Here is a 144,179-nt window from a genome sequence, read left to right on the forward strand (position 1 = left end):
CGATTACATAGAGGATATATATTTTATGGTGTACAATAGGGAGCCTTTTTTTCCTTTTTTTCTGTTTTCTGGCTCGCAAGATACTTTAAATATTTTAGATATAATAATACATACCAACTTGCTTGAGACAGTATGGAAGTATTCACTTATTTGGAAGATAGAAATATAGATATTGAGGCCATTTTTCAGGCTGATGATAAAAATGATGTAAATATTCATAATGTGTTTAGACGGGCAGGACATCTAATGGAGAAAAAGATTAACACATGGTGGGACATCATAACCATGGAAAAATATATAAAAGAAAAATTAATACCTAGGAAATTGAGATGGGATTTACCCATTGCAGATGGGTTGATGGAAGAAGATGATAAAATTGAATGGTATAACTTTTTTAGTGAGAAAAGTTTAGAGTTATTGGTATTTCTCACAAAAAGAAAACAAAGGAAAATGAGGAAAATAGAATTGAATGTGAAAGAACAAATAGCAAAAATAGAAACATTCAAAGATCACTCTGATTTTGGTAAATATATGAGTGAATTAAATAGGAATGTAAAGAACAAAGATCAGGAAAATAAAGGTAAAAAGAAAAGGAAATATCAAAGAGTGGTACAGGATTACAACTCAAAACAGGTGTATAAATGGCAAAGTAAAGATAATAATACAGGCACGACATCGTTAGAAAATACACCCACCAAATCTATGGTAGGAGCTGGATCTCCAGTAAAAAAAACTATAGGATTTATTACACCAAAAAATGTAGTTCCAGCCAATAACCATAAAAAAAACCCCACATCTAAAAAAGAGATGGGACCATCTCAATATGGTAACAACAGAGAAAATTGGAGGCAGTATGATCATTACCAATCTCAAAATAGGGAACCTCACAGATTCCCTCATCCAGGTTTCAGACCATATTTTAATCCAGGTTATAGGAGACCATATGGCCACCCACCCAGGTACACACAAGGTTATAGACCTAACTATTATAAATCCCCAGGTCACAAACCACAAGGTTACCCCCCACCATACAATCATATGTACAATGTTCCAGTTCACAATAGCTATTCACCATTAGAGCAACTACAACAGGACAACTCCATCCCCAACCCTTTTTTAGGGTGGGATTACAATCCCACACACAATACAGAAAGATCAGAAAGAGGGGAAAAAGAGGAGGAAGAAAAAGGAAACAAGAAAAGGAGAAGAGACCCATAGGTGAAGGCATATATAATTTGAGTGATATACCACTGACTAGTGATGAGATTAAAACATTAGATAGAGGTTTGAAGTTTGCGCCAACTAACAAATTGAATAAATTTGAAACATATGTAAGTGTGCAAAAATTTGTGAGAAAATTAAATTTAAAAAAATATTTCTTACAGAATCCCATTGAAATTAGTAGTCAGAGTATTGTCAATACACAACATAGCACGCTGAAAAATAAATCTTTATTCAATCCCAAAAATCAAGATAATCTATATATAAATAGTTTTAAGAAAATGGTGATGGAAGATATAGAAGAATTCAAGATCAAAACGTTCAAAGGAGAACTTGATATTAATAGAGGAATCAAGTCTCTGCAAGATAGAAACAACATAGTAGTGAGACCAGCCGACAAGGGGGGGGAATAGTAATATTATCTAAGGACTCATATGAAATTTCTATGAGTAAAATGCTAGAAGATATTGATACTTATTGTAAATTGACTAGTAATCCTACAAAGATATATAAAACAGAATTGAGTAAATTAATACTATATGGAAAGCAAAGAAACATTTTAGATGAAAAGGAAGCAAAATACTTGGTGCCCTCGGTGAGTAAAATACCAATTCTATACTCAATACCGAAAATACATAAAAGTTTAAAAGATCCTCCTATGAGACCAATAGTTAATGGTATAGATGGGTTAACATCCAGGATTGGACAGTACATAGATCAGTTTCTTCAACCCTTGGTAGAGAAAACAAAAGCATACATTAAAGACACTACACATGTGATTAAAATTATTCAAACAGTGGAGAAGAGGAGTAATCTAATTTTAAGTACAGCAGACGTCTCTTCATTGTATACTATAATTGATCACACTGGAGCAATAGACGCAGCAACTTGGGCTTTGAATAAATATTCTTTTCTCTCTAAAAAGCAAATTAAATTTTTGATTAAATGCATTAGATTTTGTCTCAGCCATAATTATTTTTGGTATAAGGGTGAGTACTACTTGCAAGTAAGGGGTGTTGCCATGGGCGCCCGTTTTGCACCTAGTATTGCCAACTTATATATGGCAAAATGGGAGGAGGAAGTAGTATTCACTAATATAAACAACAATATAGCTGTATATGGTAGATTTATCGATGATATTATACTATTGTGGAAAGGAGACACATTATCATTGATTGATTATTACCAAAATTTGAATTTAAACACCAAAAATATTGTATTGAGTTGGAACATCAATGATAAAGAAACTAATTTTCTAGATCTGAAATTAGTGAATACAGGTGAAGGTATAATAACAAAAAATTATTTCAAGAAAACTGATCGTAATTCATATATCCCTGTTAATAGCTGTCATTATAGACCATGGATTAAAAATGTCCCGAGGGGACAATTTCTCAGGTTGAGACGTAATTGCACTAATGTTGAAGATTATAGAGAGCAAAGCCAAACACTCGTTCAGAGGTTTGTGGATAAGGGTTATAAGAGAGAAACTATATTGGATGAAAGAAGCAGAATAGAATTTATAGATAGAAAAATATTATTAGAAGAAAAAAAGATACAACATAAGGTTAAAGAACAAGAATTATCAATAATATTACCGTATAATAGACAATATAGAGATGTTCAGAAAATTATAAATAAACATTGGAATATACTCCAACTAGATAAAACCTTGAAGAATATCGTTAAGGAACAACCTAGGTTTATTTATAAAAGGGCACCGAATATTCGGGATCGAGTAGTCAAAAATGTGCTAGAACCCCCCCATACATTGAAAAAAACTTTAAGTTTCTTTAATGGAACTGGGTTTTATAAATGTGGTCGGTGCTACAGTTGTAGAAAAACACACTCTAATCCAAGATGTAGAGAGTCATTTACAAATCCGAGGAATGGAAAGCAATACAAGATAGACCAATTCATTTCTTGTGATAGTAGAGGTGTAGTGTATGCCTTAAAATGTCCATGTAATTATCTATACATAGGCCGCACAAAGAGAAGTCTCAAAGAACGCATACAAGAACACGTACATAATATTGATATTGGGTTCAAATATCATCATTTATCAGTACATTTCAAAATTCACCATAATCAAGATATTGAGAAAATAGAATTTTGGGGTATCACTAAACACAACTCACATTGGAGGGGGGATAATTTAGTACGTGAAATAAGCAAAAAGGAATCTTTTTGGATTTATGAGTTAGGTAGTTTAGCACCAGGAGGTTTGAACAAGGATTTTGATTTATCATGTTTTATTAGTGACACTTAGATTATGATAACACATATTAGACCTGTATCAGTTCACATAGTTTTCTATGTTTTTTGGGATTTTGTAGAGGTCTGGCGGGAAGTGTGGTGGGGGTACATTGGAATTAGGGGTAGGCCGGTACTCTGTTCTGATTAGCCCCCACCACATATTTCCTATACTATATACCTAAAAAAGCCAGTTTGTCATTTGGTAGATAATTGGATTAGAATAGGGCCTATCCTAGTGTCATTAATGTTAGGTTGGGTTTAGAGATAAACGTATACACCTTTGGCATATTTACACACTATATTGTCAGATAAGTGTGTATATATATTTTATTTTATTTTTTTAATTTTTAATTTTATCATTTATTATTAATAATTTTTATAATTTTAAATACACATTTTTTATTTTTATATTTTGTTTCTTTATATTATGGATTAAAATATTGTATTAATTAATTTATTTTATATCATGTTTATTATATATTAAGTTTGTAATGTGTTAATAGATAATGTTTGCTTATCCCTTATATGGGAAGGCTAATATTGTAGCATATTGTAAACTGATTCATGTATTTGGATAGATTGTTTGTACCCACGCTGACTGCGGAATTATGCCACTATGTATCCCTCCGAGATGATTAATGTGTTATTATCAACACATGTAGCAATAGAAGATATCGTCCTAAGAATAGATTTGCCTCCAGTAAAATGGCTGCCCCCTGTAGATAGTCAAAAAAATGGCGGAGTCGTGCTTTATAAGCCGGCAATGGGAGAGTGACGGACCAATCAAATCCCCCTGATGAAGCCACGTGACCAGTGGCGTAACGCGTAGGGGTGGGACTGTAACGTCACTCGGAGGGAGTCAGTTCGTTTGCCGGACCACGGTTACATACCTCCGACAGTCAGCGGAGGACTCGGTTCACATTGTGAGACGATTTTCTGAATACAACACATGTGAGTGTTATACTTTGAGTCAATAAAGCCGATCTTTATAAAAGATAAAACACCATGTCGAGATCTTTTTCCTATGTGGAGAGTCGCATGGAGATGAGAATATAGAGGAGTTGAATCCTCTGGAGAAGGGATCAATCCCACAGCACATATCGGTAATTACGGATATCTACTATCCCAAAGAAAGAGTTCTAATCAAGTAGGTTCCAAAGGAGGAGAACCAAAAGCACATATAGCCTAATTGCAGGCTTATAAGGAGGTGAGCGTACATCTGCACTAATGGGAGGATTCACAATCAGTCACGGATTTACATGCAATATGGATTGAAGATTAATTTTCAGCACAAAGTCACTTTTATTATATGGGACACTATCTTTACTGTTGCATTTATTTATATATTTATGCACATTGATTATTTGAATTTTTATAAGTATATTAATATTCATGTTTAATCACAGTTATTATTTTTAGTATTAATCATGGAGGTTTTTTAATTATTTAATTCAATATTTTTTGAGGGTATTTTTTATATATATATATATATACACAATTTTCATTTTTTGTATATGATTTTAAGGACAGAGATTAAGTGATTTAAATATATTAATTGGTGGTTTGGGAGCGCAACACTATATGATTTTATTCACATTTTTTTCACATTGGTAGTTATGTGTTAGATGTTTGCGATCCGATTACATAGAGGATATATATTTTATGGTGTACAATAGGGAGCCTTTTTTTCCTTTTTTTCTGTTTTCTGGCTCGCAAGATACTTTAAATATTTTAGGAACAACTGGTTTGCTGTAATTGCGCTTCAATCTGTTAATGTATTTAAAACTGCTAGTACAGACGATACTCCACTTCAATTTTGTTAATGCATTTAAAATTGCTAGTACATATAACACCCCCCCCCCCTTCCCAACTGACAATACTGCTGTTGAAAGGCATCTCTGTTGCTCCTTTAACCAGAGTGGGGGCACTCTAATATAGGAGATGTGTTACTGGCCAAGTCACCAACTGAAAACAGAGGGGAAAACCCTTATAAAGAAAAAAAACCCACACACTCTTATGCAGCCACCACATCTATTGTTTGGGAAGCTGCAACCTATTACAGTTGCAGATGTGTTAAATTTTTTTTTTTTTTTTGGAGTGTCCTGTACACTTTTCCTGAGTTATCTCAAGGAGTCAAATTAATCCTCCCAGTTCTCATCTTGAACAGAACAAATAAGCCTGGTACACCAAGGTAGTTTCCCCCCTCCCCCCATTCAACCCAGCAGGCTGAATGGGGGGGGAACCCTGAGAGGCTTGCTGTACTATGGGATACTAGTAATAGTGATCTCCCTGCTGAGCGATTGTATTCTGACAGGGGAGCGCTCCTCCCCAGGCCAGAACACACCAATGAATGCTCACAGTCATTGGCTGCAAGTGCTGATCGGATACTGATCAGCATGCCTGTTCAACAGAAAGCAGATAAGCTGCTGTACACACTGGCCAAATGACAATATTCAGTTCATGTGTACCAACCTTGACTCTTCTCTTCTCAAACAGATAGTAAGTAGTGTTAAAGACATGTGGCCAGGCTCACACCAATTTCCTGTAAAGTTCAGTCCACAAAATCCTGTGTGTTGTCAGCTCTCCACTGGCAATTAAGAACCAGGTGCATTTTTTTTTTTGGCAGAACAGGTATTTTTTTTCTATACGTGTAGGTTTGGTATAGGGACAAAACATGGGCAGATGTACAGGCATTGCAGAGATGTACTGCATGTTTCTTATTTATTTTGCCCTGACATACACAAAATTGCATGTTTGGGGTAATTAGCTGGATTTTTTTTTTATCTATAGTTAACTTTCATGCATTTCAACTGCTCCTAAAGAAAATTGCTGCTTGGAACATGTCATTGTTGGAGACCCAAACGATCGCACTCTGTGTAGAAGCAGCAGTACAACGCTTGAATGTGCTGCAGATACAGGCTGTACACAGTTATGCGCTGGGGTTACATAAAACACCCACACACTTACACAGCAAAGATGGCTAGTACCCTGAGCGTATATATTCCACTTTCATCTAGTGGTACCTCCTTGATAGCCAGTAGTCAATAGATACTGTATGATCACTTGTAAGTGGTGTTGAGGCCTAGAACTTCCTCCTTGCCAAAGTCTAGGTTCATACGTATGCAGGTTGTGTGAACTGTTTCCGCATTGTGTTGGGGGTTTTTTTTTTTTATATTGTTGCTAGGCAGATTTAAAAATGCAAAAATACACTACATGCTTTTCTGCAGCATTTCCAATGAAGTCTATAGAACCAAAAACACGTTCAGAAACATCCCTGACCTTTTAAAAAAAAAAAAAAAAAACCACACACCACACACACGGTGAAAACGTGGAGTTGTGAACATGTCCCATAGGAAATAATGTTAAAATGGACTGTACTGCATTTCTGCAGAACGCTTCAGGTGTTAACCTAGGGTAAAGCAGTATCCAGTTTACATGGTTATGCGTACAAAAAAAAAAAAATAAATTATTATATATATCAATTTTAATTAAAAAACAGTTTATTCATGCCCATTGAAAATTTTACAGGCATGATATAACAGCCAAAATATGAGGGTTTATGGACAGTGTACAAAATATCCAATGGTTAAATATAGACAAAGAATGTTTACCAACCAGTTGACTCATACATAGACCATGAATGTGTTTTATTAGAAAAAAAAAAAATGATAGAATATATTTTTATTTACACATTGGTCAGTACAAAAGCTTACAAAATTACATGACAAAAATGACAAACTCTGAAACGATGGCTACAAAATCTGTCTGCTGTGATATTTGGCAAAAATACTAGCAGAGCAGGATTCTGTAACATTTATTCAGCATCCATTCTACTTACTCCACTCTGGAATGATATCAGTCATTGACATGCATTAATCATTGCAGGTTTGTGAGACAGTGAAGATAATTTTACCCATATAAGCAGTATTCCCACACCGGTCCTTAATTACCATCAGTGGTTTTGTAACTATAGTTGGAGCACAATGTGGTAAAGCCAATTCCAACAATGTCTATGTAATGTACATAGAACATATACACCGTCAGTGGGCTTTAAGGACAGGTTTGGGAAACGCAACAAAAAAGGCAAATACAGCAAAAGCCATAATACAAGAGTAATTTTTAAACAGCAACATTTTAGAAAATATGTATTACTCAAATAGAAACATGAGGTCCAGTATGTTTAAGTGTAAAGGCACGTTAGCACCGTGACATGAGAAATCATAGGTAGATCAGTGATCTGCAATCCTGTCCAATAATACTGCAATGTGGTCAAAATTAGGAATTACTCTATTTAGTAACTTTTTTTTCCAGGAATCGCAAAAACCTGCCCCTTGAGATAACCCTGAAAAAAAGTGTGGTAAAGCATGGCTATTCAAAGCCTCCACTTCCAATCACAATCTTACTTGGAACCACCTCTTGGGCTGACTGCTGCCTTGAGGAGAAGCTGGAAATTTCAATTATGGAAAGTATGCATTTTGAATAAAAAACAAATTAACCTATATTAGTAATGCAGTTTAAACTATATTCCCTTTAAAAGAACTCTGTAAAGTTTTCATAAGGCCACTAAAACTGAGTAGACAGAAGCATACTGCAGGCATTTCGTATAGTGTCAGGCCAGGTGATGATTAATAAAAACAGAACTTTAGAAAAATACCAAGCAATTTCTGAAATCATACACCTATACACTCTGATTGTGGCTAAGCAGTGGCTTGTAATTGCAAGTTCTACACTGTATATAAAGCCTAACAGTGCTTAGAAGTCTACTATTAATTTTTTTTTTTTTTTTTTTCTTACTATAAAACTTACAACACTACAGTTGTGTATTCATTGAAAGGTACAGGAAGTGTCAATATGCAGCAATACTTTGGCACAACAAGATCAAATATCACTTGGGTCATGAATCAATCAAGAAAGTAAGCACATCCAACTAGTACTCCTCACATGAGTTGTTGGGCATTAGCTGTATAAATCTATAAAAATGTAAGAAACGATATGCCTCTGTGCAGTAATATTCACATCTTAGTATCAATAAGATCATATTGTAGCCCTCTTTTAGATACAATTTCTTTTCAAAACATTATAACTGTGCAATGACGTTCCTGATATGCACAACACCACAATGAGAAGACTCTTGTTCCCTGGTGTTCAGAAACACTCCAAGACATTTGCCATATCCTCAATGGTTCTTGATTTTTGGTTTCCACATAAATTATGTCTCAGCAAGAGGATCTACTCCGTCCCTCTCCTTAGAGATGGTCTCCAGTCCCTCATCCCCATCTTTGGTACAGCGCAAACCGTTACTGTTTGCTAAATGCAAGGGACACATTCAGTCTTTAGCAAGAATTATCTGCTTTCAGTGAAATGTAGAAGTCAGGATTCTTGATAGTCATCCTTCAACATGTCATGCAACGTGGACGGATTTCTGCTGCAGGTGGGTTAGGATCAACCTGAAAATACAGTAAAAATATGCGTGACAATGAGCCTTTGGGAATAAACATTTAGAGTGGAACTTCACTCTATAAATCAACACTTGTAATCCTTATGCTGCTAGCATTTGTAAATAGATCGGAAAGTATCATTTACTGGTTTTAAACTTTACATTTATTCAGTTACTTCCTGGTTTTCATGCCTAGCCAAATACATCCCAGGAGTCTTCAGGAGAGGTTGGCTAAGCCAAGTATACCCTATTTCAGTATGCCTGAGCTAAGGGCAGATGGATTCTAGAACGTAAATGCGACAATCATCTTCCCTTAACTCAAGACTGCCGCAGCCAGAAATGCTAGAGGGTGTTTTTCAAAGTGATTTATCAGCAAAAAGCCCCCCCTTTACCTTCAAGTATTCTAAGGTTATAAAAAAAAAAAAAAAAACCCACACAGAACTCTCCACACACATCACCCTTCTGTGAAGCAGTGTCCCCCCCCCCCCCCTTAATACTTAAGCCCCATTGCGATCCAGCAATGTACATTAGATCCTCAGCTCTCTAGGGTCGCTCCCTCTTCATTAGCTGAGACAGCAACAGTAGCCATTGGCTCCCGCTGTCAAATCACAACCAACAAGGAGAGAGCAGGGCAGAGCCACACTCCGCATGTGGACAGACAGTAGCAGCTTGGGGAGCGAGCTTGTTCCCAAGCAAGCTGCTTGCTATGGGGGTACTAGGAAGGAGGGAGGGGCCTGGAGCATCCAAGAAGAGGGACTGGGGCAGCTTTGTGCAAAACCATTGCACAGCGCAGGCAAGTATGACTTTTTTTGTTTAAAACAAGCCTTTAATTTATCTTTAAAATTGGTATGGAGCAAGTGTTTAATAGAATTGAAACTGAATTTCAAGCATAAAGGCCAAATACACCATTGAAATACATACTAGCAGTTTTATATTACTTTTCAGCAGGTGACTTGGGGGTTTATGCTATCTTCATGCCTATTTTTTTTTTGTTGGGAGAAAAAAAACCCCCAAAAAAACCAAACACCCACCACAAGTTTTTTTTTTTTTTTACTGTAGTGTTTACCTCTGAATACAGTGGAGGGGGCCTGTTCCTGAACTCCTGAATGTAGGCATAAAATGGCCCGTCTAGGATACAACCCATACTGGCACGACGCGGAGGGGAAAGACCGTTTTGAACCTCTTCTTCAGAAACTACTGAGGAGTATTCAGGAGGCGCTGAGTAAGGAAAGATACCAGAGATTAGAATGCTACGGCAGTTGCCTTAATGAATACACACACACACACACACACACACACACACACACACACACACACACACACACACACCAGAATAAGGTATTGGCCTTAGAGTAAGGGCCTGTATTGACAGACTGGGTTTGTAGCGATAGCATCAGTTTGAGACACTTATCTGCCAGCAAATCAATTCTGAATGCATCCTTCTGACCTGTATTTGACCTGCTCCAAGAGGATTTTGCATACTATAGACTTTAGAGGAACACAGAATCTGCCTGAAGCAACCAAAACACTAACACATGCTCTTACAAGACACCAAAAAGGACCAAGATTGCTCAGATACTTACGCTCAGGTTGTTCTGGAACAGTTCCATGTAGCCAGTCAAGATGGACACTGTACTGACTGCCCACACTCGATGTTCTGCTTCCAAATGGATGAAGTGGAATGGTGCCAATCACCAGTGGGAGCTCCAAGAGCAGCTTTGAGCAACCAGGGATCTCTACACACATCTACAAATGTAAGCAGATCAACAAAGTTATACTTTATACAAAAATTACTATCCTATTCCCCATACCAAAGTGGCAAGATCATTTTGTCTCATGAAGATTACCTTCAAAGCATATTCAACACGAATAATGCGACACTGAAGGATGGAAGGGCCAAGTGGCGGTATTTTTAGAGCCCGTCCATGCCAGGTCTCTCTTTTCCCTGCAGATATAGAGTCTCCAGCCAGCGTAGCTACCACAGATTTCTTCTGTTTCAAGGTACCACGAGCAATAAAAGTCTGCGACTGGATGATGGCTGCTTTAGGCACCACATTGCGACTGGTGCAATTGTCAATCTCTGCAAAGATGGGTATGACTTCACCTATGGGTTAGGTTGGAGAAAATCAGCTTTCAGTGCTAACATTTTTTTCAGATCCAATGTATGCCTATAAACAAACAAGTACATTTTAAAGAAACATACAAGAGTGTGATATTTAATCAAAATGCGAGTTGACAGAATACATAGGCTCCTGTTGAACTCCTCAGGGGAACACTAGCTGTTTGGCTGTCATGCTGATCCTTTAGGGCAGTACCTGAAAAGTACTAATGCATGACAGCCAGGTGTTGGATAGCATATTTAAAAAAAAGATAGCATTGGCCACTCTAGCATTTTTCTCAGTCCAGGATTCCTTTAAATGCAAATAACGGCAGGTTGATAAACTCACTCACCAGGGGTATATCCCTTTCTGTCAATCTTCGCAGTGACAGACACCTGCCCCAGGTTACAGTACCAGGCATGTGCAATCTTTTCTTTGGTACCAGCTTGAGGAGCCTAGGAAAGGAAAGAAAAGAAAAAAAAAAAAAAAAAAGTTTGAGATTTTCCTCATAGCAATCTAAACCAATTCATTAATACATAGTTCACTATTCTGTCTCCAAATATAACAAAGTTCACATGGTCATCTGGATAAAGTGAATCTTTCCAAACAGGAACACAGACTATAAAAATCTAAGGTTTCTAATCTGCCACGCTCCATTAAAAATTTAAGTTCTACCTTTAGATATACTTTACCCTTTGAAAGATGCTATTGCCCAATGACTGGAAGTTGTGCCATTTCTAAAAAGGTACAATACATTTGTGCAACACAATGATTTCCTGACCCAGAATTAAATAAGACTTTCAGGAGTCGACAGTGGTAGAGAACACGGACACTACAGTAACACATTTTGTGGGAATTCAACTGCGTTAAACCACTTTCCCATCTTAGAAACTATCAAAAAGAGCAAGTCAACTTAGAGTGGTAGTAAATGTTAGGAAAAAAAAAAAAAAAAAAAGACATCCTCCTGTAAAGTAATATTCTAATGTGCTAGTACACATCCCCTACTAGCACATTATGAAATATTTAATGTGAAATGAAGCCCTCCAGCGGCACACTGTCACCACCAACAGGGCTTCCATCTTCATCAGGTCTTCCTTTCTGGGTTTGCTGGCTCAGCCATTAAAAGGCCAGCCGCGATAATGTCACTCTCATGGCATAGAGTTCTGAAGGGACACCATGAGTAAGCCATTCCTTTACAGCGCATGCCCTGATGAGGTCATCGGCTACAGAAACAGGAAATATCTCCTAACCAGTGCACGTTTAGGAAATTCTTTGTACCTACAGGCAAGCTTCATTATAAGCTTACCTGTAGGTACAAGTAAACATGACCAGTTTTGTTGAAATCAGGGTTTCAACAGAAACGGTCTCTGTAGGTTGGCTTGATCCATGAATCTGTTTTGTGCAACATAAACCTGGTTCTTCAATTTGCCTGTGCAGGACCAGCATAAGCCTACAAAAGTAAATGCCAAATTTTGCAAGGATCAAATCTAGAAATGATAGATCAAGTTTTTATTTAATTGACACAATCAATTTTTGCAGGCCCTTTTTAGCATAGAGTTCCAGGAAAGCTGGCATCCAATGCACTTTACAAAGCATGTCTTACCAGCAAATCAGGTGTGTTGATATCAATGGGTTCAAGCACAGTAAACTCTTTCTTCGCTTTTTTAACTGTGGACCATGGACGGTGCAGCTTTGCTTTGACCCAGTAGCGAACACAACCATGCTTGCCTTCAAAAGAGGTCACCAAATTCCTGTAAGAAATGTCAGGCTTAGGTTATCATTTAAGCCAAACCAAATGTTAGTGGTTATATCATCCTAGATCTGCTTTAGCAACTACATACAGATCTTACCCTGGGCAAAAGTCCTTAACAGTATACCTACTCAAGTCCTATAAAAATCTACAAAAAGTACCACTCTCCAAGAGAAGCAGAGCTTTTAACCACTTCCATAGCAGGGAAATACCTGCACATTGCTGGACTTTGTGGTTGTACCAGCATGTAACAGGCATCACCCCGGTACAGTTTTTTTTTTTTTTTTTAAATATATAGAGACGGCAGTCAGCCCTCTTGTACAAGCAATCAGAGTGACTACTAGCCTTTTACTGCTTGTACAAATCCCAAAGGGGTCTGAGATCCTGATCCCTTCATAAAAATCCCTGCCACATGTCTATTGCTTTCACAGGGGTTGTTTAAATTCTTTGTGAAAGCAATAAAAAGAAAAACAAAAAAAACAAAAAAAAAAAAAAAAACACACCACACACACCAACCTAACATCCACCGACCCCCCCCCCCCCCCCCAGTGTGTTTGAGGCGAGCGCACATGTCATGTAAGGCATCACTGCTATCATCAGGTCATGGGCAGTAATTCTAGCACTAGACATGCATAGAAAAAAAAATTGTGTTATGCATTAGGTTTTTTGCGGTGAAATTCAAAAAAGTGCATTTCCCCCCAAAAAATTGCATTTGAAAACCACTGCAAATACTGCTTGACAAAGGGGGGGGGAGCAAGCTGAAGTTAGAGGCTTCTTTCTGGTAACGAGACCATGCAACTCATTTTTGTTCAAGTATCGTCATATTGTGATCCTTGAAACAACCACATCCTCTTTCCAGAACAGCTGGTTTGGTATCAAGAGATCCCCAAATGTTCTACTTCTTAATAAAATGATTGAACAGTACTGACGGCTTTAGATAGCTTTTTAGATCCTTCCCACGGCTCCCCTTCCCATCTTTAAAAAGTTCCATTACATTGTTACCCAGGTGTTTTGACAGTTCTTTTCTGCTCCCCATGGCTCAGTATCTAGCCTGCTCAGTGCATCCACATGACAGCTAACAAACACATTGACTATTTATACAGACACTAGTTGCAATTTAAAAAGCTACAAACTTGAGAAATTATTCTTTAATTGCCATTTTAACCTGTGTCACATTGTGGGGTTGATCAACCCATTAGATTTCTATTTTCTACATATGGCCAAAAGAAATGCATCTCAACATAAGTAAATGCCTTGTGAATTATACCATTTAAAATTACATGCATTTAGAAATGCATATAATTTCATGCCTTTGAATGTGGTCCTAAAAGGCAACTTTAGGAGGGGAAAAAACCCCAAAAACAAACAAAAAAAAAAAAAAAAAAAAAAACACCTTCCACAACTTTATTACATGCTGATCCTACCAGGAGATCTGACAGACTGCCTCATGACATTTTTTATTTTACCCAAGCTTGCACTTTAAGGCATCTAGCTACAGCAGAACAAGTACTAGCAGCCTTTTATACACTATACCAGAATTCGCTAATCCAAAAAACACAGGATCAACACCATCATTGCAGATTGCTTGTTTGTCATGGCTTGTGCCAAAAGCTAGCTAAGCCTGCAATGAAATACTGGTACAAACTGAAAAACTTAGAGCACAGATCAGAAAATGACCAAAGCTAAATGTTATTACTGTGCTTGTAAAGGGTGACGTTTATACTCACTCAGGCAGCTGAAAGGTGAAAGGAAACTCGTGTCTTCCTGCTGGCAGAACATTAAGCGTGCCATTGTCTGTAGGAGAAGAAGAATGAAAAAAATACATGTAATTCGGTAATGCAAGACAAGGATCTAGCAATATTTCCTGCTGAAAATTCAGCTTCTCTGCTACTTTATTTTCCGTCCCCCCCAAAAAAAAAATACAATAAAAAGAGAAGTATGTAGAAGGTACTTTAAATTTGTGGTTAGTCACATGTGAGACATTTAAAAGGCACAGAGTAAAAGGAAAACCACAGACTTTAGAAGTACTGCAACATTTAGTTTAGAACAGTAACATTTAGTTCAGCCAGAATGCAGTGCTACATTAGATCACGCCACCGAACACCACTTTCGAAGTTTGTTCTAATGCCTTACAAAAAAGGTAGCAGCAAGAACACTGTACTGTGGGCTCCAGGTTCTTTTTAAGGATTCATGCACGCTGGGACTTTTTGAACATGCTTCTCCTGTTCATTTTGGTGGCCAGAATATATGTTCTATTGTAGCCAATAAAATAAAGAAACACTAGCACTAAACGTGTCTTGTGTTTAGACATGTTTAGACACATTTAGATGAATCAAGCATTTTCTGCCCCAAAGCTCCTCTTTTGAATGCGATTTTGGTGCATTCAGATCTCTGCCCCTAAACTCCTCTAAAAGCCTATGTGTGCATAGGCTAACAGATGGGCGTTAAGGGTGCATGAGATGTAATTCATCACCCCCACTAGTTTACTGGGAGCACACACAGGAAAATTTATTATTTGATCCCCTGCAGATTTTGTAAGTTTGCTCACTTACAAAGAAATGAAGGGTAAATCATTTTTATCATAAGTATATTTTAAATGATAGACAGAATATCAACCACACACACACTAATTCTGGCTCTCACAGACTGGCTATAGTGCATAGATTAGTCCTGTCAATGTATATAAAAAGACACCTGTCCACAGAATCTTTCTTGGGCACCACCATGGGCAAGAAAAGCTGTCAAAAGACATTAGGAAGGAGACAACTGTTGGAGTGATTATGCGCAACTGGAAGAAATACAAAATAACCATCAATCGCCCTCAGGGTGGAGCTCCATGCAAGATTTCATCTCATGGGGTTAGGATGATGAGAAAATTAAAGGATCAGCCCAGAACTACACGGAAGTAGCTTGTGAATGATCTCAAGGCAGTTGGGACCACAGTCAGACAAACCATTAACAAAACAAAACGCCGCCATGGATTGAAATCCACAAGGTCCCTCTCAAGAAAGCACATGTACAGGCCTGTCTGAAGTTTGCCATTGAACATCTAAAATGATTAAGAGAAGGATTGGAAGAAATTGCTGTGGTCAGATTATACCAAAAATGAGCTCTTTGGCATTAACTCAACTTGCCATGTTTGGAGGAAGAAAAATGCTATGACCCTAAGAACACCATCCCTACAGTCAAGCACAGAGGTGGAAACATTATACGTTTGGGCCATTTCTCTGCTAATGGTACAGGCAGACTTTGCCACATATCGTAAAATCTTGTATGAGAACTTTCTTCCCTTAACCAGAACACTGAAGATGGGTTGTGGATGGGTCTTCCAGCATGACAATGACCCAAAACATACCGGCCATGGAACAAAGGAGAGGCTCATGAAGCACATTAAGGTCATGAAGTGGTCCTGTCCAGTCTCACACACCTTAATCCTATTGAAAACTTATGGAGGGAGCTGAAACTTCGAGTTGCCAAGCAACAGCCAAGAAACCTTAAGGATTTAAAAAAGATCTGTAAAGAAGAATGGACCAAAAACCCTCCTGAGATGTATGCAAACCTAGTAACCAACTACAAGAAACATCTTCTGTGCTTGCCAACAAGGGTTTCTCTCCCAAGTACTGTATTTTCCGGCGTATAAGACGACCCCCTACTTTTCCTGTTAAAATGTAGTGTTTAGGTTATACTCGCCGTATAAGACTACCCCTCTTCCAATGCACACCAGTGGGAAGAATCGTGCCCCATCATTGGTGTTAGTGGGAGGAATAGTGTCCCATCATTGGTATTAATGGGAGGAATCGCGCCCCATCATTGGTGTCAGTGGGGGGTGGAATAGCGCCCCATCATTGGTGTCAGTGGGGGGGGTGGAATAGTGCCCCATCATTGGTGTCAGTGGGGGGGGGGTGGAATAGTGCCCCATCATTGGTGTCAGTGGGGGGGGGGGGGGTGGAATAGTGCCCCATCATTGGTGTCAGTGGGGGGGGGGGGGTGGAATAGTGCCCCATCATTGGTGTCAGGGGGGGGGGGGGTGGAATAGTGCCCCATCATTGGTGTCAGGGGGGGGGGGGTGGAATAGTGCCCCATCATTGGTGTCAGTGGGGGGGGGGGTGGAATAGTGCCCCATCATTGGTGTCAGTGGGGGGGGGGGGGTGGAATAGTGCCCCATCATTGGTGTCAGTGGGGGGGGGGGGGGGGTGGAATAGTGCCCCATCATTGGTGTCAGTGGGGGGGGGGGTGGAATAGTGCCCCATCATTGGTGTCAGTGGGGGGGGGGGTGGAATAGTGCCCCATCATTGGTGTCAGTGGGGGGGGGGGGTGGAATAGTGCCCCATCATTGGTGTCAGTGGGGGGGGGGGGTGGAATAGTGCCCCATCATTGGTGTCAGTGGGGGGGGGGGTGGAATAGTGCCCCATCATTGGTGCCAGTGGGGGGGGGTGGAATAGTGCCCCATCATTGGTGTCAGTGGGGGGGGGGGTGGAATAGTGCCCCATCATTGGTGTCAGTGGGGGGGGGGGGGGGAGGTATAATGCCCCATCGTTGGTGTCAGTGGGGGGGAGGTATAGTGCCCCATCGTTGGTGTCAGTGGGGGGTGAGGGGGTGGGGGGGAGAAGAGGAAAAGTTGCTTGGGAATCAAATACTTATTTTACTCATTGAACTGCAACTAAATTTATACCCTTTGTACCATACATTTTTATGGGTTTTTTGGTTGATATTCTGTCCCTATCATTTAAAACCTATGATAAAAATTATAGACCCTTCATTTCTTTGGAAGTGGGCCAACTTACAAAATCTGTAGGGGGATCAAATAATTATTTTCCCCCACTGTAGGCATTTATTTTCTGCTTTAACGTGCGTTTGTGAAGCACGTCTGAGGCTGGCTTCATTCATGGTTCCATGTGTGATGCAGCGCCCGTAGTAATGGACACATGTAGGTGTGAATGGGCCAATAAAAATTTCCCTCACAAAACTACAGTGCATAGAGGTCAATAACCACATTAGAAACAATAGTTTTCAGGGCCAGTTCACACCAGAACATTAAACCCATGTTTTGTGCAGGTTTCCTGCAACTTCTCCAAAAAACACTGTAGTTGCGATCTACATCAGGTGTCAATATTAAGTTAACGACACCCCAAACGCAGGTTGCAAACACAGTGTTTGACTGCACCAGATTGCATGGTACAGAAGTACCATGCAATCCGGTTGCAGGGAGTTTCGAAAACAAATGCATGCACTACCTTTGGTAAAGTGCAATTTTAGCCCATTCAAAATGAGAGAGCTGAAATTGCACTGCACAGAATAGCATAAGAATCGCACAGAAATGCGCCGCACACTCCTGTGCGATTCCCAGTGTGTGCCAGCCCTCAATTTAAAAATCTTAGCCCCCCAAGCAAGCACCTACTCTATTACAGGACCTTCTATAGGCCCGTTAATTTAATCAACACTTTACATATATACTGTACATTCACATTAGTTCCTGTCCTCAAGGAGCTTAAAATCTAAGGTCCCCAACTCATTTTCATACATACTAGCCCCAACTCACACTTGAGCTAAGCATGTATTAGTCAATTGAGTTTTTCCATCATGTTTTTAGGTGTCAAGTGCCACTTTTTTTTTTGGGGGGGGGGGGGGCAGAGAATATTTGGCCCCAGAGACTTGTTATGGGAGCATTCAAAAAAAAAAAAAAAAAAAAAAAAAAAAAAAAAGCGCACAACACGTTTTGTGCTTTTTTTTCATGCTCCTGTGGCCGGCCAGTTCTGGGAGAGCATCATATGACGTCCTCCCAGAACAAGCTCTTCTGCGCACCCCCGGGGTGCGCACCCAATGATCTCCGTGATAGCGGTGTCCTAAGGACCCAGCTGATCACGTGATGTGGTAAAAGACCAATCACAGCAGCCTTTTACCACGTGATCAGCCGTGTCCAATGACAGAGCGTGAGGAAAGTACTGCTGAGAACTGGCAGTTCTCACGAGTTCTGACGAGCAGGGATAGGCACCGATCACCAGGGCACGGATAATCAGCGCCCTGATGATTGGTGCCCAGCAGTGCCACCCACCTGTGCCCAGCAGTGCCACCCATCTGTGCCACCCAGCAGTTGCGCCAGTCAGTGCCCAGCAGTTGCGCCAGTCAGTGCCACCTCATTAGTGCTGCCCATCCGTGCCACTTCATCAACGCACATCAGTGTAGGAGAAAAATTACCTGAACTTTTTCTTCAAATTTTTTGCTCTTTTTTTGTCTACAGCGCAAAAAAGTAAAAAAATACCTAGTGGCATGTAAATACCACTAAAAGAAAGCTCTATTTGTGAGAAAAATTATAAAAATTTGATATGGGTACAGTGTTGCATGACCGCGCAATTGTCATTTGAAATGCGACAGCACTGAAAGCTGAAAATTGGCCTGGTAAGGAAGGGGGTATAAGTCCCCGGTAGGTTAAAAGGTAGCTCATGCACCTTTTGCAATTTCAGACATTGCATTACAGCCACCTGATGCTCATATGTGAACAGGGACAGTTTAGATGCAAAGGATCTGGCTTGCTGAGCGTTTCAAGCCACAAAATGCCCAGGCGTGAACAGGGGCTTAATCTGCCACTGTCCATATGGTGACTTTGATATGTTCTACTTGCTGGAGGGATACAAACACTCTCATATTGTAGAAAGTATACAAGAATGCATAAACACACTAATATGTGTCCACATACCAAGAATCTTCTGTCCCTGCACACACACAAGTGTTACATAGCACAACACTGCAGACGTGTTTGATCGCACACAATCAGAAGTACACGGAACAGATCATTAAAAAAGGTTCTGAGCCCAGGGGCAGTCTAGGACACAGGTTGGCACTGTGTAGTTGAACTGGGGACAGTCCGGGAATGCCAGCCAAGTCCACGAGCTGCTTTTCCGCAAGTGGCAGCAGTTTGCCAGTCACAGGGAGCCTTGTTTACATCGGACCTGCGCTCATCCAGCAGCCCTGAAATCCTTATCCTCGTCATACTTTAATCTTATCAAATCAAGAGTTGTTGGAGAGACAGGAAACTTTCTGTTAAACATCTGTGCAGCATTACCCTTACAGTGCATATTATTGAGGAACATGTTTACACTATTCCAAATCAAAAAGGAGAACCACAGACACTTTTTTAGATTTGGATGGTGAGGTGAGTGGTTAGAACCCCTTTCAGGTTTTTATTGCTGCCTGTTTCTCCAATAGAAGGATTTACTCTAAGGGCTCAAGCACATTGGCGGCAGCCCTTATTGCCCCTCTAAAAAACGATCTGTGGTAGACCGCTTTTCAGAGGCCAGTTAACAGGCAGCTGGGAGGTGGTAGGTCACCTCTTTTACCCTGAAAAACCCAATGCACAAGACTACAACGCATCCCCATTTACTTGAACAGGTAATATTTGGTGAAGGTACTGCCGACGATTGTGACAGGGTTATAATTTTTGCTGCAGCCACAAAGCTATGTTAGGTTAAGGGGTGGTTACAAAACTGCAGCTCAACCGCCCATTTACTGCCCCAGGCAATGTGAATGAGCTTCAAATGTCCTGATCGCCAGGAATTAAAGTGACAGGAAATTCAAAGTTTTGACCAGAACAAGAATGGAGGGGGAAGTCTCCCAATGGGGACGCTAGGCCCCGTGGCAACCAACGGCTGCTCCCAATGGGGACCCTAGGCCCCGTGGCAACCAACGGCTGCTCCCAATGGGGACCCTAGGCCCCGTGGCAACCAACGGCTGCTCCCAATGGGGGACACTTGGCCCCATGACAACCAACAACTTCTTCCAATGGGGGCAAAAGGTCCTGTGACAACTAAGATCTTCCTCCAATAGGGACACTAGGTCCCATGATAACCAAGGGCTTATTTACAGAGTCGTTCTTGACCTTACAGCACCCAGATCAGCAAATTTCTGGAGCAGATACAGGTAGCTCATACAAATTAAAAACAAGCTGGCCACATGCAATCAATGTAAATGCTCAAGGTACAATTACATATGGAGCAGAGTCAGGATGTCATTGATATGTACACAAACACCTGGCCACACCTGCCGCACAAATACACTGATCTGGATGCTGTACAAATGAGACCTACAGTTAGAAAACTCTCCCTTCACTTCCGGTTGAGTCTACAGGACCGGAAGTGAAGGGAAATGTCTCTAACAAGTCACACTAGAGGCAGCAGTTGTAACCCTCTCCTCTGTCGGGAGACTCTGGTAGAGGTGATGTGTGCTCTCACCTGTGCTTAGTAGCGTCTCCCTCAGGTTGACGTACTCCACCTCATCACTGTAGTTCTGGGTGTATGCCGTGCTGGAGCCTGCACTCCGGGACTCGGTCCAGTGCACCTTAGCATAGCCCCCTGCGTGCAGCTTCACTGACTCCACCTTAGTGTCGGCCAGCAGCTCCAGAAGCACCTTCCCGGACACCGTGTCCCCGCTGCTGAACACTGGAGCAACGTCATCCTCGGGGGACTCCAGCACCACCAGCAACTTCTTCACCCTGTCAAAGATCATCCTGAACCAACAAAAAAAAACCTACAGTCTGCTATGTCTAAAACTGCAGTAGTGCCTGACACTAACTTCGCTTTTATAGTGAAAGTTGCTCAGAGGGCGCGGCTTAGAAAAGCAACAGAAGCGTCACAGCCAATAGCAACCCTTGCCAGCCATGGCATGCACGAAGTGGGCGCGGCCAGTTTGCGCACACCCAGTTCCAGGAGAGAGAAACTTCAAGTCGCCTTGTGCAAAACAAGCTCAATGCGCATGCGTCACGGCCAGGTATACCCCTGTGTGAGACACACCCGGCGCTTAGAGGAGTGATTAGTGTAGCTTAGGGAGAGGCTCTGCCTACGGCTCACTGATGCATAGCATGCAGCTCGGAGAAGCTTGGGAAGGAAATAGGTCAGCTGACAGAGGGTGCTGCAACTCTGTGCAACGGAGAGAAGGGGAATCCCCATGTCCGCCTGAAACCACAGGATAGCAAACGGTGCTTTCCTGCTTTGTCTCCAGTCAGGGCAATGTGGGGGGAGGACAGTGTGAGCTCAGCACAGCTATTCCCAGACAGGACTGGCTTTCCAGGAAGAGGAGCTCAGGGCTTCATGTCACAGGGAAGTAAACAGTCTGAGCTCATCCCATCCCCCACAGAGGAGGTTAGAGAGGGAGTCTCATCATCCACAACTACATGGACCTTGCTGTCTTCTTTACTCCCTGCACACAATACTATTTATTTATTTCAGGTACTTATATAGCGCTGTCAATTGTAAGCAGCGCTTTACACATATATATTGTACATTCACATCAGTCCCTAACCCTCAAGGGGCGTACAATCTAACTTACATTCATACATACATACACATACGAGGGGCAATTTAGACAGGATCCAATTAACCTACCAGCATGTCTTTGGCGTGTGGGAGGAAGCCCACGCAGGCACAGGGAGAACATGCAAACTCTAGGCAGGTAGTGCTATGGTTGGGATTCAAACCAACGATCCTAGTACTGCCAGGCAGAAGTGCTAAACACACACCTCTAAAGTTTGGTATACACTTTGAGGTTTTGGTCGGTCCCCCCCCCAATTAAACCAGCATGTTGAATGAAAAACTCAGATTGTGTGGATGCAAGGATCTCTCCTACTGCACTATTGTGCTCTGACAGCAAGGATTCCCCTTCTGACAGAATATGCTGATCAGCGTGCTGCAGTGGCTGATTGAATGCTGGCTTCCCAGCAGGACCGTTCAGCCGAAGCCACTCTAACGATCTATTAACTTCTGTTTTACAGAGAGAGGTATACACAGATTGAAATTCAGCTGGATTCTTCAGTAATTTTGAGAAGTGTACACCCAGTAAAAGAAAGACCATCTCTCCATTGGGACTTATGCAGGCCATAGACGGTTCGTTTATCGGCCGATTTTTCATCAAAGAATAATCGGCTGATTTTTGCACTGTTAGTGGGGCAATGGCATCGGCCGATTTTTGCGGTTTCTCCTCAATTCGTTTATCGGTCATGCTGGAAAATTCGTGAAAAACGTCCGATTTTCGCAATTATTGGTAGCAACATCAGTTTACAGAACGAAGAATGTTTAGTTTTTTTGGATGAATAAACGAACAGTCTATGGCATGAATTTTTCTCTCTGTCCCTCTTTAGTTACATAATTAGTCTGGCTGAAAAAAGACAAATAAGTCCATCCAGTTTGACCATTAAAAAATATATATATAATCCTATACCCACAGTTGATCCAGAGTTGTTACTTGCTACTCTTTTTGGCTTGGTGTATATCAGGGAGTACTTGCAGTTTTACAGAAGAGACATGTGCCATGCAAAGTACCATAATGCCTTACTGACTGATGGGTATGAAAAGGTGGGTGTTCTGAAAGGACATGGCTTATTATCACACACTTTTTCACATCTCCCAGCATTAGCTGCAAAGTAAGTTTACGCTAAAAGACCTCTTTCTGCCAGACACCGATAGCAGGTATGAACGGGTTGCACATACAGGGGTTGGACAGAAATATGGAAACGCTACATGATTTGCAGGTGTGAAATTTACAACGTTTTGCGTTGAAAGCGGAAGTGATGTAACATTCTTTTGCATCCACTGTGTGATGAGACACCAAGCTAACTGGTAGGAAGTCTCACTTTTGTCAATCACTGCATGTGTTGCTAGTAATACGGAGTCATGTCTGAGCTTCAAAGAGGAGAGCAAATTAATGGTGGCCGCTTAGCTGGTGCCTCTGTGACTGAAGTTGCCAATTTATTTGTGGTGTTGCAAAGTACAGTATCGAAGGTTATGACAGCATGTACAGTTTCTAAGAAAACATAGTATGATAGGCATAAGGAAACAGCTGACAGATCGCAATCTCAGTCTAACAAAAAATTTATTCATAAAAGCTGTGTGGAGGGAACTCCATAAGCAAAACATTCAGGGGCGAGCTGCATTGCCAAACCACTAGTGACCAATACTATTGCTCAGAAGAGGAGAAAGTGGTGCAACACCCATAAATCGCACGCCATCAATCAATAGAAGACTGCAATATAGTACTTGAGCTTCACACTGCTCCCAACCACCGGATGTGTGTACATGTGGCGAAAACCATCCCAAGCTTACGACCAGGACTGTCTTGTGCCAACAGTAAAGCATGGTGGCGGTACAATCATGGTTTGGGCAACCAAATCTTGGTATTCTGCAGGCCCCATCATCACCTTGAAAGTTAGAGTCACTGCCAGTTAATTTGTACAAATTTTGGCCAACCCTGTGCACCCCATGGTGCACACATTTTTTCCCAAAGACAGCGTGCCATTTATCAAGACAATGCTCGGATTCACATAGCCGATGTTGTCAAATCGTGGTTTGATGAGCATGCAGACGAAGTCTCACACCTTCCCTAGGTGCCACAGTTGCTGGACCTCCGTATTATAGAGCCACTATGGTCAATTTTGAAGAACAGGGTTTGGCCTTGTTTTCCACCTTTGGTATCTCTGCAAGAACTGGAATAGTTTTTGCATGAAGAGTGGTATCAGATTCCATTATCCACCATCCAAGAATTCAGGCAGTCTTGGATGCCAAAGGCGGTTCAACACCATATTCAATAATGACTTTGTTCTTTTACGTGCGGTTTCTGTAATTTTGTCCAACTGTAGCTGTACTGTGCCCAGCATGTGTCGCTGATTGTGAATCTCACTCCATTTCTAAACGTTGAAGCATTTCCACTCAAGGCTACAAGTCCAACCTAGTAGTACTAGCCCTCCACTGAATGTATACATGTCTAAAAAAACAAATGTATTATTTAAAAGTGAAAACTGCAGCAAGAATCCTTGCCCCCACCCGGTATTAAAAAAAAAAAAACTATACAAACCTTTTACTTTATCTTCTAGCTGACCTTATGACATACCAGCTGCCTCTTTGTCCTCTCTCCCACTCCCTGTCTGCTTTATTCAGATGGGGTCATAAAGGTCTTTCAATTAGAGAAAAATTTTGAAAGCCCAGAGCTCCTGTGCTTTCACTTTAGAAAACTGATGGGTGGGACGTTCATTAAATGATGCAAATAGAAAAAAAGTTACATAAAACATTTAACATAAACTTAAAAAATGTACAATAAAATTGACCCCAAAACATTTTAAATTCCTCTTTGAGATTGTGGCTATGTATGTAGAATATGGTTGCAGAAAACTGAACATAAATCACTCTACAGATATGCACAACATTTGGACTCGGATTATGTTCTGAAAATATTAAACAATACCAACACACTTGCCAGCACTTTTTTTTTGCAAAGTTTACAGCTGCTAAATAGTAATATCACATGTCTATCGAAAAATACAAATGCTCCAAATGAAATCTGACAATTTGCATTTTGTTTGGTTTCTATTCACAGGAAACCGTTCCTAATATTAGGAAAGAACGCAAAGTGCCTGCCTGTACATGAGTATTATAATGCTAAAATAAGAGTTTTAGTAGTGCAATGGGCACATGACAGTTCATATCCTTGAAGAAAAGCATCTACAGTATTGAATTGAAAGCAACAGGTCAAAGCAGTAAATATCTATACACTGACGTGCACATTCTGCACATGTCTGCTTCTTTATAGCTTACACAGAAGAGTGGTGATTTCATATGCATCAGCAATATGAATAATAAATATGCACTGCTTTATATAATAATGCATTAGAGTATAAAGCTCTCCTGTAATCCATTGTGAAACATTGCCCTAAAAGGAGAGTCTTGTAATTAAGATGAGTCATTGCTGCTCTTTTTTCCTCTACATGGCAACTGGTCTTGTATCTGCTCCCTCCTGGAGTTTTCTGCAGACAGCCTGTAGTAGGTGGAATTCTTTGGTTCCTCTGCACAGGCTATGAGCAGAACAATGATGATGTCACTGCTACATTTACTAGATAATATGTGGGTTTGCAAAGACCTTTTTTGCACACAAAGCGGAGTTGTATCCATTGTGGTTATTGAGTAATATATTTAAATTAAAAAATAAAATGACTAGCTAACTGCCTAATAGTTCTTATGATATCATGGACATTTACCTATGTGGATGCAGCATAGATCTGATGCTGCATCTATCCCCCACTTGCTCTAAGGGTGAGAACTGAGCAATCAGACACCGTTGATCGCTCAGTTCTCCTTGCCGCTCTGAGCAGAGAGTGGTGACGGTCAGTCACCATTGTCTTTCCTGTCCCCTCCCCAGTGCTCATTGGAGCACTGGGCTGTGAAGAGGGCAGGAGCAGCTGGCTCAGGCTCCTAGTGACTCAAAGAGAGGCTGATCCCGATGCCGTTTCAGACATATGGGTGGATCCTGACTTTAAAGTCAGGATCTTTCCCCAGCCTGGACCAGTTGAGTGACATCAGCCAACACTGGACTTTAGCACGCTGTCGGCTGAAAACAGCTTTGGCTGTACTCTTTAAGTGCTCAGGAGGAGAGGTAGACAAAACACTACTAGTTACCAATGGTGATGGAGAGTGCATTTTAATGAAGACTAGCACTATGAGAAGGAGCAGTATAGCGGACAAAAACAAGGTTTGCCTATGGAATTAGCACTATATTTGTACAAAACTCTTTATAAAAACAAGGCTTTTAATAAGAGACAGATACATACAGTCAGGTCCATAAATATTGGGACATCGGCACAATTCTAACATTTTTGGCTCTATACACCACCACAATGGATTTGAAATGAAACGAACAAGATGTGCTTTAACTGCAGACTGTCAGCTTTAATTTTAGGGTATTTACATCCAAATCAGGTGAAAGGTGTAGGAATTACAACAGTTAGCATATGTGCCTCTCACTTGTTAAGGAACCAAAAGTAATGGGACAGAATGATAATCATAAATCAAACTTTCACTTTTTAATACTTGGTTGCAAATCCTTTGCAGTCAATTACAGCCTGAAGTCTGGAACGCATAGACATCACCAGACGCTGGGTTTCGTCCCTGGTGATGCTCTGCCAGGCCTCTACTGCAACTGTCTTCAGTTCCTTCTTGTTTTTGGGGCATTTTCCCTTCAGTTTTGTCTTCAGCAAGTGAAAAGCATGCTCAAATCAGATTCAGGTCAGGTGATTGACTTGGCCATTGCATAACATTCCACTTCTTTCCCTTAAAAAACTCTTTGGTTGCTTTTGCAGTATGCTTTGGGTCATTGTCCATCTGCACTGTGAAGCGGCGTCCAATGAGTTGTGAAGCATTTGGCTGAATATGAGCAGATAATATTGCCCGAAAAACTTCAGAATTCATCCTGCTGCTTTTGTCAGCAGTCTCATCATCAATAAATACAAGAGAACCAGTTCCATTGGCAGCCATACATGCCCACGCCATGACACTACCACCACCATGCTTCACTGATGAGGTGGTATGCTTAGGATCATGAGCAGTTCCTTTCCTTCTCCATACTCTTCTCTTCCCATCACTCTGGTACAAGTTGATCTTGGTCTCATCTGTCCATAGGATGTTGTTCCAGAACTGTGAAGGCTTTTTAGATGTCGTTTGGCAAACTCTAATCTGGTGTTCATGTTTTTGAGGCTCACCAATGGTTTACATCTTGTGGTGAACCCTCTGTATTCACTCTGGTGAAGTCTTCTCTTGATTGTTGACTTTGACACACATACACCTACCTCCTGGAGAGTGTTCTTGATCTGGCCAACTGTTGTGAAGGGTGTTTTCTTCAACAGGGAAAGAATTCTTCGGTCATCCACCACAGTTGTTTTCCGTGGTCTTCCAGGTCTTTTGGTGTTGCTGAGCTCACCGGTGCGTTCCTTCTTTTTAAGAATGTTCCAAACAGTTGTTTTGGCCACGCCTAATGTTTTTGCTATCTCTCTGATGGGTTTGTTTTGTTTTTTCAGCCTAATGATGGCTTGCTTCACTGATAGTGACAGCTCTTTGGATCTCATCTTGGGAGTTGACAGCAACAGATTCCAAATGCAAATAGCACACTTGAAATGAACTCTGGACCTTTTATCTGCTCATTGTAATTGGGATAATGAGGGAATAACACAAATCTGGCCATGGAACAGCTGAGAAGCCATTTGTCCCATTACTTTTGGTCCCTTATAAGTGGGAGGCACATATGCAAACTGTTGTAATTCCTACACTGTTCACCTGATTTGGATGTAAATACCCTCAAATTAAAGCTGACAGTCTGCAGTTAAAGCACATCTTGTTAGTTTCATTTCAAATCCATTGTGGTGGTATATAGATCCAAAAATGTTAGAATTGTGTCAATGTCCCAATATTTATGGACTTGACTGTAGATCGATCCAGAGATAGATACTAGTAGTATAGTATAGATATTGTGCCTTTGGTTTTATTGTCCACCATATACAGTACTCCACATAAATGAGTACACCCCAACAGATTTGTCAGAAAACCTTTACTCGCCTTTCAGAATCAACAATTTCTATGGGACACTATACTACAAAATACTCCCACAAATGCAGGTCATTGATTGCAAAGAAGTTAATTTGCATACACAAAGAAGTATTTTTCCTAACATTAGTTTCAAAGCTATGTTGCAAAAATGTATAGGTGGGTCTAAATATTCATTAAAACAGGTGTCCAGCAGGCAGTTTATTATTAAAGGGTGTTACTCAACGAAAAAAAAAAAAAAACCCTTCTCATTTCATGCTGTCAGCAATGGCACCACATAGAAGAGAATTGTCACAAGGAGAAAGAAAATTCCTTACCCAAGAAAGGTGAAGGCTACAAGAAGATCAGCAAAGCTTTATCAGTCAGATTTTTGTATCACTTTTGCTACAGTATTCTAACAAAAGATGGAATTGTAAGAGGTCCAGGCTGTCCATGCAAGTTAACACCTCAACAGGAGCGTCTTCTGAAAAAGTAAGTCACCATGCAAGATCACTGCAGTTAGCTAAAGAAGTAGAAAGCTAAACTGGAGTTACTGTTTCCCGTGACACAATATGGTGTACACTGCAGAGGAATGGGACGCATGGGTGTCATCCATGAAGGAAGCCTCTCCTAAAGCCAATGCACAAAAAAGCACACCTAGAATTTGCCAGGGCCCATGCTAAAAAGAAGACTACTAAGACTCTTTACTCTGGAGTGATGAGACCAAAATAAATGTTTTTGGAACTGATTGCTTCAAAACTGTATGGTGTTGCAAAGGAGGAGTATAAAGAAAAATGCATGGTGCCTACAGTGAAACATGGTAGTAGCAGTGTCCTTTTGTGGGGCTCCACGAGTGCTGCTGGTGTCGGGGAGCTGCATTTCATTAATGGTATCATGAATTCACAGATGCACTGATCTATATTGAAAAGAACATGCTACCATCACTCCATGCCCTTAGTCGTCGTGCACTTTTCCAACATGACAATGATCCAAAACACACAAAAGGCCACTGTTCAGTTGACAAGTACGTCTCCTGCTCTGAACCTAATCAAACATCTATGGAGAATTCTGAAGAGATAAGTTGAGCGTCACTTTCCAGCCAGCATACAGGCTCTAAAAGGTCATTCCTAAAGAATAGAAAAAAGATAGATGCTGCAATATGTCGCCAACTTGTTCATTCCATGCCAAGACGACATGGTGCTGTCCTTACAAATCATGGAGGTTATACAAAGTACTAAATGTAGTAGATTTTGTTGTGGGGTGTATTCATTTTTGCAACAAAATTTGGGTAAAACTGAGGATTTTGTAATCCAAGTTATATTTTTAACTTTACTTTCATGTAATGAGCTAAACAGTCTATAAAACTCAGTTTTGTCAAAATTTGGGAAATTGTTCTTGTGTTCATTGAGATAATGATTAAAATCTTACTTTTCTACAGGGGTGTACTCATTTATGCTGAGCACTGTATGACCAGTACATAATTTGCAACAGGATTTATTGGCTTCTTGATTTTTTTTTTTTTTGGGAAGTATCTACTGAAAGTTCTTCCTGTTTACAGTGTATCCATGTCATCAGTAAGGCTTTCATGTTTCTGTGGTTTGTACAGGATTATGTAAGAATTAGTTCGGGTAGGTGTTGGATAGCTGCCATTTCAATAAAGGCCCTTTTGTATGAATTTAAATTTTTCCTCCATGAATCTCACCTGGAATAAAATGACTGCAAGGCGCAATTACCATTTCCTTGAAGAGCTATATATAGAAGCACAAAGACCTGAGCTGTATTATATTAACACTGAAGTTGTGTCTTTAATGACTCATGTTATAGGTCATCATCATTGTGTAATTATGCTACACCTTTCTGAGAATAATATCACTATAAATTAACACTATTGTAAAATGAAAGCAGACTTCTACCATATCTCACAACTTTCTGAGGAAGACAAATATCGATTAGCAAAGGACACAGCCCTGCCACACCCCCATTAACCACTTGCCCTCCAGAGGATTTATCCCCCCTTCCTTACCAGGCCATTTTTTGAGTTACGGCGCTGCATTATTTTAACTGACAATTGCACGGATATGCAATGCCACACCCAGATTAAATTTGCATCTTTTTTCCTCCACAAATTGAGCTTTCAGTGGTATTTGATCGCCTGTGCAGTTTTTATTTTTTGCGCTATAAGCAAAAAAAGCGACAATTTTGTGAAAAAAAAAAAAACAATATTTTGGTCTTTTTGCTATTAAACATGTCCAGTAAAAAAAAAATTTAAAACAAATTTCATCAAATTTAGGCCAAAATGTATTCTCCTACACGTCTTTACTAAAAAAAAAAAAATCCCAATGCGTGTAAATTAATTGGTTTATGTGAAAGTTATAGCGTTTAGAAATGGCGGTGCACAGCCATCCCGAGCAGTGTGCCCGAGCTGATGGAGGAAGACTGTAAACAAAACGGTCTTCCTCCCTGTCTGTGATTGTTGGTAATCACCGGCGGGACCCGGTGATTGACATCCGCGGCCGCAAATGTCAGCGCGGGTAGGGCTCGTGCGCGTCCCCTACCCAGAAATGCGAAATCATTTATATATGCGTGATTTTACGCTCCCGTGCCTCCGTGTAGCAGTATATCCGCTATACAGCGGAGGGTAAGTGGTTGTATGGAGAATTAATACACAGAAATGATTGATTAAACCCACACATTTTTACCACTTAGGGCCAGTTCACACCAAATGCAGTCCAGTGCGTTTGTTTCTGCATCAAAAAGCACATGAATAGTAGGTTGCATGGTTTCCATTAGCATAGTTCACACCAGTGCCGTCAGTTTCAGTTCCAGAAAGAAAAAGTAGAACATGCTGCATTTTTTCTGCACTGAACTGTACTGGAACGGGGTAAAACGCAGTGGTCCTTATTTTATTGAAGAAAAAGAAAGGAGAAAAAATGAACTGGGACGCATAAAAAATGTACACTAATGCATCAGAAACGCATCTGGACTGCGTTCTATGGCATGAACTGGCCCTAATATTCCTTTTCTGCATCAAAAGTGCATTGATAGTAGATCACATGGTTTCCAAAGGTATAGTTCACACCAGTGCCGTCAATTCCAGTTAGAAAAGTAGAACATGCTGCATTTTGCACTGAACTGTACTGGAATACAGTAAAACGCACCAAAAACACAACTGTCATTAAATTGAAGAAAAAGAAAGGAGAAGAAATGAACTGGAATACATAAAAAAAATGCACAGTAATGTGTCAAAAATGAGCATACAGAAACACATCTGGACTGTGTTCTATGGCGTGAACTGGTCCTATTATTCCTTTTAGAATTTAAAACTGCAACAATTTTGAAATTGGATGAAAAGTTTTGTACTGTAAAAGGTCTTTTTAATGAACTATGAATTTTATGTAGATATATACACATCGGACCAAAATGAGGGACAAAATGGAGGAGGGAAGATGGACTGAGGAATTTTATTCTAAAGAAGGGACAGTGCCTCCAAAAATCAGGGAACGTTGGGAGTGATGCTATAGCAGACCAGTCCTCTTGTGCGCCACACTTTCTTAAAGCAGAATTTCACCCAAAAGGGGAAGTTCTGTTTGTTTGCAACCTTCCCCCTTCTTTTTAAAAATTGGCACTTTTTCTCGGGGGGGGGGGGGGGGGGTACCTGCTTTTGACAGGTACCCGCTTCCACTTCTAGTCAAATCCCCTCAGAGATCCGAGCGAAAGTTTGCCCCCCCTTCTCCCACAGCCTTCTGGGACACATTACAGGTCCCAGAAGACTTCAGGACCATTCACAAAGCGCAGAGTGGCTCACACATACACAGTGGGAAACCGGCTGTGAAGCAGCTAGGCTTCACTGCCGTTTTCCCTTAGTTCAGATGCCAGCGCTTGCACCTGAAGCCTACTGAAAAATCGTCTCGGGTGCGGGCAGCTCTGGATCCCTGAACAGGTTAAGTGTCCTTATATTAAAAGTCAGCAGCTACAGTATTTGTTGACTTTTTTTTTGAGGGGAGACTGGAGCTCTCCTTATACCTATTAAAACTATAACTCTGACAACATTCTTTTCCAGTCTTTGGTAGGGTTACACATCTGTCAGGTTATTATTTCTGTCTTTTCTGGGAAGATTTACTCTTACTACAAAAAAAGTGAGGTGAAATCTAACATTTTATAGTTGTCACAAGAACAGGTGTCTTCATTGTAGAATTTTCACTTTTGCTTTTGTCTGGTGACAGTTGTCAAAAGGTGTGATTTCTTCTCACTTTGGAGAGAGATCATTTCACTTTCTATTGTCTCTTTGGGACTGGATGTAAGACATATCCCCAGCAGGAAAGGAGACAGAAAAAAAACTCTGTTGATTTTAACCCTACTCTATACTATCCAAGACTATTCATCTAACCATCTCAAACAGATGAGTTAAAGTGTCTAAAGTTCTAATTTAAACTCAAGATCTATATACATAAGGATCCAGCACCTATTGGAGTGGTATGGTTCTCTTATAGGGAAGCTGTTCGCACCAAACAACTGTGTTACTCCTCTTACCAATAGGGTTAACAGTTACTCTAATACAAACTAAAGAAATAAGTGCTGTGCTAATCATAAATCAACAATCAACAGTAGATTCAATCAATCAAGTAATATATCAAACATTAACACGTGACTTTTAGTGACAATATGGCAAACCAATAAAGAATTTGTGACCAATGCAAATAATAATGTCTTTAAAGCAGTGTCCATTGTATATAAAGTCTCTCAAAGTGCAGTGTTCTTAAATAAGTGTTTCTTTCATCAATAAAAACAAGAGAAAAAAAGCCCCTTTATCTCCAGTGTTGTTGAGCCAAATATTTTCTTCACCAAAAATTGGTGAATTACAAAACACCTCCTCTGAGCTGATCTATGCTCCCAAGTGCTCATCTGTCCCTGACATCTAGTGCAAACAAAATGTGTTGGGCTGGGCTATTGACTGAAATCACATTCAAATCAAAAAGGAAAAGGCGCTACCACCATCAACATGGAAACTAAAATCTATACAAAGTCTACCATCTATGTGTATTCCTCTATATCCTACATAGAAGTCATACTCATACCACCAGACCAAGAAGAAAAAAAAGGATGTATAGTGTAGTACTTTTATTACAATCAATACATGCCGCAAATCGACACTAATGTAAACAGCCTGGTTGCAGTCATCCACGGGATCGCCATGCGTTCCCGTGGATGATTGCACCCAGGCTGTTTACATGGGTGCCGATGCAAATACAATTATTTTATTGCGAAATACCTTATACCAATATATAGCAGTCTTGTGACTTCTAACAGTGTCCGCCTGAGCACTGGTAAAGCTTGTAGGAGGAGTTTTCATTCTGCTCTGACTGTCCAATGAGGCTGCATGACCCCTGACCCTCTGTCTGGAGAGTGCTGATCACATGCACCCTCCCAAAGAAAAGAAAATCTCTAGCCATACACCCTAAACTGAGCATGTGCAGAGTGACTCCTAGAGCTCTGTACTATCAGCAGATGGATTGGGGACAGTAGAAGGGGGAGGATCAGAGAAGGCAAGATCAAACAGCTGTTTTACACAATGTGGAGGATTAATCCCTTAGGTTCCACAGTGAATATAACAAGCATGCATTTTTGGTGAAGAAAAGATTTGGTTCAACAGCACTGAAAATAAAAGGGAGTTTTCAGTCACTCAGTTTTTATTGATGAAGGAAACACTTATTTAAGAATGCTTTATTTGAGAGACTTTATCTACAGAAACTGCTTAAAAGTCACTTCTTTATTATTTTTTGCATTGGTCACAAATTTTTTATTGCCTTGTCACATCACCATGAACAGTCACATGGTAATGTTTGTGAATTAGTTACTTCACTGATGGGATATACTGTTCAATCTGTTTGGTTTGTGAATAATGCCGCCTTATTTCTTTCATTTTTGTTACCAACTAACTAGGCACTGGACCAGAAACCTCTTTCCTTCTACGTAATCCAGTTTCGGGATAATTATCAGTGCTTGCTGTAGCCGAGAACCTTAGGTTATGCTGAAGCCTAAGGTCTTTGTATCTTGTGGTGCAAAAACTTTGAGGATGTACAGTACATTTTTCATGTATATGGAGATGTGTCAAGTTTCCAGTCTCATATGTAGAGCATGTGTATTATATAGATAATCAAAATTATGCTACTCAATACATAAATAAATTAACCAACAAATCCAAACCATCAAATCATTAACCATCAAAACTCTGGAAGTTCTTTGGACTGCAGCAAGGTCTGATTACACTGGAATAATGCAGTTTTAAAGGCTTGTATATTGTGAGTATATATAATTAATGTATTTATATGGTGCATTGGTTGTATTACACTATATATTCCCCATATATTCTAGCATCTTGATGGAGTATGGTGTAAGGAGGATTATGGAGCTGGTATACTGATGGACCCTGAGGACAGAAGGAGAGAGGTTTAACCATCCTTTCAGTAGGGCTGTATGACTGCCATATGCTATGTGGATAAAGGCATGATTATTTTGATGTTCTGGTAAGGGTATTTACTCCTTACTTTCAATAGAAGTGAACACGGTTTTTTCACTTATGTGGCACAACATATGATTCACTGATGCATTTTTGCACTCTAGTCACTGTAGAGGATTCACAAGTGTGGTATTTTGCAAAGTGCATTCACTTATAGTTTTGTTTGCTTAAAGGATAATGCACTAAGTATTTTTCTTTTTCTTTTTTTCTTTGAGGTGATCTTGATCATGAAAGCCTGTGGGAGGCTTCAAATATTGGGATTACTGTGTGGAATTACCTGTATGATTATTTTCACATTGGGGTTATTATTAAAGTTTTGGACTTTATCACTTGGACTGGAAAATTTTTGGACTTGAATATTTTGGATATGATGGTTAATTTATTTATGTATTGAGTAGCATAATTTTGATTATCAATTTTGACAACTTGAAGGTCAATTTATGCTATTGGGATTATATTTGATTTATTATATTGTTTGTTTTTGGAGTGGTAATAGTAGTAGCATGTGTATTATGTGACTGTGTAGAAGAATTCAGTAAAGGAGAACAATTAAAAAAATAGCCACTGGTTACATGATATCAGCTATAGAAGACTGATGCTAAAGGAAAAGGATAGTCTTCTGAGTGAATTTTTGTTTTGAATCATACATGTTCTTTTATAGGAGATCAACTTGAATTAAATGTTATGAATTCATGTTCAAATGTTTTATGATATGTAAAAGCACTGATTCCTGCTATGCGGTGCAAATACCAAATAAAAATTCACTTAAAGATTGCTTTAAATCACTTGACTTCCAGAAGGTTTTACCCACTTCATGATCTGACCATTTTTTTGCTATTCAACACTGTGCTATTTTTTTTTCACACAAATAGAGCTCTCTATTAGAGGTATTTAATCACCACTGGGTTTTTTATTTTTATTATATATGGTAAATGAAAATATTTTGAAAAAAACAAAAAACACATTTTCTACTTTGTTAATAAACATATCCATTAAAATCAAATTTCTTCATATGTTTAGGCCAAAATGTATTCTACTACATCTTTGGTAAAAAACAAAAATAAGTGTATATCAATTGGTTTTTGTTAAAGTTATAGCATCTACAAATTGTAGTATATACCATGCATCCAGAAAGTATTCACAGTGCGTAACCTTTGCCACATTTTGTTATGTTACAGCCTTATTCCAAAATAGATTAGATTAATTTTTTCCCTCAACACTCTACAAACAATACCCCATAATGACTATGTGAAAGATTTTTTTTTTTAAATCTTTGCAATTTATTAAAAATAAAAAACAAAAAAAAAACATGTACATAAGTATTCACAGCCTTTGCCATGACACTCAAAATTGAGCTCTGGTGCATCTTGTTCCCACTGATCATCCTTGAGATTTTTCCACAACTTTATTGGAGTCCACACGTGGGAAATTCAGTTGATTGGACATGATTAGGAAAGGCATAAACCTGTCTCTATAAGGTCCCACATTTAACAGTGCATGTCAGAGCACAAACCAAGCTATGAAGTCCAAGGAATTGTCCGTAGACCTCAGAGACAGGATTGTATCAAGGCACAGATCTGGGAAAGGGTACAAATTTCTGCAGTATTGAAGGTCCCAATAAGCACAGTGGCCTCCATCATCCGTAAATGGAAGACATTTGGAACCACCAGGAATATTCCTAGAGTGGGCCACCCGACCAAAATGAGCAATCGAGAGAGAAAGGCCTTAGCCAGGTAGGAAACCAAGCACCCGATGGTCACTCTGAAAGAGCTCAAGCGTTTCTCTGTGGAGAGAGGAGAACCTTCCAGAAGAACAACCATCTCTGCAGCACTCCACTAATCAGGCCTGTATGGTAGAGTGGCCAGATGGAAGCCACTCCTCAGTAAAAGGCAAATGGCAGCTTACCTGGAGTTTGCCAAAAAGGTACCTGAGGGATTCTCTGGTCTGATGAAACAAAAAACAAAAAACTCTTTGGCCTGAATGCCAAGCGTCATGTCTGGAGGAAACCAGGCACCACTCACCACCTGACTAATACCATCCCTACAGTGAAGCATGGTGGTGGCAGTGAAGAGCCCAGACTTGAACCCGATTGAACATCATGGGAGAGATCTGAAAATGGCTATGCACTGAAACTCCCCATCCTAGCTGATGGAGCTGGAGAGGTACTGCAAAGAATAATGGGAGAAATTGGCCAAAAATAGGTGTTCCAAACTTGTAGCATCATACTCAAAACGACTTGAGGCTGTAATTGGTGCTAAAGATGCTTCAACAAAGTATTGAGTAAAGGCTGTGAATACTCATGTACATGTGGATTTTTTTGTTTTTTATTTTTAATAAATTGCAAAGATTTCAAAACGAACTTCTTTCACGTTGTCATTATGGGGTATTGTTTGTTGAGTGTTGAGGAAAAAAATGAATTTAACCCATTTTGAAATAAGGCTGTAACGCAACAAAATGTGGCAAAAGTTAAGCGATGTGAATACTTTCGGAATGCACTGTATACTGGAATTTATGCAGCTATAGACGCTATACTAATAATGGCGGTGATCAGCGACTTACAGTGTGACAATGACAGTGTGGAAGGCAACCTGGTGCTAACTGACACTGGTTAGGAGGGATACTGATTAACTGACATCGTTAGTGACACTTATACAGTGGTCAGTAATACTATCCTAATGACACTAATGGGTGACTTGGGGTGGGGGGGGGGGGGGGTCAGGGAGGATCAGGGGTTAACAGTGTGCCTAAGAAGTGTATGTGTGCTGGTTTTAGTCATAGAATCTGGCTGTTTCTCCCTGAACTCACAGATGATATCAAGGAGAAGAAACAGCCAAAATGCTGTTCAGTGTTCTGTGTTTGTAAACCTAGAACTCTGTGCTTTGATTGGCCACAGCTGACCAGCAGGTGTACATCCAAACTCATTGGCTGCAATCTTCTTAAAAACTTGTGCTGTGTCCAATCAATCAGGAGGGGGCATGCGCATCCAAAAACCAGGAAATTCACCAATACATTTGGGTACGTCGCTATGCCGCCTGCTAGCAGTAAATATACTGTTAGCGGGCAGCAAATGGTTCAAGGCAAACTCATCAAAAGTACCTCAAAATATACAGTTGTGCTCAAAAGTTTGCATACCCTGGCAGAAATTGTGAAATTTTGGCATGGATATTGAAAATATGCCAAAAATGCTCTTTTATTTAAGGATGATGATCATGAGCCATTTATTATCAATACTTCTTAGTGGAAGTGATGACTAGCATATTCAAGGCTTTTGACATCTTTTTATTTCCTTTTCCATCTTTATAAAGTTTCATTACCTTGTTACGCAGGACTTTTGACAGTTTTCTGATCCCCATGGCTCAGTATCTAGCCTAGTCAGTGCTTCCACATAAGAGCTAATAAACTCATTGACTATTTATTCACTGACACTAATTGCAATTTAAAAAGCCACAGATGTGAGACATTTACCTCTAATTGGCATTTTAACCCGCGTGTGTCACCTTGTGTGTCTGTACCAAGGCCAAACATTCCAGGGTATGTAAACTTTTGATCCGGGCCATTTGGGTGATTTCTGTTATTATGATTTAAAAAGGAGCCAAACAACTATTTGATAATAAATGGCTTCATATGATCATCATCCTTCAATAAAAGAGCAATTTTTGGCATAATCAGTCATATTTTCAATATATTCAATTCACAATTTCTGCCAGGGTATGCAAACTTTTGAGCACAACTGTACACCAACCAGAAATACTGTTTACTTTTACCTTAGGCTAAGTTCACATTGTTGCTGGACTGCATGTAAAATCGCACCTATTGCTGCACCTGCTACCACCTGCAGCCAAAACGTGCCATTCTCTTGCAGATACGCAGGACTGTTATTCACTCCTAATGGCACCCCATGCATCTGGAAATGCAGTAAATCGGGTGCAGGAAATCGCATAGTAATGAATTGCCCTGTGGCTGTGTTTTTAAAAAGGTACAGTTTTACTGCATTTCCTGCAGGTACAGCAACTTATTTAAATGAATGGGCTGCTGTGCCCACGCAAACACAAGCCACAGCAAACACGTGTGCAAGCCTAGTGTTAAAGGCAGAGCCAGCCAGTCAGCAGCTCTGCCTAAATGCTGATCTTTTCCTCTATCAGATGTTTCTAATACCTAAGCATTTGATCATGTGACTGGTGACCTTGGGAGCCCAAAGCTGCTTTACCTGCAAGACAAGTAGTGCACAAACAACCTAATTAAGCAAAAGGTCATTAAACAGGTGTTCCAGCATCACATCAGATAGCAGACTTCATATTAGACTTGGCATGAAGCAGATATATAAAATAGACATCTTGCCATATCCAATACCTCTACTAAGTTTGAGAGAGCTATACAGAGGGGGTCCTCTGTATAGCTCTCTCAAACTTAGTAGATTCTAGTCTCTTCTTCCTTTCCGATTACCTGCTAACACATTAAAAAGTCAGTTTGGTTTTTTTTTTGTTTTTTTTAAAGAAAATGCTTGAGATGTAACAGCCATATGTACATAGGATGTAAGCTCTTCCACCTACTTAAGAGGGCCAGTAATTATTAGTGATAATCTGAAATGCTGCTTTTAAATGGTCCAGTTTTATTTTTCCTGAGATTATGGTGTATGCTGGTTTGCTTTTTAGATCAGTATTATGCAGGGCTTTTTTTCTCAGAGGAAAGGTGGTGGAACTCCCCCACCCAAACCTGGCCACGCCCCCATCAAACCCTAGGACCACCCCTTTAGAGAACAGGAATGCAAGTAAAATTTGGGAGGGGCTATAAAAGTAAATGTATGGAATTAACACCGCCCCCCCCCCCACATTAGTAAGAATAGCGAGTAACACTGCCCCCCCCCCACATTAGCAAGAAAAGCGAGAAAAATTGTATCGCCGCTCCTTACCTGATGCTGACGATCCGCGCTATGGTAGGATCGACGAGCAGAGGGCGTGATGACGTCAGCGCGCACCGCCGGGTGTACTAAGATACACCTTTCCTATGGGGGTGGCCGCGCGCCCCCGATGTTTACACGCTGGCGGTAGAGGGGGGGGGGTGAAGCGTGCATGTCCCCGCTCACCGGCTGTGAGCAGCGGCAGTGACAGGTGCCGGGCACGCGCAAGCATGACATAAACAAGCCGCGTCCGGCACCTGTCACTTTCGCTGCTCTGCATAGCTTGTCAGCTCTGCAGAGGCAGTCGGTGAGCGGGGACAAGAAGAAAAAGGTGGCGGAACGCAGTACCGCCGCGTTCCGGCAGAAAGAAAGCCCTGGTATTATGTAGGGTCAGTGTGTAGTTGTGGGAGCCTAAAAGGCCTCATGCATGCAAACACAAATACAGGTGTATGCCTGGCCGCTACAAAGATTTTTATGTACTCAGGCGAAGGTGCATTTTGCCTGCCTGGAGTTTGCATGTTCTCCATGTGCCTGCGTAGGTTTCCTTCCGCACTCCAAAGACATGCTGGTAGGTTAATTGGATCCTGTCTAAATTGGCCCTAGTATGTGTATGAATGTGAGTTAGTGACCTTAGATTGTACACTACTTGAGGGTTAGGGACTGATATGAATGTACAGTGGGGCAAAAAAGTATTTAGTCAGTCACCAATTGTGCAAGTTCTCCCACTTAAAAAGATGAGAGAGGCCTGTAATTGGCATCATAGGTAGACCTCAACTATGAGAGACAAAATGAGAAACAAAATCCATACAATCACACTGGCTGATTTGGAAAGAATTTATTTGCAAATTATGGTTGAAAATAAGTATTTGGTCACCTACAAACAAGCAAGATTTCTGGCTCTCACAGACCTGTACCTTCTTCTTTAAGAGGCTCCTCTGTCCTGCACTCATTACCTGTATCAATGGTACCTGTTGATCTTGTTATCAGTATAAAAGACACCTGTCCACATCCTCAAACAGTCACACTCCAAACTCCACTATGGTGAAGACCAAAGAGCTGTCGAAGGACACCAGAAACAAAATTGTAGACCTGCACCAGGCTGGGAAGACTGAATCTGCAATAGGCAAGCAGCTTGGTGTGAACAAATCAACTGTGGGAGCAATAATTAGAAAATGGAAGACATACAAGACCACTGATAATCTCCCTCGATCTGGGGCTCAACGCAAGATCTCACCCTGTGGGGTCAAAATGATCACAAGAACGGTGAGTAAAAATCCCAGGACCACACGGGGGGACCTAGTGAATGACCTACAGAGAGCTGGGACCAACGTAACAAAGGCTACCATCAGTAACACACTACGCCGCCAGGGACTCAGATCCTGCAGTGCCAGACGTGTCCCCCTGCTTAAGCCAGTACATGTCCGGGACCGTCTGAAGTTTGCTAGAGAGCATTTGGATGATCCAGAAAAGGATTGGGAGAATGTACCAAACAGTTCTATTTTGGTTTCATCTGACCATATGACAAACACAACTCGTCGTGTTTGGAGGAGAGAGAATGCTGAGTTGCATCCAAAGAACACCATACCTACTGTGAAGCATGGGGGTGGCAACATCATGCTTTGGGGCTGTTTCTCCGCAAAGGGACCAGGAAGACTGATCCATGTACAGGACAGAATGAATGGGGCCATGTATTGTGGGATTTTGAGTGCAAACCTCCTTCCATCAGCAAGGGCATTGAAGATGAAGTGTGGCTGGGTGTCCCAACACGACAATGATCCCAAACATAACACCCGGGCAACGAAGGAGTGGCTTCGTAAGAAGCATTTCAAGGTCCTGGAGTGGCCTAGCCAGTCTCCAGATAGAAAACCTTTGGAGGGAGTTGAAAGTCTGTTGTCCAGCGACAGCCCCAAAACATCACTGCTCCAGAGGAGATCTGCATGGAGGAATGGGCCAACATACCAGCAACAGTGTGCGCCAACCTTGTGAAGACTTACAGGAAACGTTTGACCTCTGTCATTGCCAACAAAGGATATATGACAAAGTATTCAGATGAACTTTTGATATTGACCAAATACTTATTTTCCACCATAATTTGCAAATAAATTCTTTCCAAATCAGCCAAATGTGATTGTCCGGATTTTTTTTCTCATTTTGTCTCTCATAATTGAGTTCTACCTATGATGCCAATTACAGGCCTCTCTCATCTTTTTAAGTGGGACAACTTACACAATTGGTGGCTGACTAAATACTTTTTGCCCCACTGTACAATATATGTGTAAACCGCTGCGTAAATTGACGGCGCTATATAACTACCTGAAATAAATAAAAATAATTTTGCCTTCCCACATCCCCTCAGCACTGGCAGTGTGTAATGACCTCTCACCCCCTCCAAATTGTGCATTCTTTGCTTACCCTCACTGGCTACAAGCAGCTGGCAGGTGAGGCAAACTAAAACTTCCAGGCTGCACAGTGTTAGGGATCAGAAGACTGGTATTTTAACCACTTGAGTCCTGGAGACATTTTTTTTTTAAATTTTTGATTACGTTTCTTAAAAATCATTTTAGGCCTGAATATTACTTAAAACCCCTAAAACAAAATCTATATTTTCTGAAAAAGAACCTGAAGAATGAAATGTTGGTAGTTCTATTTTTATATAGTATTTTTTTATAGTACAGGATATTAGCGCAACGGTTTATGAAATACAAAATTTCTGTAAAAAATACAAAGTTAATTTTTTAGGCACACAATTTTCTGGTAAAATATAAAAGATGAGGTTGTGCCAAATAAATAGATACCAAACCTTAAAATTGCATGTGCCTGTGAAGTGGTGAAAAACTTCAGTACCTTATATTTTTTTCATAGGTAATGCTTTAAAAGCCCCTACAGGTCATCAGAGTTACAGAGCAGCTCTGGTACTAAAAATTATTGCTCTCACTCCAGCATGCACGGTGATATACAACATGTGTAGGGCAATTGCCGCTTTCCTACGTAAGTGACCTAACGTGTTTTTGTATGTGTGTGGGTGGGTGGAATGGGGGGCTGTAAAAAGGTTTTCTTTAAATTTTTTATGTGTCTATTTAAATGCTTAAAAATTATTTATTCTTTTTTTTTTTTTTTACATAACTGTATCACATAGGGGACTAATAGTCCCTATGTAATAGCATATAGGTGACGGGTTCTCTTTTTGGGACAACCAGGGTCTATCACATTCCATCAGCTGTTCTCCACCGCAGCTGATGAAACATGATCTGTGTTCTATGAGCAGCTTCTCCGGGCACTGATCCAGATTGACCACTCAGGACCAGGAAGTGATGTCATACACATTATTTCGTGGTCTGTGCACTGGAGGGAAGCTCAGTGGACAGATGCCCATTGAGCTCCTGTTGCCTTTCCTAGCAATACCAGCTAGAGCCCACAGGTGGGACAGTGGAGCATGGGAAACATGGCTAGAGGAGGTATTCAATAGAGAAGATGGGACTTTCAGGGTGCATGAACATGAATACCAAACATATTAAAAAGTTATATAATTTTTATTTCATATTTTTGTAAACACCACAACAAGAAAGGAAAAAATACAGAAACATAAAAACAATTACAGTACTAAGAATAAAACAGATTCAAACTTGGTTATGTAATTGTAGTTACTCCCTACATGTTTCACCCTCACGGGCTTCTTCAAGGGAGATTTTTTTTGAAGAAATTTCTACCGCCGAGGCAGTCTAAAAGGTACATCAGGAAAATTATACAATTACCAAGTTTGAATCTCAGTTTTACTCTTGATACTGAAATTGTTTTTATGTTTCTGTATTTTTTCCTTTCTTGTTGTGTTGTTTACAAAAATACGAAATAAAAATTATATAACTTTTTAATATGTTTGGTATTCATGTTCATGCACCCTGAAAGTCCCATCTTCTCTATTAAATATTTGCAGTTTTAAGGGATGTGGTGCAATAATATCTGGTCACCTGCTCGCCACTTCACTGTTATGGCTAGAGGAGGGTGGCACATCCGCAGTTGTAGAAGTGATCAGTGGCTTCACATCCACTTGCATCACTTCCACATTGAAAGCCAAGAATGTGTTAAAAGCACATGTCTGTAGCATGTTAAAGATCCAAATTCTCAGAAAGTGGCTGGGGATTCAGATTTAACCCCCCCCCCCTCCCTTCCTGTCATCCTAAGGCAGTTGCCCAAACCGCCTTATGGTTGCTGTGGCCCTGGGCATATGGGTGTACCATACTAGCATTATACAGTTGCATACTGCATTTTCCTAAACACCCCTAAATTAATTTTTTACACTTCCTGGGTTTCATAAGGCACTGGTAATGTAGCCGGGGCCTCCCCAGATGCCCCTTGGGAAATCTACATCACCAATACCTTCCAAGGAGATCTTGCCTGATCTAGTCCATGCTCCAAGAGAGATCTGGTGCAGCTGGTTGTTGAGCGGGGCTCAATGAATGATAACACGTTGTGCCACTTCCACCATCGCCACAATGTTTACTGGGTTCCGCTGTCCCACTGGCGGGCCCTGTGCAGTCATGGCTGGTGTCGCTAGGGTGTCTTTTTTTTCAGCCAGACTAACTATGTAACTACGTAGCTAGGAAGGGCTGAACTTTCCTCCTGTGTACAGACCACAGTTCTTTGGTATCACTCTTTTCTTAGGTTGCACTCACAGTTGTCGGTCTCAAGTAAAATCAATAAAAATTCATGTGTGTTGACAAGTTTTATCCAGATTTGTTATTTTAAGCTAAAGTGTTCCCTAATTGCCATAATTAAAAAATAAAAAACACACAACACAGTTTCTGGTTACCAATTATTGCAGGGACCATTGTCTCCATTCAGCAGGTATATGAGAAGCTGCTATTTACATTGAATTACAAACTATATATAGAGGCAAGGGTTTTGTTATTTCTTCAGTCAAAGAGTTGCTCACAATCATTTGATATTGACACAAACAAGGCTAACAACACATTAGCACATTGGTTCTATTGTGCATTCCCTTCCATAAGGTTATACAAAAAAGTGTTCACACTAAGGCTATGTTCACACCTATGCAGTTTGATCGGTTTCTGCAGTGCTTTCTGCACATGCGTTTTTCATGCGTCCCCCCCCCCAGTTTTTCAAGTTGTTTTCAAGTTTATTCTGGGCAGAATAAAACACATCAAACACACGGCAAAAATGCATCAAAAATGCACCACATGCTTTTCTACAGCATCTCCATTGAAGTCTATAGAACCAAAAATGCAACGTTTTGCGTTTAAAAAAGTCCCTGACCCTTTCCAAAAAACACATCGGGTGAAAATGCGGAGATGTGAACCTGTCCCATAGGAAATCATTTTAAATGGACTGCTGGGCATTTCTGCAAAACGCAGCAGAAAATGCATAGGTGTGAACCTAGGCTAACTCAGTATTATTTATAGCTATGTTCTTGGAACAACAAGCAGAGCTGCACAGCAACGAACAAATCCAATTCTCCTATAGTGGTACGACTGGCAGTATCCATTTTTCTCCCCTCACTCCCTCCCCCTCCCTCTCTGAGAGGAGACATTTGGCCAGTGTGTGTTGTGGGTCACTGTGGGTCAGCACGGTTGTGGGTCACTGGCAGGCCAAGGCAGCAGGGAACCCCAGAGCCATAAAACATCTCTGAGCTAGGTGCCTAGCTGTTTGGCCGAGCTGTACCATATCACACCTCGTATAAGATAAGGCAAGCTTTCCCCGGAGTTCAAAGAACATTCCAAGGAAACACGACCAGATAACCTTGTGTTAAAATCCATTTTTCCCCTATGTCTCTTATCTTGGAATATGAGAGACTTACATAAAAACCGGACATATCGTCAGATGGACGATGAGCAGGCGAACAGTTTGATGGGTCACTCGCCTTGTCTCAGACACACAGGAAAGCAGAAAAATAGATCTCGCAAACCATTCAGTGTACGCTTTCATAATTCATATCTAATCAATCCTCAGACTTGTCTGCATAATGATCTACCCACGGGTGGAATGTCACTTGTGCATAGGAAAAGTTATGAGCCCAAATTTGAACTACACAAGATTTTGGCTCTCGTTTAGGTCGACACCCAGACCTCAATGCCTACACGGGGTATTGGTCCATGGTGTCAGAGACACCCCCTGCTGGGGAACTACAAATTGGGCTATTAGGCCTAAGAGAGGCAGTTGAAGAATTCTCCCACTGACCATCGTAACATAGGGAGATCAAAGCACCATTTTGCTCTGAAACTTGGATCTGCTAACCCAGGACTTTGGCAAGTACTTTAACCCTTTCACCTCTCTCTGATATCTCTTTGCTGTGGTTCTTTGTATATGTGTATATATATATATATATATATATATATATATATCTTAGTTACATCTTTTTTCTGTAAATCTTTTTATTGCACCCGTTTGACCTTTTAGTAATAAATCTTTTTTTCTGAAAGTGTTTAATTGTTTCTATAGCTCTGTATTGCAATTTACGAATCCCTGCCTCTAAAGAGAATGCTACTGTGTTTGTTTAAACCTCTGTATAACCGGCCTGCGGACCGTTTTATACAGACGATTATCTCAATCATTATAGTGTTATAGCTGATAACGCAGAGTTTCCTTTCTCTGTACAAAAAGGAGGCGGTGGCAGTGCAAAGGGTTAATTGCATAATTAACCTGACCCAGTAACAATCGCCCAGGCTGCCGGTACATCGATTGTGGTCCATTAGCTGGAAAATCGTTGTGCAGGGGGCAGCTGGGTGTGGCATTGTTACGCACGTCACATCGTGGTTCTAGATCGGCTAGTCCTTCGGTCACGAGTTTCGTGAGAAGGTCTGGGGTCTGACGCCGTGATCGTGACAAGACTGACTGACTATCTTCAGGTTAAAGAAGAATTCCAGGTGTGGCATGTTGTCATTAGTTACATTGGTCCAGCTTGTACCAAAGTAACACTGCATATACCATACCTGTGGGATCCCTGTAGAAGCTGGAAATAGCTGCCATTGCTCCTGTGATCTCCACTAGCGTCTGTGTCCCATGCTGAGAGTCCAGCTTGCTGAAATATGAACACAGGATGTCAGCCATTCAGCATGGGCACCATTCAAAGAAGTCTTTGCATTGAATGCAAAGTGATCTCTGATTGGATGAGCTGAAGGTTTGGTTTATACACAGTTACCCACAGGTATGGTATACAGTGGGGATCGAAAGTTTGGGCACCCCAGCTAAAAATTTGTATTAACGTGCATAAAGAAGCCAAGGAAAGATGGAAAAATCTCCAAAAGGCATCAAATTACAGATTAGACATTCTTATAATATGTCAACAAAAGTTAGATTTTACTTCCATCATTTACACTTTCAAAATAACAGAAAACAAAAAAATGGCGTCTGCAAAAGTTTGGGCACCCTGCAGAGTTAATATCTTGTCTTCCCCCTTTGGCAAGTATCACAGCTTGTAAACGCTTTTTGTAGCCAGCCAAGAGTCTTTCAATTCTTGTTTGAGGTATCTTTGCCCATTCTTCCTTACAAAAGTCTTCCAGTTCTTTGAGATTTCTGGGCTGTCTGTCACGCACTGCTCTTTTAAGGTCTATCCATAGATTTTCAATTATGTTGAGGTCAGGAGATTGTGAAGGCCATGGCAAAACCTTCAGTTTACGCCTCTTGATGTAATCCCCCGTGGATTTCGAGGTGTGTTTAGGATCATTATCCATTTGTAGAAGCCATCCACTCTTTAACTTCAGCTTTTTCACAGATGGCATCAAGTTACCATCCAAAATTTGCTGAAATTTTATTGAATCCATTTTTCCTTCTACTCGTGAGATGTTCCCTGTGCCACTGGCTGCAACACAACCCCATAGCATGATTGATCCAACCCCATGCTTAACAGTTGGACAGAGGTTCTTTTCATTAAATTCTGTGCCCCTTCTTCTCCAAACGTACCTTTGCTCATTCCGGCTAAAAAGTTCAATTTTAACCTCATCGGTCCACAGAACTTGTTTCCAAAATGCATCAGGCTTGTCTATATGTTCATTTGCAAAGTTCAAACGATGATTTTTGTGTTGAGGACGTAGAAGAGGTTTTCTTCTGATGACTCTTCCATGAAGACCATATTTGTACAAGTATCTCTTTATAGTGGAATAGTGTACCACAACTCCAGTGTCTGCCAGATCTTTCTGGAGGGATCGTGCAGTCAAACGTGGGTTTTGAATTGTTTTTCTCACAATCCTGCGAGCTGTTCTGTCTGATATTTTTCTTGGTCTTTCAGATCTTGCTTTAACTTCCACTGTTCCTGATGACTGCCATTTCTTAATTACATTCCGAACAGAGGATATTGACATCTGAAAATGCTTTGCGATCTTCTTATAGCCTTCTCCAGCTTTGTGAGCGTCAACTATTTTCAGTTTCAGTTTTCTAGACAACTGCTTAGAAGAACCCATGGTGCTGATTGTTGGGGCAAGGTCAGATGAGTCTGGGCATTTAAAACCCTTGAGATTGACATCATCTGGTCTTCCCTGACGATGATTGAGAACAATCCATGACACTGGCAGGTCTCAGCTTTGCAAAGGGGGCAGTGCATGCTATAAATTCTGCAGGGTGCCCAAACTTTTGCAGACGCCATTTTTTGTTTTCTGTTATTTTGAAAGTGTAAATGATGAAAATAAAATTAACTTTTGTTGACATATTATAAGAATGTCTAATCTGTAATTTGATGCCTTTTGGAGATTTTTCCATCTTTCCTTGGCTTCTTTATGCACATTAATACAAATTTTTAGCTGGGGTGCCCAAACTTTCGATCCCCACTGTATACATAGTTACATTAGTCCACATTGCACCAATCCCATTTCTGGAATTCTTTGTTTTAGGAAAATGCAGTTGTATGTAAGGCCAGCATTACAATACTAGCAAGACATGTTTTTCTCTTATTGGTCTCTTGGTAGACTTCTTTCTGGGAACTCATCATGTGATTCAGCTTGGCATACTCTTCAGGCCCTGTGTGTCTGGATATTATTACTGCAGACTGCAAACACTTATTTTATTTCAGAAGGTAGCAAAATATAGACAGGGAAAAACTTTAACCACTTGCCCTCCAGAGGATTTACCCCCCTTCCTGACCAGGTCATTGTTTGCGATACAACGCTGCGTTACTTTGACAATTGCGCGGTCATGCAATGCTGTACATACATTTTTGTCCCTTTTTTTTATACCACAAATAGAGCTTTCTTTTCACTTCTGCGGTTCTTGTTTTTTGCGCTATAAACAAAAAAAGACCAACAATTTTGAAAAAAATGTTTTTGACTTTTTGCTATTAAACATGTCCAATAAAAAAATGTAAAAAAATCAAATGTAGTCAAATTTAGGCCAAAATGTATTCTGCTATGTGTCTTTGCTAAAAAAAAATCCCAATACCTGTAAATTAATTGGTTTACGTGAAAGTTATAGCATCTACAAATGGCGGTATATATACTAGAATTTCTATTTATTTTTTATACTAGTAATGGCGGCAAGCAGCGACTTATAGCGGAACTACGGCAGGCATTCTGACACTAGGTGGGAACTCACTAACTGCCACTGACATCCCAATGACACTAATACAATGATCAGTGCTAATAAAAAGCACTGACACTGTACTAATGATACTGGGCAGGAAGGGGTTACCATCTGGGGCAATTAAAGGGTTAACTGTGTGCTGTTTTACAGTATGTGCTGTATGTGTTTTACTAGGGAGACATGCTGCTTTGTATTTCATAACAAACACAAAGCAGCATGTCCTTGCTGGCAGGAGAGAGACCTGTGTTGTTTACACACAGGTCTCTCCCCTGTCAGCTTCCCCTGATGGTCGCCAGATGCTGGCAGGGAATCTCCGGCTGGGACACGGTGATTGACATCCCTAGCCTCCAATGGTGGCGCAGGTAGGGCGGTGCATGCTCCCTACCCGGAAATGCAAATCACGTATATATACACGTGATTTTGCGCAGCCCTGCCACCCTGTTGCAGTAGTTCTACTATAGGATGGTGGAAAGCGGTTAAATAGTGTCTGTAGCAATAAACAATTGTTAGACTACTCTAGATTTAGGTTTACTCGGTCTACTGCTGGAGAAATGTTAACCTGCTTCACGTACCCAGTAACTACAATAGTGAAGGGATGCTGTAGACTTCTACAGGTTCTAGCCCTTCTCTGCTAAAAAAAAAAACTCCACAACAATAACATTATTACTATTATTATTAACTAGTACAGTGGCACCATGGTGACACTGTACTGCTAGAGTGACAGTATGTAAAAAAAACCAAAAACATAAATATCAAAAAAATTAAATAAAAATGTAAAATAAATGTTTAAAAATTATAATTTTTGGTTATAAACTAATTTGGGTTATTTTATTTTTTTTTACTAAAAAGATAACGGAATACATTTTGGCCAAGATTTATGATAAAATATTATTTGCTAAATTTTATAAGAAAAACACTTTATTTCAAAATTTTTGGACATTTTCATTTACATAGCAAAAAAAATAAAAATCCCAGTGGTGAATAAATATCACCAAAATAAAGCGTTATCTGTCTCAAAAAAATGCTAAAAAGTTCATATTGGCACAGTGTTGCATGACTGCGCAATTGTCATTCAAAGTGTGATAGCACTGAAAGCTGAAAATTGGCCGGACAGGAAGGGGGTAAAAGTGTCTGGCCTTGAAGTGGTTAATAATAATAATAAAAAAAGGAAAAAACAAAAAGTATTTTCTGTGTTTAAATTCCACTTGTCCCACAGGAAGTTGGGAAATTTCCCCCAAATGGGACACAGAGCATTAAAAATCTGACAAAACATTTTTTTTCTCTACTCTGTCTAGCCAACACCTTCCCCCCTTCCAAACAAAATGTAGGTGAACTTCCTAAAGGTGTATATGAAGGCAAAAAGCACATACACAGTACATATCTGAAGTACATGCACAGTTCCCCATGTTTTAATCCACTTAAAGACCTTGCAAGTACAGAAAATACCTGTTGATCTGCTATTAGTGTTCGGCCCTTAATTTCCTCTTGTGGAATTACACCATGAGAGAGATTTACTGAAAATCTGGTGCAGCTGTGCATAGTAGCCTATAAGCTTCTAACTTTAGTTTGTTCAATTAAGCTTTGACAATAAAACCTGGAAGCTAATTGTTTTCAGTGTAGAGCTGCACCAGTTTTAGTAAATAACCTACACGTCTTTTATGGGCTAAAATGGAGTTGGTGTCAGTCCTGTCCAGGTGTATGTTAAACTACTGACCCTGCCCATTCTCATCATTTACACAGCATAGGGACTAATTGTTTCTGTAGTGCTAGATAAGAACATTCATTAATAACACAGGAAGCGTGCAACCTTCAGACAGAGGGCAGCTCATTCTGACACCATCAACAGGCACTTACAGTGCTGTAAAAAAGTATTTGCCCCTTCCTGATTTTTTTTTTTATATTTCTCACACTTAAATGATTCAGATCATCAAACAAATTTTAAAATTACACAAAGATGAACTGAGTAATTACAAAATGCAGTTTTTGAATGATGCTTTAATTTAGTAGCCTCCCTAGCATTATTCCCGAGTGTAGCTCGGGGTAAAGTTTCAGTACCACAAAATGATAACCTCGAGCTACACTCGGTCTTACCATGCGGCGCTGCTCCGCGATCCCTCGATCACTTACCTTGTCCTGCGCTCCCGCGATGTCCCTCCTGCAGTGTCCCCGGCAATGTAATATGGCGGATGCCGGCATCTGTCATCTGCTTCCGTCCCTTGCGAGCGTCGGGACGTACAGGGGACGAAACAGCGGGAAATTTGAAAATGACAAAAAGTGACATTCACTAAAATCACATAGTATAACATTACTGTATCAAACCATTTCACATACATTTTGTCCCGAGTGCTTTGTCCTCTGTCCTGCCTGCATTTTTACTGTTCTTTCTGCCTGGAAACCGAGAAACGTCCATGGCGTCCAAAAAGCGTCCCTTTAGGTCAAAAGCGGTTTTAGACCGGCTAGAGAACAGCGATAGTAAATTAGAACCACTTGCAGAATTGAATGATAATGATTCATGGGGAAATTCGTCATCAGACACTGAAAACGATTTTGCGACTTTGCTCAGTGATGTGCGAACTTGGCGCTATATTTCAAATTTTCAGTGTTTTAGGTTTGATTATATTTTTTAATTAAATTTATTATTATAGGATTTTTTTTATGATTATTAAATTATAATTTATGATTTTGTGTTTCAAGTTTTATCCTACCCGGGATGTTTACTAGACTCTTGTTCAGACAGATTTCAGGGAGTTATTCCTAAAAATTACAGGCCTACAATATAAAATATTGTCAGTTAAGGTCAGTGTTAATGACTCAACAATAACAGAGATTGGGTGAAAATGGCATCCATAGGAGAGTTCCAAGATGAAAGCCACTGCTGACCAAAGAGAACACAAAGGCTCGTCTCACATTTTTCAAAAAACATTATGATTATCCCCAGGACTTTTAGGCACATATTCTCTGAACTGATTAGACAAAAGTTGAACTTTTTGAAAGGTGTGCGTCCTGTTACAATTGGTGTAAAACAAACTAATTTCATAGAAAGAACATCACACCAACAGTCAAACATAGCGTTGATTGAACCATGAATTCTGCACTCTACCAGAAAATCCTGAAGCGGAATGTCCGGCCATCAGTTTGTGACCCCAAGCGGCAGAACCACAGCCCGTGTGAAAGAGGCCTTACAGTAACAAAAGCAAGCTTGAAAAAAAAAAAATTCAGTTTACTTGTTACTTGTTATAACCTGCAACAAGTAAACAGAATTTTTTTACAAGCTTGCTTTTGTTACTGTAAGCGCTGACAATTTGCACAGCACTTTTCATATTATACTTGCACATTAGTCTAATAATAATTATGTTAATACATCTTCTCTCTTTTTTTCACCCCAGAGGAACCATACAAATAATCTTAGAGCCGGTGGAACTAAAATCAATTTATTGATGGTCAGTGGAAAAAATGCTCCATTTACTAACAGCTAAAATGAGCATATGTTTCATGCAACTGTCAAGTGGACCTGGAAGCCAATAAGGTTCTGCTACACTAAAGATATGCTGACAGAAAGAAAGATCAAGGTGACAATACGGATAACCTCTGTGGTAGGCTGCAACTGCTCAGCTGCCCAGTCAGCAAACTAGGGGTGTGTTTTTTTTACCAGCTCCTTGAAAAAGCTGAGGTTGAGATTCTGGCTGGTGATCTGGCAGGGGTGCATGGATTAGAGGAATGGATGCACAGTATATAAGTAAAACAGTTCCTATATCTGTATTTCAACTATGTACACTGCTCAAAAAAAATTAACAGAACACTTTGAAAGCCCACTAGATCTCAATGGGGAAAAATATCATCTATACTGATATTGACTGGGTTATGTGTTAGGAACGTAAGGATATCCCATCACTTGATGGAAATGAAAATGATCAACCTACAGAGGACTGAATTCAAAGACACCCTGAAAATGAAAGTGAAAAAATGATGCAGAGGATAGTCCATTTTTCTGAAATTTCATTGCAGCAACTCAAAATTGTATGGTGCAACCTGGCGACGTTGGATGGACCAAAATATGATATCCCAGAAGTGTTCTATAGGATTTACGTCAGGCAGGTGTGGGGGCCCATTCAATGAGATCAATTCCTTCATCCCTTAGGAACTGCCTGCATATTCTCGCCACATGAGGCTGGGCATTGTCGTGCACCAGGAGGAACCAGGACCCACTGCACCAGCGTAGGGTCTAACAATGAGTCCAATGATTTCATCCCATTACCAAATGGCAGTCAGGGTGCCATTGTCTAGCCTGTAGAGGTCTGTGCTTCCCTCCATGGATATGCCTCCCCAGACCATCACTGACCCACCACCAGAACAGTCATGCTGAACAATGTTACAAGCAGCATACCATTCTTCACGGCGTCTCCAGACCCTTTAACATCTATCACATGTGCTCAGGGTGAACCTGCTCTCATCTGAGAAAAGCACAGGGTACGAGTGGTGGACCTGCCAATTCTGGTGTTCAATGGCAAATGCTAATCAAGCTCTATGGTGCCGGGCAGTGAGCACAGGGCCTACTAGAGGACGTCAGGCCCTCGGGCCACCCTCAAAGTCTGTTTCTGATTGTTTGGTCAGAGACATTCATACCAGTGGCCTGTTGGAGGTCATTTTGTAGGGCTCTGGCAGTGCTCATCCTGTTCCTCCTTGCACAAAGGAGCAGATACTGGTCCTGCTGATGGGTTAGGGACCTTCTACAACCCTGTCCAGCTCTCCTAGAGTAACTGCCTGTCTCCTGGAATCTCCTCCATGCTTGAGACTGTGCTGGGAGACACAGCAAACCTTCTGGCAAAGGCAAGTATTGATGTGCCATCCTGGAAGAGTTGGACTGCCTGTACAACCTCTGTAGGGTCCAGATATCACCTCATGCTAGCAGTAGTGACACTGACCCTAGCCATATGCAAAACTAGCGAAAAACAGTCAGAAAAGAGGAGTATGGAAAAAAATGTCAGTGGCCTCCACCTGTAAAGCATCTCCTGTTTTGGGGGTTGTCTCATTGTTGCCCATCTAGTGCACCTGTTAATTATTTCATTAACACCAAAGCAGCTGAAACTAATTAACAACCCCCTCTGCTACTTAACTGACCAGATTAATATCCCAGGAGTTTAATTGGCTATACTCTGATTAAAAAGAGTTCCTTTAATTTTTTTTGAGCATTGTATTTAACTGTTTGCATGGCTTTAAGTCAGTATTTGTGATTGTCCAAATGCAAAGGAGTGGAGAATGTCACAGATTTGCATGATTTACTTGAGTATGCAGTTTAAATCTAAGGAGAGGAGGAAAGAGACCACTAAACCTCATCCTAACTTCAGAACAGAGTGGGGAAATTTAATGGCTGTCATGTTTCTATGCCTCAGAAGGTAAACAAAAACGCATATGTGTTTTTGCCACGTTTCTGGTGCATTTCGCACCTGTGAAAAAAAAAAAGGACATGTGACTCAAAAATGCATCTAAAACTAAACTGGGGGTGCAGTTTTGCTGTGTTTTTGTTGCATTTTCCATTCATTTCAATTCATGTAATTTCAATTCATGTCTTTAGTGTGTTTTTTTTCTATGCACCAAAAATGCACCTTGCAGGACTTAGAAAAATGCAACGCAACGGACCCACAACTGACCATTGTGAAGAGTTTCATAAGAATTAATGTTAATTCTGTTTTTCTTTTTCTTTTTTTTTTTTTTTACGCAAAAACAGAAGAAAAACTGATCAGTATGAAAGCAGCCTTAGTCTTTCTTGTCACATCACTGCTGAACCATTCATGCAGAAATCCAGATATTGTACCTGATCTCTACTGCTTGTACAGATATCCACAAGCCTATAAGAGTTCCTTCACATGGGCATTCAGATCAGGTTTGCTGCCAGTTTTTTTAGGAGGAGCTGATCAGAAGCTCCATGCAAGTCTATGGGTAGGTAGATGTAAACAAACATGTACACTTACTTCAGCCTTTCTCCAAGTCTGTGCAGGCCCAGAAAGAAAATGTAAAAGGCCTGCGTACTTTTCAGATTTTCTTGAACTAAACTTAAAGCGGTGCTCCACCCAAAAAAGGAGAAAAAGGAGAAGTTCCGCTTTAAGCCTTTGTCCCCTGCTCCCCATTAAGGATTGGCACCTTTGGAGAACGGGTACCTGAATTTGACAGGTACCTGCTCCCACTTCCACTGCGATCGCCTAGGTAACTGGAAGCAGAAGTTGTCCCCCCCCCCCCCCCCAAGAAGTCTTCTGGGACACGTGACAGGTCCCAGAAGACTACGGGACCATTTGCAAAGTGCCTCTAGCATGCGTAGTGGGCACCCGGCTGTGAAGCCACAAGCTGTCCCAGCCGGGTGCCCACACTGAAGATGCCGGCGCCAGGGAAAGAAGACGGCCGGTGAAACCAGCGGTGGTGAGGACCCCGCTGGACCGAAGGGACAGGTAAGTGTCTGTATTTTAAAAGTCAGCAGCTACAGTTTTTGTAGCTGATGATTTTTTTTTTTTTCAACTGGAACTCCGCTGTAACAGATTGGAATTAGCCTGAAGTAAACAGACACAAGCCCATAGATCCAGCACAGGTCTGCAAACGTCTTCTGTCAAAATTCATAAAAATAACGGGGGGGGGGGGGGGGGGGTAATGGATGTCTAGGGTTTCAAGGGAAGGGTTTTTTTTTTTGTTTTGGTTTGGGTTTTTTTTTTCTTTTTTTTTACAAAGCTATGAATGAAATTAGAATGAGACATATTGCTGTAGAATGTTTACATAGTCTTTCAAGAGTAAAAGCAGCAAGAACCTTTTACCTTTTCTGCAGCATTACACTAAAGCTAGGTTAATTCTACCATCTAGTGGAGTATTTAGTAATTACACAGCTTATAGGTGATGAGTAGGACTGAGCAAATGTGTGTGTTCAGTTCGCAGGCCATTGTTCAAACCTATCATAAAGTCAAAACATAGCGACATGTCAGCCAAGTCCAAGAGAATGAATCATGAAAAGAAATCCTGGCCATTTTTAAGTCTAATAGGCAAGGGATTGTCATGCAATATTAATAGGGAGCTGTGTGCTACCATGGATCAATTAAACTAAAAAAAAAAAACATTTAAAAACGTTTTGAAAAAAATTATGCTAAAGCTACTTTGAGGGCAACATGGTAAAAGAACACCAGTCCTTTCAATTACAAATTTGGATGATTCGTTAAGTTGTAGGTGTTGTTACAGAACAGTAAGATTGTCACTGGACATATATTGGCATCAAATAACTTGCATTTTCTATTGGATTATTTACATTATTGGTTGTGAACGTAAGCCAACTTTAGCCTGGGTTCACATATATGCGGTGCGGTATATCGCATGTGATTCGCACAGGAACCGCAGCGTATTCCTGTGCAAATCATTTTGTATGGCTCTAATTGCTCCGCACCAAAAACGTGTGGACCCTTTTTGTGGTCCGCACTAGAATCGGATTGTATAGGTATTCACACCTATGTGATCTGATTCTGCACATCGCACCGCGTTTTGTTAACTTAACATACACACCCGAAGCAGTTTGCATGAACGGGGTGTGATTCTGATGCGGTGCGGAATTTGCACAGAAAATGCTGCGAATTCAGCACCGCATCAGTGTGAACCAGGGCTCAAGGTCTCCTCTCTGGCACCTATGTCCCCCATTCAATGTAATCCACTGAGGGTGCAAGTCAGGCTAGCAGTCCACAGAGCAAGGAGCCCAGTGGTTGGGGCAAAGCATGTCAGCGGGTGTGGCCTGGCTGGGGTTTGGCGTTGGCTGCTATCACCTATTACACGCAGGGCTTGTATGTTTTATTTTCCACATTATTGGTTGGTTCAAATACAGCAGTAGTATTCTAATTTAATGCATTTTACCTTTGGGGGGAAAGGCTTTTTTTTGTTTAGGTAGTTTTGACAGACACCTGATTTTTTTTTCTTTTTTATCCAGCAGAAATAGACCTATATTGAGCTATAGGAAAGTGTTCCCTTAAGAGAAATAAAACTAAACCTCTCAACTTCATACCAATTGGGTAGTCTCACAGTAGAGTTTTTTAGCTTATATTTCGCAGTACCACACTGCATTGTTTTAAAATGTTTATTAACCTCCCTAGCGGTCTGATTATGTCAGTATTTCTGTGCTCAAAGTGGTAATTATTTTTGCATGGAAATATATTTTTTTTATTGTAGGCCTGTAATTCTTAGGAATAACTCACTGAAATCTGTCCGAACAAGAGTCTTGTAAACATCCTGGGTATGATAAAATTTGAAACACGAAATCATAAATTATAATATAATAAATAATCATAAAAAATAATATAATAATAAATTAATTCAATAATGTAATAAAACCTAAAACACTGAAATTTGAAATAGAGCGCCAAGTTCGCACATCACTGAGCAAAGTCGCAAAATCGTTTTCAGTGTCTGATGACGAATTTCCCCACGAATCATTATCACTCAATTCTGCAAGTGGTTCTGATTTACTATTGCTGTTCTCTAGCTGATCTAAACCGCTTTTGACCTAAAGGGACGCTTTTTGGACGCCATGGACGTTTCTCAGTTTCCAGGCAGAAAGAACAGACAAAATGCAGGCGGGGCGCAGGACAAAGTACTAGGGACAAAATGTATGTGAAATGGGTTGAGACAGCAATGTTTTACTATGGAAAATGTAAAAAAAAAAAAAGACATTTTTTAAAAATTTTAAATTTCCAGCCGCCGGCGGCGCCCGTACGTCCCAACGTCACAGGGACAGGACACAGAAGCCGGATGCCGGCATCCGCCGAAGGAGATAGCCGGGGACACTGCAGGGGACACATCGTGGGAGCGCAGGGTAAGGTAAGTGAAGAACAAATGCCGGAGCAGTGCTGCATGGTATTCCCGAGTGTAACTCGGGGTTACCGCTCTTGGTACTGAAATGTTGGTATAGAGCTATTCACCCTGAAGTCATCACAGACGACAAGGGGGCACTCTTTAAATCTGGAGGAAAAGAAATGTAACCTCCAAAACACGGAAGGGTTTTTTCACAGTAAGAGCTGTGAAAATGTGGAATAGACTCCCTCAAGAGTTGGTTCTGGCCAGCTCAGTGGATTGCTTTAACCTCCCTGGCGGTATGATTATTTCAGATTTTTGGTGCTGAAAAAGGTACCATTATTTTGCATGGAAATATGTAGTTTTTTTATTGTAGGCTGTAATATTTAGGAATAACTCACTGAAATCTGTCCGAACAAGAGTCTAGTAAACATCCCGGATATGATAAAATTTGAAACACAAAATCATAAATTATAATTTAATAAATAATCATAAAAAATAATAATATAATAATAATACATTTAATTCAATAATGTAATCAAACCAAAAACACTGAAATTTGAAATATAGCGCCATAATAAGTTCGCACATTGCTGAGCAAAGTCGCAAAATCATTTTCAGTGTCTGATGACGAATTTCCCCCACGAATCATTATCACTCAATTCTGCAAGTGGTTCTAATTTACGATCGCTGTTCTCTAGCTGGTCTAAAATCACTTTTGACCTAAAGGGACGCTTTTTGGATGCCATGGACTTTTCTCAGTTTCCAGGCAGAAAGAACAGTAAAAATGCAGGCAGGGCACAGGACAAAGCACTCGGGACAAAATGTATGTGAAATGGTTTGATACAGTAATGTTATACTATGTGACTTTAGTGTATTGAGTGAATATCACTTTTAAAATTTTTTAATTTCCCGCCGGTTCCATCCCCTGTACGTCCCAACAGTCGCAGGGAATGGAACCCGGAAGACGGATGCCGGCATCGGCCAGAGGAGATGGCCGGGGACGCTGCAGGGGGGACATCGCGGGAGCGAAGGACAAGGTAAGTGCTGGAAGGAATTCCTGAGCAACGCTGCAAGGTATTCCCGAGTGTAGCTAGGGGTTACTGCTTTTGGTACTGAAAGTTAACCCTGAGCTACACTCGGGAATACCGCCAGGGAGGTTAAAGTGAAACTTCACCTAAAAGGGTAGAGTGGTTTTGACAGGTTACTATGCAAGGCCTTTCAGTTTCCCTTAAGACGGGTGGGCAACTGTGGCCCTCCAGCTGTTGGTAAACTACAAGTCCCATCATGCCTCTGCCTTTGGGAGTCATGTTTGTAACTGTCAGTTTTGCAATGCCTCATGGGACTTGTAGTTCTACAACAGCTGGAGGGCCACAGTTGCCCACCCCTGCCTTAACTACATGCCGCCCAGCCACTGTACATATACGGCGGCAGGGCGGCACTCGCAGGCAAAACCACATTTTAAAACGTGTGTTTTGTAAACAAATAGGGGGCGCACGCGAGGCGCGCCGCCGCCCTATCTGTCCCGCGGATCACCGCCGCAGATGTCAGTCGCCGGGTCACAGCCACTCCTTAGCGGCTATCTCCCGGCGATCGGCGGCAAACAGTGACAGACAGCACAGCTGCAGTAGCTGTGCTGTCTGTCACTTCCCTGTCAGCTCGAGGATGAGCTGATCGAGAAAGAACAGTTTCTCTTTCTTGATCAGCCTTGTCCCGTCCAGTACACACCCCCGCCCCCTAGTAAAACACTCCCCTCACTCCTATAACCCTTCCCTGCAAAATAAAGTTAACCCCTTCCTCCCCATTGCCATTAGTACAGTGTCAGTGTTTTTTTTTTTTTTGCACTGATCAATGTATTAGTGTTTTTGGGGATGTCAGTGACCCCAAGTCAGTACCCCCCAATGTCAGAATGTCTGCCGCAGTCCCGCCATAAGTCGCTGGTTGCTGCCATAAGTCCCTGATCGCCGCCATTATTAGTATAAAAAAAACCCTAAAAATCCCAGTATCTTTCCCGCCATTTGTAAACGCTATAACTTTCACGTAAACCAATTAATTTACACGTATTGGGTTTTTTTTTTAGCAAAGACATGTCGCAGAATGCATTTTGGCAGAAATTTATGACTAAATTTGATTTTTGCATTTTTTTTTTACTGGACATGTTTTATAGCAAAAAGTCCAAAATATTGTTTTTTTTTCCTCAAAATTGTCAGCCTTTTTTTTTTATAGCGCAAAAAATAAAAACCGCACAGGCGATCAAATACCACCGAAAGAAAGCTCAATTTGTGGGGAAAAAAATGGATGTAAATTTCATTTATGCACCATATTGCAAGACCGCGCAATTGTCCGTTAAACTAGCGCAGCGCTGTATAGCAGAAAAATGGCGTAAATTGTAGTATTTATACCATAGTTTGTAGACGCTATAACTTCCACACAAAGCAATCAATATACACTTATTGGGATTTTTTTTACCAAAAACATGTAGCAGAATAAATTTTGGCCTAAATTTATAACCAACTTTGAGTTTACTATATATTTTTTATAGCTGAAAGTAAAAAATGTTGTTTTTCTTCAAAATTTTTGCCCTTTTTTCATTTATAGCGTGAAAAATAAAAAGCGCACAGGTGATCAAATTACACCGAAAGAAAGCTCTATTTGTGTGAAAAAAAGGACGTAAATTTTGTTTGGGTGCAGCATTGCATGACCGCGCAATTATCAGTTGAATTAGTGCAGCGCCAAATAGCAAAAAGAGGCCTGGTCATTAAGGGGGGTAAATCCTCTGGAGCTCAAGTGGTTAACATGCTGGCCCCTGCACCAAAGAATAGGCTTGGGTGAGGACATCGCTGGATCCCTGGACAGGTAAGTGTCTTTATAGTAAAAGTCATCAGCTACAGTATTTGTAGGTGCTGACTTTAATTTTTTGGGGGGAGCCTGGAGCTCCGATTTAAAATGGGCTGATGTACCTGTGGGAAATACAGGGAAAAAAGACCCCTGACCTTTTTCCAAAAAACACACCCGCAGGGCAGCGGCTCGGATCACAGCACCATGTGGTTTTGCACACACAAAAAAGGAGCTGCATTTTCAGATGAGTGGGGGTACTATTAAGAATTATTAGCACCCCTGCAAGTCTGCTAAAGAACAGCATGTTTGACTGTGGAAACGTGCAACTTAGATGTATTCCCTAACCCACAATAGTGAGAACCTAGCCCAGGGGTCTGCAACTTTTAAGACATAAAGAGCCACTTGGACCCGTTTCCGAAGGGGAAAAAAAAAGACTGGGAGCCGCAAAACCATTGCAACATTTAAAACAAATCCGACACTGCATATATTGTTTCTTACCTTAATGCTATATACAGGATCGTGCAGTTAGCTTCATCCCCCATATAGTAATTCATCCCCCATATAGTAATTCATCCCCCCATATAGTAATTCATCCTCCATATAGTAATTCATCCTCCATATAGTAATTCATCCTCCATATAGTAATTCATTCCCCATATTGTCTCAATTCACTTACCTTTGCTCCGCGCGTTCCTCTCGCTGTGTTCCCGCGCTGTGTTCCGGTCTTCAGGGCGGACTGTGAGAGGAGTTCGTCACGCTGCCCCGCCTACATCCTGGCTGCCCCGCCTACATCCTGACAGCTAATGTTCCACGCTCCGCGGGCCGGATTAAAAGAGTCCTGACTTTTGAGGCGGCCGCCTGAGAGGAGGGAGGGGAGCGGGCGCCCGGCACACAGAAGAGCTGCATGTGGCTTGCGATCCGCGGCTTGCCGACCACTGAAACCCTATTGCCTGTCACCTGGTGGGCAGTGTGCTCCGGAGCCGCAGCAAAGATGAAAGAGCCGCATGCGGCTCTGGAGCCGCGGGTTGCCGACACCCGACCTAGCCTAAGGACTGGTAAGCTGAAAATGTTTTCTTTTGGCATTTGATACACTTTAAGGTTTGGTTCACACTATGTGGGCTGGTTGGTCTATCTGAATGGCACCCCCACGCCTCTCAGCCCGCAGCACAATTGCCAAAAAGACAATGCATTTTCCCTGCGGCCTTGTTTTCAAAAAAAGGGGCATGTACCTTTTTTTGTGCGAGAAACGCTGGCACAGCCATGCCCAAGCAAACAACCGCAGTAGTGTGAACCGAGCCTTAAAGCTGAACTGTAGTTTTAAAAAATTACTAGCAGGTTGAGGTTTTTTTCTGGAAAAAGGGAATTCATGGGGTTGATTTACTAAAACTGGAGAGTGAAAAATCTGGTGCAGCTGTGCATGGTAGCCAATCAGCTTTTAACTGTTCAATAAAATCTGGAAGATGATCGGTTTCTGTGGAGAGCTGCATCAGATTTTGCAACATATGGTTTTAGTAAATCAACCCCATATTTCTCTTCTGGCAAAAAAAAAAAAAAACAACAAAAAAAAAAAAACAACAACACTTGTTTGGCATTGCTGCTTCTGAACACAGTAAGTTATCTACATTTAAACTGCCAGGTAAATGTAGCCTTAGGCTGGCCATACATTATACAAATTTCTTGAGAATTTTGCTTTAGGCAGGCTATATATTATACAATTTTCTGTCCAATTTCCTTTAGATTTACCTTCAACTATGTAGTGCAAGGGCCTGCCTAATTGGATACAACTGAAAAAGTGTTGTTTAGGCTTGATATAAAGAAAAAATTGCCATTGGATTAAGGTGTAATCGCCATATCATAGATAGCCCCCGACTCACCCAATGTATAGGGTCTGGAATTTTCTATTTCAATGGTTTTTATTAATTTTTTAAACAGTATAAAACAGAGGCAATAAAACACGCCCACGCAGGGGCTGTCAATTGCACAGATAAACAAAATGCAAAATAAAAAATAAAAAAAAACAAAAAAAAAGGGAAAAACAGTGCTCTAATGCCAACAGGGCAAAAGGTAGGGTGTGGATTTTTAAACCAAATAACATATGAAAAGAAATTAGCAGCTAACTAAAGCAGACCTGCCATGAAGTGGTATATTACAAATCCTATGCGGAGTTGTTTAGGTTTGACCTCATATTATATGGTTTTTGGTAAATCTAAAGCTAAATTCTCAAGAAAATTGTATAATGTATGGCCAGCCTTAGATTTACCAAAACCATTTAATATGAGGTCAAGCCTAAACAACATTTTCAGTTGTATCCAATTAGGCAAGCCCTTGCACTACATAGTTGAAAGTAAATCTAAAGGAAATTGGGCAGAAAATTGAAAGAAATTTTGTATAGTGTATGGCCAGCCTAATGAAAAATTCTCAAGAAATTTGTATAGTGTATGGCCAGCCTTCCAGTCTGAATGAAACTAAATCTACATTCTCTCCATGCATACGTATCCTGTCCTCAAAATACTTTACAAGGATATATACTGTGTTTGTCATTGAACTGTTTGCTTCAGCAGACGTCACATATAATAAACATGTTTTTGTCACATTTTTCCAACATTATTTTTCCTTTCGAAGCGTCCCAAGAGGGTAATAAAAAAGGAAGAACTGGCAAGCCAGGAAAACATTCCTGTCATTTCACAAGACTGCACAAACATATCTCTTTCCTCCCATGTGCCCCTCTTCTCTGGTCCTATTTTCAGTGCAGCTGGGAACTACTTTAAACCAACCCACACAAATTCATAACAAAGCTGACAGTTTTCCTAATTTCACTTTTTTTTTTTTTTGCAATGAACTCATTGCCCCCGTCATACATAGTGCTACACTCCACTTCTACCATAACTGTAACATCACTGAACGGTCAACAAAAACCTTCGTGAATTGTGTAGATAGGGTTTACATGTCCAGTTTGTAACTATTGCATTTCTCAAGCCAACTACTGATCATTAAAACCTTTTAAACCATATGTAATGCAATCTGTTGTGTGCAGTTCTGTACACCTAACAGCCTCCCTATCCTGGAGTGATAACACTGTTTGGTTATAGATACAGTGCAATCAGTGGTTGTTGTCAGCCTTGCATTTCTCAGGTCAACTACTGGTCTTTAAAACCCTTTATACCACATATAATGCAAGCTGCTGTGCGCATGTTTGTTGAAATACTGCATATCTAAACCTAAATGACTAAAATCACATATACTGTATATGTCATTTCCAAAACACATTTTTATTATTTTTTTTTTTTTTAATCAGCAGACTTTTGTCTCCACATTGAGTGCCTGCATTGTCACACTAATACCTGGTCTTCCATGGAGACGTGGTCACATTAACACTTCCAAAACTTGACATCACACACAAGATGGCAGCACCCAGCAGCAATCTTTACATGTCTACACAAGGGAGGCTTTGACAGATAAAATAACATGCCTAAAATGTGTTAAATGCACATGTAGCAAGTAAATGAATAAAACTCATAGTAATGCTATTACTAGGCTGCAATTAGAGGGAGCTTTAAGGATTTGTAGTGTGACTTCAGGAGACTGATACCAACAAACTCACATTAAACTCATTATTCAAGTGTGCAACATGTGTTTTGTGTTCTCCTCTTTGATACAGGTTAGTCTCATTTGGTTTATGCTATATTCAGTGTTGTGTTTGTTCCAACATTCACTTTGGTGTTCTGAAGTAATCTGTATAATGTGATTCATTTCTGTTTGACACATTAAACTCAGAATGCAAGTGAGCAACCATGTGTTTTGTGCTCTCCTCTTTGATACAGATACTGTAGTCTGCATCTTTGTCACACCTTGCACTCAGATCACCGAATATCCTGTAATATACAAATATTATTGAAATGAATGGCCTGGGGACAGGGTCTCCTTCGGATTTGTTAAATACACCTAAAACAAAGAAGAGTAAATGAGTCATGAATTGGAGCTCTTGGGCACCAATTGCCTTGCCACTATGTTAAGGTTCAACTCCAGCCAAAACATTTTTCAGCTTTGGGTAGTGTGGGAAAGGGTTAGAACATCTGTTATGTTTTATTGCTGTATGTATGCCCATTGGGGGAGATTTATCCTCACTTCCTGCCCCTCTGGACAGGAAAGTCAGAGGCAAATAGCAATAAAAAGGCTTAAAACTTATGGTAGGTTTTCATTGTCTTCTACATCTCCTTTTTCAGAGATCTCACTCTCTTTCTTTCCCAGTAGTTCTAACCTTTTACCAGTAGGTTAAGACACTAGTCTGGCTTTAACAAATATAGGCGATTTAAAAGGAATGGCACCGCAACGCAACACACCAATACACATAACATACACTATGTTACCACAAAGCATAGGTGTAAATCTAGCTTTAGTGACTAGCATATGAGTGAAAAGAGTCCTGTCAGTAAAGATCTAAAAAAAACTCCATGGACATTAGTGTTAAGGTAATTCCCTTCGTTTTCTGGGACCTAAATACCTGTTTTATGATACAGCTGCCTCAGCATGTCTCATTTGTTGTCTAGGATTGGCCTGGAGCCAGCTATTGATGATAGAGGCTATAGCAATAAGCTGGCATACTTCAAATATATGCACGATGAAACCACACCTCAATTGTGACGCTAGACACCTTTTTTATTTTTATAAGCTGGGAAATCCAAGCCATTTATTACAACTTGCATAAACAGACGATGCCTTTATTTAAAACTGCATATCCAAATGATCAAAAGAAATATAGGAAGCTGAAATTCTATGTAAATCTTCACAGTTCCTGTAAAAGCTGTGCCAGCGGGTCCACTTTAAATAGGAAGCTAGTATATATAGAAACTGATCAGCAATATCTTCCTAATATTTCTGTCGGAAAAAGATATGTTTAACATACAGCGGCTTGTATGCCAAATCTGATAGCCAACAAATACAACAAAGTCATTCTTATATTATCATCTGTATTGCTCAGTCAGCTTTGTAAAGCAAAATGTGAAGGAAATGCCTGTAACTGTTTACTGGGCACCCTACATGAGGAAAGCTTTCCTCTGGAGAGATTTGCCCCCATCACTAGGCCATTATTCTTTTTGTATTGAAAAAATAAAGTTTATTAAATTCAAACATTTTGGTACAGAGGAACAGATCATATAGGCCACTATTCTTTGTACAAGAAATGTTTGCCCAGACATCTGGCTATCCCTGAATCTACTGACAGTGTAAGAGTGGAGAATCCAAGTAAATTCTATCTACTTCAGGGAAAATTTCATTTTTCAATATAGAGGTTGCCCTCAGATGTTTGGGAAACTCTGGAATGTATGGTTATCTCTTCCCAGACTAGCATCTACCTCCCTATTAATGCAGAGGCTACTACAATAAAATTAAATATAATATCATATATTCGTGGCGTGCAATATCCATAAAGTGCATCAATGATGGTATCCTCATATATATATATATATATATATATATATATATATATATATATATATACACACACACACACACACACACACACACACACACACACACACACACACACATATACACAGTGGGGCAAAAAAGTATTTAGTCAGCCGCCAATTGTGCAAGTTCTCCCACTTAAATAGATGAGAGAGGCCTGTAATTGGCATCATAGGTAGACCTCAACTATGAGAGACAAAATGAGAAAAAAAATCTAGACAATCACATTGGCTGATTTGGAAAGAATTTATTTGCAAATTATGGTGGAAAATAAGTATTTGAAATAAATGTAAAGATGTCTCCTGCGCTACTATATATAATGATACTAATCAGCAGCCGGCACTAAAGGTCCCACAATCACAACACCAACAATATTCAGAAAAGATAAAATTATAAGACAGTGCGGCGCTCAGACAAAATAAGATATATTGCATCAAATGACATATAATTATATACTCCCCACCTTATATATATAGGTAGCTCAAACAACCATGCCACCTATATATAGTGATGGACTGGAGATGGCATACACGTGTATGCCATCTCCAGTCCATCACTATATATAGGTGGCATGGTTGTTTGAGCTACCTATATATAAGGTGGGGAGTATATAATTATATGTCATTTGATGCAATATATCTTATTTTGTCTGAGCGCCGCACTGTCTTATAATTTTATCTTTTCTAAATAAGTATTTGGTCACCTACAAACAAGCAAGATTTCTGGCTCTCACAGACCTGTACCTTCTTCTTTAAGAGGCTCCTCTGTCCTGCACTCATTACCTGTATCAATGGCACCTGTTTGAACTTGTTATCAGTATAAAAGACACCTGTCCACAACCTCAAACAGTCACACTCCAAACTCCACTATGGTGAAGACCAAAGAGTTGTCGAAGGACACCAGAAACAAAATTGTAGACCTGCACCACGCTGGTGTCAGGGAGCGAGGAGCCAGACACACAAGGAGGTGCAATTAAAGGTAGGTTTATTAATATCAAAATAAAACAAGAGTCTATGCAAGTCCAACAGCGGAAATCGTAGCCAAAGCCGGGATCAAGAGCCAGGAAGAATCGTCACCAGAGCCGGGATCAGGAGCCAGGAAGAATGGTTGCCAGAGCCGGGGTCAGAAGCCAGAAAGAGTCTTAGCCAAAGCCGAGTCGGTATCCAGGAAAGCAATGAGTAGCTAAACAGGAGCTTGCTGCTGTGCAAGAGACAGGACACGAATGCAATGAACAGCTGCAAACAGCAGACTTATATGTGATAAGCTGCCACCTCCAGGGGGAGGAGCCGCAGAGGGCTGAAAGCATAAAGGATCCCGTAATGCTTTGCAGACACCTAAGATGGATGCCAGCACATGGAGCAGCACAAGCCCTGAGGAAAGGTAGGGCCTTGACAGTACCTCCTCCTTAAGGACCCCTCCCCCTCCGCGGCTCAACATAAGGCTTCTGGGGAAAGCGGGCGTGAAAAGCGCGGAGGAGGGCAGGAGCATGAACATCTGCGGAAGGAACCCAGGAACGCTCCTCGGGACCATAACCACGCCAATGGACCAGGAACTGCACCCGACCACGGACCAACCGAGAGTCCAGGATGCGGCTCACCTCATACTCCTCATGACCGTTAACCCGTATAGGACGAGGCCGAGAGGCAGTAAAGCGATTACAGACCAGAGGCTTCAAAAAGGGATACATGGAAGACATTGGAGATACGCATCCCAGGAGGAAGAGCAAGGGCATAGGCAACTGGGTTCACCCTGTGGAGGATGCGAAAATGACCAACAAAAAACGGGGAGCCAGTTTCGGTGCGGGCACCCGAAGATTGAGGTTATGAGTGGACAACCACACCCGATCTCCGACCTGGTATGAAGGAGTGGGCAACCGTCTACAATCAGCCTGGAGCTTCTGGCACTGAGCTGAGTCCCACAAGGACCTCTGGATCTGCCTCCACGAGGAACGCAGAGCAGCAAGATTGTTATCCACAGCCGGAATGTCCTGTGGCGAGAACAATACAGCGGGTTGGAACCCATAGTTGGCCATGAAGGGAGACATCCCGGAGGAAGAATGGACAGCAGAGTTCCTCGCAAACTCTGCCCATGGCAAGAGATCGACCCAATTGTCTTGATGGTCTGAGATATAGCAGCGAAGGAATTGTTCCAGGGCCTGGTTGGAACGCTCTGCAGCCCCATTGGACTGCGGGTGGTAGGCCGAAGAGAAGGAGAGCTTGATATCCAACTGGGAGCAGAAGGCGCTCCAGAACCTGGACACAAACTGGCTCCCACGGTCCGAGATAATCACCTTAGGTAACCCATGCAATCGAAAGATCTCCCTGGTGAAAACTGTAGCCAGTTCTTGCACAGTCGGCAATTTCTTGAACGGAACACAATGGCACATCTTGGAGAAACGATCGATGACCATAAGAATGACCGTATGGCCTCGAGACGCAGGGAGGTCTACAATAAAATCCATGCCCAGGTGTGACCAGGGACGCTCCCCATTGGGAATGGGTTGCAGAAGGCCCAATGGAAGATGCCGAGGAGATTTATTCTGGGCACAGACAGAACATGCCACTACATATGAGACGATGTCAGAACGGAGAGATGGCCACCAGAATAAACGAGAAACGACCCAGGACAACCGGTTCCTCCCTGGATGACCGGCAGTCTTGGAATTATGGTAGGTACGCAGCAAGTGGGTGCGCAATCCCTTAGGTACAAAACATCTACCAGCTGGTCTCTCAGAGGGAGCGTCAGTTTGAGTCGCCAAAATCTGCTCCCCAAGGGGAGAAGTTAGGCTGGTACGAATGGCAGCCAGGATCAGCCGGAGGTATGACCGAGGTCGTCTCAGTGTCCTCCCTGGACAGCTCAGAGGATTGCCACGACAAGGTATCAGCCCTGACATTCTTGGAGCCAGGCAAATAGGTGACCACATAGTTAAAACGCGACAAGAACAGAGCCCATCTGGCCTGACGGGGCGTCAACCTCTTAGCCTCCGAGAGATACGTCAGGTTCTTGTGGTCAGTGAGAATAAGGACTGAAACCGCGGAACCCTCGAGAAGGTGCCTCCATTCCTTGAGAGCCTGAATAATGGCCAACAACTCCCTGTCTCCAATCTGGTAGTTGCATTCTGCAGAGGAAAGCTTCCTGGAGTTGAACCCACAGGGAAGTAAGGGTCCATCGGGCGACCGACGCTGAGACAGGAGGGCGCCTACTCCTGTCTCAGATGCATCAACCTCGAGGACAAAAGGCAACCCAGGATTGGGATGAGACAGTATCGGAGCCAAAGCAAAGGCAGATTTCAGAGCTTCGAAAGCTAAGATGGCCTCCGATGACCCCTCGTGGGGATTACTGCCCTTCTTGGTCAGATCTGAGAGAGGCTTGGCCAGCGTGGAGAAGTTCCTGATAAACTTCCGATAATAGTTGGCGAATCCCAAAAAGCGCTGAATGGACCGTAGACCACTGGGACGAGGCCACTGCAGAACCGCTGAAACCTTCTGAGGGTCCATGGAAAATCCCACAGCGGAAATGATGTAGCTCAAAAAGGCAACCTGGGATCGGTGAAATTCACACTTCTCGAGCTTACAGAAAAGCTCGTTCTCACGTAACCGTTGCAGCACCCGCTTAACATCCTGGATATGTGACTCCATAGACATACAGTAAACCAGGATGTTGTCCAAGTAAACCACCATGCACTGCTGCAACAAGTCACGAAAGACATCATTAATGAACTCCTGAAAGACCGCGGGCGCGTTACACAACCCGAAGGGCATAACCAGGGATTCATAGTGGCCGGTTCTGGTGTTGAACGCGGTCTTCCACTCGTTGCCCTCCTTGATCCGCACAAGGTTATACACAGCCCTAAGGTCGAGTTTAGTAAAGACCGTTGCTCCCTTGAGGCAGTCAAACAACTCGGTAATCAACAAAATTGGGTAAGCATTCTTAATCGTGATTCGATTGAGACCCCTAAAATCAATGCAAGACCTCAATTCACCGCCCTTCATTTTCACGAAGAAAAAGCCAGCTCCTGCTGGAGAAGTAGACTTGTGAATGTGCCCTCGGGAAAGCGCATCCGCAATGTACTCCTCCATGGCCGGATTCTCCGCAACCAAAAGAGGATACACCCTGCCACGCGGAGGAGTGGCACTGGGTTGTAAAGGTTATGGCACAATCGTATGGACGATGAGGAGGCAGAGCACCGGCGCGCACCTTGTCAAACACGTCCAGGTACTCCCCATAGTCAGTAGGCAACACAGAGTCCAAGGAAACACACAAGACCTTAACAGGTCCACGGATGCAACTGGCCCCACACTGTGGAGACCACGAGAGAATCTCGGCCGACTGCCAATCAAAGGTCGGAATGTGCTTCTGAAGCCAGGGATATTCCAAAACCACGGAGTAGTGCAGGGAAGAAAATTACATGGATACAGGCCAACTCCCTGTGAACAGCCCCAATAGCTACTTCAACCGGCAGGGTCTCGTGGGTAACCTGCGGCGGTTGCAGGGGCCTGCCATCTATCGCCTCGAGGACCAATGGAGTAACTCGAGCCTGCAGAGGAATGGAGTACTGGGCAGCAAACGAACAGTCCATAAACAACCCGCCAGCACCAGAGTCTACCAACGCCTGGGCCGTCACCGAGCCTTCCGCCCAAGAGAGGACAACGGTGATTAGCGGTTTATCTTTGTGGGAAAACGGGGACGAGGAAACTCCACCCAAGATCTGCCCCCGACAGGATCTCAGATGCGAGCGTTTCCCGGACGGACCGGACAGGACTGCCGAAAATGCCCACCGAGACCACAGTACAGGCAGCGACCCTCCCGATGCCGAGAGGCCTGCTCTCCCTCGGAAAGGCGAGCAAACCCCAGCTGCATGGGCTCACCGCCAGACAAGCCATCCCCAGGAGGCGTGGGAGGAGAGGAAGGAATGGGTGGGACAGAAAACGTAGGCGCCAACCGGTCAGGAGGCCTCCGCAGACGCTCCTTAAGTGAAGGCCTCTCCCTGAGCCTGGTGTCAATCAGGATTAGGAAGGAAATGAGTGCTTCGAGCTCCACAGGCAGTTCTTTGGCTGCAATCTCGTCCTTCAACGCATCCGAGAGACCATGAGAGAAAGCAGCCACCAGAGCCTCATTGTTCCAACCCACCTCTGCCGCCAGGGTACGAAATTCTATGGCGTACTCGGCAACGGTTCGTGAACCCTGCTGCATGGACAAGAGCAGCTTAGCAGCAGAGGCGGAGTGAGCAGGCACATCAAATACCGTACGGAAGGAGGCAACAAAACCGGCAAACTCGTGAATCACAGGGTTATCATTCTCCCAAAAGGGATTTGCCCAGGCCAAGGCCTTGTCCAAGAGCAGCGATATTAGGAAGCCCACCTTTGACCTCTCCGTAGGAAAAGCGTGGGGTATCAATTCAAAATATATGCCCACTTGGTTAAGGAAACCCTGACACTGACTCGGCTCACCCCCAAAGCGCTGTGGAAGGGGGGCTGAACCAGTCATACCTCTGGGCACTGCAGGTGCGGCAGCTGATGCATAGGTAGGCGCAACAACCGGAGCAACAGCGGGAGCGACCACAGGAGTGACAACCGGCCTAATAGCACCAGGAGTAAGGTGCGCTGTGCGTGCAAGCAGCGTCTGCAATGCCTGAGCGAACTGATCCAACAAGAGATCCTGCTGATCAAGTCTGGCAACCAACATAGGGAGCGAGGGCGTACCTGCACCGTCAGGATTCATGGCATTCGTGTAGTGTCAGGGAGCGAGGAGCCAGACACACAAGGAGGTGCAATTAAAGGTAGGTTTATTAATATCAAAATAAGACAAGAGTCTATGCAAGTCCAACAGTGGAAATCGTAGCCAAAGCCGGGATCAGGAGCCAGGAAGAATCGTCACCAGAGCCGGGATCAGGAGCCAGGAAGAATGGTCGCCAGAGCCGGGTCAGAAGCCAGGAGGAGTCTTAGCCAAAGCTGAGTCGGTATCCAGGAAAGCAATGAGTAGCTAAACAGGAGCTTGCAGCTGTGCAAGAGACAGGACACAAATGCAATGGACAGCTGCAAACAGCAGACTTATATGTGATAAGCCGCCACCTCCTGGGGGAGGAGCTGCAGAGGGCTGAAAGCATAAAGGATCCCACAATGCTTTGCAGACACCTAAGATGGATGCCAGCACATGGAGCAGCACAAGCCCTGAGGAAAGGTAGGACCTTGACAGCTGGGAAAACTGAATCTGCAATAGGCAAGCAGCTTGGTGTGAACAAATCAACTGTGGGAGCAATAATTAGAAAATGGAAGACATACAAGACCACTGATAATCTCCCTCGATCTGGGGCTCCAGGCAAGATCTCACCCCGTGGGGTCAAAATGAGCAAAAATCCCAGGACTACACAGGGGGACCTAGTGAATGACCTGCAGACAGCTGGGACCAACGTAACAAAGGCTACCATCAGTAACACACTACGCTGCAGTGCCAGACGTGTCCTCTGCTTAAGCCAGTACATGTCCGGGCCCATCTGAAGTTTGCTAGAGAGCATTTGGATGATCCAGAAGAGGATTGGGAGAATGTCATATGGTCAGATGAAACCAAAATAGAACTGTTTGGTACAAACACAACTCATCGTGTTTGGAGGAGAGAGAATGCTGAGTTGCATCCAAAGAACACCATACCTACTGTGAAGCATAGGGGTGGCAACATCATGCTTTGGGGCTGTTTCTCCGCAAAGGGACCAGGATGACTGATCCATGTACAGGACAGAATGAATGGGGCCATGTATCGTGAGATTTTGAGTGCAAACCTCCTTCCATCAGCAAGGGCATTGAAGATAAACGTGGCTGGGTCTTCCAACATGACAGTGATCCCAAACATACCGCCCGGGCAACGAAGGAGTGGCTTCGTAAGAAGCATTTCAAGGTCTTGGAGTGTCCTAGCCAGTCTCCAGATCTCAACCCCATAGAAAACCTTTGGAGGGAGTTGAATATCCGTGTTGCCCAGCGACAGCCCCAAAACATCACTGCTCTAGAAGAGATCTGCATGGAGGAATGGGCCAACATGCCAGCAACAGTATGTGCCAACCTTGTGAAGACTTACAGGAAACGTTTGACCTCTGTTATTGCCAACAAAGGATATATAACAAAGTATTGAGATGAACTTTTGATATTGACCAAATAATTATTTTCCACCATAATTTGCAAATAAATTCTTTCCAAATCAGCCAATGTGATTGTCTGGATTTTTTTCTCATTTTGTCTCTCATAGTTGAGGTCTACTTATGATGCCAATTACAGGCCTCTCTCATCTTTTTATGTGGGAGAACTTGCACAATTGGTGGCTGACTAAATACTTTTTTTCCCCACTGTATACATACACACACATACTGTATACATATACATATACACACACACACACACACACACACGTGTATACACATATACACACACTCATACATACACATACAGGTGTACCTCGGTTTACAAATTTAATTAGTTCTGTGGGACTTCTTGTATTGCAACAAATTCGTAAACCGAAACGCGGTTTCCCATAGGAATGCATTGAACACCAATTAATCCGTTCCAGAGGTCAGAAAAAAATAAGACTTTTTTTTATCTGTTCAAAACTCTTTTTAAAGTGCACTTAAAAAAGGCATAAATACTGTACAGGGGCATGATTAAAAATGTATTCGTAAATGCATTGAAAACTAATGAATTCGTATTGCGAAAAAAATTTGTAAACCGAGGTATTAATTTTCCATGGATTTTCATTCGTAAACCGAAAATTATGTTAACCGAGGTGTTCGTAAACCGAGGTGTGTGTGTGTGTACACTGTATATATATATTATAATACCATATATTCAAAAGAACTACAGTCCTTTATATGTGATAAAATCAGTGCGTATAACTTATGCAAATAGATGCTCCTTTCTTCCATGTGTCCAAAAACCACACTTATTTGTGCTCCTCCACCAATGTCATACATATGTACTCTCACCTCTTTGACTCTTACACAGGTAAAACAGCACTTTTCCCTTTTGACCCAGGTAGGTATAAGGCTTTCCAGAATCCACTCTGCTCCTCACTTTGCTCCAAATGGCTCCACCTGCTTCTTATCCTCCACATCCTCCGCATATGTGAACAGAAACGCTCAACATAGTGTAGTATATGAATACTATAATGTTTATTTAAAAAAAACAGTGCACTCACATTATTAAGTGTCCTACTGGGACAATGCAGTGAAAACGCCTGTGATTTGTTATTTTTGGTATACTCAGAGAAATCCCAAGATGGTGGCTCATGAACTTCCAGTATTGTGGCTTGACGTCATTGGCCCATTATACGCGTTACGTCACACCAAGCGATTTCCTCAGGAGAATCTCAGATCACAGGCGTTTTTCACTGCAGTGTCCCAATAGGACACTTTTTAATGTGAGTACACTCTTTTTTTTAAATATACATTATAGTATTCATATGCTACACTATGTTGAGTGTTTTTATTCACATATGCACCTCTCTATGCACACCTTGGGCATGACATCACCATGTTCTGCGGCCGTCTCATCTGACCTCCATCACATGTCTGGGCATCCAGCATTCGTTGCCATACATACATTATACAGGATGGATCTCCACTACTGGCAACGCTGTACAGTCTATGAGAAATGGGCTCTGACGACATCTAGCAGTACAGTTAAGGAACTACTTGTGACTTGATGGGTTTAAGCCCAGCGAATTTCTAAGGGATGGTGAGAAACTGAATACTTGTATATTTACACTGCTATTCATGAATCTGGCAACTTGGTAACTGTGTGTTAAAGGAGTGGATGGTGGCACATTACATGGCCTAAATAGCAAATAATGGGACATGTCTACCTGGACTGCCATCAACTGGCAAGCCTTATTTGCAAATGTAATTGGACTCTCAGGCATCCTACAATCACCTATTATATATGGCTATAGGACAACCGGTCCCCAACCTGACTCCTATCTCCATTACATGAGACACTATTGAATGACTATCATCTAGCCCTCACATTTAATACATGGTTTACTGCCCCATATGTTCCCAAGTTGCACCTTTAGCCTTTCTTGCCCCCTTCCCCTAAGTGTGTATGAGCAGCTGCTAAGGTGACGAGACAAGGTTGTCTTTTTAGTTTGGTGAAGTTACGGTGGTGGTGTGCTCAGCTTCTGTGTGTAGATTTTTGCAATGCACATTGGTCTTGTTTCTTCAAATAAACCCCTTTGATAAAGCTGCATGGTCCCACATGAAACAACCTTTTTTGGGGAACCCTTTCCCTATGCACATATGTCTTGAGCATGAGTTTCAGTGACCACACCCACCTATTTTCATTTATGTTTTCTACGAGTGAGTCAGCAATCGTATGGTAGCCGATATTAATACAGGGTGATTTTGAATTTAATCCCTCCTATTTCAGCTGTTTTGGCCCTTGGTTAACCCCTTTTTTAGTCCTTTTTATTGTTCAAAATACATTCTAACATCAAGAACACAAACCATCAGTGGGCTGGACAGCGGCCATAGTATATATGGTGTTAAAGGTGGTAGGGGCTGTCTTTCCACATAGTCCAATAGAATGCAAAGATGGGTCCCCACATGGATGAGGCACAGCAGGACAGGTGCTAAACCCACTTTTATGGATGGAAAAGCTGCAAGCCACACACCAGCACTTGCTACAGCTATCTTGGTGAAAAATCATCTTTCCTCTGCATTTATTTTACAAATTCTGAAAAAAATTCCAGCAGGCTAAGTTTGTATATGAGATACATTGAGTGCATATTGACCTTCCAATTATACAAGAGGTCAACTACCTCTGGTGAGTGAGCATTCTTTTGGAGCAACTTGGAAAGCAGCAGCACTTATCGGGGGCTGAAGAGGTTGGCACTTTAAAGCTTGGAAGCACCTTTGGATGGATGCTTTTATTGCACATTTTTTTGCACTTTCTATACCATAAGTTGCACTTACCTTGAAAAGATTTGGCACATGCTTTGTTTATATTTATTTTTTAAATTTATTACATGGAAATCTTTGGCATTACAAAATCGGTATTAGGTAGTACTACTCTCTTTATAATTGTTTAATCACCATCAGTGCAAACATGGGAGCACGTGGAGTGGCAGTTGGAGTAGTCTGTTGTACTTTGAGGCTTACACTATAGCAAGGGCAATAAATATTTATGTATCTCAGAGACTATAACCTTATGGACTTTAAGGCTAGGTTCACACTAGCTTTGTAAGCAAGCAGGCTTTTTGCAGGTGTTTGAGGAGCGTTTTTAACGCTCCTCAAATGCCTATGAAAATTATACATATGGTAGCACACAATGCTGTTCACACTGAAGCGTTAGCATTGTGGCAAAATTGACGCCTGCATGTGGAGTCTGGGTGGCATTGAAAGGCTTCAACTCCTCCTTTCAAGTCTATGGTGACGCTCATCAAATGCCTGTCAGGAGTTTGTGGGGCGTTGCCGGGCTAAAAGATCGTATTCAAAGAGTAGTGGTTAATGATTCATACTCTGAATGGTCTAGGGTTGTCATTGGTGTACCCCAAGGTTCAGTGTTGGGACCCTTACTTTTTAATATATTTATAAACAATATAGGGTCTGGGATTAAAAACCCCATTTCAGTCTTTGCAGATGACACCAAGCCGTGCAGTAGAATAACGTCCTTACAGGATGTCTCCAACTTACAAGCCGACCTCAATGCACTGTTTAATTGGGCAACTATGTGGCAAATGAGGTTTAATGTTGATAAATGTAAGGTCTGCACTTGGGGGCTAAGAATATGCATACATCATACATACTAGGGGGAGTGCAACTGGGGGAATCAATGATGGAGAAGGATCTGGGAGTTCTGGTAGATCACAAGCTTAATAATGGCATGCAAAAAATCCTCTCTTGTATTAAAAGAGGTATAGACTCCAGAGAGAGAGATATCATATTACCCCGGTACAAACCATTAGTAACACCTCATCTGGAATATGCAGTTCAGTTTTGGGCACCAATTCACAAAAAGAACATTGGGGAACTGGAGAAAGTACAGAGAAGGGCAACCAAACTGATAAGAGGCACGGAGGAGATCAGCTATGAGGAAAGATTAGAGGAACTGAACTTATTTTCTCTTGAGAAGAGGAGATTAAGGGGGGATATGATCAACATGTATAAATACATCAGTGGTTCATATAGTGAACTTGGTATAGAGCTATTCACCCTGAAGTCATCACAGAGGACAAAGGGGCACTCTTTAAATCTGGAGGAAAAGAAATTTAACCTCCAAAACACGGAAGGGTTTTTTCACAGTAAGAGCTGTGAAAATGTGGAATAGACTCCCTCAAGAGTTGGTTCTGGCCAGCTCAGTGGATTGCTTTAACCTCCCTGGCGGTATGATTATTTCAGATTTTTGGTGCTGAAAAAGGTACCATTATTTTGCATGGAAATATGTAGTTTTTTTTATTGTAGGCTGTAATATTTAGGAATAACTCACTGAAATCTGTCCAAACAAGAGTCTAGTAAACATCCCGGATATGATAAAATTTGAAACACAAAATCATAAATTATAATTTAATAAATAATCATAAAAAATAATAATATAATAATAATACATTTAATTCAATAATGTAATCAAACCAAAAACACTGAAATTTGAAATATAGCGCCATAATAAGTTCGCACATTGCTGAGCAAAGTCGCAAAATCATTTTCAGTGTCTGATGACGAATTTCCCCCACGAATCATTATCACTCAATTCTGCAAGTGGTTCTGATTTACTATCGCTGTTCTCTAGCTGATATAAACCGCTTTTGACCTAAAAGGGACGCTTTTTGGACGCCATGGATGTTTCTCAGTTTCCAGGCAGAAAGAACAGACAAAATGCAGGCGGGGCGCAGGACAAAGCACTAGGGACAAAATGTATGTGAAATGGGTTGAGACAGCAATGTTTTACTATGGAAAATGTAAAAAAAAAAAAAAAGACATTTTTTAAAACTTTTAAATTTCCAGCCGCCGCCGGCGCCCGTACGTCCCAACGTCACAGGGACAGGACACAGAAGCCGGATGCCGGCATCCGCCGAAGGAGATAGCCGGGGACACTGCAGGGGACACATCGTGGGAGCGAAGGGTAAGGTAAGTGAAGAACAAATGCCGGAGCAGTGCCGCATGGTATTCCCGAGTGTAGCTCGGGGTTACCGCTCTTGGTACTGAAATGTTACCCCGAGCTACACTCGGGAATACTGCTAAGGAGGTTAAGAAAAGGCCTGGATTCTTTCTTAGATACACAGAATATAACTGGATACTGACATTTATAGGTAAAGCTGATCCAGGGAATATCTGATTGCCTTTCGGGGGATTAGGAAGGAATTTTTTTCCCTGCAGGAGCAAATTGGATCATGCTTTGCTGGGTTTTTTGCCTTCCTCTGAATCAACTGTGGGTGTAGGATTATAACTTTTTTTTAATGGTTGAACTGGATGGACTTTTGTCTTTTTTCAGCCAGACTAACTATGTAACTATGTTAATACCATTAACTTAATTATAGGTGTTTGCAGTGCAGTTTTAACACCTGTAAAACACCTCAAAACCACGCATAGGGCGTTTGGGGAGCATTAAAAATGCTCCTTAAAGCCTGTCAAACGCTATAGGGGCATTGGGAAGAAGTCAAGTGTGAACAAGCCCTAAGGAGTAAGAGGACATCTGAAGATGATTTCCTTACCCCCCCCCCCCCCACACTCTCCCTTTCGGGTCTCTGTCCTTCCAATAAAGTGTCGGGCCTGTGAACTCTTTCCCCTCCCTCATCCTTCTTTCCTACCCCCATCACAACTGTCACTTGTTGAAATGTAACATAGTTTGTGTTGCGGTGTCATTTAGGCCATGCGGGACAAGGGTCTAACTAGGCACTACACGTCTGACATTGCTCTGCTAGGTATTTTCAGTGACACCTTAGGAGCCACAGACTGTTTTCGGGTAAGGGAACTTTGCTCCGCACAACACATTACGCATCATACTGCAGAGCAGATGTATTTATTGTGTGATTGGAAATGTATTGTAATGTAGTGTATTCATGTGCTGGGGGGGATATACCCCAATTAATTATTTTGGTTTTTTTTATATATTCCATAGAAAATAAAGTATATTTTATTTTTTCAGCAAAAAAAAAATGTATATATCATTAAAAATATGGTACAACCCTTGCATTTTTACTGCAGGTCCGCATTGATGGGTTGCTTGTCTTCAACCAAATACAGTACACTGTTTAGAAACTGCTTTATCAGCCACCTGAATTGTCCTGTACATTATTCTCTATGTACCTACAATAATTGTAAAATCCTAAAATAAGCAGGATCTTTTGAGTGTTTTATTTCTTTCATTCTGTTTCAACAAAACCTTGCCCTTTACCTTGAATTCACCCAAAAAAGAAACCTTTTCTTTCAAGGCAAAATGGACATATGTTCTATTTCTCACAGGGTTTTCACAACCTAGGATGTGAAATAACCTTTGATTACATGTTTTACATACGAGACTCAGTCCTCATGCACACTGGACAGATAACGCTGGTAACTACAGATGAGCGAATCGAACATGGCGAAGTGGAATTCGTTTCGAAGATCAGGAAAAATTCGATTCGCGCCGAATCCGAAAATTAGCAAACTTCAGATGCACGAATCGAATTTTCCCAAAAATGGCGGCGACATGTGTGGCGACGGAGCGGGGATCTCTGGGAAGGCGCGCAGACAAGGCGCGCTGACCCATAATGCATTCATTCATGACATGTGATCGCATTAGCCAATCAGCAGCCAGCCAGCCCTGTGTAATGGTGGAGCTATAAATTGCGGCCATCTTACAATTCTCCATTAGCCTCCGGTCATTCAAGAGAGACAGACCTGTCTGTATTAGGGACAGAGTTAGGGCCAGAGAGACTTTAGGGCCACAGAATCGTTACTCAGGGACACAGAATTGTTACTCAGGGACAGACACAGAATTGTTACTGAGGGACACAGAATTGTTACTCAGGGACACAGAATTGTTACTCAGGGACACAGAATCGTTACTCAGGGACACAGAATCGTTACTCAGGGACACAGAATCGTTGAATTAAAGAGTATGTCAGACAACATGCAGAGGAGTGGCAGAGGAGGCAATGTTTCAGGAGCGAGCAGACGTGGCAGCAGAGGAAGGGGTCGAGGCAGCACTAGTCGCAGCCAGAGGCCAGTGCTCCCGGTGTCATCCAGCGGTCGCGTCTCCACCGACAACCCTGCCGTCATCGATTGGTTGGCTCGGTCGTCTTCCTCTTCCCAGGTCACCTCTGACACCTACAGCCAACGGTCGGTGGGTACGTCAGACACAACCGTTAGTTGGCATGGCCCGGGAGCAAGCCCACTGAAATCACGTGTCCTCTACCTGCCCCTGTCCTTTGGTGTTCCCTCACCAAGCGAAGTATCGCATGCTGTGGGCTCAGCCCCACTGTACAGTGAGGAAGAGCTAACAGAGGGCGGTCAGGAACGGGGGGAGACATCCGCCTCTTCAGCAGCCAGGCGAAGAAGTACTGGCGAGGAGAGTGGCTCGGTAGCCGGTCTAGAGACAGGTCTGTCTCCTGACCCACACGCAGCCGAGGGGGCTAGTAGTGAGGCGGAGACCCTAATTGAGGATGATGAGGCTGATCGCACTTGGCAGCCTCGTCGTCATCAGGCTATTGCTTCCGCATCATCAGGAGAAGAGGGTGCCAGCTTGGCAGCGAGCAAAACAGTCGGTGGGTTGCCCAGGAGGCAGCAGGGTCGCAGCAGTGTCAGTGGAGGCAAACGGCCACGGAGTAGAGCACCAGCTCCACTGCAGCCTACCACCACGGCCAGTAGTGGTGCCGGTGTGCACGGAGGAAGTAGCAGTCAGCCAGTGAGGAGTAGCGGGGGCAAAGTTTCCTACTCGGCGGTGTGGCAATTTTTCGTCAAGCCGCCCGAGGAAGTAAACGTAGCCGTATGTCGACTATGTGGCCAGAAAGTCAAGCGTGGCCAGGGGGCCCATGTTGGGACTACAGCGTTGCGTCAGCATATGCAGCGTCGCCATTCGGTGGCCTGGGAAAACCGTGATAAAGATACGGCGGTTCTGCCTGCCCCAGCCCCCGCTCCATCACCCGCTCCGTTACTTGCTCCGTCACCCGACGTCAATCGCCCTCTATCAGCCAGTCAAGGCTCCAACACCTCTGCTGAGGGGAGTTGTCGCTCGTTGGCATCTTCCGCTCGTTCAGATGCTCCTTCTCCTGCTACTCCTCTTCACGGATTCCGTCAGCAGTCTTTCTTGGAATCCGTTTCCAAGAGACAACAGTTTGCGAGCACGCACCCGACGGTGCAGAAGCTGAACGTCCTCCTGTCCAAGTTGCTGGTGCTGCAGTCCCTCCCTTTCCAAGTGGTGGACTCAGCACCTTTCCGAGAAATGATGGCTTGTGCCGAGCCGCGGTGGAGAGTGCCAAGCCGGCATTTCTTCGCCAAAAAGGCAGTGCCAGCCCTGTATTCACATGTAGAAGAGATGGTGGGCCAGTCTTTGAACATGTCGGTCTCTGCCAAAGTGCACGGCAGCGCCGACGTGTGGAGCTGTAACTACGGTCAGGGACAGTACATGTCATTTACGGCCCACTGGGTGAACGTGGTGCCGGCACAGCCGCACTAGCAACTTGGACAGGTCACGCCGCTTTTGCCTCCACGTTTGCACGTCCTTGGTCCAGCAAAGATGTCCGCCTCTACCACCTCTTCTTCCGCCGTGTCCTCAGCCGCCACCCCCGTGCCAAGTCCCATTACCCGACTGGCATATCACATGTGCAGGGCGCAACGGTGTCACGCTGTGCTGCACCTGGTATGCCTTGGCGAACGTAGTCACACAGGGGAGGAACTTCTGAGTGTAATGAACAGAGAAATCGACAGATGGCTGTCTCCGCACAAACTGAAAATCGGAACCATGTTGACCGACAACGGAAAGAACATGGTGTCTGCTCTGCGTCAAGGAAGGTTGTGCCATGCGCCATGCATGGCTCACGTGTTCAATCTGGTTGTCAAGCGGTTCCTAAAATCCACCATCCCACTGCAAGACATCCTTAAAATGTCACGTAAACTTTGCATGCATTTCAGCCATTCCTACACCGCAAAGCACACCCTCCTTGAGCTGCAGCGGCAGAACGGAATTCCACAGCATCGCCTGATCTGCGACGTTGCAACAAGGTGGAATTCAACCCTACATATGTTAGACCGCCTTTACGAACAGCGAAAGGCCATCACCAATTTCCTGATGTTACAAGCGGATAAAGGTACTCCCCTGTGTAACTTAGATGTCAGCCATTGGCAGCTCATGCGTGACACCTGCCGCTTGCTCAGGCCCTTTGAGGAGGCCACGCTATTCGTGAGTCGGCAGGACTATGGGATGAACGACGTCATTCCTCTGTTGCACGTCCTGGAACAAATGCTGTTAACAATGGCTGGTCAGGGTGCGGTAGACGTGGCGCACAGATCTCAACGCCACATGACCCCTGTGGGGGCAGGACAGGAAGAAGAGGAGGAGGTAGAGGAGGACATTGGTGCTCAGGAATTATTGAGTGAAATGGGTGGTTTTTCCACTCAGCGGACAGGAGTGGAGGAGCAGGAGCATCTGGTAGAGGAGGAGGAGGAGACAGAGGACCCAGACGCACCGTGGCAGTATGCTGTGGAGATGGAGGCAGGGAGTCCCTCGCATTCCTTGGCACAAATGGCCCATAGCATGCTCGGTTGCTTGCGTAGCGACAGCCGAATAATAACCATCAGACAGAGGGATGACTTTTGGCTGTCCACCTTGTTGGACCCTCGCTACCGTTCAAAAATGGTGGCCTTTTTCACACCTGCTGAGAGGGAGGCCAAAATAACGTACTATAAAAACCACCTATGTAGTCAGTTGGTCTCTGCCTTTCTGCGCCAACGTCCATCCTCAGACACTGTGGGCCCTGTGCGCTCGCGTTCCGCTGCCATGGCAGCAGGGGAGGGGTGGGGTGGTAGGAGCAGTGGCAGCTCCACCAGCAGCGGCTGCCTCAGTCTGCAGTCGATGATGAGTAGCTTTCTTCACCAGCGCAGTGAGGAAACTACTAACCAGCCGCAGCCGCAGCAGCATCAGGTGGACCTGGAGCAGGACCTCAAACAACAGGCTTGGGCCTACTTGGACAGCACCCTGCCAACCGAGCTAGACAATCCCTTTGACTACTGGGCAATGAAACTTGACCTTTGGCCCCAACTAGCTGAATTTGCCCTTGAAAGGCTGTCATGCCCGGCCAGTAGCGTGGCATCGGAGCGCGTGTTTAGTGCGGCAGGAGGTATTGTAACTCCGCGGAGGACACGACTGTCCACCCAAAGTGTGGAGAGACTCCCGTTTGTGAAAATGAATCAGGCGTGGATTAGTCTGGATTTCAAACCACCAGTTCCTGACACAACTGACTAAATCCGCCATGAATCATGCCCCAAACATGTGCCACTTTCAGGTCTCCTCACACTGCTGGTGGGTTCCATTTTGTCATAGGGTGCTGGCAGATTACGGGCCTCCCATTGCTGCTGCCAGGCCCGTAATCTGCCATGGGCCCCCGTACCGACTCCTCATGCTGCTGCCAGGCCCGTAATCTGTCATGGGCCCCTGTACCGTCTCCTCATGCTGCTGCCAGGTCCAGAGTGTGTCATGGGTCCCTGTACGGCCTCCCATTGCTGCTGTCTCCATCGCCACACTCTGCCATGTGCCACTTTCAGGTCTCCTCACACTGCTGGTGGGTTCCATTTTTTCATAGGGTGCTGTATGGCCTCCCATTGCTGCTGCCTCCACCGCCACACTGTGGCTCCACACTCTGGTTTTGGCCCCGTGACTGCCCAAATGAGTGAAGTGTGCGGTGATTCTAAGATCGACGGCACTCATCTGCATGTCATACTGACTGACAGTATTATTTCTCTTCCCCAGCAGACTCCAAGGGCATTTAAATTAAAGGTACAGTGTTCTGCACTAATATAAAGGCTCTTTGAAGCCTAGAAACACCCTTTTTATAAGTTAAATTCGCAGCGAATATATTCGACTCGAATCGAATTTATTCCGCGAATTCGCCGAATCAGCTGAATCGAATTTTTGAATAATTTGCTCATCTCTACTGGCAACTTTAGCTGTGTAACGTCATGTTAAAAACTTGTTTTTTTGGGAGTTTAGCTTTTTTGCATTAGTATTTAGCGCCGTTTTGCCGCATTTAGCAGCATTTTTACACGTCTGCGTTTTTTAGCATTTTTCTTTTTTTGCAAAAAAAAAATTTTTTCCTCTTGGTCAAAAAAAGTCCGAAAACGCCGGTTTGTGCCTTTTTACCATGCTTTTCAGCATTAGAGCGTTTTTACAGCTAAAAAAACTCCTCTAGAAACCCACCAGTCCTGGGTTCCTGCCAAAAAATGCTGATTAAAGCCTATGTGCGCATGGACATAGGATAACATGCTGGGGAGTTTACTAGCTGTAGAACAAAACGTCAAAAACAGCCGCTGTAAAAACGTCAAGTGTGCACAAGGACTAAGGCTCTATGTACACGGGACGTTTGAAAAACATTTCTGAACAATGGAAACTGACTGCTGGAAAACGTAGGTTAAAAAATGTCAGTTTAGCTGCGTTTGCATACCGCATTTATGTTTAGAAAAGATAACCTCAGGAGACCTTCCAAAATGCCCAGAATACACTGAAAAACAGTAAAAAAACTGACTATTTCAGACATTTTGTGAGAAAGAGAGAGAACAGAATCAGAGAGAGCAGTATGTGTTGAGATTTCCTATCTTTTCTGGTTGTATTCACTATGGATCCCATCATGAGCATAATGCAGCGCGTTATACCATTTTTTCCTTCACGCAAAACCTGGAACTGACTGCGCTGGTGTACTAGGGCCATTTGAATACATGGGAAATGGACAGCATTTGGATATGGAACTGTTAAGAAACACTTCTAAACGCAAACGCTTATAAAACGCAGTTAGCCACATTTACAAACATTTGTCGTTTGAAATGCTGATAAAATTTACTCCTGAACGCAAGTTTGGTGCATTAAAAAAAACGACTGTAAACTCAACTACCTGTAAACAACATAGTGTACATGAACACATAGGAAAACATTAGGGAGCGTTCAGGGGCTGCTGAAAAAAAAACGCAGAAAAGCGCCTGAAAGTGAGTTTATCGGCTGTAGTGTACATGAGCCCTTAGAGTAAAATGTTTTCAGGGTACAAAAGGCACTGTTGGGAATTCACTGCTAGGACACAAGAGTCCATAAGGAGAGGATACAACCTAAACAGCCAGCAGATAGTGATTTTCCACTTAGATGCTAGAATTCCTTGCAAATCAATGTATTAAGGGTTATATTTGTCTGTTTGTCTGAACACTTAGGGTTGATTTACTAAAACTGGAGAGTGCAAAATCTGGTGCAGCTGTGCATGGTAGCCAATCAGCTTCTAACTTCAGCTCATTTTATTTGAGATTTACCAATAAAACCTGGAAGCTGATTGGTTTCTATGCAGAGCTGCACCAGATTCTACACTCCCCAGTTTTATTAAATCAACCCCACAATATACATGTTTGTACACAGACAGTCTGCATCCAGTGGTGTATGGTTTGTATCAGAAAAAAACACAGCGCCCAGGACCAATCTATTGACAAACAGTTATAAGTGAAATGCTGCTGTGCATAGGTATATAAACCAAAACAAATATTCCAATATAAACCAGCGCAAAACACAATTAATAAATAATAAATAAATATAAAATAATTTTCAAAGTCCAGTGATGAAAATAAGTGACCACAATACCGTGACACAAAAATCTAAAAAAATATATATATAAAAGTCCAGTGATCTAAAAAAACTTTCTTAAAAAATATAAAACTTCAGTGCTTCAAATAATTCTTCCACCATCCACCAGTGCCAAAAACCAACATAAACCGCACTCACCAGATATTGGTGAGTAAAACACCTTTCAGGATTATTTAGGGCTCCTGGACTCCCTTTGAGGACTCCTATTTTCCACCTCAAACCTATGGGCGATTCTTCAATCGTCTCCTCGCCACACCACCAAGTTCCAAAAGGGAGAAAAAAAACTAATAGTGTGATACTGTTATGCCCCTTTTATAATTAATTCATGCCAAACCACTCACATTTCAAAGGATAAAAACCAGCATTTATTTAAGGACATCATACACATTTTCGAGTAACAAATACAAATTTCCACAGCTCCTAGGAACTCACAGCCTTGTATACAGCAGGATGACAGCCTCCATAACAAACAAACTTTCTTACGAACTTTCTTATGAACTTTCTTTGCTCCCAAACGCCTGTCTGATGCCTGCTGACAAAGCTAGTGTGAACTTAGCCTAAAGCCATTGATTTCTATGGGTGACTAACCAGCACTTGTGGTGACTGTGACCAGCACAGATTGGGAAATGCACAATTTTTTTATTTTATGGCCCCAGGTGCCCGTGTGCAAGAAGCCTAAAATATTTAATTAGCTAGTGCAAGTACCTTTTTATACAAAACATTCATTTTACATATTCACAGTAAAATGCTATAGCGATTTCTGATAATAACGTGTTTGGGTTATTCATGGAGAAAGTGCAAAACTGAAGTTTGGGGTAGCAATCCATGGGAACCAGTTGGATTTCAGCTTCACAGACAGACATGGTTTGATTGATTGCTAGGGACTCTGCACTTTGCCATGTTAAATAATGCCAGACGTTTTCCCTATTCATAAAGCACATTGTCGGAGGCAAGTAACTTTGACCAACATCTATTCAATAGGAAGAAATGCTTGCTGTAACTCGTGAAATCAACATTTACCCACTGAATTCTCTTTGGAAATATGCTGGGGTGAACTGGCAAATCAGTGTATTTACCCATGAAAGTGCAATCAGTACACAGGGAGACTCGTAAAGGATTACATTTATGGCATGGCAAGGGTACAAAGACAATCCACATGCCTTTTGTTATTGAGGTTTACTTTGAAAGTAAGGCCACAGGCAACGGTACCCAGTAATGATGGGTGCCCTGTGATTTGTTCCCCCTGGGCTCCCCTGCCCTTGTGAAGTCCATTTTGGGTTGTTTAGGGGGAGTGATTAGGAATTTTTGTGGAAGAGGAGACCTAGTACGATACCCTTTTGGGTACCTACGCATATGCTTTGTTTAAAGTGGTTCGAAAGGCTCAAGGTTTTTTACCTTAGCAACCCCCCCACACTTATCTGAGCCCCATCCTGATCCAGCGATGTCCATGAGAGTCTAAGGTAAAAAACCTGGAGCCTTTAGAACCCCTTTAAACAAAGCATATGCGTAGGTACCCAAAAGGGTATCATACTTGGTTTTACGATTAAATATAGAAGCATTGCTTCAGCGTAAAATAATGTACCGTATTTTCCGGCGTATAAGACGACTTTTTACCCTTTGAAAATCTTCTCAAAAGTCAGGGGTCGTCTTATACGCCGGTATACGGCATGCTGACACTTTTTAGGGGGCCGCCCCCCCCCCCTTCCAACAGAAGGGACAATGAATACAGGGGTGGGCAGGGGCTGCTGTTCCTTACCTGGCTCCGGTCCCACGACGATCCGGTCCAGGAAGCGCGGCTGCTCCTTCATTCAGTTCGTCCACTGGATGTTCGCGCGGCTGCTCAGCTACGCCTCCTCATCGGTGATTGGCTGCCAGAACTGTAGCTCAGGAAAGGCACACAGGCGGCCAATCACCGGCAAGGAGGCGGAGCCGAGCAGCCCCGCGAAAATTGAGTGAAGGAGCGCCCGGTAAGTGTGCCATACAGAGGTGCTGCTGCAACCACATATGCTGGCTGCAGCAGCACCATACTAGAACAGGGGTCAGCAAGTGTCATTGGTGTCAGTGGGAGGAATAGTGCCCCATCATTGGTGTCACTGATAAAAATGATGGGGCATTATTCCTCCCACTGACACCAACGATGGGGCACTTCCCCCCCCCCACTGACACCAATCATGGGGCACTATTCCTCACCCCCCCACTGACACCAACGATGGGGCACTATTCCACCCCCTACTGACACCAACGATGGGGCACTATTCCACCCCCCCCCCCCCCCGACACCAATGATGGGATACTATTACTCCCACTGACACCAATGTTGGGACACTATTCCTCCCACTGACACAAATGTTGGGACACTATTCCTCCCACTGACACCAAAGATGGGGCACTATTCCCCCCACTGATACTAATGATGGGGCACTATTCCTGCCACTGATACCAATGATGGGGTACTATTCCTCCCACTGACACCAATGATGGGGTGCTGTCCCTCCCACTGACACCAATGATGGGGCACGATTCTTCCCACTGACACCAAAGATGGGGCTCTATTCCTCCCACTAATACCAATGATGGGGCACTATTCCTCCTATTGATACCAATGATGGGGCACTATTCCTCCTATTGATACCAATGATGGGGCACTATTCCTCCTATTGATACCAATGATGGGGCACTATTCCTCCTATTGATACCAATGATGGGGCACTATTCCTCACACTGATACCAATGATGGGGCACTATTCCTCACACTGATACCAATGATGGGGCACTATTCCTCACACTGATACCAATGATGGGGCACTATTCCTCACACTGATACCAATGATGGGGCACTATTCCTCCCACTAATACCAATGATGGGACACTATTCCTCCCACTGACACCAATGATGGGACACTATTCCTCCCACTGACACCAATGATGGGGCACGATTCTTCCCACTGGTGTGCATTGGAAGAGGGGTAGTCTTATACAGTGAGTATAGCCCAAACACTACATTTTAACAGGAAAAGTAGGGGGTCGTCTTATACGCCCAGTCGTCTTATACGCCGGAAAATACAGTAAGCTTTCTAGGTATTTAAATGGTCCCGTTATTCAATCGAGTTCTGCATTTACAGCAGCATTAAGATTTGACTTTGTGGTGTAATCTTGTAAACAACTGTCAGATTACTTGCAGCTGTCTGGGGGAGTTTGATAACACTGTACTGTGCAATGAAGCACACACTGAAAGTCTTCTGTTTATGTTGCGGTTAAGAAACAAAATGTGCGTCACAGATGTCTATACCACTGTGCCACCCTGTGATAGACAGGAGTACATATACAGCCTACTGTAGTCAACAATCTCAGCATAATTGGACATTGTTCTTGTAACTGTTGCCACAAGGTTTTTTTTTTTTTCTTTAGAACGTGTTTAATATCATAACCACTAAACTTTTCATCCTTTTTTTTTTTTTTTTTAAAGACTACTGCATTGGATATTTTTACACTTAGGCTGCTTTCCCACTGAAGAGTTTTGAAGTGTTTTGGCGTTACAAAAAGTGCTTGAAAAGCTCAAGAAAGATGCTTCCCTATTTATGTGAATGTATATTATTATACAGTATTTATATAGCACCAACGGTTTGCTCAGCGCTGTACATTACAATGGGAGACAGTACAGTAACAATACAATTCGATACACGAGGGGTTCGAGGGCCCTGCCCTTGGAGCTACAATCTAGGAGAGAGGGGATAGTTGTACAGGAGGAAATAGCTGTGGGGGATGGAGTGGTAGGAAGAGTGGAGGAGATCGGCAATTAGCTGAGGGCAGGGTAGGCTTCCCTGAAGAGATGGGTCTTCAGGGTGCGTCTAAAGGAGAGGAGGGTAGGTGATAGACTAATGGATTGGGGTAGGGAGTTCCAGAGGATGGGGGAAGCCCTGGAGAAGTCCTGGAGACGGGCATGGGAGGAGGAGACCAGGGAACCAGCGAGTAGGAGGTCTTGTGAGGAGTGGAGAGTATGTTTAGGGTGGTATTTGGATATCAGGTTGGTGATGTAGATTGGGGCAGTATTATGAACAGCTTTGTACATCAATGTTAGCATTTTGAATTTTATCCGTTGGGCAATCGGAAGCCAGTGGAGGGATTGGCAGAGGGGGGTGGCGGATACGGAGCGGTTAGTAAGGTGGATGAGTCAGGCCGCAGTATTCAGGATAGACTGAAGCAGGGATAGCCTGTGGTGAGGTAAGCCGGGGAGGAGGGAGTTACAGTAGTCGAGTCGTGATATGTTAAGGGAGTGAATGAGTTGCTTAGTAGTTTCCGAGGTTAGGAATGGACGTATTTTGGAGATGTTGCGGAGGTGGAGTCTACATGAGTTTGTCAGTGATTGGACCTGGGGTTGGAGTCTAAGATGACATCTAGTACTCTGGCTTGTGGGGTGGGACGTGATGGTGGCGTTGTTGGACGTGATGGAGAAGTCGGGGGGGGGGAGCGTGATCTGAGGGGAAAACTAGGAGCTCGGTTTTGGAAAGGTTTACTTTGAGGAAGTGGAGTGACATCCAATCCGATGTCGTTCAGTAGGCTAATGATTCGGGCGGAGACTGAGGGGGTGAGGTGAGGGGTAGAGAGATAAATTTGTGTGTCATCGGCATAGAGATGGTAGTTGAAGCTGTGAAAGTATCAGTTGGCCAAGGGAGGAGGTGTAGATGGAGAAGAGAAGGGGCCCTAGGACAGAACCTTGAGGGACCCCAACAGAGAGGGGGAGATGGTAGCGTTATAGGTAACACTGAAGGAGCGCTGTGATAGATAGGAAGAGAGCCAGGAGAGAGCGGAGTCTCTGAGGCCAAGAGAATGTATTGTTTGAGGAGGAAGGGGTGGTCAATCGTGTCGAAAGCCGCGGAGAGGTCGAGGAGTAGGAGCACTGAATAGTGGCCATTAGCTTTGGTGGTTAGCAGGTCGTTGGTGAGTTTGAGTAGGGCAGTTTCTGTGGAGTGTAGGGGATCAAGGAGGTTGTTGTCGGTGAGGTATATCAATGTATGTTTTCACAATGAGGTGTTGAGCTTGCGGTGCGGTGTAAAAACTCCTGCTTGCAGCATCTTTGGGGCATGTTTGGGGAGTTAAAAAAAAAAAAAAAAAGCCCCAAAAACGCCTCTTCCCATTGAAATCAATGGAAAACACCTGAAAAGCGCCTTGTCTCAAAAATGACTCTGAGAAGCATTTTTGGTGCAGTTTTTAAGTTATGTATCTTTTACTGCGGCAAAAGCGCAGTAAAAACGCCTATGCGTTTTTGCGTTTGATCAGTGTGAAAGTAGCCTTAGGCTACTTTCACAGTGATCTGCTGCAAAAACACAGCTAAAACGCATAGGCGTTTTTACTGCACTTTGAGCATTTTTAAAGGACACGTGACTTAAAAACTGCACCAAAAACGCTTCTCAGAGGTGCTTTTCAGGCGTTTTCCATTGATTTCAATGGAATTTTTTTTAACTCCCCAAACATGTCCCAAGAATGCTGCAAGAGGAGTTTTTACACCGCATCACAAGCGCAACGCCTCAGTGTGAAAACATACATAGGTATACATTCACATACATAGGAAAGCATTTTTTTTTAGCTTTTCAGGTGCTTTTTTTAAAGCAAAAGTGCTTCAAAAACTTCTCAGTGTGAAGGTAGCCTAAATCAAAAGAAAAGTAGCAATGGATTTAACCACTTCGCTTCTCACACCTGTTCACCCCCTATTGACCAGAGCAATTTTTAATATCCTGCTGAAGACCTGTTTGTTTGGCAATAACTTTGTCATCACTAAATATAAAAGGCAATACATTTAGGACTCTTTCACACAGACGTTCCGATTGGGTCCGCCTGCCTGTTTTTCAGGCAGACCCAATCGGAACCTCTATTCTTCTCTATGGAGCGGCAGTTGTAAATGGACTTGTGTCCGTTTACACCGGCCGACATCCGATCCGCTACAAAGGGACGGATGGGGATCCAATTCCCCTTCCGTCTGTCACATTGGGTCACTTGAAAACAGACAGGCGGTCCGTTTTCATCCGACCGCCAATTGAGGAAAGCGAGCTGCTCTGTCCACTCTGCAGCAGCAGAGCAGACACAGTGCAGCGGGGATCAGCAGAGAGAAATCGGATCCGCTAAACAGGTCCACTCCATGTGAAAGAACCCTTAAAAGGACATACAATGCTTTCTTTTCAGGATATTGTCTTGCAACGATGATTTTTTTTCCCCCCACAATTCTTGGACAATAGGCACTTTTTTTTGTTTTTTAATAGTGTTTAAAAATGAATAGTGTTAGTGCACATAAAATGCACATTTTATTATGTAATTTTCCGGTTTAAACTCACACTAAAATTATGATTCTTGTACAAAGCATTGCAAAGTTATTTACAAATGAAATAAAGGGTTTTTTTTTTAATTGTCTCTTTTTTAAATGGGTAATGTGTAAATCTATGTCAAATGTGTAAAGACATTAACAAAACAAAGTTTAAATATTATTAGTTAATAAAATAAAAACAAAGAAAAAGCAACAGGAAAATAGTTGGAGAGAAGAAGACTTTCACACTGGCAGACTCCATCAGCGGATCCATCTGTTCAGAGGTGTATCTGTCCACTGATCCCCAGTGAACAGGCGGATGACAGGCCGCTTATGCAGAGCGGTCACAGACACAGTCCGCTGTCCTCTATGGGCGGTCAGGAGTAAATGGACACATGTCCGTTCACATCTGCCAATTCATAGAGGGCAATAGATGGTCTGATTGGATCCACCTGGAAACCAGACAGTCCGATTGGTCCACCAGTGTGAAAGAGGTCTAAGGAATTAATTAGAACTGATTAAAGTAAACCAAAGATTAAAAAGGTGTTAAAAGCAAGGAGCCAGGGGCGGTGTCAGACACCACCCAGCGGGATGTCTAGTGATCCACAGAACGGGATTCCCCAGGACGCGGAGTCTAAGTCCCAGTCTGCCTCTTCACCAGAGCCCCTGAGAGTGGGGATGGACTTGGTGCAAGACTGAAACCAGGTCACGACCCCTGAATGCACCCAGCTGTGGTAGAGGGGTCCCTGCTGAGGGTATGTGCCAGGGGTGAGCCTGAAGTGAAGAGGCTGACAAGTCCAGGTCCCGAGCGGGATGGATGGATGACAGTCAGGGGTGAGCTTAGTCAGACTAGCCGGGTCGGTAACAGTGGAGGCAGGTAGGTACTAAGCAGAAGACAGAGAGTAGCCAGGTCACGAGCCAAGGTTCAGTAACGGGAGGTCCAGTAATAATATAACAACAGGCAGAAGAGCAGTCAGGGACGAGCCGGGGGTCAGAGCAGGAGAAGGTCAACACAATTCCGGATAAGCAGGATCGGCAACAGGAACGTACTTCAGAAACACAGGAACAGGAACTAGACTTTGCGGCAACCTGATCACCGCCTGGCCAGGTTAAATAGTGCGCCCTGCACCGTCATCGGTGCCAGGCGCACGCCTGCGTGAGTGCGCATGTGTGGCCGTAATTGCCGCCACGGACGCCCAGGTCCCAGTGCCTGCACATTAGTGAACCTAGGCAATCTGCGCATGTACAGACTTGTGCGCTGCGGCGAGACCCGCAGTCCCTGACAGGCGAACTGACCATTTGGAAACTCGGGCACTGCCCGAGGGCCCGGGGTCAGTAGGGGGCCCCATGAGATGCCCCTAGTACCTTTTTCATAGGCTTTTTTGAGTTTGGGCAAGGACACAGGGGCTCCATGATCCCCTATTGCCCTGGGGCCCCATGAGTGCGCCCTTGCAAGGAGCATTTATTTTTTTAAAAGCACAACACTTTCTTTTTTAAACTTGTCAGGTCGCTTTGACATTTTACAAAAAGAAAAATAGTGAAGTGCTAAATAACACTAAAAAGAAATATAAAATTGCCTTATATGTGAAGAATCAATAATAAGAATACCTCCCAATTGCTATAGTCAATACCCAAATGAAACATCAAGCCATATAAATAAACTCATATTACAAATACAAGTCAAACAGTGATAAAAAATAGATATATCCAATTCATAAAAGTATATATCCAAAATTTATAGTGTCCAAAACAATGCAAGAAAAAAAAAAAAAAAAAAAAGGGAGGACCAAAGAACTTCTTCCCCCTATCACCAGCCATGTGCACTCCTCCACTCATATGCACTCACCAGAGGGCTAGAAAAAAAGTGCATGTATCATAGCCAGCATAGTAATTACAAGCATTAACTTCAGTGTTCCAATCCCTGGTCACCATTCAGAAGTCCTAGATGGAAAAGAGCTCACACCACAGAGCCAAGCTAAAAAAGGTATATAGTGCAGTATATTTTATTAAAAAATCTATTACACAAAACTAAAAACAACCATGTGGATGCATAGTTACGCAATACAGGGCTGATTTTCAACATACCCCAATGCTTTCTAAATATTCCTGCAATGTGTACATGTTGAATGGAAAAATCTGTAATAAAAATGGACAAACAATGTCCATTTCAGATGTCTTTTCCTTGGTAAACAATCCTCCTCTCCATTTCAGCTGCATGTCGGATCAAGTGTGCTACCTACATATTCTTTCCAATAAATCTATTTTTAAGAATACTCGCATAAAATATTCATCATTTGCAGATCTAAGTTCTTCCTTTGATCTGCAGATGAATGAACAGAAAGATACAAATGTAATAATATGCATCATTGTATCTTTGTATAATCACTGTATGGAGCGGTGATGTATAAAAACACGGAGAGAGGCTTAATGCCGATAGAGGCTCCATGCACACTAGCTTTGGCAGAAAAAAAAAAATAATTGTGCGTTTTTGTACTAGTGTTTAGGAGCATTTAGCGCTTTCAAAAAACACAAAACCGAAAAGGGTTTTTTCTGCCTCTAAACAGTGAGCGTAAAAAAACGCCTGTAGACTACCTAATGTGCATGGACACATAGGATAACAATTACTTCTACAGGCAAAACACTCCTCTAGGGGCAGAGTTTTATTAAGCCAGTATGCATGAAGCCATAAGCTGGCCATACATTATACAGTTTCTTGTTCAATTTCCTTTAGATTTACCATCAACTATATAGTGCAAGGGCCTGCCTGATTACACTGTTCAACAAATTTTTATTTTTTGCCAGTTTTGGAAACAAAAGGATCCATTTCTTAATGAATTTCACATTCTGAGTTCAAATATAACAATGAAATTTGTCAATTGGCTCTAGTTTTTCTGTAAACGGAAAGTTTTCTACTATAGGCGTAATGACTACATAATGCACAATAATTATATAGATAGATGTCTTTCCACAAATATAAAGCAAGTGATATTGACTACATAACAAAGCCTAAATGGCATAATATATTGCATAGGATTACCAAGAAAAATTATAGCCATAAGCTAAGTTGAATCATTTTAATACTTAGGATTCTCACTAGTTTTGTCTTCAGTTTGTGTCGGTTTTGCTTCTCTTGGCTTTTCTCTTGTATTTGAGGAAAGGGCTATCTCTTACAACTGTCCAGCAATAGTCAGCAAGCATTGATGGGCTCCATTTACCTTGATATCTTCTTTCCATAGCTGCAATGTCTTGATGGAAGCGCTCTCCGTGTTCATCACTCACTGCTCCACAGTTTGGTGGGAAAAAATCCAGATGCGAATGTAGAAAATGAATTTTTAGAGACATGTTGCAACCCAGATTTCTGTAAGTCTGGATGAGTTTTTCTACCACTTTCTTGTAATCTGGTGTTTTATTGTTTCCAAGAAAATTTGATGTCACTGATACAAATGCTGTCCAGGCAGCCTTTTCCTTTCCACGCAACAGAGAAAGAAACTCATCATCATGAATAAGTTTACGAATCTGTGGCCCAACAAAGACTCCTTCATTTATTTTTGCAGCACTAAGTGCTGGAAATTTGCTAATCAGGTACTTGAAACCTGCTTTATTCTTGTCCATTGCCTTAACAAAGTTTTTCATTAATCCCAACTTGATGTGTAATGGAGGTAATAAGATCTTATTGCTGTCTACAAGTGCTGGATAGTTAACATTTTTTTCTCCAGGCTGCAATGACTGGCGTAATGGCCAGTCTCTTTTGGCATAGTGCATTTCTCTCGCACGACTGTCCCACTCACAGAGGAAGCAGCAGTACTTAGTATATCCACCTTGAAGTCCAAGTAGGATAGCAATCACCTTCAGGTCACCACAAATCGACCATTGATGTTCATCATAGTTGATGTACCTTAAAAGCTCTTTCAAGTTTTCATACGTTTCTTTCATTGAAACTGCGTAAGCAACTGGAACTGACGGCAGCTGATTGCCATTATGGAGCAAAACAGCTTTAAGACTCACCTTTGAAGCATCAATGAACAGCCTCCACTCATCGGGATCATAGCATACGCCGATGGCTGAGATTAAACCATGAACATTGTTACATACAGCAATATCACCTTCCTGGACGAAGAATGGGATCAGATCTTTCTGACGATGATGGTAGAAAGACGTACGAACATCACTTGCTAGGAGATTCCACTGTTGTAGTCTTGACCCCAAAAGCTCTGCCTTGTTCTTCGGAAGATCCAGGTCTCTGATAAGATCGCTCAATTCCACTTGTGTAATGAGGTGTGGTTCAGTGGGTGTGGATGGAAGAAAGTCTGGGTCATGTGAGGTTGACGGTTGATGACTACACGCTTCAGGTTCTTCCTCACTTGACTCAACCATGAAGGATTCTGGTGCTTTAGGAATTGGTAGCCCCTCTCCATGAGGAACTGGACGTATTGCCGATGGAATATTTGGATAGTGCACAGATAACTTTTTCTTCTTATTTAGCCCTTTTGTTGGAGGCACCATACAAAAGTAACAATTACTAACATGATCTGTTGGCTCTCTCCAAATCATTGGCACAGCGAAAGGCATAGATGCCTTTTTTCCATTCAACCATTGCTCCAGTGCCGTCCCACAAGAATTGCAGCATATATGTGGTGCCCAGCTCTTGTCCTGGTCTCCTATCTTGCAGCCAAAATACAAGTTGTAGGCTTTCTTAATCATTCCTGTTATCCTCCTTTTTTGTGAGATAAAATTTATTTCACCGCAGATATAGCAGAAATTATCTGCTTTATTCACACAAGTTCGAGGCATTACTGAGTAGCCTATATAAGCATAAAACGAAATGTAAAGACGCTGTCGAACTACAATCAGCTACAGATACTGCAGCTTTTATGCAGTGAAGTGATGCAATTAAAGGCTAATATTGCATCATCTCAGTATACATGCAATTTTCTATTGGTCACCAGTATCAATTGCGCAATATGCAGCTGAAGTTGCATCATAATTTTGAATGGCTTACGTCATTAGATGGGTGAATATATCATGGAAACTAGAGCCAATCAACATTTTTTAGGGTCATTTTCGTTTTCAGCACCCCAAAATTATGTAAGATTAGCTAATTTTATGCCCAAAACTTTTTACCTGTTGAACAGTGTTACATACAAATTGAAAGTGTTTAGGTTTGACCTCATATTACAGGCCTACCTCAGTTAATATAATTTTTGTTTTACGAATAAAAATCCATTGAAAATAATTGCGCGGTTTACAAATTTTTTCGCAATACGAACGTATTAATTGGTTCATTGCATTTACAAATTTTTTTTAATCATGTCCCTGTACAGTACTATGCCTTTAAAGTGCACTTTTTAAAGAGTTTTGAACAGATAAGACTTTTTTTTTTTACTTTTTTCTGACATTCGGAACGGATTCATTAGTTTTCAATGCATTCCTATGGGAAACTGCGTTTTGGTTTATGAATTTTTTGCAATATGAAAAGTCCTGCAGAACGCATTAAATTTGTAACCTGAGGTACACCTGTATATGTAAGGGGTAAGGTAAGTGAGTGCAATCAGAAAGAATGAGCAGCTAACATACAAGGCAATCCTCAACACCTTGAATCGTAGCGCTAGAGAGTATATAAATCAATCAAAAAAAGTATCACCATACATAATAAGTTAATACATAACACTTCTATTATAGAGGTATAAGGTCAAATAGACATAAAAATGTTCATATAGTAGTATAAGGTCAAATAGACATAAAAATGTTCATATAGTATATCAGGTATTGGATGCAATCCCAATGTGCTTCAAATCCAACTTGATAAAATGGAAAAAGATATAGTGTGGTTATGCGCTTACCACATAGACATACAATTTTGGCATTGTATGTAAATCATCATAAGGTGGACATCAAGGTCTGGTCAGCAGCATGAGCAGCATCTGGTCACCATAGTGGACACTCAGGGATGATGGTACACACACTCTCGAAGGTCCCCTCAGACTCACCAGCAGGTCCAACGTTGTCCAGGTATCTAATGGCCCTTCACTCCAGAACACCACCTTGCAAAGCTCATCATAAACGTGCCAGGAGGCAAGAAGGTACCAGAAGTGAAGTACGTTTATTCAAAGTAGTGCAAAACAAACAGAAAAAGAAGGAACTCACATAAGCATAAAAACATCCAGGTCGGATTCCCAGGCTACCTGGTGGCTAGTGGTTCCCTGGTGGTAAAAGGCGTCAATTGGGTGGATCCCCTGACATGTTTCGAGCAGCACGCTCGTTTTCAAAGGCCTTTTATTCATATATACAGGAGGGTTGTATTTGTCTTTCTGATGTAGTCACAGACTACCTCTTTTACTTCCAAACATAAAAAAAGCTTGCGGTGGAACCAAATCTTGTGTGCAGTTTACCCTTACCAATAATAAGAACCCATTCAATCAGACTAGAAGGACTGAGAAAACCATGAATGACTCTGGCAGTGCTCACCTGTCTCAGGGTTCTGGCTCAGGCGAAGTCCAGGGGAGCAGCAGTACACAGTGACCCAACAGCAGAGTGCACAGGGTGTAGCAAAAGGTGAATGGTACAATAGCATGAGACCCAGAGGCTTTCTCAAGGCCCCACAGGCACTAGAATCCTGTGAATTACCACTAATATGACAACCAGCATTGGGTGAAAGGACAAGAGCAAAAACCCTGCAACTCCTCCCAGCACTTTACTTCTCCCCAGTGCCAGCTTCCCACTTAGGCTCGGTTTACACTGATGTGATATGGAAAACGCACAGGAATCGCTGCATTTCCCACCCTGCATCGAAGCGCATAGCAACCATACTGTGTTCATGCGATCTGCTGCGGGTGTCAATTAAAAGTTAACACCCCAAAAGCAAAATTGCAGAATCCAATGCATTTGCCTGAATCAGATCGCATGGGAATGAACACCCATGCAATCTGCTTCCAATGCTGCAAAAAAAGGTGCACATTTTCATGCGGATGCAGTGAGATTTTAGCCATATACATTGATGGGCTCAAGTCGCACTGCGCAGAATCACATGTGATTTGCACGGAAATTCAGTGCGATTTCTGTGCGAATCACATGCAATGTCACAGTGTGAACCGGGGCTTATAGCTGACAGAAATAATGGCACTTCTGTCCTCTAGTCAGCCAATAACAACAGAGCCGGAAACGTGCAGAGGGCCAATGTGCACAAAACTCATTGCCACATTACGGATATGGACATGGGCACAGGATGGGTTCACTTTAAGTTCTGATGAACGAGGGGAGTAAGGGCAGTGGTGGATTTAGGTTTTGTGCTGCCCTAGGCAACACAAAAGTCTGATTAATTTATTTTCTTAGGATTTATATCTATTCTATCCACATACCATATATTTTCAAATTTATTGAACACTTTAGTCCTCCTTCCAAGTGGTTATTGTGGTTCTCCATTTCTGCGAATTTTGAATAAACAGGTACTATCTTCTTGTATCATGTAGATGCATAGTGCACCACTATTAAATCCATAATGTGGTTTTTGTGTTTCTGCTTTATTGATGTTCATTATGATTTTGATTGTGATCCTAGATATATGCCAGATCTCTATGAGGAAGCAGGCTTTGCCCTGTGAAATGCATCGGAGATATTTACTGGCATATCATGCAACTGTGGAGCTATTTACACCAGGGGCGGACTGACAACTCATGGGGCCCACGGGCAATAGGGGATCATTGGGCCCCTGTGTCCTTGCCTAAACTCAAAAAAGCCTATGAAAAAGGTACCAGGGGCATCTCACAGGGCCCCCTACTGACCTCGAGCAGTGCCCGAGTTTCCAAATGGTCAGTCCGCCCCCGATTTACACCCAGCATAATTTTCTTAGTGGCATAATATGTACATGTTTTTAGGGATCTTTTATATGCTCAGGTTTTTGTACTACAATCATGCTTTTTAATATTGTGTAACAAAAATATAAAAAAAATAAAAATTTTATGGTTGTTGGCATGGTTCCCTAAAAGTCCTAGTAGTTTTTTCTGATCTGGTTTTTGCATTCTTCAGTGTCTATTCAGTAGACGCTGAATAGGTTCAGGTTGAGAGAGACCGTTTTATACGAGTCTCCTTCCCATTTTTTTCATATTGTTCTGATGAACGAGGAAGTGTCCATTCTTTCTTTTCCTGCAATCCTTAGGCATATCACAGAGGAGATCTAAAGAGTCACAGAAAAAGCCTAGCATAAATGTCCCTGTTTTCTAGCTACCTCTAGAGCCAAAGGGGGGACATGCAGACTTATTCTTCCTGCTCCTCTTCTAAACAGCAGAAATGTGTCTAAGAGCTCATGTACACTGCAGCTGCTAAGCGTTTTTTTCAGCAGCCCTTGAACTCTCCTTTATGTTTTCCTATGTGTCCAAGTACACATTGCCATTTACAGGCAGTTGAGTTTACAGTATTTTTTTAATGCACCAAACTTGCATTCAGGAGTAGATTTTAACTCTCGTAAACGCTTGTAAATGTGGTTAACCGTGTTTAGAAGCGTTTTTTTAACTGTTCCATATCCATATGCTGTGCAGAGGCTTTTTTCATCATCAGAAATGCATACAAAGCGGTACACCTGGTACACCAGCACAGTCAGTTCCAGGTTTCGTGTGAAAGAAAAAATGGTAGAACGTGCTGCATTATGCTCATGATGGGATCCATAGTGAATACAACCAGAAAAGACAGCTAATCTCAACACATACTGCTCTCTCTGCTTCTGCTCTCTCTATTTCTCTCAAAATGTCTGAAATAGTTATTTACTGTTTTTCAGTGCATTCTCAGCATTTGGGAAGGTCTCCTGAAGTTATCTCTTAAAAACGCTTCTAAACGTGGCTAAACTGACGTTTTTTAACCTACGTTTTCCAGCAGTCAGTTTCCATCGTCCAGAAGAGTTTTCCAAATGCCCCGTGTACATGAGCTCTAACTCACAGAGCCTTGCAATGAACAGAGTCTAAAGACTTCATAGTTTGGCATCTGTCGTGGCCCTGGCATATTAAAGTGCCGGCCATCTCAACTAGTCATGCTAGTCATAAAGACTGCTCAAGGTAATAAAACTTGCAATGCTGGCCAAACTATTTTGTCTATGAACAGAGTAGATTGTAAGCCCCAAGGAGCAGGGCCCTCCTATCCTCTTGTATTGAACTGTATTGTTGCTGTATTGTAAAGCGCTGAGCAAACTGTTGGCGCTATATAAATCCTGTATAATAATAATAATAATAATAGTTTAGCACTGTGTGTTTTTCTTAAAATACTAACAAAAAACTTTGGATACTAGAAGGTTAAAGTTCAGCACAATACCAAATTAAAAAAGAAAAAAGCGCCACTTACAAAAAACACCAAAGTGTCAGCAGCATATCCCACCCAAAATAAATTTTGGCAACAATAATCCAAATTAAAAGGTATGCACTAATAACAAACTTATACAAAAGTGTATATCATCATCCAAAAAACATTAGTGTTTTAAATAAATTATAGTGTCCAAACATAAATTAGTGTCCAAAAAAATATACATATCTTCAGTGACTTGAACCAATTGTGAGAAATCCACCACCAAAAGGAGATTAAATGAACTCACCAGAGCTAATGGCTGGTCAGATAATAAACCAGCAACAGCGCTTCTGCTCTGGGAGCAATGAACCCGATGTCCAAATAGATATGGTGATGTTTCAGATACTTCCAGATAATAATAATCACAGCCAAACAACTTTGCAGCCCAAGCTCTTATGATGAACTTCTCCACTCTTTCTCATACCTCCATGAGAGCATGCAGTACACTCAGGGACAAAAAAGAGAACATAATGATGCAATACTTTTTCATTTATCTCTTCCCCTTGATGACGTACCGCCCCTTGATGATGTTGGTGTGATGAAACCGGTTGGGCGTAGCCTACTTGATGTGGACGTTAGAGAGCCTTGCTGGTCTGTGCTGTATGGGAGAGATCTGCGGTGAGCGTTAACTGTATCTCAACCCTTTTTTGCGATTGAAGCTGGTGTCTGTTGGACACCTTGTTTGTGAGTTTCCTTATACCTTTTTTATTAAAGAGATAAATGAAAAAAACAAAGAACTTCATAGTACCAGTCAATTTTGGCCACACAAGGAGCAATCAGATCTTAGCTAAAATGTTTGCAGAAAATAACTGATCCCAGCACAAGAGCATGCTAACAATGAACACTGAGCTGTGTATGTGCATCTCAGCATACATTCTAATAAAAAGTTTGCAAGATTTTGTTGCTGGAAGAGACAGTATCTATCTAAAGCGAAAACTTTTAAAATAAATATCAGACAAAATGGAGAATAATTAAAACTTATCAAGTTTTTTTTCTCTGTAGATAACACAGGATGTGAGTGTAAATCTCTCCAAAGAGAGAGAAATCACCACACTTGAACAAATGTCCCCAATGGAAGATTTACCTTCTATTCTTGATCTGTTAACACACATTTTCCCCTCACTTTCAACTCCAGTAACACAGGTCAACAGGACAAAGAGATTGAATCTCTCTAGTGGGGACACAGACAGCATTTGGGACCTAAAAAGAAAATATGGCCACCAATTTGAAACTAGCAAAAAGGGAAGGGTACACATGGGCAGGGCAATATATTAAACAGTACAAAAGAGAGTCTCTGACACACTTACAAAACAGCAAACAAAAAGCTAATTAATCTGTTCAACTACTCAGATTAAAAACAGAGGTTTTAAATTGCATACAATTTTGGGAGATTTCGCTTCATGTCTTGAAGATGCAACAGAAGGTTAAAGGAAGAATCTCCAAATTAGGGTAAATTATTATTATTGTTACACAGGATTTATATATCGCTAACCGTTTACTCAGCCCTTTACAATATAAAGAGAGACAGTACAGCAACGATTCAGTTCAATACAAGAGAGTATCTCAATAGTATGCTACAAAGAAGAGAAAAGTACCATTACCCATATAGAATAAAGATCAGCTTTAGTGATCAATAGCCCAATACACAGCATAACACCGATTTCTTATGTATTGCCTCAAGTTACTGCACAGTGATCTTATTAAAAAAAGGGATTCAAAACTTTGCTTTAAAAAAAAAAACAAAAAAACAAACCACAAACAACAACATGTCATAATTACCTGCTCTATGCAATGGTTTTGCAAAGAGAAGCACTGAAACTTTACATCTGGCGTCCCCCGCTGGCACTTCTGGATCCTCCTCTTTGGCGAATGCCCCCATAGCAAGCCACTTGCTATAATGGTACTCATGCGGGACTGCTCCTGCACCATGCTGCCTGTATCCATAGAAACACACAGTGTGACTCATCCCTGCCCCCTCCTCACAAGATGTGATTGACAGCAGCAGAAGCCAATGGCTGCTTTGCTATCCTGTGAGGAGGCAAAGGGTGGAGAGAGCCGCTGACCCCAGGCACAGCAATGGATTGAGAACAGGCTCAGAGACAAATTTAGGGAGGTTGGGGGGAGATCCTGATCACAGAAGGTTTTCAACCTTAATGTAGAGAATAAAATAGGGTAAAAAATGTAAAGGCTTTAGAATCATTTTATATCTGGGTTCAAACAGTGCATTCTTGCACAATGTCTCATGTTACATCTCATTGCTTAAAGGCAGCCCATTCATTTGGAAAAAAAAAAAAAAAGAAAAAGGGAGGTATAAGCACTTTTCTTTTGCAATGCAGTGCACCATAACATATGGTAGTGCGTTGCAGCACATTGCAATGCACATCTTTTAGCAAGGTGCACTGGCTGCCATTACGAATGAATGGCACTGCAGGCTACCAACACCCTCTTGTGTGTTACTGCAACACAGCAATGTGAACCCAGCCTGAGGGCCTATTCACACCATTGAACTGCCTGCATGGTGCCCTGCGATTCATTCTAAATGGCACACCAGTGCACTTTCCTAGCACACTTGTGCTGCAGGGCAGCAATGCACTCATGTCCTTTGCAAACCAAGCTGTCTAAGTGACCAAATCATAACACTGGCAGGGGAGCTTGCAACAGTCAGCTTTTATTCATATGGTTTAGGTCTCATGCACTTGGGTGGTTAAGCTAGTACAGGCGTACCTCAGTTTACGGATGCCTCGGTTAACATAATTTTCTGTTTACGAATAAAAATCCATTGAAAATAATAATTTTTGCAATACGAACGGATTAATTGATTTTCAATGCATTTACAATTTGTTTTTATTATGTCCCTGTACAGTATTTATGCCTTTAAAGTGCACTTCATAAAGAGTTTTTTTTTAACTTTTTTCTGCCCTCCGGAACGGATTAATTGGTTTTCAATGCATTCCTATGGCAAACCATGTTTCGGTTTATGAATTTTTCGCAATACAAAAAGTTGCGCAGAACACATTACATTTGTAAACCGAGGTACGCATGTACAGTGTAAAATCCCAGAAGGCACAGGTGTAGCATACAGCCTGCTGCCAGCAATCTGTCAAAATCAAAATGAGTCAGCTGTAATCTGTTCTGAGAGGTACTTGTATTTAGGGCCGTATGAATTTTGGGACATATTCCCCGGACACAGGCATTACGCATTCAGGGCATACATTTTTGAAAGCATATGGCCCTAAATGCGAGTAGCACTAAAAACAGTGTACAGCTGACATATTTTAATTGGCTGTACGCTGCATCTGCACCTCCCGAGCACCCAAAAACAGTGCTGTATCGGCTTAACCATCAGTGTGCATGGGGACTAGATATCAGTATTATGCCTGTGTGCATAAACCCCTAAACTAGATGTCCACCTAAAGCTGGCCATACACGGATCACATTTTGGCCAATTCCAGCTGAATTGACTGAAACTACTTCCATTGGTGGTCCTGTTGGCAGGGCAGTGAATTCTTGTCCAAACCCAATCAAAATGCAAGCACCATTGAGGTATTCTGAAAGCCACAGGGTCTCTGTTGGTTGAACCATTTGGACTTGTGTCTTTTTTTCAACCAGATTAACAATGTAACTATGTGAGAATACAATAGTCGACACTGCAGAGTCATCCATGCATGCTATTCAGCATGGATGGAAAATTGCGCAATTTCTCTTGTTTAGCCTTGCAGGAAATCTTAAAGTGTTACTAAACCAAGGACCTTGCATTCACTATATCTGGTCTCCCACAGAACACACAACATGGAAATGAAATTATTTTAGTAAATATAAACCGTTTCTCATCAGCAGTTAGAGCAGTCTTGTGACTTATCAGTGTCCAGCAAAGCACTGGTTAAACTTGTAGGAGGAGTTTTCTCCCCCGATTGTCCTAGGAGGCTGTATGACCCTTTGTCTGGACTGCGCTGATTGGCCCTGTGCTGATCACATGCACTTTCCCATGAAACAGCCTTTTTACACATTGCAAAGGATTAACCCCTTTAGGTTCCACAGTGAGTATAACAAGCATGCTTTACTGCATATACAGATTGCCTGCCATAGACAGATCAACGTTTGGCCTGTTCAGAAGGAACCGGGTGAATTGTGACCTATGGGCAGGCTAGTTGGAGTGAAATCAGTCTGTCGATCAACTTCAATACAACTAGCTTGCCTGTTTTTTTGTTTTTTTTTTCCACACGATCACTGCAGGTGGCTAGAGATGCCAGCAGTAATTATTGTATTCTCAGCCAGGGGCAGCACAGCCAGGGGTAGCATTGGCAGTTATCTTCATGGATAAAGTATTGATCTTGGATTAGGTATTGAACATTGCACATCGGCTTTGCATCATCTGAATAACTCTGCTCATCACAGGTAAATGTCTGCGAGCAATATCCATCTGTACTATCACCCATGCCATGTATGAATGCTAATTCACCCTGCACTGCTATATGGTAATCTATGCTGCTTTTAAAATCTACCGCTTACTGAAGCAGATTCATAACTATCAATGTCCTTATTGGTAATTCTTACTGCCTCAGAAATCTTTAACTCTGTCCATATTACTGTGGTGTTTATTTTGCTCTTATTGTCTAACCCAAATTTATGTGCTGATCCTAATCTTTACAGCTCTGCCCTCCTGCTCTCTTGTTGTCTCTTGTAGTCTTCCTTTGGTGCAAGAAGTTTGTCCTGCTAGCCATGCATCTCTCCTATGCATTACTAATTGATTAATTGGCAATACCCCTACCCAACTCAGTATAAATTTAGGCCTTCCTTAGGGGAGGCACAGCCAGGGGCAGCATTGGCAGTTATCTCTTAGATTGTAAGCTCAAGGAGCAGGGCCCTCCTAACCCTCTTGTATTGTTGCTGTATTATCTCCCTTTATTTTGTAAAGTGCTGAGCAAACTGTTGACGCTATATAAATCCTGTCTAATAATAATAATCATCATGGATAAAGTATTGATCTTGGATTAAGTATTGAACATTGCACTTTGGCTCTGCACTTCAACGAAAGCACAAAGTGAGTAGACAACTCCAAATACTAAACAGACTATAGGTGGCCTATTTCCCCATCCAGCTCTTACCCAGTCTGCTTCTTCATTTTATCACTCTGTAACGTGCAATCCCTACTCCTCTTTCTCACAGTTGTATCCTTTCTCTTCAAACTCTCTTCTCCACCACACAGCTTGTATATAATCACCCTCACTCCTGTCTTCACCTTATTACTGTACTCACCAACTCCTGCTAATTCTGAACCCACATACTAACAAAACCTTCAGGACACTGGTACATGTCCCTCCATATACAGTGAGGAACAGAAGTATTTGAACACCCTGCGATTTTGCAAGTTCTCCCACTTAGAAATCATGTAGGGGTCTGAAATTCACATTGTAGGTGCATTCCCACTCTGAGAGACAGAATTAAAAAAAAAAGAAAAAAAAAAAGGAAATCACATTGTATGATTTTTAAAGAATTTGTCTTGCACTGCTGAACATAAGTATTTGAACACCTGAGAAAATCAGTGTTCATATTTGGTACAGAAGCCTTTGTTTGCAATTACAGAGGTCAAACGTTTCCTGTAGTTCTTGACCAGGTTTGCACACACTGCAACAGGGATTTTGGCCCACTCCTCCACACAGATCTGTCAGGTTTTGGGGCTGTCGCTGAGCAGCACAGAGTTTCAGTTCCCTCCAAAGATGTTCTATTGAATTTAGGTCTGGCCACTCCAGAACCTTGATATGCTTCTTATGGAGCCACTCCTTGGTTATCCTGGCTGTGTGCTTCAGGTCGTTGTCATGTTGGAAGACCCAGCCACGACCCATCTTCAATGCTCTGACTGAGGGAAGGAGGTTGTTGCTCAAAATCTCACAATAAATGGCCCCATTCATCCTCTCCTTAATACAGTGCTGTCGTCCTGTCCCCTTTGCAGAAAAGCACCCCTAAAGCATGATGTTACCACCCCCATGCTTCACAGTAGGGATGGTGTTCTTGGGATGCAACTCATCCTTTTTCCTCCAAACACGACAAGTGAAGTTTAGACCAAAATGTTCTACTTTGGTCTCATCGGACCACATGACTTTCTCCCATGCCTCCTCTGGATCATCCAGATAGTCATTGGCAAACTTCAGACGGACCTGGACATGTGATGACTTGAGCAGGGGAACCTTTTGTGCAATGCACGATTTGAAACCATGATGGCGTAGTGTTCTACCAACAGTGAACTTTGAAACTGTGGTCCCAGCTCTCTTCATGTCATTGAGCAGCTCCTCCCTTGGAGTTCTGGGCTGATTCCTCACCTTTCTTATCAGTGATACCCCACGAGGTGAGATCTTGCATGGAGCCCCAGTCCGAGGGAGACTGACAGTCGTCTTTAGCCTCTGCCATTTTCTAACATTTGCTCCCACAGTTGATCTATTTTCACCAAGCTGCTTGGCAATTGCCCCGTAGCCCTTTCCAGCCTTGTGGAGATCCACAATTTTGTCTCTGGTGTCTTTTGACAGCTCTTTGGTCTGTGGGGTGGACAGGTGTCTTTAAAGAGCTCAGACAGGTGCTACTAAGTTAGATTAATGAGTGGAGTAGAGGTGGACTTTTTAAAAGCACAGTAACAGGTCTTTGAGAGCCAGAATTCTTGCGGTTTCTTAGGTGTTCAAATACTTATGTTCAGCAGTGCAAGACAAATAAATTCTTTTAAAAAATCATACAATGTGATTTCCTGAATTTTTTTTTTTTTAATTCTGTCTCTCAGAGTGGGAATGTACCTACAATGTGAATTTCAGACCCCTCCATGATTTCTAAGTGGGAGAACTTGCAAAATCGCAGGGTGTTCAAATACTTCTCTTCCTCACTGTAAGTCATACTCCCATATTACCTCTCTCACCCTTCTGCTTCTCCTAACATCTGGAAACATTTCCCTAAATCCTGGGCAGCCATCTTTTTCCTTTGACCAACACACCTGGCACCCCCTGTCCTCTAACAGCGGCCGCAATCCACACAATCTGGATACTATTCCTCTTCTTCCTAGAACCAGCCTCCCCTTTTCTGTGCCCTTTGGTATGCTCTCTCGTCTGCAACAAACTCACCTCTATCCAGACCTTTTGATCACAAACTCCTTTAACGTACTTGCAATTATGGAAACCTAGCATCATGAATCAGACTTTCCCTCTCCTGCTGCACTCTCCCATGCTGGTCTTACTCTCCCAGGCCTAGTGTATGGAAAGGAGGTGTAGTTGGAATCCTATCCCCTCAAAGCACTTTTTAGGTCCTTCATTCACCTTCCTCTCTTTCCCTCTCCTCATTTGAAGTTCACTGTATTCGTCTGTTCTCTCCAGTTTCTTTAAGAATTGCTGTGATCTTTTGGCCTCCTGGACTGGTATCAAGCTTCCATGATGACTTCTCTGCTTGGCTGCCTTACTTTCTCTCATCTGAAGTTCCCACAATCATTCTCGGTGACTTCAACATCCCTGTTAATCTTAACACTCCTGCTACACCTAAACTACTGAGCCTAACCTCTCCTTTTGACTTAAAACAATGGAGACATGCTTCTACTCGAATGGTAACTGCCTCGACCTAGTGTTCTCCTACCTATGCACTCCTTGCAACCTCACCAACTCTCCTTTTCCTCTCACTGATCACTCCCTTATTAGCTTCACTCTCTCCTTGGCTTCCTCCTCCTTGTCTTCCAACTACCAAACACTTACCCGTAGGATCCTTCGCTATCTTAACCCTTCTCTTCTTTTTTCTGCAACAGATTGTCTATATGACAAAATCTCAGCCCTATCCTGGCCAAACCTGGCCACTTCTGTCTACAACAGTTCACCGTCATCCACCCTGGACACATTGGCTACCCTCACTACACACAGAAGTAGGCCCCGACCGCTATAGTCCTGGCAAACAGACAACACCAGACACCTCAAAAAAATGTAGCCGTGCTTTTGAGCGTTTATGGTGTAAGACAAAGACCCAGCATGACTTCGACCAATATAAATCTGCCGTTCAAAAATACAATCCCTGTCTCCACACTGCCAAACGGACCTATTTTATCACTCTCATTAACACCCTCTCCCGCAATCCCTGTCAACTCTTTTCTACCTTTAACGCTCTACTTCATCCTTCATTACCTCCACCCACTAACTTACTCACTGCCCAGGAGATCGTTAATCACTTCAAAAAGAAGACTGATACAATTCGTGAGGAGATCTTCATTGTACAGATATCTCCCTCACCTTACACTCCTTGCCCACCTGCACAATCCATACTTCCTTTGTTTAACCCAGCTACTATAGAGGAGGTTGGTAAACTTTTTTCTAAAGTCCACCTAACCACCTGTCTCCTGGACCCTGTTCCCTCTCAAATACTACGGTCACCCTCTGGCTCTATCCTTCACTCTTTAACGCATATCTTCAATCTCTCCCTTTCTACTGGCATCTTCCCCAACTCTCTAAACATGCACTAGTCACCCCCTCACATGACCCTACCAATCTTAGCAACTTAAAACCCATCTCCTTACTCCCTTTTGCTGCCAAACTCCTTGAACGTATAGTCTACAGCCGGCTGAGCTGCCACTTTTATGAGAATAACATTCTCGATTCTCTTCAGTCTGGATTTTGCCAACAACACTCCAGAGTAACTGCTCTCCTAAAACTCACAAACGACTTACTAACTGCTAAAACCAATGGTCACTATTCCAAACTCTTACTCTTAGAGCTCTCCGCTGCCTTTGATACCATTGACCACCCCCTCCTCCTCAAAAAACTCTATTTACTTGGTCTCCATGACTGTACTCTCCGCTGGTTCGAATCTTGCCTCTCTCACTGCACCTTCAGTGTCACTTATAATTCTACTTCCTCTTCTACTACTCTTACCGTCGGGTTCCCCAAGGTTCTGTCCTTGAACTTCTCCTATTCTCGAACTACACTTCTTCCTTGGGTCAGCTCACAGCTTCCCATGGTTTCCAATACCATTTCCATGCTGATGACACACAAATCTATCTCTACTCATCAGCTCACCCCGTCCGTTTCCTTACCTAGCACCGGTTTACTAACAGACATAGACTGGATGTCACACCATTTCCTAAAACTCAATCTATGCAAAACTGAGCTCAAAATATTTCCTCCCCCAGGTGCCTCTTCCCCTGATTTCTCAGTCAGGATCAATAGCACCACTATCAACTCATCCCCACATGCCAGGGTGCTAGGGCTAACCCTGGACTCTGAACTATCCTTTCAGGCCCACATCCAATCGATGTCCAAATCATGCCACCTCAACCTCCGCAACATCTCCAGAATATGCCCCATTTTAACCAATGATACCACAAAGCTCCTAACTTGCTCTCTGGTTATCTCTCGCCTCAACTACTGCAACTCCCTTCCTCATTAGCTATCCTTTACATAGGCTATCCTCCCTCCAGTCCATCTTGAATGCTGCTGTCAGTCTCATCCACCTTACCAACCGTTCATTTTCTGCTACCCCTCTCCGTCAATCCCTCTGCTGGCTTCCACTCGCCCAGCTTATAAAATTCAAAATACTAACAATTTACAAAGCCATCCACAGCTGCCCCCAGCTACATCACCAATCTGGTCTCAATATATCAACCAAACCACTCGCTTCGATCCTCCTAAGACATTCTGCTCTCTAGCTCCAGTGTCGCCTCCTCCCATGCTCGCCTCCAGGACTTCTTCTGAGCGTCTCCCATCCTATGGAACGCCCTACCCCAATCTGTCCAGCTATCTCCTAATCTATCCACCTTTAGACGATCCCTGAACACCTCTTTCTTTAAAAGAAGCCTATCCTCCTTCTAACTAGTAATCTGCCTTTTATTTCCTCCATCACCTCATCCCCCCACAGCTATTACCTTTTGTATCACTCAACCCTTCCTCCTAGATTGTCAGCTTTAACGATCAGGTCCCTCTGTTTCCTCTTGTACCAAATTGTATTGTAACTGTAATGTCTACCTTCATTTTGTAAAGCGCGGCGCAAACTGTTGGCGCCATATAAGTCCTGTATAATAATAATATTCTGACAGTGGGGAAACCTCCTGCTGAATACAGTAGTGCAGTGGCAGGGCTTCCCCCATCAACAATGACTGTGGTTGAAGGATTGAAACTTGCATAATGTATGGCCAGGGATTACGATGTCCACAGGGTGACAACACTGCTGTACAATTTCACTGCTAAACAAACAGTGTTATTCTATTAAAATAAGTGGAAATAATAGTGAACTTTCTAGTAGGATCACAAGGTAATAAAAGTGTTACAGGGGAATCAGAAAAACAAAAACTACTGTTAACATTAGTGACAGACACTACATATTGACTGACAAACACAGATACAGTTCTACACAATAAACCGAAAATCACCTTTTTAATGGTGTAATACTTATTTGCACTGAATGTTTTATTGCATGATTCCAGAAGCGTGACAACTCTCAAAATGAAGAATCCCAGTATTCTCAATGAGCTTGCTCACACCTTAGCATTGTGTTGTTTGTTACATGTCTCATGAAGCTTGCAGAAAAGTACATGAGTTTCTTTAGGGCACTTTTTTGGTTTCATAGATTTCAGTGGGAGAGCATGAAAGATGATAGTGAACCTTTTTCAGGCAAACCCGTTACAGAGAGTCACCCTCGCTGTTTGTAATGTTATCATCAAAACTGAAAGAAAATATCTCAAATTCTATGTTGTCACCAGAACAGGAATACAAATATACTAGGTCTAGTAATAACCAGGGATTTCCTTATTTTGCAGGGATTTACTCTCACCTCCTGCTTTGGCTAAGGGACAGGAAGTGAAAGGTAATCTCTCCAATGGGGCACAGAAGTCAAGGGTTACAACCCTTCCTTACTCTAAAGTAGGGTTTCTTAACCAGGGTTCCATAGAACCTAATGCAGGCCATAGACAGGTCGTTTATTGGCCAAATTTTCGTCCGCATGAAAAATCGTCCGATATTCACGCTGTTAGTGGGGCCAGCCCGTCGGCCATTTTTCGCGGATCTTCTCGTTTAGTTTTATCAGTCATGCTGGAAAATCCACGAAAAACGGCTCTTTTTCGTGAACATGGGTGGCAGCAACAGGGCCAACCGATTTTTCATTTATTGACCGAAAATTCGGCTGATAAACGGCCCGTCTATGGCCTGCCTTAGAGTTCCTCCATAGGTTGCTAAGGGTTCCTTGGTCATTGAGCAATTTCTGCCTCTCAGATAAGTTCCCACTGGCACCAATGATCTTTTTATCTATCTGTAAAGGGGGGGGGGCTGTTCTCGATGAGCACAAGTGTAAGTAGCATTCTTTCCACTGACCATTACATTAATGAGTTGAAGATATAGTAATTTTTAGCTTGGGTTCCCTGAGGCCGGAAAGTTATTTCATGGGTTCCTGTGTTGAAAAGGCTGCTCTAAAGTTTTGCCTTTCATTCTATGTTCAAGGTGCACAGACAGGTAGAAGTAGTAGCAAAAAAAATAGAACAGACAGCCAACTGTCCAGCTTGGGACTTCTCCTACCTCTTATCAAGTGGTGCCTCTTTCGTAAATAGGTCTCATGGGCAGTGAAGTCGCTGTAGACAGTGTTCATGCCAATGCTTCGGGTCTCCAGCCAGTGGACAGTCGCCAGCCCCCTGGCACATACCTCCAGGGCAGAAATCTTCAGGGCTTTGCACAACTCCACCACCACTTGTCCACTCAGCAGCTCCCCAGCAGTGTACACCCCATAGGATCTGGGGGAGAGCTCCACACTGAAATCTGCGATTTTACTTAAATGCAGCATTTCAAGGCGATGCTAGGGACCTGTGTAATTACACACAGGATGGCGAGCTTCCTGCAAGACGTGGATTGCAACGAAGCACTTCCTCCAGCACAGGGATGGGAGTGTTTACTTAGCTCAGGGACAAGTTTCCTATTTAGACCATTTATTTGGTATGACATCCAAGACCAGTCCTCATGGGGGATGGGGGTTCAGTACTTGCAAGCCAAGTCACGGATCAACACAGCTGTTAGCAGGCTTTATCTGGAGCTAGCACACAGTGCCTGCAACTGACAGCAGTGCAATTTAAGTCTTAGACCCACCCAAACAGGGGAGGGTCTGCTGATACACCCCTTCCTAGCACGCTCTTTAAAGATTTCCCCTCTGCTATTGGTCAACACAGGTTTGGAAATGCTGAAAAAAAAAGACACGTTAGAATTAACTGGAAAATCCTGTATTGGCATAAACGCACTGTACTGTATATACATAAATGTCAGAAAAGTCACAATGCATTGTTATCATTCCATGTGTTCCTAGTAGGTCAAAAGAAGAAACAAACTACTGTCCTGGAGAAATGGGCTGTATTTCTAGGACTTTCATAGCATTTCTTTATTTTTTTGTCGGTGTTGTTTTATTCATAAACTCACAACAACATGCATTTTTAAGGTTTAAGCTGGCCATACATTGATCAGTTTTGTTTTTGTTTTTTATCACCCAGATCGAACAGAACTGACTGGATTGTCCCATACATACATACATACAAGGGGGATGCATGAGTCCTCCCTGATAAACTATTATATTCTGACAACGTGGACTCCTCCGCTGTCAAAATACACTGATCAGCACTGCAGTCAATTGGCTGCATAATCGATCAAAAATGTATCAGCAGTCTGTTCGAGAGGGATCGATCGTGAGATAGATCAAAATTTGTCCGATACCTGGTGAACCAGTTGAATTTCGATCCATCTATGGCCAACTTAAGTTCACTACCAAAAAACTGCCTATTCTGATAGGGCTTACCTGCAGATAAAAAAAAATAAGTTTACACTCCACAGCCACTTTATTAGGCACACCCGTTCAATTATTATTATCATACAGGATTTATATAGTGCCAACAGTTTGCTCAGCGCTTTAATTGCTTTGTAACACAAATTGCTAATCAGCCAATCACATGGCTGCAACTCAATGCATTTAGGCATCTAGATGTGGTGAAGACAACTTGCTTGCTCAAACCAAGCATCAGAATGAAGAAGAAAGGGAATTTATGTGACTTTGAACGTGGCATGGTTGTTGGTGCGAGATGGCTGGTCTGAGTATTTCAAAAACTGCTGATTTCCCGCACAATCATCTATAGGGTTTACAGAGAATGGTCCGAAAAGGAGAAAATATCCAGTGAGCGGTAGTTGTGTGGATGACAATGCCTTATTGAGGAGAATGGCCAGACTGGTTGCTGCAACATTCAGATGGTAGGGTCAGAATTTGGCATAAACAACATGAAAGCATGGATCCATCTTGCTTTGTATCAATGGTTCAGGTTGGTTGTGGTGGTGTAATGGTGTGGGGATATTTTCTTGGCACTAGCAAGGTGTACCTAATAAAGTGGCCAGTGAGTGTATTTACTAAAGGAAAATTGAGTGTGCACTTTGCAAGTGCTGTTGCACTCTGTAAGTGCAATTGCTCCAGAGTTTAGTAAATGAGAAGTTTCACTTTACAAGAAGTACATAGACTGGCTGAAAAAAGTCCATCCAGTTCAACCAAAAAACAAACAAAAAAAAAGGTTATAATCCTACACCCACAGTTGATCCAGAGGAAGGCAAAAAACCCAGATAAGTGTGATCCAATTTGCTCCTGCAGGGGAAAAAAATCCTTCCTGATCCCCTGAGAGGCAATCGGATATTCCCTGAATCAACTTAGTAGTAAAGACGTAGTAAGAATACCCAATCACATGCAAGCAAAAATTAAAAAAAACAAAACAGTTTTACCGCATTTACTAAGCTCTGGAGCAAATGCACTTGCAAAGTGCACAATCTATTTGTCTTTAGTAAATCCACCCCAAACTGTGCAGTTTTGATAAAGTTGAAAAATGCCCTTGTTATAGGTAGATTTACAAATATGTAAATACAATTAAACACACTAAATCATGTACAAAATTATATATGCACATGTGTAAGTGAGCAGCTCCTCAGCAGCGTACACCCTGTCATGGAAATTTTGTATTGTTGGTCGAACTTTAAATGTGTCATGTATTTGTGTTATTCATATGTCTCTCGTGTGGCTTAATTAAAGCTCTGAAGGCTGCAATTGGGCCATGCGCATGTACAATGTATGTATTACAGTACTCGGCTTGGTAATGGATGAGATGGCAGATCTGCGCTTATAGACCGGCGTGTATACCACCACAGCATTCCATGCGAATGCTGCTGTCAGTAGACCGTGGGCCTGTATCCACATATCAGCAGCATGGTACCACGTGGGCTTCATAACGCAATGCGCAAGCGGTGTGAACTCCACGTGTAGGCTTGTGCATATCTTACAACCCATTACTAATCTGAACTGTATCTCGGATGGATGTGTTTTAATAAAGATCGTATCGGGCCCATCCAGGTACAGACTGATATTTTTAGGGAGTGCTTGTGCAGAGAATTTTACATACCAATAGAAGCTAGTAGGACAGGAAATATGACCTCAGATGGCTCATAGGGGGGAAGGGGAGGAAGTCTGCTGACCTCAGAAGGTTCATGGGGGAGGACCAGTGATAGATAATAGCAAAGGCTATGCTCCAATTGGAATGTATATCCTCTGTATAGGTACTCCCCATTGCATTGTTCGGTGGGAGGGATTGACTTTATTCATGTGGGGGGCATGTGTGTATTCTTAATAAAACAGAGAGCTGAGCCTAAAATCAGCCCTTATGTGAGTTGCAACCAGCCTTAGAGTGTCGTGTGATCATTCCAGGGTAACGGAGCTCCATCACCCACAAATTCAACAGAACCAAAGTATTTGGATGGGCAGGAATCGTGTAGTTTGGCTGCAGTCGTGGTAAGCGAGATTCGCACAGCTTTATGGGGGATTTCTGCGCATCCAACTGCGAGTACTCACGGTAAGGAGAAATTCGTTAAAGCGAATTTCCAAGACAGTTTGGCGAGCCTGGTGGATACTAACGCGTATTCTTGCGTAGCTAACCTAGAACGAGGGGGGAATGGCCATCATGAACTAGCAAAAAGTATGCCGGCACATTTCAGGTCTCTCTGCCATTAAGAGGATCGCTTTTTGCGTGTTCGTGTGGCTGATTTCGCTCTCTGTTAGCTAACAAGAAATACCGCTTAACAAGGACCTCGTTTTTTGTCCTAAACTCTTGATTTGTGGGTGAAAGACAAGGGTTTGTCTCTGCGGAACGCAGCAGAGGGGGGGGTTTTGGTTGGCTGGATTTGGTCAAGTTTAAAAAATCTTCCAACCAAAAATTAAACGGGTATATGTTTTAGTGGGTAAAAGTTGTTGCATAGTGTTAGGTAAGTATTTGCGGGTTGTAGGTACTGTGGTGATTGCTCTACCCCCTCCACGTGAGGTAATTATTACAGTGCTGAAAGGCTTAGGTTAATTGTTAACTGTTGTAAGATCTGTGTTATGTGGTCTGTACAATGTTTTGTGGTACCACTGCTCCCAGCAAGCATGCAGCAGGGGGTCCTTTTTGTTACATGTGCATGTTAGTGTGATATGTTGGCGTTTTATGTCCGTTCTGTGATTGTGCCCAAATTGTGTTGTATGTGTACTTCATATTGTTGTGTAATTGTCCAGTGTATGTTCTGTCTAAAAGTCTGTTTTATGTAAGAGGCAATTTTGAGGCTAGAGTCTGCCGTGTGCTCCTCTGTGGGGGGTCATTCTAGTATCTGCCATGTGCTCCTCTGTGGGGGGTCATTCTAGTATCTGCCATGTGCTCCTCTGTGGGGGGTCATTTTCTTGACTAAACCACATGGACTCCTTTTGTTTGGTGGCCATTTTGTTGGCTACCAAATGTGCAGTAATCTCTATGCAATGTGCATGAAGTTTCCTATATGCATTTGACCCATATTGTGTTTTTTAATCCAAATTTTTTACAGTTTCATTTGTTTGCTTTTAGCTTTAAATTTGCGTATTGCCAGCCAATTTAAAGTGTATTAAGCGAGTTTTCCCTTCACGTGTTCCACATTTAGTGAGCGCGGTGAAGTCTGGGTTTTTGCACATAGATTTCTTGTATAGTGATTATGTTTTTCTTGTGTTTTTCCTGTTAAAAGTAGTTCCTTATTGTAAAGCGGGTTTGTTTTAAGCTGCTGTGTCGCGTGTTTCACGTCCAGCAGACTTTTTGTGTAAACGGTTCAAGGTGGTTGCAGTAAAGATTGCGTGTATAACGTGGATCGTTTAGCGGTGCTGATAGGAGTGATTTTTGAGTCAGCAACAAGGTTACTTTTGGCGCAGTTTTTCGGTTTACCTCGGTGTAATTGTTTTACTGTGAAACGTCCCGTGTTTTTCATAAGGATCCACTTTGTCCTTTTTAACAGTTTTTCAGGTTGAAAAAGGGTTTTTCTGTGTGTATTAGGAAAGTTTTTTTTCTTTTTACACAAATTTCCTAAAGGTCAGTTAGCAGGTTTCTGCCCAACCAGTGACCCCTAAGTAACATCCAAGAACCCCTCTTTTTGTTTTGACTTGTGTTAGCTACTGTGTGCAGGGAGAGAAAAGCCACTTTCATCATTGTGCGGTGTGGCCTGCCAAACACAGTGGGTGATGAGAACCACATAAATTACGCTGTGTGAGTGGGCGGTCCAGGGAAATCCTGGTTACCACAAACACTTCGGGTGGTCAGGATCACACAAATTGCGCTGTGGGAGTGGGAGGTGTGCTCTCAGTCTGACCGCCACTTGATGCGCTTCGGGTGATCGATAAGTATCACATAAATTACGCTGTGCTGGGAAAGTGGTGGAATCAGGCCTCTCGGTAGGATCCCACCGAGTGCTCCAGGGGGTAAACAGGTACCCGGACGCGGGATATATACCAGTGACTAGTCACGATGGGCAGTAGTCAGTCCATGAAGAGAGAGGGGGAACCAGCCCTCTTCAGGGTAAGGACAGCTGCACAACTGATGAAGGTGAGTTTGGGGGGGAAGTCTACAGAACCCCTCAAAAGGTGGAATAAATGGTCGAAGGGTACCAGATGGGAAATTCCCCGGGAAGGTACATTTGACGCATGGAGGTGGGAAAAATTCATCTCTGAATTTGAACCACGGATGCAGGCGTCAGAACTAGAGATCGCACAGCTATGGCTTCACAGGTCAATCCAATTAGGGAAGCAAGGCATACATAAACTGGTGTCTGTCCGGAAGAACCAGGTGATGTATACCTGGCCTCCAGAGGGAATAAAACAGGAGGATCCAGTGTCAGAGGTGGAGGAAGCTCTTTCAGGGCTGACTCTACTAAGGCAGGCAGGATCAGGGTCTGCTGGGGTTCCCCAACAACCAACAGTGGCTGAGATAAGTATAACTGCACCTGTCTCTTCTGTTAGTGACGTCACTCTTGACATACCTTCTGTGTCTTCTGTCTCTATGCCTCAGCCTCTGCCTCTACCTCTCCCTTCTCCCTGCTTCACCCCAGCTCCTTCTGTTTCCAACTATGAAGCCTGCTCAACAACCGATTTGCAGACTATCTGTGAATCAAGGGGAATAGACACCCGGTTAAAAAACAGGGCGGATTGCATCAAAGCGCTACGAACCACTGATCAGACCCCTGCCCCCCAGCTATACCCTGATCTGAGGGACCTCAAACCTGAAGGTGCAGTAAGCGAGGTGGTTAATCTAAGCCCACCGATGATGCTGGGTCAGCCCTTGCACTCTTCCCGGACCGAGGCCTATCCAGTCAGGGTGCAGCAATTTGAAGGTCCTCCCAATGCACGGGGGGAACGGACTTTAGGGGAACGGGTAGTTTGGCATGTCCCCTTCACCCCGGCAGAGATCCGCACTATTCTGGCTGAGCTCCCGGACTATCGAGTCAATCCGAGAGGATTTGCTCGAATGTTTGGACAAAACCAGTTCAGCTATGGTATGAGCGGGTCAGATTGTGCACAGATCCTACGGGCAAAGGTGGGCATGGAAGTGGCCAGTACAGTGATTGCAGGGTGCTCTATAACCACGCATGAGGAGATGACTTCAGGGGGCAAAGAGTTCTGTACACAGCTAAAGGCAAAGCTTCCAGAAATGTATGGTGCTACCTCTACTACGGACATGATGAAGCTCACCCAGGGTCCTAATGAGGAAAGCGCCTGCTTCTGGCGCCGTCTCAAGCAGGCGGCACTGGATGCGGATCTGGAAGTTGGACCTGATGCTCCAACTGAAGGGGTAAAGGTGACCGCGACGCACATTCTGTTGCGGGCCAAATTTTTGGAAGGCATCAATATTAAAATTCGGGAAAGGCTGGTTCTGGCCCGACCCGAATATAATGAGATGTCTATCCCTGCTATCCTTTCCACTCTTGCGGCAATAGAGAGGGAAATGGATAGAAGAAAACAAGACAAGGCCAAAGTTCTTATGTCCCAGACCCCACACGAAAAACCAAGGGATCTGGGTCACAGGAAGGATAGGCCCCCACCCAGGTGCTTCCAGTGCCACCAAACGGGGCACATGAGGAGGAGCTGTCCCCAATTACCTAAAGGTCGGTGGCAGTTCATTCCTGATGAGTCCCCCGCCCCTATGACCACCATGGTAAGTAACTCCTATGAATTCTCATAGGAAGTTGACAAATCGGTGTCGGCCCAGATCCATCTTTTTCTAGAGGAATTAAAATATCCCCTCCCTTGCCTCACTGACACCGGTGCAGCAAGAACGGTCCTGCGAAAACAGGACATCCAAGGCAAGGTACCCCTCTCAGGGGAAAACCCTCCTAACCCCTACTAACCTCACTATCAAACGATGCACTATTCTTAACCCAGCTTCTCTTCTTCCTGTGTCGGAAGATGAGAAGGGGGGGGAGGACAGCAATGACAGTGCTGAATTTTGCAACACGACTAACAATACTAACACCTCTTCTGCTAACATGTCTTCTTTGTCCACTATTAACCTCTCTTCCAAAGGACACGACTGTATTTCTTTGGTGGAACTGGAGTCAACGGCGACACACCCCATATCACCCCGAGAGTAGCGGTAAGGTTGAACGTCTTCCGATACCCAAAAACCTTGGCCTGAATGTCTCCCCATTGCCCCCTATTCCATCCGGAATGCCCCTCGGCAACCACATGGCCTGTCACCCTACGAGGTGTTGTTTGGGGGACCTCCCAAAACAGGGTTGTACTTTCCTCAACAGTTGTTGTCTTTGCATTCACAGCTTACAGGTTATGTGCAATCTCTGCAACGAGAGCTGCAGAAGATACACCATCGGGTTCGCGAATCGCTCCCCGATCCAAATGCAATAACAGGTGTTCTTTCTATTGAGCCAGGTGATTGGGTCGTCCTAAAGAAACATCAAAGAACCGGACTCGAGCCACGGTTCACCGGACCATACCAAGTCCAGCTGACGACACCTACCTCACTCAAGCTCGAGGGACGAGACAACTGGGTGCACGCAAGCCACTGCAAGAAGCTTCTCAGCTACACCAGAGAATGAGGGGTGTCATTTTCCTTTTTCTTTTTGTTTGTATGTCTTACATGTGTGTGAACGGAGGAAAAGATGGCAGATACCCCAACCTTTTATTTAAAATGCACCTGCGTTTAGCCAGAACCGCCAACAAAACCAACTGTTGGGTATGCTCTAAGCCCCCACCCAGTCATCACATGTCCGCAATGGCCGCTGTTCATGCCCTATATGACATCCGCGTCGGCATGAAAAAGCAAGGGACCCCTGGTCAGCCCCCACGTAGACATTTATCGGTAGAACTTAATGACACATTTTTAGCAGGTAACATCAGTTTCAGCACCAATATTAGCTCTAGCTCCTGTAGGACCCTCGTCAGTCCATTATGGGTAAATGGACAGCTAGGCAGCCCTCAGGTGTGCTTTAACATCAGCTTTGGCACAGGTAACAAGTTTATTGGGACTACCACCTGCGAGGGAGGTATAACTGTCAATCTGACTAACCAGACTTCCTTTCTGAGTAACCACACTGACCGACCAGACCACGTGTGTTGGAAGGACGGATGTGATGTGCAGACTGAGGGAGCAATCCCCCAGTCTGTGCAACTGTTGCTCAGTGCCAGAGGCCGAACGAGGAACTCCTCCTGCTCTGCTCTGACAGGTCCATACTATTTTCTGTGTGGTTCGGCAGCCTATAGAACATTCCCCCAGAACGCGAAAGGTTCGTGTGCCCTCATAAAGCTAGTCCCCGCATCCTATGTAGTGATGGACCATGAAGAGTTGATGGTCCACAAGAAGGTAAGGATGGCAGGGAGAGTTCGCAGGGAACTGTTCTCTGAGGGCGACCAGGCATGGGCTTGGTTCCCCTCATGGACAGGATGGGGAATAGAACTTATGAAGCGCCTGAACAATTTTTCTGTCATCGTGGATAGTATGTTTAACGAGACCGTAGAGGCTGTCAGAGAAATTGCCCAAGAACAACGGCAGATGGGAATTTTAGTGCTTCAGGAGAAGATGGCCCTTGATTACCTTTTAGCCGCCAAAGGGGGGTTCTGTGAGTTCATCGGAGAGGATTGTTGTACTTGGATAGAAGACACCGATGACAAGGTCCAGGCCCATATGGACAAAGTTAGTGAACTACAGGGAAAAGCTAGAGCTATAGCTAGTGAGGGTTGGAATCCGTTCAAGGGTTTGGGAGGATTGGGAGATTTCCTGTTCTCCATCGGATCTTGGTTGAAGGAAGTGGGAGTGTATATCCTGATGCTTCTCTTTTTCATCTGCCTTTTATATGCCGCGGTGAGATGTTCCTGTTGCCTCATCGACCGTGTAAACCAAGCTCGGGCAGACGACCACATCTCCATGCCCGCTCCTGGGATCCCACTCCAACCACTGATCGGAGGAAGACCTCACCAACCATCCACCTTCTCTACAGATTACGTCCTGGCTTCCCTCTAATTTATCTCTCTGAAGACCACATTCTCCAAGACCTTCAAGCAAGCTTCAAGCCTCATCATGGTTTGTGTCTGCGATTTGGAAAACTGTCTGGGTCGAGACCAGCCTTGTGTGGCCCCGTCTGCAGGGGCAATTTGAGAATCTGTTGCTGGATCTCCCCAGACCACCGTGGGATCACAAGCTTTATTCATACCACAAGTCTGTTTGTGGTTTTTGCAAGAGCCTTCCTGTAGTGAAGGTTCCAACGCTCGTGAGGATCATCGCTTCAATCAAGCCTGTTTGCGTCGAGTCTGCGTCGGGTCTTGTTGTTTCAGGTACCCCGTGGAGCTTTATTCTCAGGGACAACTACAGGAACTCTTTGAAGTTTGAGACTACACCCATCAAGCTGAAGAAGATCAAGAAGGGACACGAGGAGAATATGATAAAACAGGAGGGAATGTCATGGAAATTTTGTATTGTTGGTCGAACTTTAAATGTGTCATGTATTTGTGTTATTCATATGTCTCTCGTGTGGCTTAATTAAAGCTCTGAAGGCTGCAATTGGGCCATGCGCATGTACAATGTATGTATTACAGTACTCGGCTTGGTAATGGATGAGATGGCAGATCTGCGCTTATAGACCGGCGTGTATACCACCACAGCATTCCATGCGAATGCTGCTGTCAGTAGACCGTGGGCCTGTATCCACATATCAGCAGCATGGTACCACGTGGGCTTCATAACGCAATGCGCAAGCGGTGTGAACTCCACGTGTAGGCTTGTGCATATCTTACAACCCATTACTAATCTGAACTGTATCTCGGATGGATGTGTTTTAATAAAGATCGTATCGGGCCCATCCAGGTACAGACTGATATTTTTAGGGAGTGCTTGTGCAGAGAATTTTACATACCAATAGAAGCTAGTAGGACAGGAAATATGACCTCAGATGGCTCATAGGGGGGAAGGGGAGGAAGTCTGCTGACCTCAGAAGGTTCATGGGGGAGGACCAGTGATAGATAATAGCAAAGGCTATGCTCCAATTGGAATGTATATCCTCTGTATAGGTACTCCCCATTGCATTGTTCGGTGGGAGGGATTGACTTTATTCATGTGGGGGGCATGTGTGTATTCTTAATAAAACAGAGAGCTGAGCCTAAAATCAGCCCTTATGTGAGTTGCAACCAGCCTTAGAGTGTCGTGTGATCATTCCAGGGTAACGGAGCTCCATCACCCACAAATTCAACAGAACCAAAGTATTTGGATGGGCAGGAATCGTGTAGTTTGGCTGCAGTCGTGGTAAGCGAGATTCGCACAGCTTTATGGGGGATTTCTGCGCATCCAACTGCGAGTACTCACGGTAAGGAGAAATTCGTTAAAGCGAATTTCCAAGACAACCCCATAGGAGCTAGGGGAGAGCTCCACACTAAAATCTGTCATTTTACTGAAATGCAGTGTTTCTTTCAAGGCGAATCTATTTGTCTTTAGTAAATCCACCCCAAACTGTGCAGCTTTGAGCAAAGTTAAATAATGCCCTTCTTACAGGTGGATATACAAATATATAAATACAATTCAACACACTAAGTCATGTACAAAATTATATATACACATTTGTAAGTGAAGCAAGTCTCCTCCAACCTGTTCACAGCTACTTCACTTAAACATCTCTGAATATAGATATGTGCAACAATAACAAACAGCCCTTCCTTTTCCTCCTCTGCAGAGCTCCCAATAATGCTGGGGTCTATAGGTCTGAAACACTCTGTAGCATCAAGTACCATCTCTCTGGGGGCTACATCTCCAACAAGTCATTGCTCCTCCCAGAAGACTTGGTCCTTTCCCAGGCTGCATTACTGCTTCCCTTGTTTTCCTCGGTGATGAGTGGGGCTTTCCTCTGCAGCAGCAGCATGTGTGACCCTGTCAGTGGCAACCTGGTCTGTGCAGTTATAGTCCAGAGTGTGCCTCTGCCCAGGACTACACATTAATCCACCTACCTTGTCTCTATTCACCAGAGGGACAAGTCGTTTCTTGTTTTGGGTCACACAGTGCTTGCTATTTCTCTGTGTTGCATTACAAATGTGTGAGTACTAAAGTGATGAAAACAAACACACGTCTTCCAGCCTGGTAAACTCTGTTAGATTGAGAGCCCCAGGGATTGTGGGATATATTGTTCCTTCACAGGAAGTGTCAGTTCTAAGATCATAGGCAGAAGGCAGAGGTCATACATTAACATGTGCAGTGCCTTGCCTCATATTTCAAACAAATAGAAATTTCTGACACGGGTATGTGAAGATTTAAGCCTAGTACACACGATCAGAAAGTCAGATGAAAATTACTGCTTTCGAAGAGATTGCACGATAATCTGATCGTTAGTACACAGCTTTCATTTGAATTTTCATATGATACCAGATTGTACGATTTTCATTTAATCGGTAGAGTACTCATACAAAAACAAGAAAAAAATGGAGGCGCGAGACCATGCATGCTCATAAATGAAAGAATACATTACAACACATTACATCACTTCCGAAGGTGTAGTCTGTCATATGATAATGTCCGTTACTTTAGTAACCTCTATATTTTCAATATGAGACTAGCATGCAAAAAAAAATGGACCATCATTTGTCCGGTACTCTCATCGTGTTACTAGGCTTTATTATTTTATAGACTGTCCATACAGAGCGATAAATGACACCATGAAACTACTTGATCAATGTACATCTTATGCAGGTGAAAAACACGAGCTGCAGGTAGGAAGGTTTATAATGCCTTTTAGCAGTGAAGTAGTACAACACTCTCTTAACAAATGGCACTAACACTGCAACAAAACATTCCACTACAAATGAGCTATTCAAGGAACATCCACACCTTGCTAGTAGTCAGGCATTCCAAAGGAGTTTGTAAACTTTTACATTCACACTGTACAATTGACAATCCAAATACCATACCATGACTTGCCATTGATAAAGAATGAATATTACTGTATGTCCAGAATGGTAAACTGACACAGTGGCAGCTGTGTAAGGAAAGGGATTCAGGACTTTCCTTGCGATCAAGCCAGTTTGGTGAAATGCATTAAAGAGAAGAATGACCAAAGATTTTTTGGATATACTTCTCCTGTGGGTCACAGGAGTTCACTTGCTCCCCTGGGACCCAGAATCAATTGATAGTGCACTATCAGCTGACATGGCAGAGCCATTCCAGGTTCTGGAAGAATCCCAATTATATTGTCGGGATCCACCCAGCTGCCTGATTGAAAGCTGGCTCGGCCTCTTAGCATGTGGCTGAGACCTGGAGCCAATTGAATCTACCCCTTCCCCAGCTTCAGTGGGTGCTGGAAGGGCAGATCCGAGAGCACTGACTGACAGTCACTGTTGCATGTTCCAAGCAGACCAGGAATTAAATGATCAGTGGCCATGTGTTCGCTCACTTCTTGGGCTTAGAGCAGACGTCAGACAGCTGAAGCGAGTACGTGTTCATTTATTTGTTAACCCCAATTTTCTTCTTTAGGAAGAGCAGTCCTAGCTGGGGACCATGCTAGTGTGCAGCTGTACTATTTGATACATCAGTAAAGACTTTTTTTGGATTGGACAACGGTGTGCTGTTCTCCATATTACAATTTATGCAAGGCGAGCTTGTCAAAACGTTATGTTTATCAAGTGAACCATATATTTCTTCAAAACATTGGACTTGCACTATTGATTGGTGTTGTTTTTATTTTTGCCTCCCTTTAATATAACAGAATTTAGGCTAATATAAATAAGCATGTAAATAATTGAAAGCAAGCTTCAGTTTTTATATTCTAACTCAGTACTGTCATTGTGTAATAGATACCTGGTTAACCTACTAGTGAATGAGCCTTTCTCCTTAAGAGTGACAACGCATTGTGCTCTGCAGTGAAATCACTGCACAGTTGCCACCCTGTGGAGCTGCTATAGCTGCAACAACAACAGAGCTTCTTCATTATAAATTCTGAAGAGAAAGGGATGTCACTGCTGATAACCCTTATCCTCACTGACAGTCAGCGCAGAACATGCCTACAGTTCCGATGAGCATGCTGACCGACTGTTTTTAAAAGTAAGGACTCCTGGGAAATCTGAGTTTATAGGAAGTGACGTAACATAATATCTTGGATCTCTGTCAATATGAGAAGCTCTGCAACATCGTTGATGATGTCACAGGGGCAAAGAGAACAATTTCATTGCATTGGTATGTAAAATTAAAATGTTCAAAGAATTTACAAAGGGAGGATGTTTTAAAGACAGAACTGTAGGCGAAATGTTTTGTTTTTTTTGGATAGAAGAAGGGAGGGTTATAACCCCGTCAGATTTTTTTTTCGCCCCCTTGTGGAGATTTCTCTTCACTTCCTGCCCTATAGCCAGACAGGAAGTGAGAGGAAACCTCTGCAGATTAAGAGAATTCCTTGGAGTTCCCCAGGTCACCAGAACTAGCGTCTGCATTGGAAAATTTCCACTTTGTTACTTTTCTGGGGACAACTCAAAATTTGGGATTTTCTTTTTAATTTTCAGCGATAATGGTAAACAGGACACATAGAGAGGGTGAATCTCTTTAATAGGAGCACAGACAGCAATACAACTGATAGGGGTTCTAATCCCTCTCCACTCCGAAAGTTCAAAAAAAGTTTTGCCTATAGTCATACTTTAAAGTGGTAGCAAACTCATTTGGTATACTTTTACCTACAGGTAAGCTTATAATAAAGTACGAGGCCTTGGAGGCCAGGCGAGAGTCCTCTTATTTGAGTAATGGTGAAGCCTGGGAATGAGTGTGCCATGGTATAACAATGAGGGCACTTTGATCCTGCTTAGTATATTAAACTGTATGCTGCGGAATTATTATACATGGGAGTTCTCCCAAGGAGAGGAGGTAAAAAGGGAAGATGGCTTACAACCATGTGCCTGTACATGGTTGCAACCTCATCTCGATGCAACCTCATCTTTTATATTTTACAAAAAAATAGGGTAATTTATTGCTTTTTTGTGCCCAAAAATTAACTTACTTGTATGTTTTACTGAACTTTTACGGTAATATCATGCGACATAAAAAATTGGAACTACCACTATTTTATTCTCCTGGGTTTCTGCTTTCAGAAAATATATAATGTTTGGGGATTTTATGTAATCTTCAGGCCTAAAATGATTTTTTAAATGTGTGCAAAAAACGCAAAAACGGCTCTTGCAATTAAAAAGCAAAAACGGCTCTGGCAGCAAAAGGGATAAAGTATATGCCCTGACCCCCCCCACCCTTTGCTGACGAGCAGCCAATCGTTGTTCATCAAACTGCAAGGTCTCTCTCCTCCCTGCTAGTCCCTGGGTGCGGTGCTGGAGACAGGCAGGGAGGGGAGGAGGAGATAAACAGCGCAATGTTAAAAATATTACACGTTTAAGTCGCCATAAAGCCTGTTTTGTTTTTAAAAGCCCCAGACATTCCTAAAATCACCTCCTATTTAAATACGGTTTTGGTTACATTTTTTTTTTTTATCTGGACAAGTAGATTGTCATGAGGGACAAGTAGATTGGGGCCCCAATTTAGTCCCTGGACAAGTAGTTTTTTCAAAAATTTCCACACCCCTGATATATATATATATATATATATATATATATATATATATATATATTCCATATAAATATGACTGTCTGCATGTCTATGCAAGTGCCTATTTCCCACACCAATACAACCAGCCAGTGCAACCACTAAGTTTTAAACATTGATGGAAAAATGACATATTGGTAGAAATCCACAAGTTACACCTCGAGGGAGATATCCTACATATAAACCCAGGTTGCTTAATAGTAATGAAGGTATTGCTTCAAAAGATATAAACTATCTACAGCAGGAGGTAAATCCAATCCTGAGAACAGAAGAATGCAAATGTATGACTAATCATCAAGTAATCAGCTACAAACAATGGTTCATAGGATCTAGGATTTAAAAAGTAGCACGTTTAAGTACATACAGCCTATTCAGTTTTGGGGGGATGTTGTATTTGGCAGTAATCTATAGAGCACATGTGATTTTGAGACATGGGGATTGTAATATTTTGAATGTAGAGATCAACATGGGACTTGGATTTTGACTGTATATAATATTCTATAAAGGATCTCCACTTACTATACCTACGTGAATGACAGTCTTCACTAATTTTGGTGTTAGCTCAATACAGCTCCCCAGTTCAGCAGCAGCTGGGAGTAGTAAAATCCAGATTCAATTTTAGGTGGATCCAGTGCAATTGTAGTGACCTGCGCATAAGAAACAGAGTTAGTTCCAATGTTTCCTGAGCGTATGAATAAGGCATAGATCATGCCCTGGTTGGTAGGAGATGGAGAGATATTGTTCTCCTAGAGTTTATAGCTGATCCCTTTGTGATTATTCATGTAATGGTGTAATTTGCATCATTCCATTCTCAGGATTGGATTGGTCTCCTGCTATAGCTTTTGAAGGAATTCCTCCTTTAATATTTATAAACGTAGGTTTATAGGTAGGATATCTCCTTGGAGGTATAATCCACCAACTAATGCAAATATGCCTCTTTTGCCATCAATGTTAATAACTAAAGCTGGCCATACATTAATCATTTTTTTTCATTAAGTCAGTGGGTTGAATGAAAAGAAAAAAAAAAAAGACTTGTTTCCAACGTGTGTGGATGGGGGAATCACTCTCACAGTGCTATTGTGTTCTGATGGCGTCCATCAAAACATACTGATCAGTGTTGCTGACTATAACCAGTGGTACTGATCATTTGGGAAAAACCCAGCAGGCTGGTTGTACAGAAGTCAAATCAGTAGATCGACTTCTGTACAGCCAGCCTGCCCATACATGGATCGAAATTTGGCCGGTCCCTGATGAACCAACTGAATTTTGATCCATGTATGGCCGTCTTTAGTGTTTGCACTTGGTGGTTGCATTGGTGTGGGATTTAGGCACTCACATAGACATACAGTAAATGAAATGTTCCACAGTACCGCACAGTACAAACATAAACATTAAAAGATTTCATACACCGTATGATACACAACCTGTGCAAATCTCAAAATAGATTCTCAAAACCTTTGACAAGTATGCACTCATATAACACCTGCTTTTCAATATAAAACAAAATGAGTCCTTCAAATATTACTGTGCATGTCTATTCATATTTGTCTTCCAATATGTGCTGAAAAATACTGTAAACCTTCTTTGTGGAAATGTGAATGCAAATATTCAGTATATATAAACAACACAGTTCTCAATGCACAACAAAATGAAAAAAATGTCCTTTGTGCATATTTTTCATCCACTTGTGCTGAAAATTACTGTATCCTTATTTATGGCTGTATCAATCCAACTCTTAACGTGCATATCCTATAACCAGTGTGCCAATACTCTCACTTCTAGTTAGATCCAATACTTATCAGGTCTAATGCTTTTTCTCTATAAATCTGGTGTGATAAATCAGGAATGCAGCTCTCCACTCCATATGAGTCTCCTTTAATCTATCTCCATCCTCCAAAATCTCCCAGTGGAAATGTATGGAAAGCTCAAAAAAAGCATAAAATATAATGTATAATGCTCTCTGTATATGTAAAGATATTTTTTATTTAAATTATAGCCCAAATAATAAAACTTTAACTAGTAAACTGCACTTGCACTGGTCCATAACAGCATATAGGCAAGTGTGTAGGAATGCTTTTAGACTCACAGACATGCAGACAGTTGTATTTATATAGAGATAATCATTTTTATTTTTTTATATAAATAACAAATAAATTATCTTTGGATACACCCAATTATAGTGGTGTGTTCATTTCGTGCTGTTTTCTATTTTTTTTTTATTAGTTGAACTAGATGGACTCTTTCAATGTCTTTTTGTAACCTATGTATTTCTACCTTTTGGATTTTTTGTATGTACACTGTATGTTTAAATCATTATATATATCCTAGATTGTCAGCTCCAAGGAGCAGGGCCCTCCTATCCCTCTTGTATTGAACTGTATTGTTGCTGTATTGTCTCCCATTATATTGTAAAGCGCTGAGCAAACTGTTGGCGCTATATAAATCCTGTATAATAATAATTATATTTCCCAGTCCACAGATGTTGACATTAGTCATGTAGTATTTAGAACACAGTTGTACAAATCTATTCAGACAAATTATCCCATCTGATTTCTGATTTTTTTTTTCAGATGTATATAACAGCAAAGAAACAGATGACTGGAAAACTACACATACAGGGGATTATTTACTAAAACTGGAGAGTGCAAAATCTGGTGCAGCTGTGCATGATAGCCAATCAGCCTCTAACTTCAGCTTGTTCAATTAAGCTTTGACACAAAAAAAAACTGGAAGCTGATTGCTTTCTGTACAGAGCTGCACCAGATTTTGCACTCTCCAGTTTTAGTAAATCAACCCCACAGTAACTTGTCAAGCAAGTGTCACTAAGTATGATAATAATTAATGACCAATGATACAGAGCTGAAAACTTTAAAATTACATAGTCCTCAAGATGTTGACATACATTACATAATATTTAGAACACAATCATTCAACTCCTTTAGGACAAATGATCCTGCCTGATTTTGTGCATTGTGAACAAGATCCAAAATGAATATAACAGCAAAGAATCTGTGAACTATAAAACTGCACACACCCATAACTGGTCAAGCAAGTATCCTTAAGCATTATGAGGATGGCCATTAATTGTGCAAGCACAAAGACATAGCTCTCAAAGTGCCACATCCCAATACATACTGTAAATAAGAAACAAAGGACTAGAAACCTGTGTGGTAAAAGGAGGACTTTTAGGGCACAGCATGAGACAGACCATACATTAATAAGAAAATACACTTTATTGTACAATGTTTAAAAACATAGTGTGTTAAAACTTGTTGATTCAAAAGTCAAGGATATATCCCTACACAGGGGGTTCCCCTTGTTCCCCCTAACAAGAATAAACTTCAATGATAGATGATATCTATCTTTCTACTCCTCACCTCACCCCTTCAGTCTCCTCTCACATGAATTATTATTATTATTATTACATCGAGTTTATATAGCGCCAAAGGGTTTGCTCAGCGCTGTACAATAGAGGAGGGGACAATACATGAAACAGTAGAGCAACAACAAACAGCACACGAGGGGTTAGAGGGCCCTACTCTTTTGAGCTTACAATCTAGGATAACCTACTAAGTGACATATCGGCATGGATATCACTCCACTTCCTCAAACTCAATCTTTCCAAAACTGAGCTCATGAGCTCATACTATTCCCTCCATCCCGTGCCCCCTCACCTGACTTCTCCATCAAGATCAATAATACAACCACCAGTCCCTCCCTCATGCCAGGGTACTAGGTGTATTCCTAGAGTCCCATATGTCCTCTCAGCCCCAAAACATGTAGACTTCACCTCCGCAACATCTCCAAGATACGGCTGTTCTTAACCTCAGAAACTACTAAGCAACTTATTCACTCCCTCGTTATATCTTGCCTTGACTATTGTAACTCCCTCCTCATTGGCCTACCTCATCGCAGGCTATCCCCTCTTCAGTCTATCATGAACGCTGCTGCCAGACTCATCCACCTTACTAACCATTCTGTATCTGCCACCCCTCTCTGCCAATCCCTCCACTGGCTTCCCATTGCCCAATGGATAAAATTCATTTATAACTCTGCCCCAAATTACATCACCAATCTTGTCTCCAATTATAACCCAAACCATACTTTCCGCTCCTCGCACGACCTCCTGCTCTCTAGCTCCCTTGTTTCCTCCTCCCATGCTCATCTCCAGGACTTCTTCAGAGCTTCCCCCATCCTCTGGAACTCTCTACCCCAATTTATCAGACTATCACCTACTCTGCTCACTTTTAGGCGATCTCTGAAAACCTATCTCTTAAGGGAAGCCTAACCTGCCCTCAGCTAATAATGGAATCTTCTTTTCCTCCTACCAGTCCATCCCCCACAGTTACTACCTTTTGTACCACTAGCCCGTCCCTCTTAGATTGTAAGCTCCAAGGAGCAGGGCCCTCCTAACCCTCTTGTATTGAACTGTATTGTTGCTGTATTGTCTCCTGTTATATTGTAAAGCGCTGAGCAAACTGTTGGCGCTATATAAATCTTATATAATAATAATCACAATATTTGCAAAAACTTTTGTAGTCAAAAAATGTTCTTATCCAGTTCTCTCGGTCAGTGTGTCAAAGTGTATCACTTTTGTATATTTTGTATATGGTGTATGTAATCCAATTGTTTTCTGTTTAGTGATAGTAGTAGCTGCTCCCTCCATGCTATACGGTCCTGAAGAAGCGATTCAAGTGAATCACATTGACCATGAGAACTGGATAAGAGCATTCTTTTACTACAAAAATGTTTTTTGCAAATATTGTGATCATCTATCATTTGAAGTTTATTCTTGTCAGAGGGAACAAGGGGAAGCCCCTGTGTAGGGATATATCCCCGACTTGTTGTGAATCAACAATTTTTAACACACTATGTTTTTAAACATTGTACAATAAAGTGTATTTTCATTTTAATGTATGGTCTGTCTCATGCTGTGCCCTAAAAGTCCTCCTTTTCCCATACAAGTTTCTAGTTGTTTTTTTTCTTAATTGTGCAAGCAAGTGTTACTAAATGCTATGAAGTTGATGACCACTGGTATAGAGCTAAAATCATTGTATTAACCAGTCTTCAATTTGTTGACATTAGTTAGTTTAGCAATGGTTAGAGAGTATGTATGTATTGTGCTCTTTAACTGTATCCACAACATTTTCAGCTAAAATGTCAACCTTTAATCCCTTTGTAATATCTTTAAAATATGACCCAAAAGCAAAGAAATAGGTGCTACTCAGGTGAGAGGTAAAGTCCAGGCTAGACGGCTGTGATTGCTGGATGGTAAAGGAGCTCGTCCAAGCTCCAAGCTGCAGCACATCAGAAGGAGCTTAATCATTTTTATTATACAGGACTTATATAGTGCCAACAATTTGATCAATTTTACAATATAAAGGGAAACAGTACAGCTACAATACCATCAAAACAAGAGGATTAAGAGGGCCCTAATCATAAGAGCTTACAATCTAATAGGGTGGGGCAAGTGATACAAAAGGTTATAACTGTGGGGGATGAGCTGATGAAAGTGATGTCTATACAGAGGCGTGATAGGTTTACCTGAAGAGATGCGTTTTCAGGGATTGCCTAAAGGCAGCCAGAGTAGGAAATAGCCAGACAGATTGAGGTAGAGAGTTCCAGAGGATGGGAGAGGTTCTGGCAAAGTCCTGGAGACGAGCATAGAAGGAGACATGGGAGCTTGAGAGCAGGAGATTATGAGAGGAGCAGAGAGGACGGTTTGGGTGATATTTGACAAGATTGGTGATGAGGCTCAGGGAAGAGTTGTTGGTGACTTTGCATGCTTTTGTTAATATTTTGAATTAATTCGCTGGGCAATTGGAAGCCAGTGGACAGATTGGCATAGAGGGGTGGCAGACACTGAGTGGTTGGTAAGGTAGATGACCCTGGCAGCAGCATTCATGATAAACTTAAGAGGGGCTAGCCTACGGAGAGGTAGGTCTATGAGAAGGGGATTACAATAGTCAAGGCGAGAGATAACAAGGGAGTAAGTGAGTAGCTTAGCGGTTCATTGGTTAAAAAGGGCAAATTTTAGAGATGTTACGGAGGTGAGGTCTACAAGCTTTTGACAGTGATTGGATTTGGGGCCAAAAGGATAGGTCAGAGTCTAGGATTGCACCTAGTACCCTGGCTTAAGGGTAGAGACTGTCAGGGCCGGCGGGGGAATGGACAGGCAGGCCTTATGGTAAGGTCACGCACCGACTGACGACAGCCACCACCCACAGACCGGAGTCCCTCAGGGCGCGGAGTCTAAGCCTCAGGCTGCCTTTCACTAGGGCCCCTGATGGTGGGGATGGACTTGATGCAGCCTGACACCAGGTCGCGACCCCGAGTAACCCCAGCTGCGGTAACGGCTGCCGCCAATGGCGTATAGCTAGTGGGAGCCAGATGGGAAGACGTATAGCGTGGTCAGACAGGCCGGGTCGATAACAGTGGAACAGACAGCACAAGACGGTAGGCAAGAATACTCAGGTCACGGGCCGGGTTCAGCAACGGGAGGTCAGGTAATGGGATAAGGCAGAGAAATGTCTTGTCAAAGCCGGGTCGGTTTCCAGTAGAGCAACGAGAGCTGAACAAGAGCTTGCGGCAATGAAACATACAGGACGCGAATGCAAAGAGCAGCTGCAGACAGCAGGCTTAAATGTGATCAGCCACACCCTCCTGGAGGAGGAGCCGCAGAGGCCTGAAAACATAAAGGCTCCCACCTTGCTTTGCCGAAACATAAGATAGATGCCAGCACATGGAGCAGCAAGCTCTGAGGAAAGGTTGGACCTTGACAGAGACTAATAGTTGTATTATTGATCTTGATGGAAAAGTCACATAGGAGTGCATGAGGGGGGAGTGAACATTATCAGCTCGGTTTTAGGGAGATTTAGTTTAAGGAAGTAGTCCAACATCCATGCTGATATGTCAGTTAGTAAGTTAGTAATGCAAAAGGAAACTGAAGGATTGAGGTGAGGAGTACAGAGATAGATTTGGATGTCATCGGCATAGAGGTGGTATTTGAAGCCATGGGAGATTTTCAGGTGACCAAGAGAGGAGGTGTAGATAGAGAAGAGGTCCAAGAACAGAGCCTTGGGGGACCCCTACAGAAAGAGGAAGTGGAGAGGAGGAGACAGAGTTATAAGTAGAGATGAGCGAATTATTCAAAAATTCGATTCGGCTGATTCGCCGAATTCGCGGAATAAATTCGATTCGAGGCGAATATATTCGCTGCAAATTTAACGTATAAAAAGGGTGTTTCTAGGCTTCAGAGAGCCTTTATATTAGTGCAGAACACTGTACCTTTAATTTAAATGCCCTTGGAGTCTGCTGGGGAAGAGAAATAATACTGTCAGTCAGTATGACATGCAGATGAGTGCCGTCGATCTTAGAATCACCGCACACTTCACTCATTTGGGCAGTCACGGGGCCAAAACCAGAGTGTGGAGCCACAGTGTGGCGGTGGAGGCAGCAGCAATGGGAGGCCATACAGCACCCTATGACAAAATGGAACCCACCAGCAGTGTGAGGAGACCTGAAAGTGGCACATGGCAGAGTGTGGCGATGGAGACAGCAGCAATGGGAGGCCGTACAGGGACCCATGATACACTCTGAACCTGGCAGCAGCATGAGGAGGCGGTACAGGGGCCCATGACAGATTACGGGCCTGGCAGCAGCATGAGGAGTCGGTACGGAGGCCCATGGCCGATTACGGGCCTGGCAGCAGCAATGGGAGGCCATACAGCACCCTATGACAAAATGGAACCCACCAGCAGTGTGAGGAGACCTGAAAGTGGCACATGGCAGAGTGTGGCGATGGAGACAGCAGCAATGGGAGGCCATACAGGGACCCATGACACACTCTGGACCTGGCAGCAGCATGAGGAGGCGGTACAGGGGCCCATGACAGATTACGGGCCTGGCAGCAGCATGAGGAGTCGGTACGGGGGCCCATGGCAGATTACGGGCCTGGCAGCAGCAATGGGAGGCCATACAGCACCCTATGACAAAATGGAACCCACCAGCAGTGTGAGGAGACCTGAAAGTGGCACATGGCAGAGTGTGGCGATGGAGACAGCAGCAATCGGAGGCCGTACAGGGACCCATGACACACTCTGGACCTGGCAGCAGCATGAGGAGGCGGTACAGGGGCCCATGACAGATTACGGGCCTGGCAGCAGCATGAGGAGTCGGTACGGGGGCCCATGGCCGATTACGGGCCTGGCAGCAGCAATGGGAGGCCATACAGCACCCTATGACAAAATGGAACCCACCAGCAGTGTGAGGAGACCTGAAAGTGGCACATGGCAGAGTGTGGCAATGGAGACAGCAGCAATGGGAGGCCGTACAGGGACCCATGACACACTCTGGACCTGGCAGCAGCATGAGGAGGCGGTACAGGGGCCCATGACAGATTACGGGCCTGGCAGCAGCATGAGGAGTCGGTACGTGGGCCCATGGCAGATTACGGGCCTGGCAGCAGCAATGGGAGGCCATACAGCACCCTATGACAAAATGGAACCCACCAGCAGTGTGAGCAGACCTGAAAGTGGCACATGGCAGAGTGTGGCGATGGAGACAGCAGCAATCGGAGGCCGTACAGGGACCCATGACACACTCTGGACCTGGCAGCAGCATGAGGAGGCGGTACAGGGGCCCATGACAGATTACGGGCCTGGCAGCAGCATGAGGAGTCGGTACGGGGGCCCATGGCCGATTAGGGGCCTGGCAGCAGCAATGGGAGGCCATACAGCACCCTATGACAAAATGGAACCCACCAGCAGTGTGAGGAGACCTGAAAGTGGCACATGGCAGAGTGTGGCGATGGAGACAGCAGCAATGGGAGGCCGTACAGGGACCCATGACACACTCTGGACCTGGCAGCAGCATGAGGAGGCGGTACAGGGGCCCATGACAGATTGCGGGCCTGGCAGCAGCATGAGGAGTCGGTACGGGGGCCCATGGCAGATTACGGGCCTGGCAGCAGCAATGGGAGGCCATACAGCACCCTATGACAAAATGGAACCCACCAGCAGTGTGAGGAGACCTGAAAGTGGCACATGGCAGAGTGTGGCGATGGAGACAGCAGCAATCGGAGGCCGTACAGGGACCCATGACACACTCTGGACCTGGCAGCAGCATGAGGAGGCGGTACAGGGGCCCATGACAGATTACGGGCCTGGCAGCAGCATGAGGAGTCGGTACGGGGGCCCATGGCAGATTACGGGCCTGGCAGCAGCAATGGGAGGCCATACAGCACCCTATGACAAAATGGAACCCACCAGCAGTGTGAGGAGACCTGAAAGTGGCACATGGGAGAGTGTGGTGATGGAGACAGCAGCAATGGGAGGCCGTACAGTAACCCATGACACACTCTGGACCTGGCAGCAGCATGAGGAGGCGGTACAGGGGCCCATGACAGATTACGGGCCTGGCAGCAGCATGAGGAGTCGGTACGGGGGCCCATTGCAGATTACGGGCCTGGCAGCAGCAATGGGAGGCCATACAGCACCCTATGACAAAATGGAACCCACCAGCAGTGTGAGGAGACCTGAAAGTGGCACATGGCAGAGTGTGGCGATGGAGACAGCAGCAATGGGAGGCCGTACAGGGACCCATGACACACTCTGGACCTGGCAGCAGCATGAGGAGGCGGTACAGGGGCCCATGACAGATTACGGGCCTGGCAGCAGCATGAGGAGTCGGTACGGGGGCCCATGGCAGATTACGGGCCTGGCAGCAGCATGAGGAGGCGGTACAGGGGCCCATGGCAGAGTGGCGGAGCGTAAGCAGCTTAAATTGAAGGCCATACAGAGGCCTATGTTAAAAAGTCCCCCCAGCAGCAGCGTGGGGAGACGACTATTAGTATATGGCCTTCAATTTAAGCTGCTTACGCTTCGCCACTCTGCCATGGGCCCCTGTACCGCCTCCTCTTGCCATTGGACTCTTGATAGTCAACGACTATCAAGAGTCCAATGGCAGAGTGGCGGAGCAGAAGCAGCTTCAATTGAAGGCCATACACAGGCCTAGGTTTAAAAGTCCCTCACAGTTAATTCCAATAACGAACTCTACTCCTCCGTGCAATCTACTTACGAGACCCTGGGCAGGTCTGGGTCCAATTTGTGGTAGAGACTGGTTTTGTTCAGCCATGCTTGAGCGAGTAATAACAGGTCTGTGCTGCCCTTTGGTGTCTGGCTTAATGCGCACAACACTGAACGTCCCAGCGTTTGTCAACGATTTGCCGTTAAGTGATGCAAACCCGCTGAACCACGTTCATGAGGAGCCGGTACAGGGGGCCATGAATCAGTATGGACCTGGCAGCAGTGTGAGCAGACGACAGAGGCACATGGCGCAGGGTGGCGGTGTAGGCATCATTATTCTGAAGCCATACACAGGCCTAGGTTAAAAAGCGGAAGCCGTCAGCAGCGTGAGCAGACGACAGAGACACATGGCGCAGGGTGGCGGTGGATGCAGCAGTATTCGGAAGCCAAACACAGGCCTCGGTTAAAAAGCGGAAGCCGTCAGCAGCGTGAGCAGACGACAGAGGCACATGGCGCAGGGTGGCGGTGGAGGCAGCAGCAATGGAAGGCCATACAGCACCCTATCACAAAATGGAACCCACCAACAGTGTAAGGAGACCTGAAAGTGGCACATGGCAGAGTCTGGCGATGAAGTCAGCAGCAATGGGAGGCCGTACAGGGACCCATGACACACTCTGGACCTGGCAGCAGCAAGAGGAGGCGGTACAGGGGCCCATGGCAGAGTGGCGAAGCGTAAGCAGCTTAAATTGAAGGCCATACAGAGGCCTATGTTAAAAATAATAACATGTTTGGGGCATGATTCATAGCGGATTTAGTCAGTTGTGTCAGGAACTGGTGGTTTGAAATCCAGACTAATCCACGCCTGATTCATTTTCACAAACGTGAGTCTCTCCACACTTTGGGTGGACAGTCGTGTCCTCCGCGGAGTTACAATACCTCCTGCCGCACTAAACACGCGCTCCGATGCCACGCTACTGGCCGGGCATGACAGCCTTTCAAGGGCAAATTCAGCTAGTTGGGGCCAAAGGTCAAGTTTCGTTGCCCAGTAGTCAAGGGGATTGTCTACCTCGGTTGGCAGGGTGCTGTCCAAGTAGGCCCGAGCCTGTTGTTTGAGGTCCTGCTCCAGGTCCACCTGATGCTGCTGCTGCTGCGGCTGGTTAGTAGTTGCCTCACTGCGCTGGTGAAGAAAGCTACTCATCATCGACTGCAGACTGAGGCAGCCGCTGCTGGTGGAGCTGCCACTGCTCCTACCACCCCACCCCTCCCCTGCTGCCATGGCAGCGGAACGCGAGCGCACAGGGCCCACAGTGTCTGAGGATGGACGTTGGCGCAGAAAGGCAGAGACCAACTGACTACATAGGTGGTTTTTATAGTACTTTATTTTGGCCTCCCTCTCAGCAGGTGTGAAAAAGGCCACCATTTTTGAACGGTAGCGAGGGTCCAACAAGGTGAACAGCCAAAAGTCATCCCTCTGTCTGATGGTTATTATTCGGCTGTCGCTACGCAAGCAACCGAGCATGCTATGGGCCATTTGTGCCAAGGAATGCGAGGGACTCCCTGCCTCCATCTCCACAGCATACTGCCACGGTGCGTCTGGGTCCTCTGTCTCCTCCTCCTCCTCCTCTACCAGATGCTCCTGCTCCTCCACTCCTGTCCGCTGAGTGGAAAAACCACCCATTTCACTCAATAATTCCTGAGCACCAATGTCCTCCTCTACCTCCTCCTCTTCTTCCTGTCCTGCCCCCACAGGGGTCATGTGGCGTTGAGATCTGTGCGCCATGTCTACCGCACCCTGACCAGCCATTGTTAACAGCATTTGTTCCAGGATGTGCAACAGAGGAATGTCGTCGTTCATCCCATAGTCCTGCCGACTCACGAATAGCGTGGCCTCCTCAAAGGGCCTGAGCAAGCGGCAGGTGTCACGCATGAGCTGCCAATGGCTGACATCTAAGTTACACAGGGGAGTACCTTTATCCGCTTGTAACATCAGGAAATCGGTGATGGCCTTTCGCTGTTCGTAAAGGCGGTCTATCATATGTAGGGTTGAATTCCACCTTGTTGCAACGTCGCAGATCAGGCGATGCTGTGGAATTCCGTTCTGCCGCTGCAGCTCAAGGAGGGTGTGCTTTGCGGTGTAGGAATGGCTGAAATGCATGCAAAGTTTACGTGACATTTTAAGGATGTCTTGCAGTGGGATGGTGGATTTTAGGAACCGCTTGACAACCAGATTGAACACGTGAGCCATGCATGGCGCATGGCACAACCTTCCTTGACGCAGAGCAGACACCATGTTCTTTCCGTTGTCGGTCAACATGGTTCCGATTTTCAGTTTGCGCGGAGAAAGCCATCTGTCGATTTCTCTGTTCATTACACTCAGAAGTTCCTCCCCTGTGTGACTACGTTCGCCAAGGCATACCAGGTGCAGCACAGCGTGACACCGTTGCACCCTGCACATGTGATATGCCGGTCGGGTAATGGGACTTGGCACGGGGGTGGCGGCTGAGGACACGAAGGAAGAAGAGGTGGTAGAGGCGGACATCTTTGCTGGACCAAGGACGTGCAAACGTGGAGGCAAAAGCGGCGTGACCTGTCCAAGTTGCTGGTGCGGCTGTGCCGGCACCACGTTCACCCAGTGGGCCGTAAATGACATGTACTGTCCCTGACCGTAGTTACAGCTCCACACGTCGGCGCTGCCGTGCACTTTGGCAGAGACCGACATGCTCAAAGACTGACCCACCATCTCTTCTACATGTGAATGCAGGGCTGGCACTGCCTTTTTGGCGAAGAAATGCCGGCTTGGCACTCTCCACCGCGGCTCGGCACAAGCCATCATTTCTCGGAAAGGTGCTGAGTCCACCACTTGGAAAGGGAGGGACTGCAGCACCAGCAACTTGGACAGGAGGACGTTCAGCTTCTGCACCGTCGGGTGCGTGCTCGCAAACTGTTGTCTCTTGGAAACGGATTCCAAGAAAGACTGCTGACGGAATCCGTGAAGAGGAGTAGCAGGAGAAGGAGCATCTGAACGAGCGGAAGATGCCAGCGAGCGACAACTCCCCTCAGCAGAGGTGTTGGAGCCTTGACTGGCTGATAGAGGGCGATTGACGTCGGGTGACGGAGCAAGTAACGGAGCGGGTGATGGAGCGGGGGCTGGGGCAGGCAGAACCGCCGTATCTTTATCACGGTTTTCCCAGGCCACCGAATGGCGACGCTGCATATGCTGACGCAACGCTGTAGTCCCAACATGGGCCCCCTGGCCACGCTTGACTTTCTGGCCACATAGTCGACATACGGCTACGTTTACTTCCTCGGGCGGCTTGACGAAAAATTGTCACACCGCCGAGTAGGAAACTTTGCCCCCGCTACTCCTCACTGGCTGACTGCTACTTCCTCCGTGCACACCGGCACCACTACTGGCCGTGGTGGTAGGCTGCAGTGGAGCTGGTGCTCTACTCCGTGGCCGTTTGCCTCCACTGACACTGCTGCGACCCTGCTGCCTCCTGGGCAACCCACCGACTGTTTTGCTCGCTGCCAAGCTGGCACCCTCTTCTCCTGATGATGCGGAAGCAATAGCCTGATGACGACGAGGCTGCCAAGTGCGATCAGCCTCATCATCATCAATTAGGGTCTCCGCCTCACTACTAGCCCCCTCGGCTGCGTGTGGGTCAGGAGACAGACCTGTCTCTAGACCGGCTACTGAGCCACTCTCCTCGCCAGTACTTCTTCGCCTGGCTGCTGAAGAGGCGGATGTCTCCCCCCGTTCCTGACCGCCCTCTGTTAGCTCTTCCTCACTGTACAGTGGGGCTGAGCCCACAGCATGCGATACTTCGCTTGGTGAGGGAACACCAAAGGACAGGGGCAGGTAGAGGACACGTGATTTCAGTGAGCTTGCTCCCGGGCCATGCCAACTAACGGTTGTGTCTGACGTACCCACCGACCGTTGGCTGTAGGTGTCAGAGGTGACCTGGGAAGAGGAAGACGACCGAGCCAACCAATCGATGACGGCAGGGTTGTCGGTGGAGACACGACCGCTGGATGACACCGGGAGCACTGGCCTCTGGCTGCGACTAGTGCTGCCTCGACCCCTTCCTCTGCTGCCACGTCTGCTCGCTCCTGAAACATTGCCTCCTCTGCCACTCCTCTGCGTGTTGTCTGACATACTCTTTAATTCAATAGTGGTTGTGAAGCAGAAAGTAACGATTCTGTGTCCCTGAGTAACAATTCTGTGTCCCTGAGTAACGATTCTGTGTCCCTGAGTAACGATTCTGTGTCCCTGAGTAACAATTCTGTGTCCCTGAGTAACAATTCTGTGTCCCTCAGTAACGATTCTGTGTCCCTGAGTAACAATTCTGTGTCCCTGAGTAACGATTCTGTGTCCCTGAGTAACAATTCTGTGTCCCTGAGTAACAATTCTGTGTCCCTCAGTAACGATTCTGTGTCCCTGAGTAACAATTCTGTGTCCCTGAGTAACAATTCTGTGTCCCTGAGTAACGATTCTGTGTCCCTGAGTAACGATTCTGTGTCCCTGAGTAACGATTCTGTGTCCCTGAGTAACAATTCTGTGTCCCTGAGTAACAATTCTGTGTCCCTCAGTAACAATTCTGTGTCCCTGAGTAACGATTCTGTGTCCCTGAGTAACAATTCTGTGTCCCTCAGTAACGATTCTGTGTCCCTGAGTAACAATTCTGTGTCCCTGAGTAACAATTCTGTGTCCCTGAGTAACAATTCTGTGGCCCTAAAGTCTTTGTGGCCCTAACTCTGTCCCTAATACAGACAGGTCTGTCTCTCTTGAATGACCGGAGGCTAATGGAGAATTCTAAGATGGCCGCGATTTATAGCTCCACCATTACACAGTGCTGGCTGGCTGCTGATTGGCTAATGCGATCACATGTCATGAATGAATGCATTATGGGTCAGCGCGCCTTGTCTGCGCGCCTTCCCAGAGATCCCCACTCCGTCGCCACACATGTCGCCGCTATTTTTGGAAAAATTCGATTCGTGCCTCCGAAGTTTGCTAATTTTCGGATTCGGCGCGAATCGAATTTTTCCTAATCTTCGAAACGAATTCCACTTCGTCATGTTCGATTCGCTCATCTCTAGTTATAAGTAACACTGAAGGAGCGCTGTGACAGGTAGGAGGAGAACCAGGATAGAGCAGAATCTCGGAGACCAAGGCAGTGGAGTTTATTGAGAAGGAGCTGGTGGTCAATAGTTTCACAGGTTGTAGAGAGCTCCAGTAGTAAGAGTATGGAGAAGTGGCTATTGGTTTTAGCAGTTAGTAAGTCATTAGTGAGTTTTAGTAGAGCAGTTTCTGTGGAGTTCTGTGAGTGAAAGCCACACTGCAGGGGGTCAAGAAGGTTGTTTTCAGTGAGGTAGGAGCTAATACGGTTGTAGACTAAGCATTGTAGAAGTTTAGAGGTGAATGGTGAAATTGTTAACTGTGCTGTTAGGCAAGGTATGTTAAGTGAGGAAGATATATGTGCAGTGGAGGTGTCCTCACGTATTTCATCAGTCTTGTCTTTGAAGTGATTGGCAATCTCTTGGGCAGTGAGTGAGTTAGTAGGTAAAGGAGGTGGGGAATAGAGCAGATAGTTAAAGGCAGCGAAGAGCCAACGAGGACTGGATGACAAGGTAAGAGAGACAAAGTAAGTTTGTTTGGCAGCATGGAGGGAGGAATGGTATTTTAGGAAGGCAGATTTATATAGGGCAGGGTGGGCAACTGTGGCCCTCCAGCTGTTGGTGAACTACAAGTCCCATCATGCCTCTGCCTTTGGGAACCATGCTTGTAACTGTCAGTTTTGCAATGCCTCATGGGACTTGTAGTTCTACAACAGCTGGAGGGCCACAGTTGCCCGCCCCTGATATAGGGTAAAGTCCTACAGGAATTTGGTTTTACGCCACAGTTGTTCAAGAGCACGACAATGTCTCTTGAGATTTCTGGTGATGTCAGTTTGCCAGGGTTGTGACGGTCAGGGCCTGATTCTTCGTGTAGTTAGAGGAGTAAGTGCATCCAGTGCAGATGAGAGTGAACTGTTGTAGACAGAGGTAGCTAGATTAGGACAGGAGGAAAGGGGAGATATTTTGTTATAGAGGTGGTCAGTAGTAGAATAGAGTGGTGAAGGTTTCTGCAAGTAATCATTTGCTGCTTGGAGGGATAGGTGGTTGAAGACAAGGATACTGTGAAAGTGATGAAGATTGTGATCAGAGAGAGATAAGGGGGCGTTGGAAAGGTTGCCAGGA

At 43.1% G+C, this 144,179-nt stretch overlaps 1 protein-coding gene across 2 annotated transcripts; it reads right to left on the reverse strand.

The window, feature by feature from the left end:
• Window positions 1-7,107: 7,107 nt before the first annotated feature.
• Window positions 7,108-113,518, reverse strand: ARRDC2 (arrestin domain containing 2). Of its 2 annotated transcripts, none has more exons than XM_089668750.1 (8): window positions 113,051-113,518; window positions 14,491-14,557; window positions 12,617-12,764; window positions 11,366-11,468; window positions 10,762-11,018; window positions 10,498-10,660; window positions 9,981-10,132; window positions 7,108-8,924 (listed from the first exon to the last, which is right to left on the reverse strand). In XM_089668750.1, the coding sequence occupies exons 1-8, from the start codon at window positions 113,310-113,312 to the stop codon at window positions 8,871-8,873; spliced, it is 1,206 nt and encodes a 401-aa protein (XP_089524876.1). In that variant the 5' UTR covers window positions 113,313-113,518; the 3' UTR covers window positions 7,108-8,870. The 2 variants fall into 2 exon arrangements, with proteins under 2 accessions (XP_089524876.1, XP_089524875.1); XM_089668749.1 differs by lacking the exon at window positions 113,051-113,518 and adding an exon at window positions 20,989-21,318.
• Window positions 113,519-144,179: the final 30,661 nt, after the last annotated feature.

Source organism: Staurois parvus, unplaced genomic scaffold, assembly GCF_062004578.1.
Source record: "Staurois parvus isolate SC_StPar_1 unplaced genomic scaffold, SC_StPar_1.0 ptg000062l, whole genome shotgun sequence".
Classification (NCBI taxonomy): Eukaryota; Metazoa; Chordata; class Amphibia; order Anura; family Ranidae; genus Staurois; species Staurois parvus.

Excerpts from the sequence above, each read along its gene's own strand:
- ARRDC2 (XM_089668749.1), bottom strand. The coding sequence starts at position 21,262 with ATGATCTTTGACAGGGTGAAGAAGTTGCTGGTGGTGCTGGAGTCCCCC. Across the intron at positions 14,558-20,988 it reads GGAGACGCTACTAAGCACAG|ACAATGGCACGCTTAATGTT; the intron begins GTGAGAGCACAC and ends CTTCTCCTACAG. Across the intron at positions 12,765-14,490 it reads TTCACCTTTCAGCTGCCTGA|GAATTTGGTGACCTCTTTTG; the intron begins GTGAGTATAAAC and ends CATTTCTTACAG.